Source organism: Leptodactylus fuscus, chromosome 7, assembly GCF_031893055.1.
Source record: "Leptodactylus fuscus isolate aLepFus1 chromosome 7, aLepFus1.hap2, whole genome shotgun sequence".
Lineage (NCBI taxonomy): Eukaryota > Metazoa > Chordata > Amphibia > Anura > Leptodactylidae > Leptodactylus > Leptodactylus fuscus.
The window spans coordinates 21958170-22102348 of NC_134271.1; the positions used below are offsets into that span (position 1 = coordinate 21958170).

The 144179-nt window shown below is 42.0% G+C and overlaps 1 protein-coding gene across 1 annotated transcript; it reads right to left on the bottom strand.

The window, feature by feature from the left end:
• Positions 1 to 37364: 37364 nt before the first annotated feature.
• Positions 37365 to 107134, bottom strand: LOC142214426 (mucin-5AC-like). The gene is made up of 33 exons (XM_075283372.1): positions 107017 to 107134; positions 89985 to 90176; positions 89140 to 89202; positions 87779 to 87847; positions 86241 to 86502; positions 84300 to 84414; positions 83691 to 83772; positions 82274 to 82383; positions 78937 to 79150; positions 78432 to 78557; positions 77615 to 77771; positions 76735 to 76873; positions 75658 to 75768; positions 73845 to 73914; positions 71064 to 71204; positions 69820 to 69984; positions 68823 to 68917; positions 67725 to 67855; positions 66152 to 66403; positions 64417 to 64463; positions 62739 to 62836; positions 59279 to 59430; positions 58210 to 58348; positions 53451 to 53561; positions 53165 to 53344; positions 47262 to 47501; positions 46987 to 47143; positions 45502 to 45630; positions 45221 to 45365; positions 43013 to 43056; positions 41048 to 41212; positions 38786 to 39143; positions 37365 to 37392 (listed from the first exon to the last, which is right to left on the bottom strand). Exons 1-33 carry the CDS (start codon positions 107132 to 107134, stop codon positions 37365 to 37367), a joined length of 4605 nt encoding a protein of 1534 aa, XP_075139473.1.
• Between the last annotated feature and the right edge of the window lie 37045 nt (positions 107135 to 144179).

Here is a 144179-nt window from a genome sequence, read left to right on the forward strand (position 1 = left end):
CCCTTCTGACAGTGGGCAGAGATTGGTACCGAAACTAACGGCACCAATATCTCTAGCCCGGGGGACATTTAATGGGAAAGCTGACAGTGTGTTAAATTCAGTGGACTGTTGGCTTTCTAGCGGTATATAAAACCACATGTGTAGGAGGACATGAAAGGTCCTCTTTAAGTGAATGGGGCTGACCAAACACACCCAAGGAACAAAAAAGGCGCTATTTGTAGAGAAAAACAGAACTATTTTCTGCTAAGGGACAGCTAGCCAATTGAATCCACTGTACATTTTCTTGGTCTATTCCTTAGTATTACCTTGTATATCCAAAATTATTGCATTGTATTGTATTATATTGTATTAATAGCTTTGCCTGCCATGGTTTGACATTAACTTTTTAATTTGATTTTAATAATACTATTTAATAGTACAATTTAAATTTCAGAATTGAATAAACCAAAAAACTCTATTAAGAAACACTTTGGAATGATAAATATAAAATGATAGCGTGATACAAATTTGTATTTAATAGAAATCATCAGTGACGTTACTAGAACTACTTTATTAGAGAAGAAAAGTCTGTTTTACGTGTGCTTGGATTGTAACAATATCAATAAATTCAAAGCAATTTACTCCGAAGCGAGTCATATAACGCTTCATACATGATCTATCCGTATATGATTTGGTTAGGCAAATCTACACATGTAGGAACGGAACAGGCACATTCTTGTATTTCAGTATATGAATATGAGACGGATGTTCCATTCGAGCAAGACAGCTTTACATTGTAGTTTGTGGTCTTGGTTGGTGCACAGCACGTACACAACTGCTGCATCTTCTGATCCTTAAATAGGTACCTGGACAGAGCAATAACAGGCCAGTCAATGAACACTGCAGGGGTAGCTGGAATGAGTTTGTCATTTGGCATAGGTAAAATAATATAAAATTATGTATAATATTATAGATCCAAATATAAATCTGTAATGTCATAAATATGGCAGACATTTATGGCATATCCAAAAGAAATACTGTAAGCTCCATTCAATAGATACTAGATATGAGCGAATAGTTTTCAATCGAGTAGGTATTTGATCGAATACTACGGTATTCAAAATACTCGTACTCGGTCGAATACCACGTGGTAAACGTAAAGGCGACCGGGTACGAGTATTTCAAATACCGTAGCATTTGATCAAATAATGTAGTATTCGATCGAATACCTACTCGACCGAATACTACTCGCTCATCTGTAATAGATACCACAGGTGAAAAACGAACAGTGTGGTGACCACATGGTTCTTTATTGAGCAGCAGGTCACATTGCAAAAGTGAGAAAAAATAAATAAATCTAAAAAAATTGTTAGTAGTTCTATTGAGCATTTAGAGACTATCCTGTGGATACTGTGTACATGTGTAAAATGGTAAATTCCGGGAAATGCAGGAAAAAATGCGGTGGAAATGCGTTGTGTACATTCTATTATACCTATAGGGAAACTGCTGGCGTTTCCATAGGTATAGTTGACATGCTACGATTTCCAAAACCGCTAATTATTCTGTAGTGTGTGGATGGAATTCACTAGAATCCTATCCACTATGCAGAGACAGTAAAACTCTGTGTTTTTTTGTTCAAATTGCGACGTCTACTTGATCTGGGGACCCAACCCAAGGTGGGAAAATCCTTTAATTGGAATTAATATTATGCAAACATGATGCAACTTAAAAACCTCCGTTCACACGGGGCAAGAGGGGATGGATTCTGACGCCGAATCCACCTCAGAATAGAGGTCTATGTAGACCGCTAGCTTACTTTTTTACGTGAGCGGTATGTTACGGCTCATGGAAAAAAGAAGCGAGCTCCCCTTTCTTCAGGTGGATTCCGCGGCTGAGTTAGCGTCCGCCTCGCGACAGCACCTTCCAGACTAGGCCCATTCATTTGGGCCTACTCCGGAGCGGGAAGCCACAACTGTCAGAAGTCACGACAGTCACGGCCGGCGCATTTTGGTCCTATTCTGACGTGGCTTCCTGCATCAAAATCAGAACCAAAATATGCGGCCCCGTGCCCTGTGTGAACTAGCCCTAAGGCCGGGGCAGCACATGGTGTAAACCCCACAGAAAAAAATGCTTGATTCTACCTGCCAGATTTATATAGTTATTCTTTTTCTTAAACAGCTTTATAAAAATTAAAGAATTTGACCAAATTCTGAGACTTGTAACTTTTTTAGATTTCCATCTACAGGACCGCATAAGGTGTCTTTTCTGGAGGGGTCAGTGTTCTTGTTATTCATGAGGAACGTCAGATGTTTTGATATTTTTTTTTTATAAGTAATAATAAAGTGAATACATTAGTAATAAAAGGGATACTCACTCAGTTGAAGTGTGGCAGGTCCCTTCACAGGAAGTTACATTCACGGGTCTAACCGACACACAGGAGTCAAAGTGGACAACAGTTAGATTTCTGTGAACTCCACATGTTTCTTGTTTCTCTAAAAAAACCCAAAAAAAAACACATGGTCTGTTTAATTCCATGTTGTTGCAAACTCATTGACACATAGTCTTTCCTTCCACCTCAGATATCCCTTTGGTTATTGCTATGGGCTCCTTGTCATGGTGTAAACTGATGGTGATTGTATAGCGAAATATTGTGTATAATGCAGAACATTCAGAATGTGGATATGCACGTGCAGGTAGCCAGAAGAGTATTTAGATATACGCTATATGTTGTGAGGGAAAGGCACTTGTAATATGGCTTTACCCTGTAGCTTTACACATAAGCACAGCATTGGATTGGGCCACATAGATAGGTGGCAGAATTATACTGATGTGAAACTGCTCTATATATTTGGGTACCAATGCATCTCCTCATTGCAGTAAGTAAATAGTAATAAGGGAAGACTAGTGCTCATACATTTGTGCAACAACCCAGAGATGAGTACGGAATGAATAGGTGCATCCCCCTAGAGCCCATCCACTATTCAGAGACAGTAAAACGCTACTTTTTTGGCCAAATTGTGGTGTTTACTTGATGTGGGGCCCCAATCCAAGATGGGAATTTCTTTTATCTGAATTAATATTATGCAAACATGATGCAACTTAAAAACCTTAAGGCCGGGGCCGCATGTGGGTGCTTACATAGGAGTGGGGCACCTTGATCAGTTAACTCTAGAGACCTGAGAGAATCCCGAGGAAGACCTAACTTTGGACTGCTAATAGAGTTGAGCGATCTCCCCGCCCTGTACCCACCCACACTCTCCTATGCCACAACAAGCCCCGCCTACTCCCAGCATCAGTAACACAAGGCGCTCTGCAGGCATGTGAAGTAGAGAGGAGAGAGAACAATGGGGTAGCGGCAGCGGTTCTGTGCAGGTAAGTGAAGGGGACTAAGTAGCTGGGGGATTTTTTAATCACTACACAACAAGAAGTCCAATAATTGAAGCCTTCAATTTTTGGGCTCCACACTGTGTAGTGAACAGGATTGTTTTTAAAATCCGATTTTCGATCATTAAAAAATCCCATTGACTTGCATTAGGATCGGAATTGGGATCGGTATTGGGTTCGGATGGAAAGTGATCGGAAATCGGATTTTAAAAACAATCCGGAAATCTCAAGATCGGCTCAACACTAACTGCTAATAGTGGGTGCACATTACTGCCCTGAATACACAGACTTGCGAGAATAAGACCAAGTTCGACTACATGTGACTGGTGAGAAACAGTAGAATCCCTTAGGACCTATTCATATCTGCGTTCGGGTTTCTGTTCGGGGAATCTGCTTGAGGACCCCCTGAATGGAAACCTAAAGTGGTTGCCAAAGGAAACCCGCAGAACCCATAGACTATAATGGGGTCCATGTGGTTTCCGCATGAAACATGCGGAGAGAAAAGTGCTGCTTGCAGGAAAGGGCTTCAGATCTTAGGTGAGAGCTGCTCACTCTTCTTTCTCTACACTGCACACTGTCTTACATAGTGATAGCTATAGGTATTGGGTATTGTGGTTACACCTTGATTAAATAGCACAAAGCTGCAATATCCTGTACAACATGATGTGTAGTGTTAATAATGAAGAGGACGCAGGCATGAGTCATATCCACACCGATCTGATAATTATTGTCTATCCTAAGGATAGGTCATCGATAATGGAAACCTACAGTACTTGCCAAGCTGCTCTACAAATATTTAGAATTTTTTGGTCACACATTTTTGACATTTGACTTTGTCCAGAGGGTTTTATACCTCTATAAAGAAGTCTATGGAAAAAGACTAAAATGTCATAAAATCACATAGAGCCCCTGATAACATATGTTCGTACAGTTGGTGCCCATAATCCCCATGACAATACCAGCATAACCAAAATGATTTCCCCCATGTCTATATGTGTGCACTTATGTAATATATGTCTTTGCTCTAATTTTTATAATTTGCTCATACCAGCACAGGTGCTGCAGCATCCTTCACTGTCTGTAGTTATTGTCCCCTATAAATAAAGACAATTTAGTAATTTTTAGAAATTTATAGATTTAAATTCTGAAATGCCATAAATAAGAACATTCACAAAGGGGATGTTTAGCCCAGGTGTTAATTAATTCATACATACCCATGAGGGACAGTGCAACACAAAAGTCTAACAAAATATGCCCCAGAACTGTTATCTGTTATATAATTTGGAATACAAGTATTTAATAAAACATGTAGGTCAAGAGAGGTCAACACATTACTTTTAAATGGTTACCAACTTAGCCTCATTTAATAGAGCATATGATTCTGGGCTAAAATATAAAAAAAAAACTTTCAGCAAAAATGTTGCTGTTTTCTGCCTGATAAACCTCTATAAAGTTTCTGCCACTAAGTGTCTACTTCCTTGTTAATTTGCTGTTCACTCCCTGTTACTAGGGCAATTCCGTCTTTAGAAACCAACAAGCTCAATATGAGAACACAGGAAGTGAAAAAGGTGAGGGGCAGGTCTCTCTTCAAAGCCTACTGATTAGGCCCGGATGCATGGATTTAATAAGGAGGGAGTTTCGAGCCACGGAGGGTCCGTGGCAAGATTGAGCAGAACACTTCTCTTTTTCGTGTCCTGCTGAGATCTCTGCCTCCCACTGAAAACAATGGGAGGTGAATTCGGAAGGAATCTTCTCCGGAATCAGGTGCAAATCCGCCCCCAAATCCACAGCAAATTCCTCCATGTGAACTGACCCTTAGTGCATAATAGGTCAGTATTGCAACCGATGTATTGAAACTCTATGTAAACTGCAAAAGAAATTACGTTTTTTTCCAATACGGTAAACATTGTAGCGTAAAAAAGTCAAAAGTGCCACATCGCCGTTTTATCACTGTTTTGCCTCTGATAAAATTTGAATAAAAAGTGATCAAAGCAATTGCAATTCCCCAAAATGGTAGAGCTGAAAAGAACACCTGACTCGGCAAAAAACCCAAATAAAAGCTCTATACATTCCCATACAAGGAATATAAAAAAGTTACAAGTGTCAGAATATGGCGATTTTTAGAAAAAAAAGAAAATTGGCAAACTTTTGGATTCTTGTTAAGGGGTTAAAATTAAAATTTAAATAAAACCATATAAATTTAGTTTCCTCGGAATCGTAATGAAAACTAGAATACAGGTGACATGTCATTTTGGCTGCACAGTGAATGCCGTAAAAACGAATCCCGTAAGAAAATCACACAGATGCACTTTTTCTTCAACTCCACCCCATTCTGAATTTTTTTTCAAGCTTTCCAGTACATTGTACAGGATAAATAATGGCGGCATCAGGAGGAAAAATTTGTCCTGCAAACATTAAGACCTCATATGGCATATGCTATAAAGCAGGGGTGCCCAATATGTCGATCGCGATCTACTGGTAGATCGCGAAGGACGTATGGGTCGATCGCGGGATGCAGTGATCCCCGGTGTCTGCTTCTTCACAGTGCAGGCTGAGAATCATCTCCGGACACTGGCAGGCGGGGCTGTGGCAGCCCCGCCTGCCAGTGTCTGAAGATGACTCTCAGCCTGCGCAGACACCGGGGATCCCTGGGCAGCCACAGAACGCCGCTGTCTTGCTCTTGCGATCCGCCTGACCCCACCCACATACCCGACCACGCCCACAGACACGCCCATCCTGCACACAAGCCCGCCCGGTCCCGCCCATAGACCCACCCCGGCCACGCCCACAGGCCTGCCCTGGCCCCGCCCTAGTAGATCTTATGCTTTGGTGAGCTAAAAAGTAGCTCACACACTGAAAAAGTGTGAGCACCCCTGCTATAAAGTATAGTATATCCTATAAGGTAGGAATACCCTATAACATTTTATGTACAGATTTCAATAATGGAGAACATACCTCTTGACATTTCGTTTGGTTGAATGGTTGACAGATCTTCGTTACAGTTATCAGCTCATGAAAGGAGGAACAAATGTATTTTGTGCAATTTTCACCTGGTGGTAAATAGACTTCTCCGGGCTGTAACAAAGAAAAAAATATATACATTGGTAAACTATTTTCTTTATAATTTTATATATCTTGATCAAGTTATTTACTATCCACTGGATAGGGGAAACCTTCTAGATCAGTGCGAGTCCAACCACTGGGACCCCAACCAACCATGAGATGGGGGTCTCGATTTAACCTTTTTTAATGGAGTTTCGGTTGTGCACATTTGCTATTGCTCTATTCAGTTCTGTGGGACTGCGGGAAAAAGACAAGTGCTGTACCCCAATTCTTTTTGGCAGTTCCAAAGAGATGGAGAAAGTGAAAGTTGTCTCTCCAGTCAAAGGGGGTGGACCCCACTTTTGTTATTGATGGAGGTACCACCCCCTCTGACCTACCATTTATCCCCATAAAGTGGGTAGGAAAGTTTTTCTTACTGGAATACCCCAGTGTGTAAATAACCGCTACACTTAATATAGGACTTTGAAGGGAATACCTATATAGAAATGGTAGTTTTATGTTCTCCTATGGAAGCAGTAAACCTGGGTTCACACGGGGTTTCTTGGACCGGATTTTGAGGTGGAGGCCTCCTCAGAATCCAGTCCAAAAAACGGCTAGCCGCGACAGGATGCTGGTGCAGTGCACTGGTATTCAGTCGTGACATGCCGCTCCGGATTACGCCCAAATGAATGGGCCTAGTCGTGAGGGAGCGTCATGCCATGGACTCTGCGGCAGATTCCGCTGCAGAATCTGTGGCAAGAAAGGGCCACAAGCGACATAAAACCACTTGAGGAAAAAAGAAGTCAACGGCTCCCATTAAAGTCAAAATTCCACGTCAAAATCCAGTCCAAAATCCCTGTGTGAACCCTGCATTAGTAGGCACTTCTAAATAGGAAATCTAAAACGCAAGCAACAGACTGAGGTTGCAATATATCATCCTATATGCAAATGACTGACTTCTCAGCTTCTAAAATGAATGTCCACTGCTGACCAATATTTTTCTTTTACATTTCATTTTATTTAAATCAGTTCCCAATTTTTTTATCTGTTTTTATAAATATGTAAAATTATTAATTCTGTCACTGACAGAGCTCAGGAATTTTGGGATAAATTAATTTTTTATACATTTTTATGTGAAGCTCCACAAAAAAAACAAAAACAAAAAAACAACAACAGTATACCATAAATTCTTAAGCTTCCTCCAAAGTCATCCAAAATGTAACATCAGGATAAAACCATATACACAAGTCTCTATGGTGGAAGTTTCTATATTCTCCTACTCAATGGCGTAACTAAAGTCTTGTGGACCCGGGTGCAATTTTTTGTCCGGGGCCCCCTACCTCATCCCTACAGTGAATTCTTGATAAGTGATGGTTACGGGTACTAAGGAGTTTAATCCACCATACTGTGGTTAGGGGAATCTGGGGGTCTCCTTGATTTATGGGCCAGATGGAATCTGCAATCTCAATACTGATGTCAGTGCTTATGGGCTCTCCTAAGGCTTCTGGGCCCCAGTGTGACTGCACCCTCTACATGTTACGCCCCTGCTCCTACTAGATAAAAGATTATTGTAGAGTGTGGCATTGCGAAATATATATATATATATATATATATATATATATATATATATATATATATATGTATATATCACAGTGATGCATTTTAACCAAAGTGAGCTTTTATGTTCTCTGATGTTTGCGTCAGTTTCCTCTGCATCCTCTGGTATCCCCCTACTCTTCAACAGTATACTGACTAGTTTATTGGCTTTATTGGCTTTGAATATGAGGACTACTGGGAATAAGGCTTGATGTGTGTCGTGTGCAATGCTGCAGAATATGTGGGCACTAAGTATACAGTATACACTCACCAGCCACTTTATTAGGTACACCATGCTAGTAACGGGTTGGACCCCCTTTTGCCTTCAGAACTGCCTCAATTCTTCATGGCATAGATTCAACAAGGTGCTGGAAGCATTCCTCAGAGATTTTGGTCCATATTGACATGATGGCATCACACAGTTGCCGCAGATTTGTCGGCTGCACATCCATGATGCGAATCTCCCGTTCCACCACATCCCAAAGATGCTCTATTGGATTGAGATCTGGTGACTGTGGAGGCCATTGGAGTACAGTGAACTCATTGTCATGTTCAAGAAACCAGTCTGAGATGATTCCAGCTTTATGACATGGCGCATTATCCTGCTGAAAGTAGCCATCAGATGTTGGGTACATTGTGGTCATAAAGGGATGGACATGGTCAGCAACAATACTCAGGTAGGCTTTGGCGTTGCAACGATGCTCAATTGGTACCAAGGGTCCCAAAGAGTGCCAAGAAAATATTCCCCACACCATGACACCACCACCACCAGCCTGAACCGTTGATACAAGGCAGGATGGATCCATGCTTTCATGTTGTTGACGCCAAATTCTGACCCTACCATCCGAATGTCGCAGCAGAAATCGAGACTCATCAGACCAGGCAACATTTTTCCAATCTTCAATTGTCCAATTTCGATGAGCTTGTGCAAATTGTAGCCTCAGTTTCCTGTTCTTAGCTGAAAGGAGTGGCACCCGGTGTGGTCTTCTGCTGCTGTAGCCGATCTGCCTCAAAGTTCGACGTACTGTGCGTTCAGAGATGCTCTTCTGGCTACCTTGGTTGTAACGGGTGGCGATTTGAGTCATTGTTGCCTTTCTATCAGCTCGAACCAGTCTGGCCATTCTCCTCTGACCTCTGGCATCAACAACGCATTTCCGCCCACAGAACTGCCGCTCACTGGATGTTTTTTCTTTTTCGGACCATTCTCTGTAAACCCTAGGGATGGTTGTGCGTGAAAATCCCAGTAGATCAGCAGTTTCTGAAATACTCAGACCAGCCCTTCTGGCACCAACAACCATGCCACGTTCAAAGGCACTCAAATCACCTTTCTTCCCCATACTGATGCTCGGTTTGAACTGCAGGAGATTGTCTTGACCATGTCTACATGCCTAAATGCACTGAGTTGCCGCCATGTGATTGGCTGATTAGAAAATAAGTGTTAACGAGCAGTTGGACAGGTGTACCTAATAAAGTGGCCGGTGAGTGTAGATATATGAACAAACACAAATTAGGAAGCTCTCTCTCTCTCTCTCTTTCTTTCTCTCTCATATATATATATATATATATATATATATATATATATATATATATATATAAAAATCTTACCTGCAGGATTTTAGTTGTGTTGTCTGGCAAGTGAAGAGTGCAGTTTACTTTGACGCAGCTACCACAGCATTGATGCTCCATTTGTTGGATTACAGATCCCTAAGGTAAAACAAGACGGCTTGAATAACTCAAAGAAAACTAGTATTTGTCTACTATTGTCCAGCAGAATTTCAAGCAATTGAGGAAAGTTTTGTGCCTATAGGATAGGGCCAGCATCTCTATTCATATGCACATGAATCATGGAAGAGGTAGTGTAGATACTACCATTGGTGCTTAAAGAAGTTATGCCTAGGAAAGAGGATAAATTACTGATCGGTGGGGGCAGGGTCAGACTGGCCCAACGGGGAACCGGTGAATCCCCCGGTGGGCCCCGAGCCCTGGCTGAAAGATTTCATTTTACCAATGGAGATGCATTGGTCGGGGCCCGATCGGCACCTGACCAATGCATTTGCCTCAACACACAGGGGCCCCGATTAGCTGATGCTGAAGCTGTACATATCGGAGGACAGCATGTGCATCTTCAGCATCAGCTAATGGCCTCTTCCTTCACTTACCTGCAGCTGCTATGCTGCTTTCCTATGAAGTCTTCTCCCTCCCCCTCCCCTCAGTGAGATGTCTCTCACATCGTAGCGTGTGGGGAAGACAGGAGCCATCTGCTGCAAAGTTTCACTGCTGGAATATGTGAGTATATACTTTTGGTAAAATATGTATGTTTAATATGTATATATGTGCACATTTGTGTAAAGTATGTGTCTTGTATACTGTGTGAGTACTGTATGTTTCCGGTTCCAGACCAAAAATTGTATATAAATGTATACGTGGGAGTATATATGGTATAAGTATAAGGCCTGGTTCACATCTATGTTTGGTAATCCATTCGGGGAGTCCGCATGGTAACCCATTCCTGATCAAGAAACTCTGTGTGAACTCAGCCTTATAGTGTGATGCTCAGCGCCATTCTTTTTAATGGGAACACCAGCCTAAGTACAGCACTCGCCTATTTCCAGTAGTCCCATTGAAATGAATAGATCTGCAAATTCATCTGTACACTTGTGCTTAAATTAACACTGATGCATTCACAATGAGGGGGCACCACCCCATTCTCAGGATCAGTGGGGGTCATCTATTTATCCTATGGATAGAGGACACATAGTATTTATAGCGTAACTCCTTTAAGTGACTCTAGAGGACTTTAGAAGGGAAACATCTGAGTGTATCAAAAGGCTTATCAAAAACTCTAAAAATACTGCCCATACCAACCCATCTTTCACATCTTAAATTCTAATAAAAAATAATTACTTAGGCTTTCGGTTGCTTAGACCTATTTTTCTATCAGATGTTTTGCCCCAAATACAAAGTATATATACAAAAATGAGTAACTTACCACCGGACAGTTCAGCTGTTGACACACAAATTCCTTATGGATAACTTCAAGATTGTTTCCATTTAAAACACAATTGTAGGAGATACAAGCGTTATTAGGTAATGTGTAGTTCTCCCCAGGCTGGAAGGAATAAAAAAAGTAATTCTCAGAAATGCCTTAAAAGGGGTTGTCCCATAACAAGGATCCTATCTATACTGCTAGTTTATGTGGATATAAGACTTTTTCTAAATACATTGCTTTATCAAAACTGCTTTGTTTGGCCGCTATCTTAATTTATTTACTTAATTGTTTACGTACGTTTCTATGACCACGGGCCCTGGACCACGGGCTTATCTTCTCAGTCCCCCAGTGATGTAGCTGCCTGCTCTCAGGGGGAAAGGGCGGGGCTGAGTGCTAGGAGCAGCTCTGAGCTGTGTATGTCTCTGCCACAGACAAGTAACGAAGCTCCTCAGATAGGGGAGGGGGGAGACGAGAGCTTCGGGATTTCTGAGCTCTTATCTCCTGCTCTTCCACTTATCAGTCAGTTTAATTGAATTTGGCTGATAAGGGCTGAGATAAGGAGTCCTTTCCTCTGTATGTATTATAAACTAACTCAAATCCAGCTCTGCTACATCAGCCTCTACATCAGCTTCATATTGTGGTAATTCATTTACAACCAATCCCTCATTACTAACTGCAAACATAGCAGATAGCAGAGCAAGTGAAACCCCGCCCACCAATGTGCCGAGAAAACCAGGAAGTGAAGAGAGCACACAGCATGCAGGTTGGTTGAACAAGCATGATGGGAATACCCCTTTAATGGTTATGTCTTCTTTCATCGGTCACAGTTAGGTGCTGCTTGAATACTAATATAGAAGGCGGGAATATTTATTTGCTGCTTTTGCTACTGTTCTCTACTACTATGATCAGAGGGTCTATATGTTTATACCATTTACATTAGATTGTCCCATATCTCATGTTTTTTATGAAAAGATTAGACCAATTCGCTTTTTCACTTGCTTGTACAGATTCAGTACATATCAGGATGCTGGAAATAATGTAGAAAGTTCTTCTATATTTCTTTTCTTTTTATGTAAATTGTGAGCCCTATATAGGGATCACAATGTTCATGTTTTTTTTCTCCCTATCGTATTTCCTTCTACTTTTAGAATGGGAGGAAATCCACGCAAACATAGGGAGAACATACAGGCTCCTTGTAGATTTGAACCCAGGACTATAGAGCTGCAAGGCTGCAGTGCTAACCACTAAGCCACCATGTCGCCCCAGTTGCTGTATTTGTCTGTACTGAAAGAGTCAAGAAAGATTCTTCTCCTCATTATAGTGAATTAGGCCATTAATGTGATGTTTACCTTCATATGGACCAACTTGGGTGTATAAGTATAAATTGGTTGTATTTGTTGGACCTCCCTCCCAATTTTCCAGGGTGAGAAAGGGCAAATTTAGGTATTGGAAGACCCACCTCTCACCCATCCCGACCCAATCCTATCCATGTTATTTTGTGCCCCTTTACTTACCCTTACACAGTATCATATCCCATTGTGATCCCCACATAGTATAATGCCCCTTCAATGTCTTAACATGGCTGCCACCCATGATATGGCCCCCACTGTATAATGTCCCCCTTAATAGACCCCATAGTATAATGTCCCCTTACTATGGCCCCTACAGTATGATTCTGCCCTTAGTATGACCACCACTGTATAATGTCCCTGTCTACTGTCCCTTCCTGGGGCCCCTACATAAAAATGAATCAAACAAAAAGAATACCCTTAATACATTTCTTGTTCCCCTATAGACATCCCTGGTTTTGGGAACAGCAGGCACAATGTGGTGACATCAGGACATGGTGAAGTAAGGAGCAAAAATCTCTGGAGGACGCATATAACTTGAATCTGGGACATACCTCTCACCACCCCTCAGACAGCGAGGCAGCACATGGAATCTGGGAGGTACTGCATGCTTTTTTAACCTGAACTATGTAACTATGTGAAACTAATAATGGTTATAGAGTACTAACATTAATATTGAGTTCTAGCTTTCAGGAGATTATACTGACGTATAGCTGTAGCAAACTTTAACTTGACAAACAGCCATGTTACCTTAAGCGTCATAGTAATGTTGTTAATTGTTAAAGTGCAGAATGACTGGACACAATCCCCACAGCATTCATTTGGAAGCTTTTGGTAGGTAAAACCCTGGGGATTGAAAAAAAATCAGTAATATGTATATGGAATCATGTACACAGAATAAAGCACACAATACTGGCAGGTTATTCTTCAATCCATTGACCGAAACGTCACAGTCTACTAAGCATGTTCCGCTTCAGTACCATCTCCCTATGGATTCATGGTGGTTCTTTTCCTACAGTATGTTAGCTACACTTTCTTCTGTCTATATGCTATATGTTATCGGGTGCAAAACGTTTTCCATTTCTATCTTGCCATGGAATGTATTGGGGATAAATTTCCCAAAGCTTGACCCAGCTGCGCGCTCCCTCGGTGCAATCAGATAAGGTACACGAGTGTAACAGCAAGTGCAGATTTATTGTTAAAAGATAATGCGTTTTGGGGCTTCCGGTACTCTACAAGTACCACCCCTTCATCATCTTAGATGGACTTCGAGGTGATGATGATCGTCTATCAATCGCTTGACGAGATTTACCACGCACTGCACTGTCACATCACCGCCCGCCCACCATTTCTATCTTGTTATGTAGGCTAAGCCTAAAATGATCTGTTAACTCCTATTTTTGGACTGCGGGTCTGGCGCTGACCCTATTTACTTCTATGGAAGAATTTTCTAGACATGCTCTGTGGAGGGTGGTGTGTAAATAAGTTGTGAAATTACTGGTGGATTCTCTGTCTTATCTACATATACAAGTTACATGCATTGGCATTCTGATAAGTGAGCTGTCAGCTGCAAAGAAATCTACTGAAAACAGGAAGTGCCTCCATATTATTTGGCTTAGAGGTCAGGGTCAGGAATTCAGTTTTTTAATAATATATATAAATATATGGAAATTAAAAAAAAAAAAAACTCACCTAAAAATATATTTAACATAAAATGTGATTTAGAAAGTGGTTACATTATAGGTGCTGCTTCTAAGACCCCTGGTAAGCAGCTGATTTTGTCCGTGGTGTTGGCCTAAGACTACTACTCTGTCTCATCAAGAGATGTGTATGTTGAAGTTCACTGGCTTTTATTGTGTTTGCTGACCATATGTTGGTGGATATTGTTTACATGCCATGATAACATATTAGGCTAAATTCACACTGGCACCAAGAGTGACGTGGGAAGCCGTGTCACTCTCGCCTGGCACGACTGTTGCGGTTTCTGACAGTCGCGGATTCCCCCTCCGGAGTCGGCTCAAATGAATGTGCCGAATCCAGATGTTGCTGCCGCCAGGCGGACACTGAGGCTCGACGAGCCGCGGAATCCGCCTGAAGAAAGGGCAACCCGCTTCTTTTTTCCGTGAGCGGCAACATGCCGCTCATGGAAAAAAAAGTAGCCTGGCAGTCTCCATAGATCACCATTGTGAGGGGGCGGATTATGACGTCGATTACGCGCCATAATCCGCCTCCTCTGTGCCCGTGTGAATGGGCCCTTAGACAACAATATATTTGCGCTACTATTATAATATTGATATTTTGTGTCTGTGAGAGTTCCACAATGTAGCAGTGTTCTAGATTCTAATACTCAATAGTTCTTATATGGTTATTAGGTATCCATAATATACATAATTAGATGCCCGATTTATTACAACCGTTGATGTAGCATATTAGATGAAAGATGGTAATAAAATATAGAAAAAAAAGCACAATGAAATAATGATCACGGCTCAGAATTTAAGATTAAAACCTATACAGAATGTGCAAAAGAAATACACTCACCGGCCACTTTATTAGGTACACCTGTCCAACTGCTCGTTAACACTTAATTTCTAATCAGCCAATCACATGGCGGCAACTCAGTGCATTTAGGCATGTAGACATGGTCAAGACAATCTCCTGCAGTTCAAACCGAGCATCAGTATGGGGAAGAAAGGTGATTTGAGTGCCTTTGAACGTGGCATGGTTGTTGGTGCCAGAAGGGCTGGTCTGAGTATTTCAGAAACTGCTGATCTACTGGGATTTTCACGCACAACCATCTCTAGGGTTTACAGAGAATGGTCCGAAAAAGAAAAAACATCCAGTGAGCGGCAGTTCTGTGGGCGGAAATGCGTTGTTGATGCCAGAGGTCAGAGGAGAATGGCCAGACTGGTTCGAGCTGATAGAAAGGCAACAGTGACTCAAATAGCCACCCGTTACAACCAAGGTAGCCAGAAGAGCATCCCTGAACGCACAGTACGTCGAACTTTGAGGCAGATGGGCTACAGCAGCAGAAGATCACACCGGGTGCCACTCCTTTCAGCTAAGAACAGGAAACTGAGGCTACAATTTGCACAAGCTCATCGAAATTGGACAATTGAAGATTGGAAAAACGTTGCCTGGTCTGATGAGTCTCGATTTCTGCTGCGACATTCGGATGGTAGGGTCAGAATTTGGCGTCAACAACATGAAAGCATGGATCCATCCTGCCTTGTATCAACGGTTCAGGCTGGTGGTGGTGGTGTCATGGTGTGGGGAATATTTTCTTGGCACTCTTTGGGCCCCTTGGTACCAATTGAGCATCGTTGCAACGCCAAAGCCTACCTGAGTATTGTTGCTGACCATGTCCATCCCTTTATGACCACAATGTACCCAACATCTGATGGCTACTTTCAGCAGGATAATGCAATGCCATGTCATAAAGCTGGAATCATCTCAGACTGGTTTCTTGAACATGACAATGAGTTCACTGTACTCCAATGGCCTCCACAGTCACCAGATCTCAATCCAATAGAGCTTCTTTGGGATGTGGTGGAACGGGAGATTCGCATCATGGATGTGCAGCCGACAAATCTGCGGCAACTGTGTGAGGCCATCATGTCAATATGGACCAAAATCTCTGAGGAATGCTTCCAGCACCTTGTTGAATCTATGCCACGAAGAATTGAGGCAGTTCTGAAGGCAAAAGGGGGTCCAACCCGTTACTAGCATGGTGTACCTAATAAAGTGGCCGGTGAGTGTATACCAATAAGGATAAAAGTATACTCAGGTGGCAATGAACTATTTTATAGTAACTTACCAGTTTGCAGTCCTTTTGACTATTTTTAATGCATACTGGTAGTTTTTCTGTCAAGACCAATTGACCACGCACTCTATGACAGTAATAGACTGAACAGTTGTCTTGAGAATAATAGGTGCTGTTTTCCTATCAAGACAAAATAATAATTTGTTATTTGTTTGTATTAATTGTACTTTATATAAAGAATATGTTTCTTCTTGTCCTGTGAAAAAATATGTAAGAAGAGAAGTCATAGCAACTAAGAAGAAAAAGAAAGACTTCAGAATAATTCAGTTCTCTGTGCGGAGTGATCTTCGCTTAGCCTGATGTTGATTATACAGCCTGACCACGAATGGGAGGAAGGATCTTCGATAACGCTCCTTCTCACACTTGGGGTGAAGCAGTCGGTCACTGACAGTACGACCCAGTGCTATCATGGTCTCATAAATGGGATGCGTGTTGTTCTCCAGCATGGAGCTTACCACGGACAGTATCCTTCTGTCACCCACCACCTGCACTGGGTCCAGGGACCCAGTACAGGACCGGAAGGGAAATTAATATACTCTGAGGTCTCTTAAGGTTGGAGGCCAAGGCACCATGTAAAGGCCACAGCAAAAAAGCACTGCGGGAATATCGATGGTGGCAACGCATCACATTTTTTCCCACAGCACATTTCATAGAAATTGTGCAGAGGCGTTTTTGTAGATATAACTGACATTCTGCAATTTCCAAAACCGCTGCAGGATGGGAGTCACTAGATTCCAATCCACCTTGCAGAGACTGTATAATGCAATGTTTTTTTCTGCGGTGTTTCCACTGCAGCCAAACCGTGGCGTTTACGCAACGTGGAGCCCGAGCATTATACTCAGCATCCCTCACCTCTTTTTGGGCTCCTTGTAGCATCTGCAACTCTCTCTTGGTTCTCTTTTGGCCTCCTATTTTTTAACACTTTCCCTGAGCCTTCACCTATAAAACTCTGGGGTCTGGAGAAACCAGAGAGTATATATAGGGATAATTTTACCTGCATTCGTGGTTGACAAAGATCCAAAGTTTTGGGTTTTGGTCGAACTGAAAACTTTTGAACATTCGGGTCATATCTGGTTCAATCTGAACAGGTTCACTTATCTGTATATGTAAGATGTAGTTAAAGGGGTCATCTGCTTCTAATATTGATGGTCTAAGGATAGCTCATTAATTCACACCTGCGTTTAGGTTTACATTTTTTGGTTTCTGCTTGGGGGCCCATTCTGCTTAAGAAACCAGTTACCCGCGAAAACCCACAGACTCCGTAGACTATAATGGGGTCTGCTGGGTTTCCACCCAAAAAAATGCACATGCGTGGTAGGCCGGATCCTTCAGCTCTTCACTTCTGCCTGAAGTTACGTAATAGAGCTAGAATCACTGACTCTATTGGACAGGTGCTGGCAAAAAGGAAGGAAGTAATGCTTTGTGTCCAGAAGACCTTAGATAGGGCAGCATAAACATTCTGACAGGTCACCTTTAAACTTTGGAATTGGATTATTTCGGAAAAGAAGGGGAAGTCTCAAGTCCATACACATTAGATAATTGTAAACCAAGCCTGTGGGACCAGAAGACCATTTATGAGACCAGAAGATCATCTACAGGACCAGAAGACCATCTAATGTGTTTGAGATCCTCCTGATTCTCCCTAAAATTAAATTTCATGGGAAATAAGGACAAAGCAGCTGGATTACAACTGCATGAAGAATTTGTTCTTGGCCACTGTCCACTATTCCTTCCGGAGGAATTTCTTCTCTCATTCCATATATGCATGTGTAAGGGAAGACACAGTGGGATTTGGATGACCGTTTTCTGTTTAGCCGTGTATGACCGTGCTAGACTGATGATATAACACATATCACATTATATTAAAAGACAAAATAACCTCAATACTAAACACATTCATGGTGAAAAATACTGTGTGGTGCTCTCAACAGTAACCTTCAACAATTCAGTCCTTGAATAGTATATGGACCTACCGGAAGTACCAGTTCTGTTCCGTTTGCAAAATTGACAATGCAAGACACTTGGTAACACTCACAGCAACGTCCATGATCTGATCTGTGCTCAAAGCCCTGTCAGGGATCACATAGAAATATAGTATATTGAATAGTGTAGATGAATATCACATTGTATGGTCTCCACTGTATTGTCAAATAAATAATATGACCAATATCTTACTTACCAGTTCACAGGCTTCTACACAGCCTCTAGTTATACATGTCACCTTATTAAACTCGGTTGTGGGGTCCTTAACATTAGTGCAATTACATTCGGTACAAGGGTCACTAAAGCTTGGTGGAATAGGACTCCCCGGCTGTCAGAGAAATGAAAAAAAGAAATAAGTTGAAAAAGGAATCCGATACTCAGACGTTCCCCTTTAAAGAGGACCTTTCATGTCCTCGGACACGTACGGTGTAATACATCGATAGAAATGTGCCCCCCCTGAAGAGCTATCGGTGCCATTGCCGTAGCTATCGGTGCTGTTGTCGTAGCTCTTCAGTGTCAGAAGGGCGTTTTTGACAATCTCTCGGGAACGCCCCTCCTGATAGTACTGTCCGTAGTTCTGTACTGTGAGGGGGCATTCCTTACCGCCCAGCCATGACACTGAGTGGTAAGGAATGTTCCCCTAGTACTAGTCTATGGGCGAGTACTGTCAGGAGGGGGCTTCCTCACCATGGCATATAACCCCGCGGTTACTTTAGCTTTTTCTTTGATTCTAGGTAACAGTACAGCGCCTGGTTGTGAGAGGCGTCCCATTACTATGGCAGCCTGGAGCCCTCTGAAACCCTTTGAAGGCTCCCAGTGCTGCCTTAGTATTGTAACTAGTATTGCAGTCTATGGCACAGGTGATCTAAAACTCACATGGTCAAGCCCATTAGGGAGGCAAAAAAGAAAAAGTTGAATTTATAAAAATATAAAAAAAATGTAAAAAAAACCCCTAAACATTTAAATCACCCCCCCTTTCCCTAGATCACATATAATTACAAATAAATGAAAGTAAATATTAACACATTAGCCCCAAAACCCCCATTATCCCCAAAACCCACACGGTAAATGGTTTAGCAGGAAAAAGAATCAAAATGGCTGATTTTTTTGCCACATTACCTCCATTAAACAATGGAATAAAAAGTGAACAATACAACATACATTCCCCATCATGGTACCAATAAAAACTGCATATTGTCCCCCAAAAAAGACGCCTTACACAGTTCCGTACACTGAAATATATAAACGTTATATGGAATTCAAAGAATTTTTTTTTCTTCAAAATTTAGAATTTTTGCAACGTCATTAAAATATGAAAAAGAACTATATAAATTTGGTATCCCTGTGATCGTAATGACCTGCAGAATAAATCTAACATAGCCGTAAAACAAAACCCACAAGAAAACATTAGCACTGCATTTTTTTCTCAATTTCACTTCATTCTGAATTTTTTTACTGCTTCCCAATACATGGTACCATTTTGAACTCCAACTTGTCATGCAAAAATCAAGCCCTCATCAGACTACATATACAGAAATATTAGCCTACAATCCTGGTTTCTCTCGATATGAAAATTAGCTCTCTCACAGCACTGGGGGCGGCCCCAATGCTGCGAGAGAACTCTCTCCAGCGCTGCCTCCATCTTCATCAGGAACAGGCCTCAGGCAGAGCAGACTACGCATGCCCACAGGCCCCGAGAAAATGGCCGCTTACAACACTATGCAAGCGGCCATTTTCTCGTGGCCTATGGGCATGCACAGTCTGGTCTGCCCAAGGCCGGAGGCCTTAGAAGTTGAAGAAGAGAAGGCGGCACTGGTGAGAGTTCTCTCGCAGCATTGGGGACACCCCCAGTACTGTCTGAGTGTTGGGGCCCACCCCCAGTGCTGCGAGAGAGCTAATTTACATACTAACAAGAACTGGTATTGTAGGCGAACGGCGGCATGGAGAACTCAACAAAAGGTAGGAGAAGAATAGCCTTTCTTAAGGCTATTCCAGCGTGGTACTTAGAAAAAATGCCATCTGAGTGACAGGATCCCTTTGCAAAAAACGAAAATACAAAAATATCTGCGTCTCCTAAGGTTTAATAGTCATTTTTTGCTACTGAGTTTCCCTGCCTATAAGGATAATAAAATGCTGTTATTTGTCCCTTCTTAATAAAAGGACAGCTTTGTATTGTAGGCTGACTCACCTGGTAAGCTGTTCCGTTGAACACACATACGTCCCGAGGCCCTAAGGAGGAAAAATGAAAAATAAAATGTGACTAGCTGTATGTGACTAGCTACTCTAAAGGAAGCAGTGAAGATGTGTAGAAGGAGGGATCATCTGTAAAGAAGGGGGCGGTGAAAAACAGAGACGGCTGATGACACAGGGGTGCTCAGAGCACAGGGATAACGCTTCCGGTGCTCCCTGAAGAGTACATAGACCTGTAACAGTCCATCCAGTCTACAATCTGTTTTATTTATGTGATTTCAGCCAAGACTATAAAATATATAGATAAGCTTCCATAAAGTCACATACAGTCACTAGTCACTAGTGTGTCATAAATCCCCACCACCCCCTTCCACATGCCATAATAACATTTTCACAGTCATTTACTAGTCTTAGAATTCATTAGTTAAGCCACTTATATGCAACCTAAGATTTCTGCTGGACTGGCATTTGTTGGGAAATCTACGAGGCTCCTGTACAACTTCACAGGTTGCACACTTTTTATACACTGTCTACCAATAAGTATTTGGAGACCTGTGGTCAGAGCGGCAATTACAGGCCCATCCCTCCAGGGCAAGTCCTTGTATGACGGCTCGTGGTATTTTATTCCATTTGGCTTGGAGAAGACAGGTAAGTTCTTTCACCGATTTTGGACGGCTGCTGCACACCTTAGTTCGAGGACCCAACTCGTCCCATAGTTGCTGGATAGGGATCAAATCTAGGCTCTGGGCAGGCCAGTCCAGTCGGTTAACCTGATTGTTACTGTACAAGCCATGGTAGGCCTCACTACGTGACAGCTGGCGTTGTCATCCTGGAAGTAACATTGGTCTGACCCATAGAACCGCCATAATGTAAGAAGCACACTGTTATTTAAAATAGTGCCATAGGTGTCGGCGTTGAGTTTACCATGCACTGGGACCAAGGGTCCCAGTCTATACTAGGAGAAACACCCCCAGACCATAACTCCACCTCCGCAGAACTTTACTGGGTGTCCAAATACTTATTGTTAGACAGTGTAGTATGTATACCCCCAAGCTCACATAACTCATAAAGACATATTATTATTATTATTATTATTATTATTATTATTATTACAGTATTACAAGGGAGATATAAAGTAGTTGTTTTGAGTCTTCACAAACAGCTACTACAACATACAACAAGCATACACACATTGTGAAAGGTATATCTTCTTGGAGGGAAAACTTACGACATTCCGACTTTTGACAGCAAGTATTGTTTGGATCTGGATACACAACTAATGCATAGCCTGGAAATGTGCAGTTCACAACATTAAGTGGTGGGCATGATACTGGTTTGCAGCGGACAGCTGGTAGGGTTTCATAACATGTGCAGTTGGTGCAGTTGAGAATCCAATAGTCATTAGGCTGTAGACAGTAAGCAGAATTGGTGATTAATTATTGGCAAATTATTTTAATTCTGTATGATTACTAATAACACAAGTTAATGAAGAACTGGATGTTCATAGCGGTATATGATAAAAAGGGGTGATTCCATACACCTCCATAGTATGTAGATACCCCTCCCCCCACAGGTCCATCATTTCTCATTGCCATTATCATTGCTAACATGTAAATGCTAAATGAGAATATCCAATTCAGTGGTACAACAAGGATTGAGGAGTCTGAGTAGGAGTCGTGGTGTCAACGCCAGATTTAGGTGGAGTTACCGTCTCCAACACCGGCTTCAAAGTAAATGATTAGCCAGCCAGCCATTTATGAAGGATTTGGAGTCAGAGAAGAGTCAAGTTCGGCTGTGGAAAAATAGGGGTTTGGCCTGCCAACCCCACAACCCTGGGGGTAACAAAAATTTAGCTACAGGCCCTAATATAGGGTAATTGATGCCGGCAACTTGAGGGGTTTTTGCTTTTGTCTGGTTTAACAATGTAGATTTATAGATTGGACTTGTTGTCTTCATCAACTTTATCAGCTGTATAACTATTTAATGATATGACTGTAAGGCCTAGTAATCCGTTTGTGGAGTCTTCATGGGGACCCCCCGAACGGAATACCGAATGCATTGGCAAGCGGAGAGCTTATGAAAGCACATGGACCCCAAAGACTATCCCACTCTGTGTCATTGGATGTTACTGTGTCATTCCACTGCAAACTCGTCCCCACTCGGTTGTGTGCATGGGGTCTTATGCTTTTCAATCTCTGTTCTTTCAATGCTTAGGAGTGCAGTGGGTACATTCCTTCTATCCTAATTGGCTCTTACCATTTTTGGCTCTCCATAAGGGCCAACACAACCTAAGGACACAAATAAAAGCAATGATTAGATCTCAGTATAAAATCTCTAAATACTACTTTTGTATCAGCACATACAGAAAAGGGTCAGGTTTTTATGATCTTGAGTAACTGGAACATTCATTTTTAGATGTACACGTTCGGAAGGGTGTTTCTACTACGAGGTAGTTGCAAATAAATAAAATAAGAACAACTGTTTTGATCGGTTTGTAAGAGGGGATGAGGGGCTTCGCCATACTGGAAGGTTTGTGGTGTAACTTGAAGCTCCTGGGCACCAAAACAGCATTCTTAATGAGACCCCATAATACTATATCATGAAGAATATAGGTAGAATTTAGGTGTCAAAGGGACTAAACTAATCTGTGACATTACTCCAAACCCCCGCGTGGTCTGCCCATACATCACATCGGTATTGAACCATTTAGGCCTGGTTCACATCTGCGCATGCGCAATCTAAATTTTCGCATGGGGCAATTTGTGGGTAATTTATGAAGTTTGTAGGAAACACTATCAGAATGGTTTCAATTGTCCAGTAACTTTGTCCCCCTAAGGGATAGTATCAGATTGCGCAAGATTTGCAGTAATGCTATTATTGTGAAAGATGGGCAAAAACGTATAACCATTGAATTCTAACCTAAATCACGCTGAGGGCGGGTTCACACCTGCGTCCGATCTCCATTTTCAGGTTTCCGTCTTCTGCTGACAGAAGACGGAAACCTGGCAGAGAGTGTCTGGCTGTGAGCGTTTTTTGCTCTGTGCGGCGAAACCATATTTTCATTAACCGGACACAAAGTCGTGCATGTCCGACTTTGCGTCCGGTTAAAAAAAAAACGGTTTCGCCATGGAGAGCACAAAACGCTTACAGGCGCTCACAGCTGGACACGTTCCAGACCCATGCAAATGAATGGGTTTGAAAAATGACTGCAGGTTTCTGTGTCCTGTCCAGTTTCAGGCAGGAAACGGAAACCTGCAAAACGGAAACCAGGACGCAGATGTGAACCCGCCCTAAAGTGTTTGTATTATTCAATAATAGTATTAGTAATTATTCTGATTTGATTTTGTAGTCTGTTATATCGTCCAGAATTTTTTGCTGACGCCTGGTTCACATTTGCATTCAGTATTCCGTTCAGGAAGTCCGTTTGGCATTAAAAAGCAGTGAGCAATAAAAGCACACGGACCCCGTGTTTTCCGCACAGTGTCCGCACAAATCATGTGGAGTGAAAAGTAGTGCTTGAAGTACTTTTCTCTCCGCCTGAATCGTGCGGACACCGCACAGAAAACACACAGACCCCATTATAGTCTATGGGGTCCATGTGCTTTCATTGTTCACCACTTTTTAATGCATTCAGTATTTCGTTCAGGGGTCCCCAAACGCAGATGTGAACCAGCCCTTAGTTGTCCAGTGGTATTTGTGGTACAGTCAGAAAATTGAATAATATTAAAAGTAACTTACCACATTGTGGAACACAAACATCATGACTTTCACTAAACAATGTGGTTTTATTCGGGCATACGCACACGTCTCCGTGAAAATTTGGAAGGGATGGAATATTACTATAAAAAAAATGGTCACAAACAAATATAAATCAACGTACATGTAACTATCTAGAACTAATGAGAAAGACAAAATATTGAAGAAGCAGAATTTTTTGTCTACGGAGGGAGAATTTGATACTCTCAATGCTGACTGGAGAGTCAGAGCATATAAGAAAACGTGTGCCCCATTATATTGTTCTTGTATAGGGGCTCTTGGCTGCTTATATCTGCCCTTCGATGTGGCAAAAGATCACGGTGGAGCTTCTTAGCTTAGACCAAATATAGCCAGGATGTAGGAGCATGAGTTCTACGGAAGTGAAAATTTCTGTGCAATGGGTAAAATATTTGGAAAACCGTAGAGCTTCATTTATGGAAAGATATCTATGAAACTATGAAACATTCGTACCTTGAACTGCAAGTAGGCTGCTGAATATTGCCGCAGGGTTTATAAATTTTTGGCTCAGTACATTCAAAAGCTGTAAATAAATGTAGATGAATAAATGAATATTTGATATATTTGCAATCCTAACATTGAATAAATTCACATTGTAGTAAAGAAGCAGCAAAGGCAGCACAAAAAAAAATAATTAAAAAAAATTTGAATATCTACTCCAACATTCATTATTAGAGATGAGCGAGTAGTACTCGATCGATTAGGTATTTGATCGAATACTACGGTATTCTAAATACTTGTACTCGATCGAGTACCACTCGCTATTCGAATGTAAAAGTTCGATGCAGAACCAGCATTGATTGGCCGAATGCTATACAGTCGGCCAATCAACGCTGGTTCTTCTCCTACCTTTAGAAGTCTTCTCCGTGTAGCTTCCCCGCAGCGTCTTCTGGCTCTGAATTCACTCTGCCAGGCATCGGGCCTGGGCAGAGCCGACTGGGCATGCCCGCTTGTAGTGCGGACATGCGCAGTCGGCTCTGCACAGGCCCGGTGCTTGGCAGAGTGAATTCAGAGCCAGAAGATTGCGCGGGGACGCTGCACGGAGAAGACTTTTCGGAGGATCCAGCCCGACCCTCACTCGTGGACTTGGTAAGTATAATTTGATCGAACGTTTCCTACCCCTGAAATGAGCATTTTCCCCCCATAGACTATAATAGGGTTCGATATTCGATTCAAGTAGTCAAATATTGAGGGGCTACTCGAAACAAATATCGAACCTCGAACATTTTACTGTTCGCTCATCTCTATTCATTATGGTTCATAAGTTAAAAGCCACAATTTAATTCTACTAATATTATAAATGTAAAAGTTCGTATGTTTGTATGTTTGTTACTCGATCACACAAAAATGGCTGAACGGATTTGGATGATATTTTGCACATAGATAGTTTGTAACCTCGATTAATACATAAGCTACTTTTTATCCTGGTAAATGACATGGCTTCACGACTGTTATGAATTTATGTTCATATACTATATTAAACTGCTCTTGGCAGCAGGCTGATAAAGCCAGGTCTGTTATCTCTCTATGTAAACACACAGCTAACCCTCAGTCCATTGTGTACATGCATTTGCATATTATCTGATCTGCTCCAGTGCTGAGGCACTGACATGGGAAAAACCCTTTAATCCAAATTGGCAGTTTGCTGGGAAATGCCAGGAAAAAGAAAATCTAATTTGTCGCAAAATTCTAAAGCAACGACAGCTATGAAGGTAGCCAAAAATCAACAGACTTTTCCTGAAGCAGAACTCAGGGGGATCATCGACGCCAACGACATGCTCAATATATGGCGTCCCAAAGAGCAGCTGAGATGCCGGAACAATCACAGACATGGTTTGAGGAACACGTTCAGCAGCAGGACAGCTGCCGAAACACCAGAGCAGGCAAACCATCAACGGCAGCAATATACTGAATATAGGCGGATCATTGACGCCAACAACATGCAGACGAAGTTGCAGGCAGAGGCTAGTTTATAATAAAATCTACCATTTAGGATGGGTTCACTCTAACGCTGGATGTCCATTTTGGACAATTATGAGTTCACATTCCACCACTTGTCCCCGGCTCCTTCAATCAGCTGATAGAAGGGGGTTATTGATTTCCTATCCTAAGGGACAGGTCATCAAACTTAAAGTTCCAGAAAACAAGTTTCATTCCGCAATATCAACAATATAAAATTAGAGACAACATGATAATAAAATCATTAAAGAATAGATGAAAACTTACTACAGGTGGTATTCTCCCGCCAGTTTGCACACTTTCCAAAAAAGTTACATACCGATGCGTAAGTTGCGACTTGATCACAAAGAGCAGCTTCGTCACATTCACTTACTAAACACCTTTTCCGAAATACATCTTGTGGAACAACTTTCTGACATTCACTGAAAACTCTGATGAAGACAACGAAACAAACTTCAATAAGTGTTCCAAGTATTTTATACATTGTAATCTTAAACGGAACCGAACTCAAATTTAATTCTGAATTATTATACTTAGTAGTAGTAGTAATAGTAGTATTAGTATTTGTAGTAGTAGTAGTGATAGTAGTAATAGTAGTAGTAGCGATAGAAGTAGTAATAGTAGTAATATTAGCGGTAGCAGTAGTAATTGTAGTGGTAATAGTAGCGGTAGTAGTAGTAGTAATAGTAGTAGTAGTAGTGATAGTAGTAGTAATAGTAGTAGCGGTAGTAGTAGTAGTAATAGTAGTAGTAGTGATAGAAGTAGTAATAGTAGTAGTAGTAGTAATAGTAGTAGCGGTAGTAGTAGTAGTAATAGTAGTAGTAGTGATAGAAGTAGTAATAGTAGTAGTAATAGTAGTAGTAGTAGTGATAGTAGTAGCGGTAGTAGTGATAGTAGTAGTAATAGTAGTAGCGGTAGTAGTAGTAGTAATAATTGTAGTAGTAATAGTAGCGATAATAGTAGTAGTAGTAGTATTCATAGTAGTAGTAATAGTAGTAGCAGTAGTAGTAGTGATAGTAGTAGTAATAGTAGTAGCGATAGTAGTAGTAGTATTCATAATAGTAGTAATAGTATTAGCGGTAGTAGTAATAGTAGTAGCAGTAGTAGTAGTATTACTTACTTGCTTGAAATGATGTTACATATATATGCGTAAGGGCAAGGTGTTGTTCCAATATATTGACTTGCAGTGGTAGGCATTACAGGAGTGGTTGTAAAAACGTTACAACCTGGAGTGGATAAATAAGTGTCAACCCAGTAAGGTGCCATGGCCGAACAAGTTGAGGCTATGCTTCCATCTGGAAGACGACAATCATCTTTCTTGTTGTTGGTACAAGTACCTAAAGGAAAGATGGTGGATGAACACAAATAAAGAAAACCTTTGGTTAAGAAGTTATTGGTTTATATACAATGATATTGTACAAAACATGTCTAGTTAGGTTAGTCCTACTTTTGACATATACTGTATTTTAGATGCCAATAGGTAATAGAGACATGGTAGTATAGAAGTATAAGGTAGGGTTTTAATGATTTTATCAATCTATAAAGAGTAGTGAGAAGTAGGAATGACACTGACTCTTGTTTCCAGAAGTTCAGGCCATGTTCTTTGTACTGGGATATACGGATGAGGCAAAGCCCACCTATAGACAGTTTTATTGGATATTGTATGATGACTTTGCATAAAAGATGTTCCAAAACTCTCTGTACCCTTTCCTCACATTTACAGAGTGTCCGCAAACAACTCCAACCGGTCGTGGCATTCCAGACTCACCAGTCACAACTGCACCCACTTTGCACTCCCCAAAGACTCAGCTCACCATAAGCTGTTTATTACCAGCAATGGTTGGGACACCACAAGGTACCCTCCTGGGAACCTCCGATAATATTCACCACCACTGTGGCAATCATTCACCAATTCAGCTCACGCCTCTCTGATTTTGTTTTGGCCTACTGTAACATCTCTGCCTGTTCGGGTCACTGCACCACCTTCTGCTCGCATGCTGCGGCGCAGGAGGCGTGTGCAGTTTGAGAATCTGCTTAAAGTTTTTAGTTGCACTGTGTGAACACGGCTCTAGTCCTTAATTGGATTTGCACCACACCCGTCTTCTGCCAAGGTTGCCTCTGTCCATTAAGTGGTTAATCTGGCCTTGCCCTGTGATTGACAGCTGCCTTTCTGTGAACTCCATGGGCGGGTTCTTCCTCCCTATTTAGCCTTGGTTCCCATTCACACCAGTGCTTGTTATTGCCGTGCGCATACCTGCTCTTACTGTCCCTGTTTGCTTATACTATTATACTTGACCTTTGGCTTTTCTCATTGACTATTCTCTTGACTCCGATTTGGCACTGCATCGCTCTCCTGTTACCGAACCCTGGCTAGCTGACCTCCCTTTGTTGTTGTTCGTCTTGTCTGCGTTTTGTGTTTCACATATTCAGGGAGGGATTGTCCTCGTGGTTGTCGCCTATTACCTAGGATAGGGCCTGGCAATAGGAAGGGAAAGCGGGGGGCTTCAGCTTAGGGCTCACTGTCTCTTGTGCCCCTCCCAGGGTTTAACAGTTCTGGGAATTGCTGTCTTAGCAATTCCCTTACACCTACGCCTCTGCTCCCTACTGTTTGAGGTGGGGTATCCAATGCTCCCTGCACATATCACCTTGACCACAGCAGGGGAATTAGTGCACACTATGTGGCATACACCACTCACTCAGAGGCCAAAATAACTGCTTAAATCTGCTTCAACTTCAGCGCCAAAATCTGCATCTGTTTTTGTTAAGCAGAATTTTTTTTGCTTGAGAAATTCAGTATCAAGTTGTGAACACCTCCTAAGGGTAAGTTTATACAGGTTTTTTTGGTCCGGAACCTGAGGCAGAAGCCGCCTCAGGTTCCGGACCAAAAGCTGGGTAGCTGTGACTGAAAGCCAGTGAACGTGCCTAGTCCGGAGGAAGGTGTGTCTTCAGGCCGAATCGCAAGCCGAAATGGCCTGAAGAATGAGCATCTCACTTCTTTTTCCGGGAGCCGGAACAAACCGGTGCCTGGAGAAAAAAGACTTGAGCAGCTCACATTGATTTCAATGGTATCCGCCTCAAAACCCTGACCAAAAAACTCTGTGTGAACTTACCCTCACAGTATTATTTCTATGGTTGGAAAGAGCTTTATACGCTATGAATGCTCTCTGTAGTTTGATTTATGAGGATTGTTTGTCATCGTAATGTAGCTTGAATATTTTGGCATCTGCACAGGTCTGATGTATGTGTGTTTTTACTGTATGGGGTGTATGAGTTAAGCTATAGGTTGGCAAAGGACTTAGACCCTATTCACATCTGCATTTGGGTTTCAGTTCGGGGGAGTCTGCTTGGCTTGGGGACTCCCCCCAAATGGAAATCTATATGCATAAAAAGTGGTTACCTGAGGAAACTGGTGAACCCCATAGATTATAATGGGGTCCGTTAGGTTTCTTTTAGGACTTTTGTCTTTGCATGTTTCATGCCGATTCCCCCGAATGGATTATCAAACGCAGATGTGAACCACGGGTCAACCACGGCGTCCATGGTGTGAGACTCCCTCCCAATTAGGCCCATTCATTCGGGTCTAATCCGAAGCGGAATGCCGCACAGTATGTTCACACGCGGAATCCATTCCCCCCCCCCCGTGTGAACATACCCTAAAGGAGGACCTTTCTCAAGGGGTAAAATTGGACATGGGTGAATAAGAGACTTTCTTCATTGTGATTTGGGGGGCTGCTTAACTTTTTTATGCTATAGAGACTCTGTGTATGTGTTTGAAAAAGTTAAAAAGCCCTTCTTTACCCAACCAAAAACGTAATAGCAGTCCTACAGAATAACATACCACATTGTCCTTCGGTATTGTTCAGGAATAGGGCAGATGGCAACATTATTTCAAAAACGGTACCACTCAAACTGACGTAGGACTCAATATCGTTTAAGAAAACTACAACTTTTGCGCTAGTACCGGTAACTTGAATATCGTCCACATAGAAGTCTGGATAAACTTTTATGGAGTCAAATATCACCTGCAAAGAAAAAGAAATATTTTAGTTGGTCGTTTGCATTCATGTTGACTGCGGATCAAACATTATCAATTCCATATTTTAACCTCTTCCCCACAAAGAAATTTTTTTCATTTTTTTTGTTTGTCTTTCCTTTCTGCCTTTCAAGAACCATCACTGTTTCATCTTATGTTACATATGGCCTTGTATGACCATATGTAGTATAAGCCATATCTCTCCTTCAGTTTTTAGGAAAGTGTTAAAAGTTCCCCATAAACTTTAGAGAAAATTCAGCTGATTTTTAATTTTTTTTTTTTTTTTACTAGACACGGAAATGGATTGCTTTCCATTGGAACAACTCTGACCCTACCAGGATATCAGAAGTTAATACTATGTTTATCAGAAATAAGGCTGAAAACTTTGATCTGCATGGTTAGAACTAGCCTAAAGATCTCTGCGTATTGAAAGAGTCATAGAATGGGAGCATGATCCCACTAGTTGATCCCACCAGTCAAGCCCCTACTTACACTGCTTTTATATAGAGTATGTTTGTGGTGTACAGATTATCCCATATGGTTAGATGCTACCCAGTGACATAACTAAAGTCGTGTGGGCCCCGGTGCAATCTTTTGTCTGGAGCCCCCTACCTAACCCTCCAGCGAATTCTTGATAGTGATGGTCACAGGTGCTAAGGAGTTTAATCCACCTTAGTGAGGTTAGGGTAATCTGTGGGTCCTCTTGGTTTATGGGCCAGATGGAAGCTGCCATCTCAATACTGATTCCCATGCTTGGTGGCAAAGTGGTTAGCACTGCAGCCTTGCAGCACTGGCATCCTGGTGTTCAAATCCCCCCAAGGGCAAAAAAAAAAAAAACATCTGCAAGGAGTTTGTATGTTCTCCCCGTGTTTGCATGGATTTCCATCCCATATTCCAAAAAAGACATACTGATAGGGGGAAAAAAATGTACATTGTGAGCTCTATGTGGGGCTCACAATCTAAAAAAAAAACTGATTCCAATGCTTGTGGGTCCTCCAAGGCTCCTGGGTCCCAGGGCAATTGCACTCTCTGCACCCCCTCAAATTACACCCCTGATGCTACCTGTATGCACCACCTGCTACATAGTCCAGGAGGCCCAAGTCCTTTCTCATCCTAAATGTAAGGAAACCACTCAAAGCACAAACAAGCATGGTTCACCTGAGCAAGTATGTATATAAACCGCTTTAGGGTCCATCACTATTAGGGTAAGTTCACACTGAGTTTTTTGGTCAGGGTTTTGAGGCCGTATTCACCTCAAAACCCTGACCAAAAAGACGGCTCCCATTGAAATCAATGGGAACCACTCAGGTCTTTTTTCCGGGAGCCGGAAGAAACTGCTCCCGGAAAAAAAGAAGCGAGGTGCTCATTCTTCAGGGCGAGTCGTCTCGTGATTCGGCCTGAAGACACTCCCTCCTCCGGACTAGGCCCATTCATTGGGCCTAATCCGGAGCAGCGTGCACGGCTGGATGCCGGTGCAGTGCATTGGCTTTCAGTCATGGCTACCCGTTTTTTGGACCGGAACCTGAGGTGGCCTCTGCCTCAGGTTCCGATCCAAAAAACCCAGTGTGAACTTACCTTTAACAGTCAAATACTTCTATGAATATAGCAGCAAAAAAATAAAAAATTACCTCAATAATGTTATTCTTGTTTGTCAGCTTCACCACATGGCCTTTATAGTGAATCAATAAAGCAATTTGACAGGTTACAGAATATATATTTGGGCAGTTGGACCTATCTAGGAGCACTCTAAAATCACCATATGTTGGATTAATTTGTTGTACTAAAACATCTACACATGTGTCCTGGTACTGATACGGAGTTCCATCAAACGTGACATATTGGCGACCACCAAATCCACTGCAGTGACCTGAAAGAAACCATGGGATAATGACAATGCATACTTATGCAATAACCAAACTAATAAACAGAGGCGTCCTTCTTTACCTTTCTTCTTTTCTGACAGAAGATCATTCACTTTTCAAGACAACGTTGGTTCACAATATTGTATGTGTGTATATGTCGGCATTCTAGGGTTAGTCTTTCAAGGTTTTCGTTAATATGTCACAATGTTTTGAATTGGTTTCATGATAAATCGGAGCCCTTAATCCCTTCCCAACGTGCTCAGGAACTAAGCGTGTACCATAACCACTGGGTCTCTACTGATTCTGATCGCAGGCCTTAACCCTTTAAAATCGCCCTGACACCATAAACAATAATACACGGGATTATGTATGGGGCCATAGAAAGTAATGTGTGCTGGTATAAATCATGAAAGCGCACGACGGCCTAAACTGCAGCATGGTCATGTGACCAATGGATGCAATGTCTCTTTCTAAGAAGAGGAAGCGAAGTTTAGTATCATTGTCCTGGATAACCCTTTTAATATGGCAGTATTTTTCATGTGTTGATACCATCGTTTTTAGGTAACTTTAGGAAAGTGTCATGTGAACAATGTATAGCCCTATTATTATATAGTATGGGCTATATGGTACTTCCACTATAATCCACTATATGGATTGGGTTTTTGTACACTGTTTTTATCCACACAGTTTAGTAAAGGCTTGGTGTTTGATGTACAGCTAAGTCCACCCTTAACTTAGCTCAGAATTCATTATGGACTTCAGATTCTCATGGAAAAAATTCAATATGATATTGCCACAGTCTAACCAAGTTCTTGACTGGCTGCATGTCATAGTACATGAACACATATAGAATATCACTTTGTGATACTGGTAGGAGTAGGGCCGGAGCGTCCGCAGTGCTGTGCGGAGGTTGTCGGAAATCTACTCTCTGCCACTCCCGTTTCCCTATTTCCAGGTCTCGGGAGGCAGACCAGAATGTCTGAGGCGATGTGCAGGGGTTGCTGGTCTCCTCCTGAGCTGGACCAGGGACTTCCGGCATTTTAGGCCTAGCAGCAGGCCGGAGCCTATTTCAGATGGGCTCTCACTTCGGAGCACTGCTGGCTATTCAGTGTACCTGGTTCCTGATAGTAAGCTTTTTCTTGTGTCTAGTTTGCCTCTGTTTTCTGACCCCTGCTTTGCCTTGTGACTCTTCCTCTTGCCTCCTGATTTTTGTACTGTGCCTACCCCTGTTGACGACCCCAGCTTGCCTTTAGACCTCTTCTCCTTGAACCTGAATTTGTACTGCTCTGCTCTCCTGTTACCGATTCGGCCTGTTTGACCTTCCCTGCGGATTACCCACTGTACTGCACTGCCCTCTCGTTGACGACCCGGATTGAACGCCTACACTTTAGTACTCTGCTTCCACCTATTGACTTCCACCCACTGCTGTCTTCTGGTTCATCAACTCTGCAGACCTGCTGGTAAGATTTCACAGTTTCTGGTTCTGCTGTGATTTTTGGTTCGCTGTGTGTCCGGCTTTCCCTGACCCATACCTCTCTGCCCAGCAGTGTCCCCAAGTCCATCACCGCCATCTGGGGCTCTGGTGAACACCTCCGTGGGGTTGGAGTTGGTGCGGCCTGGGGAGTGCTGGACACTGAGCGCCGTGTTTGCCATTTTCATCAGGGTGTCTAGTATTGGTTCTCACTCTTGGCTCGGAACTGCATCTGCTACAGATACAATACTACCAAACAATATTGTCTTGTAAAGCTATCTTGTGACTCTCAAATCCAGAAAAGAGGAGCCTTTTGCACCTATCTTAAAGTGCCACAGATGCCTCATAACTTACTATCACACAATGTGTGATAGTAACCGACAGGACCGATTAAGGTCACATGATCAAAAATATTGACCACCAATTTTATTACTTATTCTATGTGTTTAATCAAAATCCTTTTCAATTGTGTGTTCTGAGTCTCCTCGACATATATTGATACTGTTGGTAACCGACTAACTCCTCAGAAAGTGTCAAGAATGCCAAGATTTCCCTGCGTTTCGGTAAAGAGGAAAAGTAGTGAAGGCAACATCTGTAAACGCACACGTGGAAACGGTACATAACTGCATAAGTCCCTGTATTGTATAAAAATAGGTTACCAAGACATATCACTTACAGTCACAGATATATTGGTAGCAGCAGCAATCACTAGAATATTGGACGGTAGGCGTCACTCCGCTATCACAGGTCAGCGTATTTAACGGAGGACAAGGCACTTTGTTTATAACGACCACGTTGCTTCCTAAACATTCGGCAATGCTACAGTCGTCGATTAACCATGTCTCATTTACCTGCGTTAAAGAACAGAACTTATAGTTTCTAAGGATATAGGAAAGCAATGTTAAAATAGCAAAACACAACCATACCACCATGCAAACCTTATATACTCATTGAAACAAAAATAGCACACCCATATGGGGCCAGGCAATGAATGGGAGTGCTGGAGAAAACTGAGTATTGTGTTTTGGCTATCTCTGGCACTCTCACCGAAGATAATGGGAATGTCGACCACCACCAGTTCCATCAACATACAGCCTGGCTGTGATGATCTTGCATGTGGATCAGGAGAGAGGTTCTTTCCGCAGCGCTTTTAAGGGAATGTTCACAGAGTTTTCCTCTGCGGACTTTCTCTTAACATTATATCTACGGGAAAGCCGCCGGCGTTTCCGTAGACATATTTGACATGCTGTGATTTGCAAAGCCACAACGACTTTGCAAATCGCAGCGTGTCCGCGCTGCGATTTCTTCCACAAAGCAAGCATGGGATTCGCATGAATCCCATCCCCTTTGCTTGCACTGTAAAACGCCGATATTTTTCCCGCAGCATCTCCGCTGCGGGCAAATTGTGGCATTTACGTCCCTAAGGCTGAGCCCCCATGTTGTGGAAATGCAGTGTTTTTTGTTGCAGATTTTGCTGCATATTTTTGAGACAAAGACAAGAGTGGATTTAACAGAAGGGAAACCTCTGAGAGCTTATTTTATATTTTCAAGCCTCTCTTGACTTTGCCTAAAAAAAATAAAAAACAGAGCAAAATCTGCAACAATGCTGCTTTTCCGCAAAGTGTGGCTTTATCCCAAATCTTTTTGATGCAGTTTTTTTACACCAAAGCCTGCTGTGTGTGACACCAAACTATGGGAGATCATGTTTTTCATCTCTAAATCTAGGCATTTCCTGTATACACACACACACACACACACACACACAAACAAACAAACAAACATGTTTTTTGCTATGTATTCACCTTCCTATTACCGCAACCCACTGTTGTTGAACCTGATGTTGTTCTTGTAGTATATGTTGTTTTTGGAGTTGATGTTGTTCTTGGAGTTATTGTTGTTTTTGGAGTTGATGTTGTTTTTAGAGTTATTGTTGTTTTTGGAGTTGATGCTGTTGCAGAACTGGTTGTTCTCAATGTACTTTTAGTAGCAGGTGATGTAATATTACTAGTAGGCTGCACGGTTGGTGATATACTCGTAATTAAAGTTGTTGATTTTGCAGTAGTCACTGTAGTAGTCTGAGTAGTTGTTGAGGCAGTGGAAGATGAAGAAGTAGTCCTTGGTGATGTTGTAGAAGTAGTAACAGTCACTGTTTCTGGTGTGGTGGTAGAGGTTTCTATAGTGGTAGATGGCGTTGTTGTTGAGCTAGTGGAAGGTGAAGCAGTAGTTTCTGTTGTAGAAGTAGTAACGGTCACTGTTTCTGGTGTAGTGGTAGAGGTTTCTACAGTGGTAGATGGAGTAGTTGTTGAGCTAGTGGAAGGTGAAGCAGTAGTTTCTGTTGTAGAAGTAGTAACGGTCACTGTTTCTGGTGTAGTGGTAGAGGTTTCTACAGTGGTAGATGGAGTAGTTGCTGAGCTAGTGGAAGGTGAAGCAGTAGTTTCTGTTGTAGAAGTAGTAACGGTCACTGTTTCTGGTGTGGTGGTAGAGGTTTCTACAGTGGTAGATGGAGTAGTTGCTGAGCTAGTGGAAGGTGAAGCAGTAGTTTCTGTTGTAGAAGTAGTAACGGTCACTGTTTCTGGTGTGGTTGTAGAGGTTTCTATAGTGGTAGATGGAGTAGTTGCTGAGCTAGTGGAAGGTGAAGCAGTAGTTTCTGTTGTAGAAGTAGTAACGGTCACTGTTTCTGGTGTGGTGGTAGAGGTTTCTACAGTGGTAGATGGAGTAGTTTTTGAGATAGTGGAAGGTGAAGCAGTAGTTTCTGTTGTAGAAGTAGTAACGGTCACTGTTTCTGGTGTGGTGGTAGAGGTTTCTATAGTGGTAGATGGAACAGTTGTTGAGCTAGAAGAAGGTGAAGCAGTAGTTTCTGTTGTAGAAGTGGTAACGGTCACTGTTTCTGGTGTGGTGGTAGAGGTTTCTATAGTGGTAGATGGCGTTGTTGTTGAGCTAGTAGAAGGTGAAGCAGTAGTTTCTGTTGTAGAAGTGGTAACGGTCACTGTTTCTGGTGTGGTGGTAGAGGTTTCTATAGTGGTAGATGGCGTTGTTGTTGAGCTAGTGGAAGGTGAAGCAGTAGTTTCTGTTGTAGAAGTGGTAACGGTCACTGTTTCTGGTGTGGTGGTAGAGGTTTCTACAGTGGTAGATGGAGTAGTTGTTGAGCTAGTGGAAGGTGAAGCAGTAGTTTCTGTTGTAGAAGTGGTAACGGTCACTGTTTCTGGTGTGGTGGTAGAGGTTTCTACAGTGGTAGATGGAGTAGTTGTTGAGCTAGTGGAAGGTGAAGCAGTAGTTTCTGTTGTAGAAGTAGTAACAGTCACTGTTTCTGGTGTGGTGGTAGAGGTTTCTATAGTGGTAGATGACGTAGTTGCTGAGCTAGTAGAAGGTGAAGCAGTAGTTTCTGTTGTAGAAGTAGTAACGGTCACTGTTTCTGGTGTGGTGGTAGAGGTTTCTACAGTGGTAGATGGCATAGTTGTTGAGCTAGTGGAAGGTGAAGCAGTAGTTTCTGTTGTAGAAGTAGTAACGGTCACTGTTTCTGGTGTGGTGGTAGAGGTTTCTACAGTGGTAGATGGAATAGTTGTTGAGCTAGTGGAAGGTGAAGCAGTAGTTTCTGTTGTAGAAGTAGTAACGGTCACTGTTTCTGGTGTGGTGGTAGAGGTTTCTATAGTGGTAGATGGCGTTGTTGTTGAGCTAGTGGAAGGTGAAGCAGTAGTTTCTGTTGTAGAAGTGGTAACGGTCACTGTTTCTGGTGTGGTAGTAGAGGTTTCTACAGTGGTAGATGGTGGAGTAGTTATTGTTGGAATTGTAGCTGATGTTGTCTGAGTAGAACCTGTAGAAGTTGTTTCTAATGTTGATGTTGGTCTTGAAGTTGAAGTTGAAGTTGTAAAACAGAACTTCAATTTTTGAACGTTACAATTTGGACCACATATCACATAGGTAATGCAACCGTTATCCATAACTGCAGAAATAATTTGACCTGGAAAAAGTAAAACAAATGGAAAATACATATTTAACTGCTTGATAACTGTAAAAAAATGTTTTCATTCACTGACAGTATGCAAATATCTTGAAAGAATTTCAGACATTGACCCACATTTTCTAAGCAAATTAAGGCCACGGCCAAAAGTTTTGAAATTGATACAAATTTTGTTTTTTGACAAAGTTTGTTGCTTTAGTATTTGTAGATCTTTCAGACAGATGTTTCTATGATCACTGAAGCATAATTATGAGCATTTCACAAGTTTTATAACTTTGTATAAACTTTGATTGACAAATGCAGCTAGCTTATTAAAATCTCAATATTTCAAGTTTTTTTTTTTTTTTTCAAAACTCAAAATTAGTTTCTGGACCAAATCCTGACTGATGTCAACCAATTTTTGCCTATTCAATACTTGGAATTTATCACAATTTCTGTGTTTTTTTTCTGTCCATTTGTTTTTTTGAGGATTGACTTCCTCAATAGGATTAAGATCTGAATTGTCTCAGGGCCATGGAGTAAAAATTTCCATCTTTTCTTTACCCATCCAAAGGGATTCCATTGACTTTTTTTTTTTCTGGAAAAACGAAAAACAGGTTTGCATCATGAGGCCACCTAAATCTGACAATTTCTTGTTGTAATGCTGTGGGTACCATATTTTTTTGGAAAGCCTTTTGATCCTGAGCTTCTGGAGGGGGATGAATGCACTCTTCCTGCCAGGGAGGTCCTCTAGACCCACTTACATACCTCCTTACCCTACCTCCCAGACACCTAGGTAAGAAGATGTCCAAGTTTTTACCATTGCACAGCGGCAAAGACTCTCATTGCCAAAAACTGGAGGAATGTGGCTCCCCCTTCGGGCCCCAAGCTTCTTGCTAGAATAAAGGATGTTTGGAGCCTTGAGTTTTTAATTGCAAGTCTTAATAACACTGTATACCTTTCAATCTATTTGGACCCCTTGGGACATGGCTTCTGATCACAGATTCCCCCTCCCCTTTTCCCTTCTCGTTCTTCCCCTTGTCTTACGTCCTTCCTCCCTTCTACCGAAAGGTTACCACATATACCTTACTGTTTCTATAGTTTATTTAAAATGACTCTTGTGATGACCCATAGACTAGACAGTCGAAAAATACTCCAGATTTATCATCCAGCACCATCCAGTGTGATGAATCACGCGCACCTTTAGTCTGTCTTGTCTAAGTTTTCACTGTCTGAACCTCAGGCAGGATTAGAAAATTTTCAGCAAAATTTATTTAATTACGTAATAACTACACACAAAAATCACATACCCGGAGTAAATTTCTGACCATTGTCATAGCAATAGCAAGACGGCGTCGTTGATACTGTCGTAGATTGAGTTTGGCAGTGACTTACATCATCACAGCATATGTACCGTATCTCGTAGTCATAGCACTGCTTGGAAGCTTGTTGCGAATTCAGACATACCAATCCAAATTGTAAATTACAAATTATTGTCTGATTTTCTTTTATGACTGTTCCTTCTTTTACTCGACACTCAATTTCAACTGGCACAGTACAGGCTTTCAGGCTTTCATACTCTCCTCCATCATCTCCAGACGTAGGCTTATGCCCATCTATCCATCCTGTACGGTAACAATTTGGCGTACACGTAACTGGGCCAATTGTCTTGTTCGTAGTTCTAGAAACTGAGAATGGGGTTATTGGGGATGTGGTTGTTGTGACTGATCCTGTGCTTGTTGATGGTGTAGTAGTATGGGAAGTCTCCGATACTGTGGAATAAGCAAAGAGAGAAGATTCTATATACTGTATAGTAAGCAATATTCTGTGACACTGATCGTATGTATACATTTAAATTTGCATCTTCTTAATATTGCACGGATAGATAATAGATATTAGACATTTACTAAATGTTCTTGTTATTCTGTCTATAGTTACTGGGTTACATTGTGCGGTTCCTGACTACTGTGTATTTAGTCCTGCTACTGCGGCTCCTTCCTTTAGGGTAGTCTTGCCCTCTACAACTTGAGAGTTTAACTAGTGCACCAGTGAGCCCTGCCCAGCCAATCATAAGTGTTAGGAGTAGGGCCAGAGCCTCTGCAACGGTCTGCGGAGGTTGCCAGTCCTCTCCTATCTGCCTATCCCAGTCCTCGGGAGGCAGACCGGAACCTCTGCGGCTGTGTTGCCGGTCTCCTCCTGAGCCAGATCAGGTACTTACGGGATTTGAAGTTAGACAACGGGTCGGAGTCTATTTAAGATGGGTTCCCGCTCCGATTTGCCGCTGGCTATTCAGTTTTTCTGATAGTAAGCTCTCCTTGCTTATGTCTAGTTTTGCTTCTATTTGTGACCCCTGCATTGCCTTCTGATTCTGTCTCTGCCTCTTGATTGTGTGCTACGTCTACTCCTGTTGACAACTCCGACCTTCCTTTAGACCTCTTCTCCTTGAACCTGACTTTGTACTGCTTTGCTCTCCTGTTACTGACTCAGCCTGCTTGACCTTCCCTCTGGATTACCCTCTGTACTGCGCTGCCCTCACGTTGACAACCCGGATTGGATGACTACTCTTTGGTACTCTGCTGCCATCTAATGACTACTGTCTGCTGCTGTCTTCTGGTTCCTCAGACCTGGAACTCAACTCTGAAGACCTGCTGGTAAAAGTTCCCAGTTTCTGGTTCTGCTGTGATTTGTGGTGCGCTGTCTACCTGGCTTTGCCTGACCCATACCACTCTAAATGGTAGTAGCTGCCAAGTCCATCCCCACCATCTGGGGCTCTGGTGAACACCTCTGTGGGGTTGAAGTTGGTGTGACCCTGGGTGTGCTGGATGCTCAGTGCCGTGTTTGCCATTCTGATCAGTGTGTCTAGTACTGGTTCTCACTATTGACTCGGTACTGCATATGCTATGCTAACAACAAGCTGCTCATGGCAGCACTCTGCCTGAGCAACAAAGGTTCTTAGCTTGCCTGTGCCTGCAAGGGTTTCCTCCTTGTGTCCCTACTTCTGGTTCTGATTGGTTATCTTTGTATTGACCTTGGCCTGTTTCTTGACTCTGATTCTGCTCCTGACCTGCCCGGTCTGCTCTGCCACCACTCACCTTCAGACTAGACTCGACTACGCGTTTGCATAACCCTCTCAGGCCTTTTGGTCAGCTGCTACCTACACCGGGACTATTCCTAGAGCTGACAACCTTCTGGTCCCCAGCAGCAAAGACCAAATTCCTGTATAGACATTAAAGGGTGAAATCCAGAGGACCACTTAGACAACACCCGCAGGAGTAGCTCAAAGTAAACCGATTAGGTGGCACAGTCGGTCCATGATCAGTTGGGCATTATACTATCTTATATAAAAGCACTACAAAAGGCAAGAGAATAAGCAGATGTATGCAGCTTCAAAATGCACTACTTTATTACTTGCGTTTTTGCCTCGTTTTTTCACTGTATTTGCATCCTTCAGACACAGATACAGGTATATTCCCATCTCATCTAGTTTTTTTATGGCATTACTATTATATATTTGTATGGTGATACTGTATGCTTATCCCATACCATACCCCAATAACAACAGAATCAGTGATCCCATTTACAGTACTATCAGCGTAACCCCTGTAAACAGTGTCAATATCGAGCCCATTATTAGTTTATCATCCCTTTATCATCAAGTATTACAATAATGTCTCACTTGTGGTATATGTGGTTTGAGTAGTGGTGGGGCAGTCATAGACATTCCTTTCAATGGTTCCATTCTCTTTGCATATACCGATGACACAACCTTCTGTTTCACTTACTATATCATATACCGTTTCATTGTATTTGTACACACGCCCTTCATAGACACACACACACGCTGCAATAAAATACAAGGTATTTAGTACAGAAAGAAAATGGCAAAACAAAATATCGATAAACCTTATAAAACATTTCACACCACCAAAAACTTCCTATACGCTGTTAGTTGTTTAGTGGCATAGGTTACATATCACTTGCTCTATAACATGCTGCCTGCAGGTCATTTTTCATGGACAGGTCCCCTTTAATTTTAAGGGAGACATTGCTTTTTCACATACAGTAGATAATAAACGATGTTACACTGGTTGTTTTTGCTAATGTTAGACTTGGCCTAAAGAAGACCGGACATTTTGGTTTTAGTAAAGGTTTGAATTCTCTCTGAAATAACAATTCTGGATCTTGTGTCTTTACAACTTGATGTTGTATATCTCCTTTGTTAGCCAAGTGGGTGTAACCAGTTAGGGGTATGTCCCTGCATGTTCTGCTGTTGTTAGATCAATGTTGACAGTAGCATCATGTGACACAGCTGAATTGGTAACACCCATTTGGCTAACAACGCCTAAATTCTCGTATAGAAGCACATAACAGCGGGGGCTTTGAAACTCAGAAATCTAGATCGTCTGCGTTCCTATGGACAAATAGATCCTAGGTCATTCTTATGGGTAAGAACACATCTCTTTATTGGAAAGTGAGATGTCACATCACGTTTGGGGGAAGAACTCTCCTTTATCAATTGCAACAGTAATAAGAACCCGCTTGGCAGGTCTTAGAAGAAGTTCATGAACTTGTCTCCTTCTATGACCTGCCAAGCGTTACACTTTCCAATAAAGAGAAGTGTTCTTACCCATAAGAGTGACCTAGGATCTATTTGTTCTGATGAGTGCAGACGGTCCAAATTTTTGGGTTTACCAAGCCCCTGCTTTTATGTGTACTTATTGACGTCCGTTTACCCATTGACATTGGACCTATCTGCTGCCACCCCCACTGATCTAAAGTGCATATGTTGTTGTGACTTATTCACAACCTATCAAGGTGAGGGGCCATCTTGGTCACTGTCTTTTATTATCTATATTCCAAACTTGGATTTCCATCAGATTTACACTATTTTGTCACTCGGTTTCTTTTTTGTATTTGTGAGCATTCTAAATTTATAGAAGGAATAACAAAAACACTGCATAACATAGAGTTTTACTTAAAGGGATTCTATCATTAGAATCCCTTTTTTTCTAACTAACACATCACAATAGCCTTAAGAAAGGCTATTCGTCTCTTACTTTTAGATGTCTTCTCTGCGCTGCCAATCAGTAGATATTCCGTTTTCCGTCTTTATGCAAATGAGTTCTCTCGCAGTACTGGGGGCGGGCCCCAGCGCTTAAACAGCATGGGAGGCGTCCCCAGTGCTGCAAGAGAACTCTCCATCTTCTTCAGGAACTGACCTCTACGTGTCGTCTTCCGGCCTGGCTTTCAATCTTGAGGTGGCGTTGGAGAGTTCTCTCACAGCACTGGGGACGCCCCCAGTGCTGTTTGAGCACTGGGGACCGCCCACAGTGCTGTGTGCGAGAGAACTCATTGTTGGATATTCCTCTGTTCCACAGTATTTATGGATAAATCGCTAACTGGATGTTTCCATTCTTATTCTGCAAGAAATGTTTTCCTAACTATGATATACAATGCGATATACAATGAAGATGGTCATTTACAAAAGAGGAATTACTTTTTTGTACCCCTAATTCTTCTGATCAACCACCTAGATGAAAATTTTACTTTAGTACTTGTTTTCTGAAATAAAAGTAGAGTGTACTTCTACTTGGTGTGAAAATACCAAAATTTTTCTTGCGTCAGTATGCTACAAACTTACCTCTGACATCATAAAAGCAAACTATGCCATCCTCAGTACAGTTACTGTGGAGAGAGAAATGTTAATATATTTTTCATTAGATGTTTTAAAGAGGTTGAAGTTAAGAAGGTCACAGGTTCAGGGTAAGAAAAACACTGATTTTGACTAGTTGCTAAACCTGTCCATGATTTGTGTCTGGTATTCAGTGTAAAAATGGAGGGCATCCAGCACTCTGGGGTAAAATCCTTTAATTTTATTTAGAACACATTAAAAAATTCAATCCCCACTAGAACTGCTAAGTCAATGAGTCCCTGTTTGATTTTAGAGCATACCACAAGCTTGAAACATGTAGAACACTCAAAATTTAATTGTGTTATATATATTGGAAAATATATTGGAATTTATCCTTGAGTACCAGATACCACACATTTTTACCGTTGACTTTGTACCTAAGAGTCAACCCTGTCTGTCTATTGTCCATGAGAATTTTTCTCACTCTAGGCCTCCAGCACACGGTGGTTTTTACTGTCCTAAAATACTTATCTGCAAATTTGGCAAAAATAGAAATTGTGTTAGAGAATTGCTAGATGAGCAATTCCCCAGTAATTGCTGGTGAAACATAGGAGAAAAGGAATGACAAGACAGTGAGATCTAAGACTGAATCTGTCCCCAGTCCCTGCCTATTTGCCTCACCTACCCTAGGTGTTAGGAGACAACTGGTCGACAGTCCCTTCCTGTTATAAAAGTGGTAACACAGAAAGCAGACAGGACAAACAACAACAAAAGGGAGGTCAACTGGTCAAGGGGTCAGTACCAGCTGAGCAGCACAGTATAGAATAAAAATCTGGTGAATGTGAGCAAACAACAAATAGGAAGGAAGAACCCTCCGGAGACATGAGTGGAAGAACGGAATAAAAGCTGTCAATCATACAGATAAAGCTAAGATTAACTATTAGAGGATCAGAGGGAAGCTAAGGTGAAAGAGATGGGTGTGGTGGAAAATCAGGTGCAGAGGTGAGAAAATAGCCTAATACCATGATGATTGCCAAAATATTATCTCTATCCCAAAAGGAACAGACTCCCACTGGTGGACAGTGCTGTTTTGATCTTGTTGGATCTCATCAGCACAGTTTAGGGAAACTAGTTTTGGCTGAGAGACTGTAGGCTATCTGAAAAAGCCATGCCTGATGTTTAAGGGGGCTGTCCTTGAGGTAGTAAAAAGAGGCATTGTTTTCCTAATTACCGTATATACTCGAGTATAAGCCGAATTTTTCAGCACAGTTTTAGTGCTGAAAAAGCCCCCCTCGGCTTATACTCGAGTGACCAAAAAAAAAAAAAAAAAAATATAGATTTTTTTTTAGGGGGGGGGGTCTATGACCAGCAGCAATATCAATGTATAGAATCTCCCATAAAATAGTGGGGGAAAAAAGAAACTTAAAAAAATAAATTAATTAAAAGTTCTAAATCCCTCCTTTCCCTAGAATAGACACAAAAGTAGAAAATTACTGTGAAACACAAACACATTAGGTATCCCTGTGTCTGACAGTGCCCGGTCTACTGAATATAGGGGATCTGCAGTGCTCCTGTTCTGTCGGTAAGGGGTTAATAGGAGCACCGCAGATACCCTATAGTCAGCCAGGCTGAATTCCAAGTGGGGGAAAAAAAAAACAGTTGTCAAGCTCAGGGAAGGGGCAGACAGACAACCAAAACACCCCCTCCCCTTCCCCAGCACCCAGCAACTACTACACCCAAAAACTATGACCATTTTAATTTTTGAAATTTTCCAGTAGCTGCTGCATTTCCCCCCCTCGGCTTATACTCGAGTCAATAAGTTTTCCCAGTTTTTTATGGTAAAATTAGGGGCCTCGGCTTATATTCGGGTCGGCTTATACTCGAGTATATATGGTACATCCTGGAAAACAGATTTGCATATTCCCCAGAACCCCCCAGTGGAGCTAAAATGGCTTGTAAGTCTCCATACGCCTGCAAAGGCACTCTCCTTCAGCAGTTTTCTTAGTCCCTGATCCACTTGGTAGTGACTGTAAAATGCTGCATTTTTTTCCACGTTGCGGTGTTTACACCATGTGGGGCCATGGACTTAAAAGCACACATTATTGATGTTTACCAGTACACTTATTTTACTTTTAATCAACTTTTTTAACGTAATAATTAAATTTTTGTCCAAATCTGTAAATTGCAGTTTTTATATATTTAAAAGGAAAATAATACCAAACAATGCAGTTCTCCCCATTTGAAAAAAGTGTCCCCAGCTTGTAGTATTTCCTGTCTTCATCCAAGCAGCCACATATGGCAGTACACTTCATTTCATCTTCATCAAAATACGGACGTTCAGGAGGACAGTTAGGATAACATCCTGTTGAAAGCACAAAAATAAAAAAAGATTGTAAATTTTTTTAACATTTTTTTTTGCAATGTACCTTGGACACATAGGCGTGGCAAGTATTACACTGTAAACAATGAATTGATAATTAGAGCCGTGGTCTCATTACCTTCTAGGCCTCTGATTGGATAATTGCAGGTTCCATTTGGATTCCTACAGGTTAGCAGGCAGGGAACCCCACAAGGCTTATAGTGCCACTCGCAACCATCATCTTCATTATAGTAGTCACAGAAAAGAGCTGTTTACAAAGCCAACATTGGAAGTTAAAAAAACAAAAATAGAACTTAAAAATCCGTGTTGTGAATGGTAGAATCAATTTAAGGGGGCGTTCACACTTACGCCTGTGTTCGCGCGCCGGATCTCCATCCTATTCCCTTGGAAATGGGTTTTTAAAGCAAACCGCCAGTGTCTGTATGCAGCCCGTCCACGGGGAAACCGTTGTTTTTGCACTGACACAAAGTTGGACATGCAGGACTTTGGGTAAGTCCACACGGGGTTTTTCGGTCAGGATTTTGAGGCTGTATCCATCTCAAAATCCTGACCAAAAAGATGGCTCCCATTGAAATCAACAGGAGCCGGTCAGTTATTTTTTCCGGGAGCCGCAAAAATGAAGCGACATGCTCATTCTTTCAGGCGGAGTCGCCTCCCGACATCTGCCTGAAGACACTCCCTCCCCACTAGGCCCATTCATTTGGCCCTAATCCGGAGCGGAGCATCTGCTGCACCAGCATCCAGTCACAGCTACCTGTATTTTGGTCTGGAACCTGAGGCGGAAGCCGCCTCAGGTTCCAGACCAAAAAAACCTCGTGTGAACTCCTTTGTGTCCTGCCAAAAAAACCTGCAAGCGGACACGGGTGCAAGTGTGAATTCCCCCTAACAGGTTTAAGACTCACATCTGAGACTGACAGTTCAGAAAATTCGGATCATACACCCTCGCTATGTCAAAGTTTTTGATTGAAATTTGAGATGTTAAAGGGGTGACCTGATCTCATTCAACCCTATTCAATAACAATTAGAATCCATTGTATTCCATCATGAATTATTTTGCTCCTCGTGTTATTGTCTCCAAGATTTCACCTTAAGTCTCCACGTAGCAAGCCACGGGAAGAAGCACTGCAGAAGAGACTACCATGAAAATGCATCACGTTTTTTTCTGCAGCGTTTTTCTCTTTTTTTCTCTGTAGACTTTCTTCCCCTATTATACCTCTATATGGAAAACACCAAAATTTTTTTGCATTTCAATGTGGGGCCCCGGCCTAGGTGGTTTTCCTAGATTTTTTTAAACTCTTTTTTGAAAGAGCCATTATAAATTTCCATGTTTGAACTGTGCCCAACGAACTTTGACATTTGAGCCAATACTTAGGCTTACGTGTACATGTAATAACCAGAGGGTTGCGTGTTTACAATATATACAGCAAAAAGCAAGAAAGATTGAGTGTTGCACATGATAAGAGGGTGTACTTGGTGTGAATAACACACTGCTAGGAGATTTAGCAAGTGGGGGGGAAGTTAGAACTCTTCTACATCCCAATTTTATTGACTGGAATTTGGCTTAAAGACAAAGTCAAGATTAATACATCAATGAATTACTCACGGCAGATGTCTGGAGTTCTCCAAGCAATGCATATTCCGAATTCTCCACAAGCCTGTGCATAGGCCGCCACTGCTGTACAGAAACACTCACAGTCTCCACCCGTGTTACATGCACATGAATCAGTGACACATGAATCATAGTACTTAAAGGGGTCAACCTAAATTTTCAAAGAAAACTTCATGAACTGTCTTGACCATACTCTTATTTGATAATAGGTCAACAACCATCATAAGCATTGTAAGGCAGAAGTAGAATTTTAGATTTATTATACATACCTGTGTGTGGCAAGCGGCAAAGACTTCACTAGTTATGATACTGCATTGTTTCTGCGCCCAAGATACTCTATATGGGTTTAGTGAACAAGGATCCCTGTGGGAAGTGACATCTGGGCAGGATGGTTGTGACTTCCAACTGTTTGCAAATTCTTCTATGTTTCCAACAATGGCATTGTTGCGAGTTGTGTAATCATTGTTCGCATTTCCATCATAGTTTCCACACAGTCCACAAAGCTTCCCCTAGATGCATGCAAACCAAATGTTATCAGACTGTTTCAACAATATGGCTAGAGATAATGGAATAGCTATTTGCTAATGTAAGGACTACAGATGAGCGAACAGTGAAATGTTCAAAATTCAAAGTTCGATTCGAGTAGCCACTGAATACTTGACTGTTCGATCGAACATCGAACCCCATTATAGTCTATAGGGAATAAATACTCGTTTAGGGGGAAGCCACTATTCGACTCAGGAGGGTCACCAAGTCCACTATAATTAAGTACAAAAAATGGAGTGCACTGAGCGGATCGACAATTAAAGTGGATATACCACGACTAGATGTACGACCAGGTTCCTATGAGCGGCAGTTCTATTCACGTCCCCTAGGACAGGGGAACGGCAAAACTAAAACAATAAACCAGTTTGGGTAAAAACCAAAAAAAAAATATATAGAAAACTGCGCTGAACCTATATCAGTAAAAAACAGGTTTTTATTGAAGACACTAAATAAAAATACACACGACGCTGATGTGCCAGCGTTTCGGGGTAACCACCCCCTTTGTCAAGTGATACAAGGTAAGAGCAAAGTTGAACCTTAAGAAAACATATAAAACAAAAATACAAATAAGAAAAAAATCCCTTAACAATCGGTTTCATGTATCAATCAAAAGTAAAAAATTGTTTCAACAGTGTATAAAAACATTTCAATAAAAAACATATGACAATGTATAAATAGTATTCCAAGTATGTATACCATTGGCTATTTTTAGACACAAAACATGTATATAGCAGCCAACGGGACGCGATACGAGAATAAAGACACATTAAAAACGTGAGAAATTAGTTATATCTTTTAATCTTACCTCATAACTCAATAAAGATGCGCCCAGAAAGCACACAGTTTGGTGAAGTTTTAAATTTGTCTATTGTTCTAAAAAAAACTGGGTGATCGGGTGAAGCACGTGCACCTTCAGTTCGCGGGCTTTCACAGTATAAGATACCTACACGCTAGAGTGTCATCAATATTGACAGACACAGGATTGAGCACTGCAAACCTGCCTACCTTTGGACCACAGGTACTAACATTTTATAGTAAACTACAATAGTGTTTTATGACAGTGAAATCTGTGTAAAGTGTTTACAGAATATGGCTGCTATATACATTTTTTTTTGTTTTTACCCAAACTGGTTTATTGTTTTACCAAGTCCACTATGACACCCCAGGAAATGATGCCAACACCCTGGAATGCAACTGGGACAGCAGGGGAAGCATGTCTGGGGGCATCTAACATGCCCAAGTCACTGTATTACGACGGGATCCCTGTCAGCTTGCGATATGCGGGAGCTGACTTTTTCCCATAGGCCAGCACTGCTACATCTCGGCATAGGAAAGCATTGACCAGCGTTGATTGGCCGAATGCCATACAGAGTACAGCATTCAGTCAATCAACATTGGTTCTGCCGGAGGCTCGTCTGTGAGGAGGCGGAGTCTAAGATAGGACCAGAATGGAGACTGCTGTGGACCGATCTTAGACTCTGCCTCCTCCAGCATAACCAGCGTTGATTGGCCGAATGTTGTACTCTGTATGGCATTCGGCCAATCAACGCTGGTCAATGCATTCCTATGCCGAGATGTAACAGTGCTGGCTGTGCACTCAGCACTGCTACACCAGAAATGAAGCAGAGCTGAGTGTGCGCTGAACCCTGATCCTGAATCTGATCTTAGACTTCACCTCCTCACAGACGAGCCTCCGGCAGAACCAGCGTTGATTGGCCATATGCTGTACTCTGTATGGCATTCGGCCAATCAACACTGGTCAATGCATTCCTATGGGAAAAAGTCAGCTCACGCATATCGCAAGCTGACAGGGATCCCGACCAGATAGAGCCCCAAAGAGCTGGGTGAGTGACTTTCCCACCTAAATAAAGGTAATCCCTAGCTAACCCTGCCTGTACAGTCTCAACAATGAATGTTCAGGACAGCCAAAAACTGCAACCACGAACGAAAACATTGCTCAAGTTCACCAAATGGTGCTAGAGAGCCTCTGCTATCTCCCTAGCCTTCATTCGACGGTTCTCTAGCACCATTTGGAGACCTTGAGCAATGTTTTCGTTCGTGGTTGCAGTTTTTGGCCATCCCAAACGTTCATCGTCAACCAAGCTGGTACAGCCACGTTTAAATTGAGCTGCCCAAAATTTGACGGTGGTACATGATGGTGCAGAGTCCCATATACAGCGTCCAACTCGTCTTTAATTTGCGAAGGTGTATTGCCTTTCAAAAACAAATATCTAATATTTGATTTTATCCACTTTCACAAAATCACTCACATCAACTCACTACAACGACTGTCAAAGAAAAACCGTTGGTGCAAAATGGCTGAAATTTTTGTGAGTACATTCCAACGCATGCGCCAACAAATTCCCCAACTTTGGTTGACGAGTGTTGCCATCTACATGTGGAGGTCAGAAACTTTTCAGACTACCCTCATAGCTAGTATTTGCAGAGTGATCTGCGGTAAACCAATTTTTTGTTGCATAAACCCATAGAAATCTGTCCGACCTTGTTGAAATAAGAAAAACACCCACTTTCTCATGTTCAGCTTCCATGTCATACTTTACTTTTGAACTTGATTCAAGGTACAAAAATGAACAGCGCAGACAATGGCTCTAACCCCATAGATTTCTGGGACAGCAGATTTGAACAGTTCAAGTTTGCTGTGGGTGTAATGTTTTGTCCAGACTCATTGTACCGAAGAGGACACAACTTAGATATGTGAAAATGAATCTGGCATGGATCCAGGACAACTCTCTGGCTGTAGCCAAGGATTAAATCTGCTATTGTGGACCGTGGGGGGGACTAGCTATTTATCACCGCCATTTTCCATGCTGTATTTCTGCAATTACTGCTACCTCTTATCTTTGATCCTTTTATCTGCAAAATTTGTGGATAAAGACCAGAAGTTCTGTATGAAGTACACTGATATTTTTTAAGGGGTATGACCTCTCAACTATGCGGTGTACGTCCTGTTATCTCTACGTACTGCCAGTGACCGACTGTTTCACCCCAAGTGAATCAAAGGTCCTTCCTCTCAGGCTGTATAATCAACATCAGGCTAAGCGAAGATCACTACGCACAGAGAACTAAATGATCCTGAATTCTTTCTTTTTTCTTTTTAGTTGCTATGACTCCCAGTATCTTTTATATCTGCTATTCTGAGCTTGTAGGTGTCTTTCTTTTAACCCCTTCCCGACATTCGCCGTAATAGTACGGCGCTGCAGGGAAGGGCTTCCCGCAAACCGCCGTACTATTACTGCGGATGCATGGTGCGCACACAGAAACTGTGTGCGCACCATGCACAGCGGGTGTCAGCCGTAATACACGGCTGACAATGCCCTGTAACACCCGCGGTCGGAACCGGGTCCGATCGCGGGTGTTAACCCCTGAGATGCCGGTGATCAACATGACCACCGGCACCTCTGGGGTTACAACGTCATATGGTGCCGATCGGCACCCCCCCGCGCCGGTTTGGGGGGGTGCCGGTGTTCGTAGGGGGCAGCCCGGGGTCTGATCAGTGACCCCGGGTCTGCCCCTTCACTTACCCCGTCCTCGCGCCTGGCCGATCCTGCCGTAAATGAAGCTGTCAGCCTGTGCATCCACACAGGCTGACAGCTTCCTATACTCTGCAATACACGTGTAACACGTGTATTGCAGCGTATCTCTATTGAAGCAGTGATCAGCCGATCACTGCTTCAATCCCCCATGGGGACAGAAAAAAAAAGTGAAAAAAGAGTCAAAATAAAAAAGTTTAAATAAGTTTAAAATAAATTATAAATAAATAAAGCCCCCAAAATCCCTTTTTCCCCATATAAAAGGTTTTATTATGTAAAATAAAGAAAAATAGAAAAAAACATTACATATTTGGTATCGCCGCGTCCGTAATAACCTGAACAATAAAAATAAAACATTATTTAACCCGAACGGCGAATGTCGTAGAAAAAAAACGTAGAAAACCGCACAAAATAATGATTATTCACCACCTTTCCCTTACAAAATGTTCAATAAAAAGTAATCAAATGGTCAGATGAAAACCAAAATGGTACCAATAAAAAGAAGAGGTCTTCCCGCAAAAAATAAGCCCTCAACCAGCTCTGTCTAGCGAAAAATAAAAACGTTCTGCCTTTCAGAAGATGGCGATGCAAAAACAATAGATTTTTTTCCCTGAATTGAATGCTATTCTGCACAAATAGCAATGCATTAAAAAATCATATAAATGAGGTATCGCTGTAACCGTACCGACCCGCAGAATAAAGGTAACATGTTACTTATGCTGTACGCTGCGCGGGAAAAAAAATAAATGCTAAAAAGCAATGCCAGAATTGATGTTTCCTTTTACATCCCACCCAGAAAGAGTTAATAAAATGTAGTCAATAAATTACAGGCCCCAAAATGGTGGCATTGAAAAGTACATCTAATACCGCAAACACCAAGCCCTCATATGGCCACATTGCCAGAAAATAAAAATAAAAATCTACCTTGTACACTGTGAATGAAAATAGAATGGGATTTGGTGTACCCAATTTACTCCGCACAGCTTACACATTCACTTCGGGGTTACTAATGCTACTACATCACTTGATAAATACTTTGAGGGGTGCGATTTTCAAAATGGGGTCACTTTCTAGAGGTTTCCACTGTTTTGACTCCTCAAGGGCTTTATAAATGCGACATGGTTCCTGAAACTGATCACAGCCAGATCTGCCCTCTAAAAGCTCTTTGGCGCGCCTTCCCTCCTGCGTCTCGCTGTGCGTCCATATATTCGTTTACACCCACAAGTGGGGTACTATGGTAGTCGGGAGAACTTGCCTAACAAATTGTGGGATGCGTTTTCTCCTTTAACCCCTTGTGAATGTGCAAATTCTAGGGCTAAACGAAAATATTAGTAAAATAAATTCAAATTTGAAAATTTCACCTCCATTTTGTATTAATTCCTGTTAAGCACTTATAGGGTTAAATTACTAGGTATATGTTGTTTTGGCTTATTTAAGGGGTGCAGTTTTGAAAATGGGGTGATTTATGGGGGGCTTTAATACAAGGGTCTTTCAAAACGCTTTCATAACTGGATTAGGCCCTTTAAAAAATGGGTTTTGGAAATTTCTTGAAAATTTTGAATATTGTTGTTTCACTTGTAAATCTTATAATGTCCGTAAAAATTAAAAGGGCGCCTAAAGTTTGATGCCGACATAAAGCAGAGATCTGGGACATGAGATTTATGATATAATTTTGGCGGTCTGACTATCTGTATGTAATGTACATCATTTCAAACTTTATAAAATGCATATTTTTCAAAATTTCCACCAAATTTCCAATTTTTTTATAATTAAACACAAAACATATCAACCAAAATTTACCACTAACATGAAGTACAATGTGTTACGAAAAAACAATCTTAAAATCACTTTGGTAAGTTAAAGCGTTCCAAAGTTATTGCCACATAAAGTGACACGTCAGTTTTGAAAAATCGAGCTTGGTCAGGAAGTCAAAAAGTGCCATCGGCGGGAAGGGGTTAATATATTACTATATTATCCATGCTGCTGTAACACAATGAATTTCCCCATGGCGGGACTATTAAAGGATTATCTTATCTTATAGTACAAATCAGTTGCTATCACAACAATAGGCTCACCTGAAAATCACTAGTGACTTTGATGAAGATGGTCGTCTTCTTATCCCATAATAATAGTATACCACAGTCAGTCTCAACAACTAAGAAGATACCCGTCAGTCGTACTCTGTATGGAACACTGGTACCCTCACCCTTCTGGGCCACATTAAGACGATCATCATCAAGAATTAACTCGTAATTCTGTAAAGAACAAATAGACTCAAGAGAAACAGTATAGGATGAAAGCGATGGCTCTGACAAGGAGACAGAGTTTGGTTTTTATTTTATCGTAGTTTTCTTTACTCACCTTCATGAAGATTTTGATGGATTTAGAGCAAGTCACACCTGTGGTTCCACAAGGAACATTTTCTGTTACGATCCTAAACAAGCTGCTGTTGTCATTTGGAGAGCAATGGTCCTTGAGATGAATAAAAAGTACTGCATTCAATAGGTATACAACTGAACATACATATACTGTATACACAATAAACATAGTCGTAAGTCGTAAAACATAATGATGTAATGTTGAAAAGATATAGACCAACATGGAGACCAAATCTACATAATAAAGTAAAACACCAATGTGGACAGATTCCTGGCCATAAACGTTGTGTCATCAGTGGCACCATATAGTGGTATTGTGCGCACAGGATGTACCTTACCATTTTCTTGGCTAAACATACAGTATCCCAAGATATGGGATGATATGACCACCTTTTTAGCCACTTAACACACTATAATGTAATAATATGACATGGGAAGATGTCACTTAAAGGTAATTAAACAGTAATTGAAAAACATGACTATTTTTTTTTTAAAAACAGTGCCACACCTGTTCATAGGTTGTGTGTGGTATTGGAGCTCAGCCCCATTCAAATCAAATCAAAGAAGCTTTATTGGCACGTCCGAATAGGCATTTGGCATTGCCAAAGCAAATAGAGTGGTGGGTATGAAGGGGAGTTGGGTTGGGGGGGAGAGTGGTAGGTATGGGGGGGTGGGGTGTATGTAGGGTGGGTGGGTGATTAGAGGGAGCAGTAATGGGGTGTGGCAGTCCATGGGGTCTCATCTTCTCATTTGGTGGCAGGTGGACACATATTGGAGCGGTGATCTCCACGGTGGACTCTTCTTCTCCTAGTAGGATTTAGAGTTTCCTCCATTCACTCAATGGAGCTGAGCTGTAGTTCTAGATAGAACCCATGTATATGTGTAGCTATGTTTTTCTATTACTGGACAACCCTTTTAAAGTACCAGGACTTGATTGAGGCACAGTGTTGTAGAAAAACATACAGTTTAACTTGTCATTTATTCATTGAATTCTCTATCTATGTAGCACCAAGAGTCCAGGGGTGGTCCTTATTAGAGATGAGCGAACACTAAAATGTTCGAGGTTCGAAATTCGATTCGAACAGCCGCTCAATGTTCGAGTGTTCGAATGGGTTTCGAACCCCATTATAGTCTATGGGGAACATAAACGCGTTAAGGGGGAAACCCAAATTCGTGTCTGGAGGGTCACCAAGTCCACTATGACACCCCAGGAAATGATACCAACACCCTGGAATGACACTGGGACAGCAGGGGAAGCATGTCTGGGGGCATAAAAGTCACTTTATTTCATGGAAATCCCTGTCAGTTTGCGATTTTCGCAAGCTAACTTTTCCCCATAGAAATGCATTGGCCAGTGCTGATTGGCCAGAGTACGGAACTCGACCAATCAGCGCTGGCTCTGCTGGAGGAGGCGGAGTCTAAGATCGCTCCACACCAGTCTCCATTCAGGTCCGACCTTAGACTCCGCCTCCTCCGGCAGAGCCAGCGCTGATTGGCCGAAGGCTGGCCAATGCATTCCTATGCGAATGCAGACTTAGCAGTGCTGAGTCAGTTTTGCTCAACTACACATCTGATGCACACTCGGCACTGCTACATCAGATGTAGCAATCTGATGTAGCAGAGCCGAGGGTGCACTAGAACCCCTGTGCAAACTCAGTTCACGCTAATAGAATGCATTGGCCAGCGCTGATTGGCCAATGCATTCTATTAGCCCGATGAAGTAGAGCTGAATGTGTGTGCTAAGCACACACATTCAGCACTGCTTCATCACGCCAATACAATGCATTAGCCAGTGCTGATTGGCCAGAGTACGGAATTCGGCCAATCAGCGCTGGCCAATGCATTCTATTAGCCCGATGAAGTAGAGCTGAATGTGTGTGCTAAGCACACACATTCAGCACTGCTTCATCACGCCAATACAATGCATTAGCCAGTGCTGATTGGCCAGAGTACGGAATTCGGCCAATCAGCGCTGGTTCTGCTGGAGGAGGCGGAGTCTAAGGTCGGACCTGAATGGAGACTGGTGTGGAGCGATCTTAGACTCCGCCTCCTCCAGCAGAGCCAGCGCTGATTGGCCGAATTCCGTACTCTGGCCAATCAGCGCTGGCCAATGCATTCTATTAGCCCGATGAAGTAGAGCTGAATGTGTGTGCTAAGCACACACATTCAGCACTGCTTCATCACGCCAATACAATGCATTAACCAGTGCTGATTGGCCAGAGTACGGAATTCGGCCAATCAGCGCTGGCTCTGCTGGAGGAGGCGGAGTCTAAGGTCGGACCTGAATGGAGACTGGTGTGGAGCGATCTTAGACTCCGCCTCCTCCAGCAGAGCCAGCGCTGATTGGCCGAATTCCGTACTCTGGCCAATCAGCGCTGGCCAATGCATTCTATTAGCCCGATGAAGTAGAGCTGAATGTGTGTGCTAAGCACACACATTCAGCACTGCTTCATCACGCCAATACAATGCATTAGCCAGTGCTGATTGGCCAGAGTACGGAATTCGGCCAATCAGCGCTGGCTCTGCTGGAGGAGGCGGAGTCTAAGATCGCTCCACACCAGTCTCCATTCAGGTCCGACCTTAGACTCCGCCTCCTCCGGCAGAGCCAGCGCTGATTGGCTGAAGGCTGGCCAATGCATTCCTATGCGAATGCAGACTTAGCAGTGCTGAGTCAGTTTTGCTCAACTACACATCTGATGCACACTCGGCACTGCTACATCAGAGCCGAGGGTGCGCTTGAACCCTTGTGCACACTCTGCTTCATCAAGCTAATAGAATGCATTGGCCAGCGCTGATTGGCCAATGTATTCTATTAGCCTGATGAAGTAGAGCTGAATGTGTGTGCTAAGCCATTAGCCAGTGCTGATTGGCCAGAGTACGGAACTCGACCAATCAGCGCTGGCTCTGCTGGAGGAGGCGGAGTCTAAGATCGCTCCACACTAGTCTCCATTCAGGTCCGACCTTAGACTCCGCCTCCTCCAGCAGAGCCAGCGCTGATTGGCCGAATTCCGTACTCTGGCCAATCAGCACTGGCTAATGCATTGTATTGGCGTGATGAAGCAGTGCTGAATGTGTGTGCTTATCACACACATTCAGCTCTACTTCATCGGGCTAATAGAATGCATTGGCCAGCGCTGATTGGCCGAATTCCGTACTCTGGCCAATCAGCACTGGCTAATGCATTGTATTGGCGTGATGAAGCAGTGCTGAATGTGTGTGCTTAGCACACACATTCAGCTCTACTTCATCGGGCTAATAGAATGCATTGGCCAATCAGCGCTGGCCAATGCATTCTATTAGCGTGAACTGAGTTTGCACAGGGGTTCTAGTGCACCCTCGGCTCTGCTACATCAGATTGCTACATCTGATGTAGCAGTGCCGAGTGTGCATCAGATGTGTAGTTGAGCAAAACTGACTCAGCACTGCTAAGTCTCTGCATTCGCATAGGAATGCATTGACCAGCCTTCGGCCAATCAGCGCTGGCTCTGCCGGAGGAGGCGGAGTCTAAGGTCGGACCTGAATGGAGACTGGTGTGGAGCGATCTTAGACTCCGCCTCCTCCAGCAGAGCCAGCGCTGATTGGTCGAGTTCCGTACTCTGGCCAATCAGCGCTGGCCAATGCATTCTATTAACCCGATGAAGTAGAGCTGAATGTGTGTGCTTAGCACACACATTCAGCTCTACTTCATCAGGCTAATAGAATACATTGGCCAATCAGCGCTGGCCAATGCATTCTATTAGCTTGATGAAGCAGAGTGTGCACAAGGGTTCAAGCGCACCCTCGGCTCTGATGTAGCAGAGCTGAGGGTGCACAAGGGTTCAAGTGCACCCTCGGCTCTCCTACATCAGAGCCGAGGGTGCGCTTGAACCCTTGTGCAGCCTCGGCTCTGCTACATCAGAGCCGAGGGTGCGCTTGAACCCTTGTGCACACTCTGCTTCATCAAGCTAATAGAATGCATTGGCCAGCACTGATTGGCCAGAGTACGGAATTCGGCCAATCAGCGCTGGCCAATGCATCCCTATGGGAAAAAGTTTATCTCACAAAAATCACAATTACACACCCGATAGAGCCCCAAAAAGTTATTTTTAATAACATTCTCCCCTAAATAAAGGTTATCCCTAGCTATCCCTGCCTGTACAGCTATCCCTGTCTCATAGTCACAAAGTTCACATTCTCATATGACCCGGATTTGAAATCCACTATTCGTCTAAAATGGAGGTCACCTGATTTCGGCAGCCAATGACTTTTTCCAATTTTTTTCAATGCCCCCGGTGTCGTAGTTCCTGTCCCACCTCCCCTGCGCTGTTATTGGTGCAAAAAAGGCGCCAGGGAAGGTGGGAGGGGAATCGAATTTTGGCGCACTTTACCACGTGGTGTTCGATTCGATTCGAACATGGCGAACACCCTGATATCCGATCGAACATGTGTTCGATAGAACACTGTTCGCTCATCTCTAGTCCTTATCACTGACTGATGGCTGCCACTGTATTCCTTCAGGGTATACAGGGATTACTGTCAGTCACTTAGTGAGACTACCCATTGGTCTCCTAAAGCCGTAATAAGAAATAATTGAAATCAATAAGGTACAAACCTATATATCAACCTGCTCAGCTCCTCCTGCTCTATAACATGCTGCCAGTAGAGCTGACTACATGTCCATCATGACAAGCTACCTATTAAATAGTTTGCTTTATACCAGGAATAAAATATAGTTTTGTTGAGTCTTGTAATTTAGACAATACCTGAGTGAGGGTATATTGGCATTCACCATTAAAGTTGTAGATTTTTCCATCAAAGGTGATAAAATGTCCATCCCCATAGACTGTACAGGTTGCTAAACAAGTATTGTTTGTACATTCCCACTTTCGTTTCTCGCAAACACTGTAAAAAAACATTAACAATATATTTTCAAGGGAATGTCTCAGCTACAATGAATAGAAGTTGAGCGCGACTACCCTGTTAGACTACTAGAGTCTCTAGGAGATTATGGATAGAGGCCCTTCCGCCAGAGAGTAAGAGGGAAATGTATACAAATCATTGATGGTATATACAGATTTTTTTATATGTATAGTAGAGATGACGGAATACCGTTCGATCGTGGTAAACACAGTAAAAATTCGTATCCCCTCCCACCCTTTTTTTGCACCAATAACTGTGCAGGGAAGGTGGCACAGGAAGCAGGAAAACGTAGGCATCGAAAAAGGAAAAAGTCCCCAATTCTGTGAGAGAAATCTCCAGCGCCTCCTCCATCTTTGGCTGCAACGGCTTCTCCCCGCGTCTTTTTCCGGCACTGAGGTCAAAGTTCTACACATGCGCAGTCGTCTTTGCCATTTTTTGTGGCTGCTTACGCGATCGTACTGCGCATGCACAGTATGCTCCTGTAGATCAACGGAGTACAGAGCGTAAGCGGCCACAAAAAATGGCCGTGGGAATGTGCAGTCGGCTCTGCCTGAGGCCCAATGGCAGAGCTGACTGCGCATGTGTAGAAGTTTGACCCCAGTCCCGGAAGAAGGCACGGGGAGAGGCCGTTTCAGAAGAAGATGGAGGCTGCTCTGGAGAGTTCTCTCGCAGCATTGGGGATGCCCCCAGTGCTGTTTGAGTGCTCGGGACCGCCCCCAGTGCTACGAGATCTCATTTTCATACTGAAGAAAACCGGGATTTCTACCGAACCGCGGCGTGGAGAAGACATCTAAAGGTGGGAGAAGAATAGCCTTTCTTAAGGCTATTCCTACGTGTTAGTCAGAAAAAATTGTATTTTAATGATAGGATCGCTTTAATCCAAATTTACTGAAATATATAAGTTATACATACCAAGTGTTACATTTGACTTGAATCGTTGTGCCTGTTTTATACATGGCTCCATTGTGTATACACGGACAGTCATCTTCATAAATACATCCTCCCTTGTCATCAGATATAAGCCCAGGTGGACACACACAGCCTGGTATACACTTAGTAGCATACTACATAATCCAAAGAGAACAATCACAAGTCAATGGAAAAGTTCATTACATGATTTAAATGTGATGTTGCTGAAAAATGTAAAGTAATAAGGTCTTAGATTTTGGGGGTGATTTATAAAGACCAATGTATTGAATGCTGGTCTTTATTTCTGTGGCTCTGGTGAAGAATGCGACCTCGTAAATGAGGCACATCCTCCAGCAGGGGACCTGTTCTAAAATCTATGCCAACTCAGAGATGGTGAAGATTTCAGGCATCATTTTCGATAAAGCTGGCGAGGTCAGCAGGAATATTAAATCCAATACTAAAAACCATAATAAATCTATTATGGGAAGTTTTTAATTTTATCTCATTTTATTTAAGGTTTTTTTTTCATTTTATATTTATCTATGTGCCTTTAGGGGAGCTTCAGCCGGGCCCCCCCTGATTTTTTAATAGGCCGTTACCAACTGGATTATTCCAGCCAATAATGGCTGCTATTTACTTACCTATCCCTGCTCCTGCACACAGCAGTGTCCTCTGTTACCTGTTATTTCTTCAGCCTCTTGGGGCTCCATGTGCCAAGCACGACGTCTTCACGTCGGAATGCCCTCATTGGCGCACAGAACCTCATGGAGGCTGAAGAATGAAGAAGAGAAGGTAAATTACTCAAGCAGATAGTCACTGTATGGAGGGCTAGTAAAGGGGTCCTTACTGTATAGGCGCCTGTAGTCTATTGGGGCTTACAATGAGGCAGTATAGTGTGCAGGTCCAGTAAAGAGCAATTACTATTGTACCATGTGGGGGAAAAAGAGAAAGAGGCACCGAGCCGACCAATGTGTAGTATAGGTAGTATTACAACAAGATCAAAGAAAATGGCCACTCACCTGACTGGGTTGTGTGGGACACAACAACCCTGGTAGATGTATAAAAAGAGGATGGTAAGCGTTGCGGCAGCTGGACCCACATCGGAGTGACATCAAAACCACAAGCTATGGATGGACCAACTCCCTCGGGGAGAGAGAGGAACGAAGGACCGAGGGAGTTGGGCGAGCGCAGTCCTTCTTTCCTCTCTCCCCCCGAGGGAGTTGGTCCATCCATAGCCTGTACTATGTGGGGGGTCCGTAAGGGAAACATTCTGTGTGGGAGTCTAGTAAATGGAAACTTTATTCCCTATGGGGGTCAGGAAAGGGGATGTTATACTATATGGGACTCAGGAAAGAGAGCATTATACTATGTAAAGAGCAGAAAAGGAAGCATTATATTGTGCAGGAGCCAGGAAAGGGGGCGTCATAGCTTATGTGGCCAGGAAAGGGTATGTTATACTTTGTGGAGGACAAGAAAAGGTGCGTTATACTGTGTGGGGGTCAGTAAAGGTGACGTTATTCTATGTGGACACCAGAAATGGGCATGTTATACCATGTGGAGGCTGGTAAAGGGTGCTTTATACCATCTGGGAGCCAGTAAAGTGCTTCAGCTTTCCACCAAGTGGAGTTGGAGGGATGAAAAATGAGGAGGAATCTGAGGCAGAAGTCCGCCTCAATTCCTCTTCATTTTGCACCATCTGAACAGGCCCTTACTCTTCCCAGGCCCTTACTCTTCCCTGACCCTTTCTGAACTCCAATCCCTAGCATCTCCTGGACCTCAGGGCTTGCTGAGACCACTATACCATTATGCTGCAGGGTCAGTGCCAGCTCTAATGGTGGATACAACAATATCAGCCACCTAACCCCTTAGATGCTGCTGTCGATACATACTGCAGCATCTCTGATTAATCAAGAAAATTGTTTTCCATCTGCTCTAGGTCATGACTATTTTATAATGAAGTGCAGACCTCCTCCATAACGAAAGAGCATCCTCCAGGGTCTGTTCCCCTAAATAAAACTCCACACCAGCTCCTTACTTGTTCAAACTTCTGGCATGGTTTATGCCAAAAAACTGGTATAAATTATAAATCTGATTGGGCCAGGAAAGTGGCACGATGCCAGTAGTGGTAGGGTGAATCCTTAAAATCAATTCCATTGGCAGGACCTAGACGTTCCAGTCCGAAACTGTTTATCTACATAAAATAACCAGAACCAGAACCATAACACTACAGTAAATGCAAAAACAGCAATGCAAACAGTATTGTAATAGCATTGATAAGATTGACAATTTTTTAGTAAATCCCATTCACTTTTACGGTTGTAGTTCAGCAATCTGCATTGCGTTTACTTGGCCCTGCTCCAGCCTGAATATAGTTGACCAGATGAGAGGAGAAGTGGGGTTTGAGGAGTCACAGTACTAACTTTTTGTGATGTCATAAAACATTGAACAAACGATGATGAAAACTGAAAAAGGTGAAGCACATTGGATGCGTATTTGCATAGACTTTGATATCAGTTGTAGTGATTTGAAAGAACAAAAAAACTGATGCTGATGAAACTGATATATGTGAACACACCCTTAGGGTGCATTCACACGGAGTAACGTGCCGTGTGACCTGGCACGTATACGCCGTGTGAGATTTTGAGCGCCGTATATGCTCCCATTGATTTCAATGGGAGCCTGGATCGTATACGCCGCATTATTTTGCAGCCATTATTTTGATCCCGGCCGCAAAATAACGCGGCGTATACGAGACTAACTCCCATTGAAATCAATGGGAGCGTTTACGGCGCTCAAAATCTCACACAGCGTATACGTGCCAGGTCGTGCAGCACGTTACTCCGTGTGAATGCACCCTTATAAGGTGCGGTATTCAGATTGCAAGTCAATCTCACAGGTGTATAGCTAGTAGGTTTGAGCCGATCTCGAGATCTCAGGATTGGTTTTAAAATCTGATTTCCGATCATTTACCAACCGATCCCAATCTTGATCGTGAAATTTGCTCAATTGTCGGAATCTGATCTTTCCTGATCCCGATCGCTCAACCATAGTCAATGCTTTTTTATGGGAAAAGTCACTTTTAGCGTTGAGCCAATCTTGAGATATTCAAAATCCGATTTCCGATCGTTTTCCAGCTGATCCCGATCGTGAAATTTGCTCGATCATCGATCAGGTTCGGATCGGTTCCGACCCCGATCTCTCAACCCTAATAGCTTGTTACAAAAGTGAGATCTGATAACTGAACTGTAATGAGCCTTTCACCCTATATAAGCATAATATAACCAGGATAGATTTTTATCTTCTGGAAATAATGTCTAAACTCAATGACTATAAGCAGAAGTCCTGAAAACCAAAAAATTGATACATAAATTATATTAAAAAATTACACAAACCATTATACAATGAATAAAGTCGTTAGCTGAAACAAAAGTACTCCTTTAACAAGTTACTTTCCCATACTCACACAATCCATGTCCAGAGTGTGACAACTTTTGGCGCACTCTATTCCTATGTCTTCTGTAAAGGAATTGCAACTAGCAAAAGTCATTGGACTTTTACATTCTATAAAGCAAGAGAAAAGAATAAGAAGCTTTATTCCAAAAGTGAAAAGACTGCGTGAACACCAAAAATTTAGTGCTATTATCGCTATTTTCAAGAAAGGGATCCATGTCTTTCTTGAGCCTTTTTAATCCCCATTACAACTTGTTCTGGCAGAAATCTAAGGCAAGAAATCATGATGTAATAAAATGGTGATCATAGTAACCTGGATAGTTAAGAATTTTCTGATGGAATCCCAGTAAGTTCAGACATTAGAAACCATTGTAGACTGGAGAGTTCTTAATATTTAGCAACAAGTCTACCAAATTTGAGCATGACCCAGGGTTGCTCACAAGACCTGACTTGAAAGTGGGCTCTTCCATCCTGTTTATGGGTTTAGGTGCAGTTCTAGGGCTAGTCCAGAGGTGGGACTTAAAGGGATTCTACCATTAAAATAATTTTTTGGGGCGATCACACATAGGAATAGCCTTAAGAAAAGCTATTCATCTCCCAACTTTAGATGTCTTCTCCGCACCACCGTTTGGTTTAAATCCCGATCTTCGTCAGTATGCAAATGAGTTATCTTGCAGCACTGGGGGCGGGCCCCAGTACTCAAACAGCACTGGGGGTGTCCCCAATGCTGCAAGAGCACTCTCCAGCTCCGCTTCCATCTTCTTCAGGGACGGCCTCTTCACGTGTCTTCTTCTGGCACTGGGGATAAAACTTCTAGGCCTCGGCCCTCGGGCAGAGCCGACTGCGCATGCCCACAGGCCACAAGAAAATTTTAATTGTGGTTGCGGACACGCGCAGTTGGCTCTGTCCGAGGCCTAGAAGTTTCACCCCCAGAGCCAGAAGAAGACGCCTGAAGAGGCCGTTCCTGAAGAAGATGGAGGCGGTGCTGGAGAGAACTCATTTGCATACCGACGAAAACCAGGATTTATACCGAACAAAGGCACGGCGAAGACATCTAAAGGTGGAAGAAGAATAGCCTTTCTTAAAGTTATTCTTTACGTGTGATCGCCAAAAAAATTCCAAGATCCCAACTTTAACAACCATTATGTTTCAGGTGAGACTCACTTTTGATGGCATGAGATCAGTTTTAAGCCCGCAGCATCAATGTGCAACACATTTATCACCCCCCCCCCCCCCCAGGATATAAATGTACTGTATAGTGTGGGAAGGGGTGGAAAGGAATATTATAGTAGCTACAAGAAAATAGTATATAAGTACAGCATTAATAAAAAGAGCACCAACTATTTCTACCACAGAAGCAGACAACTTCTATGGTTACTATAGTGGACGGGGCCGAACACTGAACTGTTTTTGCTTTGCAGTTTCCTGTAATACTTGCAAAGGGGCTACCTACAACTGCCATTAGGGGGCGCTCATATAGAGATATAAAAATACAATTTGCATATATTTCTGGACCTAAACTTACTAGTGTACATTAAGGGTAATAAAGGTGTAATACATTTGGTGGTGTTCTCAGCAGGTCCTATAATGTCTGATCACATCACTACTACCTATACCAAAAAGGACTAACAACTTTACAGAATGCCATAAACATCAAAGCTGATCAAGCTGATATTGTAAACTTTCCTTACCTGTATGGGCTGGGTCGATACAGCTTAGTTTTCCTCTGTTACAGTAGCTAAAATAGCAAAGAAAGAAAATCTGATAAACCCCAAAGAGTTGGCCATTGTTTGCCTTTTATATAAACCTGAAAGAATATTTTTGGAAGTATTTATACCACTAAACATGGCTGCAAGGATTATAAAGTTTAATCTCATGCCCACAGGGTATATGGCTGGCCCTATTGGCATGTGATTCGTCTCTACCTATTTGCCGCATTTGCCCCATTAAGTTTACCCAATATATGGATGCAGAGGAGTAAATTGAAGCTCCTGGACCCCATTGCAAATACTGGGGGCCTTCTGTTTTGTGGAGATCTTTGGGCCCCCTGATGGCTCCAATGCCAAGTAGTGATTGTTACTTCTGTTAATTTTTCAAAATTTTCAAAATTTAATTTGTTAAATTTTGTTCCAGAAGGGTTATTTGCTGGACCTTTTTTTGGAACTTCTGGCACCTAATTTGCTTGGAAGGTTTTTTTTACCCACATGGTATCGTTTTTCTATGTAATTTTTTTTCATATTTTTGACATATTTTGTTCATACAGATGTAGCAAAAATTTAGCATTGCAGCAAATTAAATTATTAAAGTTACCGCACCAATTTTCTGAGACAAAAGTGGATGAATTTTTGGCACACGAACATTGGCGCCAAAAATGCCAGACTTTTTCCACATTCTTTCATGGGGCTCACTTTGTGTTGTTCAAGACAATCCAGGTCAGGATGATTCTGGGCAACAGATTTACAGATTTGCTATCTCTATGTGTAGTATTCCAGAGTAAGAGGCACTTTGTACTATATTTGAAGAGGTTTTGCAGGCAAAAAGTCATTTTTCGAAAAAAAAAGGTCAGTTTGTGCTATTAATAAGTTCAACCAACTACCTTTAGTGGTGATTTGAGTGATTTCTGGGTTTCTCTGGGAGCTCCAGGCATCATCTGCTTTTGTTTTGAATGTGTAACTTCTGTTTTCCTACAACTACCATATTGCTTTGGGCCTCACACCTTCCCCCTCTCTTTCTAACTCACACCCCATCCCTGTTTCCCTAGATAGCTCTCCCACTACTGGCCCTTCTTAACTAACTCACCTCATCATACTTACCTGTCTTCAGGGCATGACCTTAAAGGCACGGGACTTTACTTGTTTGGATCTAGAAGTGATGTCCCTTGCCCAGAAGATCCGAACAGGAAGTAACAGGAAAGTAAGTATGATGGAGTAGTATTGATGACGTTCAATTTCCGGAAGTGGGGAAACAGAACATCACTGGAAAATCTGAAAGTGTGCCAGTACTCTAGCATAGCCTTGTATCGTCAGAGGAGGCATTCCTTACCGCCCAGCAATGATGCTGAGCTGTGACGAACACCCCCTCCAATACAAGTCTATGAACGTGTATTGTCATGAGGAGGGAGGGCGTTCCTCACTGCTCAGTCTCATCACTGGGATAAGGAACATCCTCTCTGACAGTACAGCGCTATGGACTCTACTGTCAGGAGGGGCATTCCTCACAGACTGTCAGAAACGCCCTTCTGACACTGAAGAGCTACGATAATGGCACCAACAGCTCTTCCCCAGGGACACAGAATGGGAAAGCCGATAGTACATTGAATTAAGCTCACTGTTGGCTTTCTAGCACTATATAAAACCGCAGGTGCCCGAGAAACTGAAAGGTCCCCTTTAAATTATTCTTATTGACCATCAAATGTAGAATACTCACCAAATGACTCCATTATCAGTTATGGAATGGCCTGAGAGCACTTCATTGCCTTTGTAGTAACAAGGACAGGTGGAAACAGGAATACAGATACCAGATTCATTCAGATAAAAGCCATGTGGACAATTACACCCAACCAATGGATCAAAGTGAACTTTACAGAGGACGTCAGGCTCACTTAGTGAATGGCAAGTGTGTAGACAGGAACTAATCTGGTAGCTATACAGTTGTGACTTTGGACAGTATGTTGTAAACCTGTCTGCAAATACATAAAAAATACAATGGTTAGAAAAAAATGTTAGAAATATTTGAACCATGTTACTTTATCTATATGTTTGAAAGGTTTTTATTGTCTTATGAAAGGTAAATGCTCATTAAAGGGGTATTTGCCTTTTAGACATTTATATTTTAGTCTGATAGATGTGGCTTCCGTCTTTGGAACCTACATATATATCAAGAATGGGGTCCACCTAACCCTTCCTGCAGTGGCGTAACTAGGAATGGTGGGGCCCCAAGGTCAACATCTGACTTGGGGCCCCCTGACCCCCCCTTCCTGCACAAACCGCATTCCTGCCCACACTATTATGCCCCATAGTGGCCCCCTCCCACACTAATATACCCCATAGTGGCCAATGCCCACACTATTATGTACCATAGTGGCCCCTGCACACACTATTATGCCCCATAGTGGCCAATGCCCACACTATTATGTACCATAGTGGCCCCTGCTCACACTATTATGTACCATAGTGGCCCCTGCACACACTATTATGCCCCATAGTGGCCAATGCCCACACTATTATGCCCCATAGTGCCCCCTGCACACACTATTATGCCCCATAGTGGCCCCTACACACACTATTATGCCCCATAGTGGCCAATGCCCACACTATTATGTACCATAGTGGCCCCTGCACACACTATTATGCCCCATAGTGGCCAATGCCCACACTATTATGTACCATAGTGGCCCCTGCTCACACTATTATGTCCCATTGTGGCCCCTGCACACACTATTATTCTCCATAGTGGCCCCTGCCCACACTAATATGCCCCATAGTGGCCACTGCACACACTATTATGCCCCATAGTGGCCAATGCCCACACTATTATGCACCATAGTGGCCCCTGCCCACACTATTATGCCCCATTGTGGCCCCTGCACACACTATTATGCCCCATAGTGTCCCCTGCTCACACTATTATGTCCCATTGTGGCCCCTGCACACACTATTATGCCCCATTGTAGACCACACATGAACAATTATTATACTCTGGGTTTTTTTCAGACCCCAGCGTCTAATGATCGGAGATAGAGTAAAACTTAGCATGTTACCATCAGTCTTGCTGTTGTTATGTTGCTGTGGCCAAAACTGAATAAGCAACTGAGCACACAGTCTTATCATATTTCTAGAACTCCCACAGAAGTGAATGGAACTAAGAGAAACAGCCTAGCACCTACGCTGTTTCTGTAACTTAGGCATAACTATTTAATGCTATGGACATAGCATAGATTCCATATTCCCAAGGATAAGAGAAGAATACCCCTTTAAATTTTTAGAAGCAAATTCTATACTTACTGCAGACTACAGTTTGCCAATCGGTTAGTATGATCCCTTTAGCTGCACATATTTTATAATAAGAGAAGAGGGCAGCACACATGCAGTCTTCACTATTGTCACAGCTACAGGTATCCGTCAAACAGTTCTGAAAATAAAGAATATTTGTATGGTTTTTCCTTTTCCTATGTACCAAAATCAAGAAACCAATGAAGATAGTATTGTTCTTTAATCTTATCACAGGGTAGACATCCCAGTAAGATCAACCCTACAGAATAGCAAATACAATGTCCAATAAAGAAGAAAGGTAAGGTAAAATATATGTGTGTGTGAAGGGATCCACCATAGATCCCTTCTAGTTCAGATGCATCAGATCAAAAACAGAATTTTTTAATTTGGCTTGTTGACAGGTCTAAAACAGTATCCCAGAACATGCCATGAGGTGTGTCTGACTCCTGTACAAGACAACAAGGCAGACACCCTAAAGAGTTGTCCCAACTGGAAAACCATTGTCGATATGGAGAATTACAGGCCTTCTACTGTTATTTGCAGACTTGGTACAACTATACAACATTATATAGTCAAATAAATTAGCATCATGCCAGATGTATCCCCCTCACTGACTTTCACTCTAAAATCTCTGCTACATGCGTCTGAGGACAGATTGCAGCTCACATGTTTGAGACTACGCAGTCTATCTATAGGAATCTATGGAAGGGGTTTGGGGAGGAGTGAGCGGAAGATGAAGGATACAGACACCCATTGTAAGCAGCTTAAAGGAACCTTAGCTTTTCTCTACAACATCTTGCTTTTGTGATCGGGTAGTCTTCATTATACAGTAATTTTCACCACATTACACTATAAAATAGAGATTCTTTGTATTTATAATCAATAAGTATTCTGGATGGTAGCAATAGGTTAACATTAGCGTCATGGCTTTTGTTTTTAATGCAGTCATGACCGCCATGCAGGATCTATTTTCAGATAGATCCCGATCCTGCTTTTACACAATGTTCTTCTTCAAGTTTTAGGTTTTTGTATTTTTAATGGCAGACAAACAGAACCTAAAATCTATATCCTATCTAAAGTTCAGTTGAGATAGCAATATTATTTACCTTGTAATACATATATGGGTCCACTAGATTATGGCATGGACTGAAGATCCCAGTACGATTCACAAGTAGCCCACACCAATGCTTTGCGTACTCAGCTAAAAAAATAAAACATATAGAAGTTGCTTAATCTCCTGCAATGTTTTTGTCTACTTAGACTCATCCCCATTAAGGTTGAGCAATCGGGATCGGAAAAGATCGGATTCCGATTGGCGATCGAGTAAATTTCACGATCACGATTGGAATTCCGATCCCGATCTTTTCCAGGGGGATCAAGTTCGAGGTTATCTCAAGATCGGCTCAACCCTACAAGTGACTTTTCCCCTAGAGAAGCATTGACTAGGGTTGAGCGATCGGGATCTGAAAAGACCGGATTCCGATCGGCGATTGAGCAAATTTCACGATCGAGATCGGGATCGGCTGGAAAGTGATCGGTAATCAGATTTTAAAATCGATCTTGAAATCTCAAGGTCGGCTCAACCCTAGTCCCCAATTTTTGAGATGATGCAGGCAAATTTGGCTTGCCTAATACAGGAAACTGGGTCTAGTTTATGAAAACCCTGCCCAAAGTTGGCCGTCCCATGTGATTTGTGTGCATTCCCTGGGCGGGGGTGTAAAAGTCCCAATTTTAAGAGGACTTGTCAACTCTCCTGGCTTCTCTTACCCAAGAAATAACAATTCTAGAACATTTTTATTAAGCAAAAAGTGTATGAATAAATTGACAACTGGATGTTACCATTATCATAGTAAAATACTTATGTCCCTTCACGGCCTGAGTGTGTAGGGACACACCTGTGTAGGGACACACCCTCAACACCCACTTGTCAATTTACTCAAGAGTTTCTAGGAGCAATAACAGAGGAACAGCACAACGTAGAGTTATAAAAAAAAGTATGTTCCCTAGACGCTATACAATTATATTGTAACGCAGCTATATCAGGACTCAGGAGAGCTGACTGGTCCTCTTTAAAAAGGATCATGGATTGAATCAGATGCCTACCAGTTTCTACACTCAGAGTACAAGGATCATCAAATGTGTCCTGGATGTTTGGACAATTCGATGACATTTTCCATGTGTTCACAAAGGCAGCGGCCGAACCCTCGATAATGCCACTTATAGTCCTTAAGTCATCTTTTTGTATGTTGTTGAAATTTCCACATAGTCCTGGAAAGTAAAATAATAACCATAAAATACATAGCAACAGATTGTTCTAGATAGTAAAGTTGATGTTTTGTTATCTGTTGTCTGTTTTTTTATGCACTAGACCAATCTGAACTCTCTGAGGCTCTCAAGGACCTACTGTTCCCAACAAGTTTTTTTTTTTTTTTTTTTTTGAGACTCAGTATCCTTAACAATACAGCTTGTAGGGTCTTCATTCTTATTCTCACTGACATACACATAGTTCGTTTCTCTAACAACCCAGCCATTTTTTTTAAAAAAATGTAGATTGTGAGTCCTATATAGGGCCCACAATGTACATTTTTCCCCATATCAGTATGTCTTTGTAGAATTGGAGGAAATCCTCGCAAACATGGGAAAAACATACAAACTCCTTGCAGATGTTGTTCCTGGTGGGATTCAAACCCAGGACTCTAGTGCTGCAAGGCTGCAGTGCTAACCATTGAGCCACCCTGTTGCCCCCAGCCATTCTTTTTTCAAGACTGGGTTTCCTCTACAACCCAGCATGCAGGTTTTTTATTATTACTCTCACTGACATACACATAGTTTAAGACCAGGTTCCAATAACAACGTAGTCAATTTTGTTTTATACCGGGTTTCTATATCAACCCAACCATTTCAGTATGAAAACAGCACTGGGGGCGTCACACTGGGGGCATCGCAGCATTAGGGACGCCCCCCAGTGCTGTTTGCATACTGAAGAAAACCAGAATTTCTACCAACGGTGGCACGGAGAAGACATCTAAAGGTAGGAGAAGAATAGCCTTTCTTAAGGCTATTCCTAAGTGTTAGTCAGAAAAAAAGGGTATCCAATGATAGGATCCCTTTAAGCAGTTCGACTTGAGCTTATACAATGCTGCTTCATTTGGTCTACAGAACTGACAAAAATATGTACCGTAAGTGCTATACTTAGCTATGTCCAATAGCCCCATAGACATTGAATGGAGGGGAAGTACACATGTATCTAATGTATAATGTTCAAGGATGAAAGTGACAAAGAAATTGAAGGTACAGTGCAAGCATCTTCTAAATTTCTTGCTGATAAAATGAAGACTCATTCTTACCACAAGTGACTGTTCTGAATGAAGGTTCCAGGACCACATACAGCTGCATTGTGGGTAATATCTGAACCACTACCTGAAACTCAATGGTGGTTGGTTCCGCAACAATATAGAAAGGTGAAGGTTGAAAGACTATATATTTTTCTGAAACAAAATTCATGCAGACAAAATATAATTAGGGAGAAATTTTGATCTTTATTTATTTCTAAAGCAAGGATTGATCTATTTATTATCCAAAGTAAGACAATCTTATTGTCTACAACTCATTATCACTATATGTTTTCTGTATACATCAACTATATCCATAAACCCCCATTTATTTCCCAAAGAGTTTCCTTTTGCCAACATTTTAGCATTCCATTTCTTAGCTTTGTGAAATAAACCATTTTGCTGTATTGTATTTTATACAGAGGCATCTCACAACAAAGTAAGGCTAAAAGAGTACAGTAGTAGCGGAATATATAGCAATCCTCAGCTACACTGCAAAGACAGTGTGTACAGACTCTTAAAGAGAGTCTATCACTGTCCCCAGTTATTGTAAACCACTCTCATAGTGTTGCAGAATAAGAATGATACCTTTCTTATGTTTCAGAGCCCCAGGGATGCAGAGAAAAAGCACTTTTATTGTGTATTCAAATGACAATCTTGGAGCATAGGGAAGTTTTCTTCTATTACTGAGCATTGCTGCAATTAGAGATGAGCGAACACTAAAATATTCGGGGTTCGAAATCCGATTCGAACAGCCGCACACTGTTCGACTGTTCAAACGGGTTTCGAACCCCATTATAGTCTATGGGGGGGAAATGCTCGTTTCAGAGGTACGCAACATTCGATCAAATTCTACTTACCAAGTCCATGAGTGAGGGTCGGGCTGGATTCTTCTCCCGGCGCAGCGTCCCCGCGTCCTCTTCCAGCCTTGAATTCACTCTGCTAGGCTTCGGGCCTGGGCAGAGCCGACTGTGCATGCCCGCACTACAAGCGGACATGCGCAGTCGGCTCTGCCCAGGCCCGATGCCTGGCAGAGTGAATTCAGAGCCGGAAGAGGACGCGGGGACGCTGCGCAGGGAGAAGTCTTCTAAAGGTAAGAGAAGAACCAGTGTTGATTGGCAATGTATAGCATTCTGCCAATCAACGCTGGTTCTGCATCGAATCTTAACTTCGAACAGCTAGTAGTACTCGATCGATTACGAGTATTTCGAATACCGTAGTATTCGATCGAATACCTACTCGATCGAGTACTACTCGCTCATCTCTAGCTGCAACATTACTAAACATGCCCATCCTGCATTCAGCTCATTCCCCTGTACAGTGGGAGTTGATCCTGATGAAGAAAACTCCTCCTGTGCTCCAATATCCTTATCTGAATAAAGAACAAAAGTGATTTTTCTCGGCTTCCCTGGGGCTCTGAAACATAAGAAAGGTATCATTCTTATTCTGCTAACAGCATCTACAAGTCTATGAAAGAGGTTTAAAGTAGCTGGGGGCAGTGATAGACTCTCTTTAACACTGAATTTATAGTATTAGTGACCAAATTATAACTTTTGTGATATTTCTTCATTACCTAGTTTTATATTACTTTACATGCATACTGTTAGGCAAGGGGAAATGATTCTTTAAGTAAAGGGAACTTTTTATATTGAAGAAAGAATATTTTTACAGTAGTTATTCATTATTATGTTACTCTTATGCTAAAAGAGTGTTAATGCCCCAATTGTGTACTTGCTAGAATTCACAAGAGCAAAAGACCTCAATCCTTTGTAAAGAATGAATAGAAATATTAATGTATGGGTCTTTCTACATCATGTAGGATTTGTAGGTTAATGATCTGTTTACATCATGCCTGAGCTTTTCATAAGATGTATAGAGCATTGTTTGATGCATTCTCAATATAAGGCTCTGACCTGTCCTACTGTAATGGTATACAGTGGCATTTCTGTCCATTGACTCAAATAGAAAACTGTAGGTAAATACTAGAGATGAGTGAACACTAAAATGTTCGGGGTTCGGAATCCGATTCGAACAGCCGCACACTGTTCGACTGGGTTTCGAACCCCATTATAGTCTATGGGGGGAAATTTCGTTTCAGGGGTAGGCAACGTTCGAACAAATTATACTTACCAAGTCCACGAGTGAGGGTCGGGCTGGATCCTCCGTGCAGTCTTCTCCTTGCAGCGTCCCCGCGGCGTCTTTCGGCTGTTCATTCACTCTGCCAGGCATCGGGCCGGGGCAGAGCCGACTGTGCATGCCCGCACGACAAGCGGACATGCGCAGTCGGCTCTGCCCAGGCCCGATGCCTGGCAGAGTGAATGAACAGCCGGAAGACGCCGCGGGGAAGCTGCACGGAGAAGACTTCTAAAGGTAGGAGAAGAACCAGCATTGATTGGCCGACTGTATAGCATTCGGCCAATCAATGCTGGTTCTGCATCGAACTTTTACATTCGAACAGAGTGGTATTCGATCGAGTACGAGTATTTCAGATACTGTAGTATTCGATTGAATATCTACTCGATCGAGTACTACTCGCTCATGTCTATTAAATACACAACAAAGGTACATTGATATTTACCATCTTGGCAAATTTCAAGGCCCTTTGGGTCTTCATCATATGAATGGAGCCCAAAAAATATATTCGATGCACCCACCAGCTTTTCCTGTCTATACAGTAAAAAGTGGGCTCAAACACAATGGTACCAAGTCAAAATTGTGCTTTAATATGTGAATGGCCTATCATTACAGAACATTAAGAGCAGCGTCTCTCATTCATTGAATGTATAAGTTGTATACCTGTGTATACAGGCAAGCTCGTCTTCATTCCATTCACATAGATAAGGCCAGAAGATCTAATCTCCAATTTCTAAGAAAAAAAAAACATTATATAAATCAATTCTGGCAGGTTTTATTGTTTGCAGTGTGCAGTCTATTTGTAGCTTAAAAAAACAGGCAAACAAAAAAAACACATGATTTTCCTCAGTGTTGGTGCCCTTTTTACGGAGTTCAACATGTGACATGTTCTAAGTGCAGCCTATTGTTCATAAGTTTTCCCTTAAACTTGTGTGAAAATGGCAAACTGATATCATGGCTATATAAATAAGTTACACCACCCTAAAACGCTAGTCAAGAAAACAAAACGGGGCAGAGAATTGTATCAGCTATGAGATGAGGAAAAAACACTGCTGACCGTCTTGTACAGGTGTTTTGGAGTATTTTGTGCCAGTTTGGGGGAGAGTCCAAGGTCATCCACTGCCTTTGAGAAAAGATGTTGTCTCCTGAGGCTGTACCTGCATTCAACAACAGGGGCCCTTCTATCTGCCATCTGGCACAGTGAAGCTGAAGACTACCAAGGAAATGCAACGGGGAACTATTACCACCATAATCAGGTACCCTGAAGGCCCTGGTCAGCTCTGCACCAACCCAGGAGATGAGCTGGAGAATTTGGTCAAGACTAAGGCCACCACTGCAAACACCCATTATCCAGCCTCCAGGTCCTTCTAGTGCAGGGGTGCTCACACTTGTACAGGGGTTGAGCTACTTATAAATTGACCAAGTCAAAATGATCTACTGTGTGTGTGTGTGTAGGGCCTGGGTCTGCTGTGTGGATGGGGCCCACAAGTCTAACAAGAATGGGCGGGGCTTAACAAGTCAAGGGGCAGGGCCTGCTCTGATGCTCAGAGCTCACATGGCACTGCCCGGGCACCCAGCACAGAGCCGACACCACTGCCAGTAATGCCGGTGCCCGCAGCAGAGACCCCCAACCTGGAAGGCTCCTGCCCACGGCCGCCTGGAGAGCGGGGAGCGCATCATCCCCCAGAGCTGCTGTTGCTTCAGTCCCATGTGTCTCGGCGGTGGAGCGGAGGGAAGAGACACACGGGACAGAAGCAGCAGCAGATCCAGGGGATGACGTGCGGCCCAGGCCCCGCCCACACAGCAGACCGCACCCGGAATATGTCTGCACTGTCAGTCTCGCGATCGACCCATACTTCCTTTGCGATCGACCATTGGATTGACGTTTTGGGTACACCCCTGTTCATGTGGGTTGCTACAGAAGGATCAACTCTCACTTCATGGGGTGGCACATGTATATGTTAGGAGTCTAAGTGGCAAGAGCATTGCTTCGGAGATGAAAAATCTATGGCCTAGTGCATCTGCCTCACCTTCATGAGACTTCAAGTAGTTTTTCTCCAAATCTACAATAGTAACATACATAACAAAGGTATGTTGTCTGTCAGTGTAAATTTGGCAAATCTATTGTTCCAACTTTTCTATACTGAGATGTTATTCCACTTTTTATGCCGCCATCTGTCTGGACTGAGCGTGTGACAATTTTTGCAACTTTTGAAAAGTGCCAACTGATAGGTCTGAAGTGCAAACGATTATATACAATCATAAATTCTGTTACGGAATTATTGTTAATTATTGAATTTATAATAGTGGACAATGGCCCTCTGATGTGAAGTCACACGTTACAGACCTTTATCCCGTCTTATAGAGCCATGCAACTTTCTAATATTGTACATTTACATTTTACTCATTTAATATCTTTAACTTCTTAACAAATTTCAGATAAAAAATATTATTATACAATGAGAGGATCACTCACCGTCGTGGCATTGTTTAAGTAAATGATGACTCCTTTAAGACATGCTTCTGTGTGTCTTATTCCACACTGTCTTAATTCACCCAAAATAGTAAACCTGGATTTCAAACAATCCTAAGAAATAAATGAGGAACATAAGGAAATCTAAAACATGAGCCATGCCAAAAGTTATGTTTACATTGGTGTTTCGTCAAGCTTTATTTTAGATAATAATGATTGTTGTTTGTCCCAAGTAAATCCAGTTTATTGTCCCACATCCACAGGCCTCCTGTCAGTCACGTGGGAGGCACAATCGGTTACATCCAGTTGATTTACAGAAGTACTATACATTACTTGAAAAAGACATCAGGCACAGAGGGGTCAGAGATCTGAAAGGGGAAAATTTAGGTTTCGATGGACAACAGCATGTTTAGCAAGGGAGGAAACTGCCTATAAAGTCATTTTTATAACAAAACTGATTTTTTCAGTTCTCAGCAGAGCAGTGGGCCCCCTTGAGCCCAATGGGCTGGTGTTTGTCAGGGTTTGCTGTGTGCTGACAACCCTGCCACCCACTATCAAAATACAGTGAACACTTGTTTAAAAGTTAGGGCTAGTTCACATGGAGGGGACAGATTATGGTGAGGAATCCACGTCATAGTCTGCCCCCTCAAAATGGTGGTCTATGGAGACCACCAGGCTACATTTTTCTATGAATGGCAACATGCGGACTGCCCTTTCATCAGGCAGATTGCGCGGTTCCTTGAGCCACAGCGTCTGCCTCGTGGCAGCAACCTCTGGAGTTGGCCCATTCATTTGAGCCTACTCCGGAGGGGGAGGCCGCGACTGTCGGAAGCCGCGACAGTGATGGCTGGTGGGTTTTGGCCCGAGAGTGACACGGCTACCCGCGTCACTCTCAGTGCCAAATTCCACCCACATGCTCCCCGTGTAAACTTACCCTTAAAGGCAAAAACTGATGACATAACACATAGTACTATGTTTTTATTCCAGGGATATATTTTCCAGTTTCTGAATCTATATCTTACATTCTTAATGTCTAAATGTCAAATAAAATAGGAAGAGATAAATTAAAGTTGGTCATACCTTAGAAATCACATAATAACAGTCCCCACGCACATTATATCGCAGCTGATCAAAAGTGGTTATGTGAGAGCCTCCTTCTATGGAACAAGTCTCAGAACATGGTATGACTGTGCAGTTCCATCTTCCACCGTAGCATGAACTGTAAATCGAGCATGGACAAACAGACATTGTGTAAACTAGAGGTTCCCAAACTTTTTTTTCTCGTAGACCACTTTCAAAATTTTACTAGTTACGGTGGACCCCTGCTGCTACATTTCTACCATATTCCCAAAACTCGTCAAAAAATGTGAAGATTAGATCCAACGTAGACCCCCATCGAGTCTCCTGTGGAACCCTGGAGGTCCACCTGGACCACTTTGGGAATCACTGGTATAAACTAACCTAAAATCTTGACAATCCACTCTTAACCCTGCAAGGGCTATAGGAGAAACTACAGGATCTCCTACAAACTCACCACGCAAATTTGGCTTGATAAAGGTCATACCTGACCAAAACATTGTTCACTTGATCTGTATTAATGTAGGGGTCACAATTTACATTTATTTTCCTATGAGTATGTCTTTGTAGAATGGGAGGAAATCCACACAAACACGGGAGAACATACAAACTCCTTTCAGATGTTGTTTCTGGCAGAATTCAAACCCAGGACTCCAGCGCTGCAAGGCTGCACTGCTAACCACTGAGCCACCGTGTTACCTTCTATTCTCTGTAATCTTAGAGCAGTATTACATATAATTGTTGATGTGGACCTAATGCAATGGTAAGTCAGTGTTCTGCAATATTTCTGTACTAAAATTTAGAATAGGATGCACTATATGCGTGACCTGTGTAGATGAAGCCAACCAAGCCCTGCAAAGTACAGTATATTTGTTTTACTTACCAAGTCCTACAGGAAGTAGAATAGGATTCTCCTGGTTGATATACATTGCCATTGTAGCTACAAGGACAATCACTAGGAAGGATGCATTCAAAGTTGCCAACATCATCATATATTAAGCCTGTAAATATTATGAAATGCATGTTAAAATCTAAAATACCTAATATGACAGAAAAAAAATATAATAAAATATCATGTTATATCTTTTAAAGTGAAAAAGCTCTTGTACATTTGCTTATGTTTCTGTAGTTCCATAATACTGTACATTCAATACTTCATTTATTAATTATACTATAGACAAAGGAGATTTAGGTGATTCTTTTATTGTATTGTTTGGGTGTTAAATCTAAAAGTACAAATACAAGCTGTTTTTATGTCACAGTTTTGAATCAATACATTTTGATTTGGGTTTTTTCACTGAGCAACAACTTAGTTCCCCTTATATGAAACATGAAAATCTCATTTATATGCAGTTCAACCTTCAATGCCATGTGACCTTTTAGGGTGGGATTAAGTGATGGTAACATCTAAGAAATTGATAACAAATCTGAAGGAGGTATACACTTGGATGAAGTTCCTGGCTTTGTGGTTTTGTGTTGTGGTTGGGTGTATAATTTAATTATGGACATTTCTTGGTGCTTCAGGATGTACATGAGTACTGAATTTCCCCATGGTGGGACTATTAAAGGATTATCTTATCTTATCTTGTGAGCATCATGGATTGGCTTGCCTAAAATTTGTGCCTGAAAACTTCAAAGCTTTATATTACTATATAAAAAAATTTTTAATTAATATTTTAAAGAATAGAGAGCTCACTAACCTTCGGGACAGTAGCAGCCGGCCACACAGTGTTGATCGCAAGTAAGTTCTCTTTCTGGATCGGAACAGGTGTCCATACAGGATGAGCCACACTCATGATAGCTCATACTATGTTCACAAGATTTGTCTAGAACAGAAAAGTAAGATATTACATCAATGCTTGGCCTGGTCATGGCGAAGATCCAACAATGCATGAACTAGAATTTAATAGGACTTTATATTAGTATCGGATCTTGAGTGGTGGCGAGTGGCGATCTTGAGCGGTGGCGAGTGAGTTGAGTACTGCTTTTGTTTTGTTTTTTGTTTTTTTTAAATCCATTTTAAGCATTATTTAAAAAAAATTTTTTTCCCAAACTCATTTTCAGACAATCACTTAAAAGAATAGAGCCTATAGACTTCTATGGGTGCCATACATAGTGTAGATGTATGGCGTACAGTTGTTGTATGCACAAGTCCAAAGTGTGACACTAATGTCTATACTATGAACACATAGTTTGTGAACTTACAACAAAAATCTAGTCTTCTCCAGTCTTGTGGCTGTCCTCTATGAAGAATGCACTGGTGGGAATACTGGGTTATAGTCGCACAGATACAGGACTCGACATCTGTCGTACATCGACATAAATCTTGCCTACAAACTTTAATATATTGCTCAGTATCAAGAACTTCATGACAGTTGGAAAAACTTAGACTATTCAGTGTAGTTTCACATATGGTCTCCTGAAAGATATAAACAATGCAACTCACATGTTTATTCACATCATTGTGTAAGAAGATATTAGAACAACAAGTAATGTTACAGTAGTTCATGTGAACGTCCCCGGCTGGTCATTTGAGATATTGTACAAAAGAATCATAAAATGATGTAGTCCGGCACATCCTTTGCCAAAAATGTTTTCTTTTATTGAAAATACTTTATAAAAAAATCAAAACAGCAGCAGCTTCGTTGTCATGATACGCATTTTGGGCAAAACTTGACAAGCAAAATTTGTAATCTTGTAACTAGACTGATGCCTGGTTCATACTTGTGTTCAGGTTTCCATTCTTTGGGTCCACTTGGGAAACTCAATCCCACATTGCGGAATCACAGCTTCTTTTGTTGCAGATTTTGTTGCGGTGGACTGAGCAGAAGGGAGAAGTGTAAGAACTTCCTAAATATTTACCATTCCCTCTATAGCCATTCTTGGCTTTGGCTCAAAGAACCGCAGCAAAAACTGCGACAAAAGAAGCTGCTGTGTGGGGCCTCAGCCTAAAAATCGGTTACCTGCGGAAACCTTTAGACCAGGGGTGCTCACACTTTTTCAGCATGTGAGCTACTTTATAACATGACCAATTCCAAAGATCTACTACCCACTTCTTGTGGGTGTGTCTGTGGGTGGGGACGGGCATGTGGGCGGGGCCGGGTGGAGCATGTGAGCAGGAGACAGCGGTGATCTGTGGCCGCCCAAGGATCCCTGGTGTCTGTTTGTTCACAGTGCAGGCTGAGAGTTATCTCTGGACACTGGCAGGCTGGGGCTGCGGCAACCCTGCCTGCTAGTGTCCGTAGCTTGTTCTCAGCCTGCGCTGTGAACAAGCAGCACCCCGGCTCCCTCTATAGCTAAGAGCGGGGAGCACGTCATCCCCCAGAGCTGCTGCTGCCTGGCCTGCAAGTGTCCGGAGTGCTTATTCACAGCACAGGCTGAGAGTCGACTCTCAGCCTGCACTGTGAACAAGCAGACACCGGGGATCCCTGGCTTCATCCCGCGATCAACCCATACGTCCATTGCGATCAACCGGTAGATCGCGAATGACGTATTGGGCACCCCTGCTTTAGACAATAATGGTGTCTGCCCAGTTTCGGCCCGAACAATGTGGAGAGAACAGACCTATTCGCAGGATTTTTTTTCTACGCATTTTTCATGAAGAATGGGGGACAGAATCCCTGAACGATGAGTGAAAGCAGCCTTAGAGAAATAGTTCACTCTGGTTTTAGATTGACCCCTCCAGTGGAAGCAAAGTTAAGAAATACATTTTTTTTTTGCATTTTGTACAGTATAATAAATATCATAAGATTAACCCGGTCAGTCGCTACCAAATCGCAAGGTTATTTTATGTCATTTCATTATGTACTTTTTACTGTTGTGTTTATTCATATGTAGCATGAACCTAACCTGTAGCATGAAAAAAAATAATATATATATATATATGTATTTAAAGAGGATCTGTCATGTTCTAGGAGATCATGTCTGTATCATACACCGCTAGAAAGCTGAAAGTGTGCTGAATCTAGTGCACAGTCAGCTTTACCGGTATACGCCTGGGTGTCAGAGATATTGTTGCCCTTAGTTTTGGCACCGATATCTCTCCACAGTCAGAAGGCTTGCCATAGTACTGTCGGGAGGGAGTTCCTCATAGCCCAGCGCTGTGACACTGAACGGTAAGGCCACTCTTCTGACTGTGGAGGTATATTGTTGCCGAAACGAATGGCACTGATATCTCTGACACCTAGGAGCATACAGGTAAAGCTGGTTGTGCCGAATTCAGTGCACTGTTAGTTTTCTAGTAGTATATAATACCACCGATCTCCTGAAAGGTCCTCTTTATGAGAAGTACTAACAAACTATTATATAAAAAATGTATAATAAATAAAACATAACAATGTTCCTAACTGTTTCAACTATATTCAGCACCCTTTATTCCAGGAAAGAAAAAGTAGATTAAATGGGTGGTCCAGGCATTATACTGAAGATGAAAACCCCACCCAAGAAAACATACTCAACTGTCCCCAGTGCTTCACTGTCTTTCATCATTGCCTGGTCCCAAGGCTTGTTCTGTCGGAAGTCCTCACCCCATGTGACTGCCAAGGCCAATCAGTGGCCTAAGGAAAGGAACTGGGAATTTACAGGTAAAGAATGTGAGCAACATCTCAATTTCATTCCTTAGGCTGCTGATTGGCCTCAGTGGTCACGTTCAGCAAGGACTTTCCCCAGGAACAAGCCCTGGGGCTCGAGAAATCGGACAGCGGTTGGTAGGAGAAGCTGGAGCACAGGGAAAAGGTATGTTTTTTTTTTTTTTTGGGGGGGGGGGGTTCACCTTTCCTGGCCTCCTTGCAGAAACTTGTAATCCCTGGAAACCCCTTTAGGCTAAGACCCCACGGGATGATCCGCAGGAACACATCGTGGTTCTTCCTGCAGTGCTTTAAACAGAAAGTTCACAGAGTTTTCCTTCTCGGACTTTCTGTTATAATTATATCTATGGGAAAGCCGCTGGCGTTTCCGTAGATATAATTGACATGCTGTGATTTCCAAAACTGCGATGGTTTTGGAAATTGCAGGATGTCTGGGCTGCGGTTTTAACGCAAAGTGGGCATGGGATTTGCATGAATCCCATCCACTTTGCCTGTACCGTATAATGCCGCGATTTTTCCTGCAGTGTTTCCATCGCAGGCAAATCGCAGCGTTTCCGACCCGTGAGGCCCTGGCCTTAAGGCCTAATGTTGCAAAAAAGCTACTTTTTTATTGCAGATTTTGCTGGGGGGGGGGGGGTTTTGAGCCCATGTAATTGTGGATTGACTAGAAGGGAGAAGTATAAAAGATTCCTTTATATTTCCAATTCCTTTTGTAGCCACTTCTGGGTTTAGCTTAAAAAAACTACAGAAAAATCTGGAACAGAAAAGTAGTATTTCAGCTTTTCTGTAGCTCTTTTTCCACAATGTATGGATGTGATTAAGTCATGAAATCTGATGATCTCTCTATGATTGAGAAGTGTCCCAATATCTATACATTGTAATACATAATGCAATCAAAATAAAAGAAAAAAAAACCCTATGTATAATATATAATATTTAAGTACAAGAGTAGTTACATTCTCCATAAAACAGTCGCTCCAGTCTGGGGGGCTTGCGTCTGGACAGTTTTCATTGGGACCATCAGCTTTCTGAAGATTTCCATACTCTGTTGCTGTAAGTGGAACATCTAAAGAAGACAAGCAGGTTTATTGCTGTAGATTTCTTATTATTACTCTGTTTGGTCAGGCGCACTGCTAACCTCTACATTAAAACTGAATATTCTCGGAAACTCCGCCCACTGCAAGGCACACCCCCTTAAAACCACACCCACCCCTCCCTGAAACAAGACCCACACTCCCTTAAAACCACACCCATACCTCCTTAAAACCACACCCATACTTCCTTAAAACCACACCCACCCCTCCCTAAAATAAGACCCACACCTCCTTAAAACCACACCCGCATTTCCTTCAAACCACACCCACACATGTTTAAAATCACGCCCACAACTCACGAAATGATATAAAAAATGTTGACAACAAGGAAAGTTAGGGCCGGGCATAGGAACTTTGCATAAGGCCCGTCATGACAGGGAACTTTCTTGTCATGATGTTTGAGAATCTTCCAGCACCATGGGGGTTAATGGCCTCAGAATAACCGTCAATATTTTGGGGTCATTGTCAGGACAAAGGGTGGGATGTTTTGATTAAGGGGCTATTTAATCTTCCCTTGTCCCTCCCAGGCTTGTCACTCTTACCTGCGACTTTCCCTCCCTCCCTCCCTTTTCCCATATTTTGCATTTGCCTTCTCGTTTTGTTCTTTGCGTTGGTTGTTTTTTCTTTCTATTTTTGCAGGTTGACCGTCCTTTCTGTCACGACAGCCGGCGGTAGGAAGGTCTAGCAGGGCACTCTGCAAAGTGGAGTATCAGTCAAATACAGGGGACCCATGGAAGGGTACCTCTGCAAATGTTCGTTATCGTAATTGTAAACGTGTCAAGGTGAAGTGGGAGTTCATGGCAGTACCAGGACATCTTGTCTTCTCCTGTGTCGGCGCGCTGCGGCTGGGAGGCTTTTTCGTACTGCCCCTCTATCTAGTATGTGGGCCCTGTCAGACCTTCCACTTTAAGATGCTTATGTTATCAATTGTTTACATGTTATTCAATAAATTGGCTGTTTGTGGCCATTCATATTCCATCGTACAAGTTGTATGAGTCTCATTTATGCTGGGGTGGGTGGGGTTGGTGGGTTAGCTTTGTTATAGTCCGTTAATTTTTATACCCAAATGACATAGGAATATCCCGGTCATGAAATAGACATACAAGATGACTGATGCCATGTCTAGTTATGAAATGACTGCATTTAGTCTGTGTGCAATAATATTTCTTTAGGACAGGGCACTTATTTCAAAAATATAGCAAAACAATTTTTTTTTTATATATATATATATATATATATATATATATATATATATATATGAAGTACATGGAGTCCTTACCATATAAATCAAATATACTTTTCCCCATGAGGTTCCCACAAAGTCCACAAGTCTGATTGGCGTATTTACTATCGAGTTGGAGCTGTATTTAACGGGAGAAAATAGGTAAGTTAAAAATAATATATTTGTATAGTCACACACGTACATAGAAATATATACACAAATGCATATGAATGTACACAAACATATATGGAAATATAGACACAAACAAATATAGAATTATACACACACACATATATATATATATATATATATATATATATATATACCTATGTATATGTATACACCTACTGAAGACTTGCAAAGTTTTTTTGGTCTTCAGCCTAAAATTGTTTTGTAAAATGCTGTGATTCCACCCTAGCCAAATTGCAGCATTTTTGCAATGTGGGCCCCGGCCTAAAGGAATTTTCCACAATCACACTATCTATCGCTTATTGTTACAATAGGCCATCGATTTCAGATCATTGGAGTTTTGTCTCTTGGCATCTCTGCCCATCAGTTACTCATTGTTTACATTGGTTCATATACTGAATAGCCGCCGTGTGCTATTGCCCATTTGTCCCATTCAGTTTTTATATGAAATACTTTTTCTTATTTATTGTGTTTTACCTCAAAACTGCCATCTTCATACTTCCTGAACATCAGACCAACTGATGATGTTATTTGTATGTACAGCCCAACATCTTGAATCATTATTGTTGATATACCATAGGGTGTATCGACACTGGGAAAGAAAAGCAAATTACAATGTTTGTTACTGGACACGGCAGATTATTGGACCTGTAATACATCGGATGTTGGACTTTAACTCTTTAAGGCTGCAGGATAGTGTGTACGTTTATCGCGATCTTTTTCATACTTTCCTTCCCCTCCTTCGAAAATTCATAACTTTTTTGTCTGTTGACATAGCTATGTTTTGATTAGATTTTATTAACATTTTTGGGTAGTCCAGGTGAATAAACACAAAATTCTTTTATTTTGATTTTCCATTTTTTTCCGTCTGCATTAAAAATGGCATGGCAACTTGGCCTGTAGAAAATTGTTCATGAGGTCCACTGGCTTGGATAGTATAGTTTTAATTGGATTGGTGGTTATAACCGTTATAAGCATCATAACTAGAGATGAGCGAGTAGTACTCGATTGAGTAGGTATTCGATCGAATACTACAGTATTCGAAATACTCGTACTCGATCGAGTACCACTCGCTGTTCGATTGTAAAAGTTCGATGCAGAACCAGCATTGATTGGCCGAATGCTATATAGTCGGTCAATCAATGCTGATTCTTCTCCTACCTTTAGAAGTCTTCTCCGTGCAGCGTCCCCGCGGCGTCTTCTGGCTCTTCATTCACTCTGCCAGGCATCGGACCTGGCCAGAGCCGACTGCGCATGTCCGCTTGTCGTGCGGACATGCGCAGTCGGCTCTGCCCAGACTCGATGCCTGGCAGAGTGAATGAAGAGTCGGAAGACGCCACGGGGACGCTGCAAGGAGAAGACTTCTTGGAGGATCCAGCCCAACCCTCACTCGTGGACTTGGTAAGTATAATTTGATCGAACGTCGCCTACCCCTGAAACGAGCATTTTCCCCCCATAGACTATAATAGGGTTCGATATTCGATTCGAGTAGTCAAATATTGAGGGGCTACTCGAAACGAATATCGAACCTCGAACATTTTACTGTTCGCTCATCTCTAATCATAACCAAAGAGTTGTCGTCAATGACTGTAGCTCTGACTGGTCCTCTGTTATAAGTGGTGTACTCTAGGGTTCAGTGCTGTGTCCTATGTTATAAGTAGTGTACCCCTGGGTTCAGTGCTGGGCCCTTTGTTATAAGTGGCACGTCCTGGGGTTCAGTGATGTGTACTCTATTATATGTGGTTTACCCCAGGGTTCAGTGTTGGATCCTCTGCTATAAGTGATATACCCCAGAATTCAGCGCTGCGTCCTGTTATAAGTGATGCACCCCAGGATTCAGGACTTGGTCTTCTGTTATAAGTAATGTACCCCAGGGTTAAGTGCTGGGTCTTCTGTTATAAGTGGTGTACCCCCGGGTTCAGTTCTGGATGCTATGTTATGAGTGCTGTGAACACAGTTGCCCACAGATACCTGTAAACCCTATAGACTATAATGGGGTCTACAAGGTTTCCACCCAGATTCTCTCAAAAAACGCAAAGAGAAAAGTCCTGCTTGCATTTTTCAAGCTGAATGGGGATGGAATCCATGAATGGAAGCCGAGCACTGGAGTGAAAGCCTTCTAGTTCTAGGACACTTTTTCCTAATAATCCATGTTGACCTATGTCTAGAAGGAGCGACGAGGTTAAAGCCTTAAATCTCTGTATTGGTTCTGATGCTTGAAGCTGCTTAGAACACCTGATCGCTCTGCCAATCTCAAACCGATAGGCAAAAGTACAGGAGAATAAAACTGTTAGTCCCCTGGAGCTGTTTGACAATTGCCCTTTTTGCCTTCCCTTCCTACATAAATGGGATACGTTACTGATACAACCATAATTGCTATTTTCGAGTACGATTACCTTTTAGGGAAAACATACTTACATTTCATCTTGGACCAGCACACATTCTTCGGTTAACTGGATTTTGATGTCATCGATTTTTAAGGTGACATTGGTATACAACACATCATTGTTTTCATCTACCTCATGTTTGATGTGTATGACAAAGTCTTCATAGTTGTTCTTACAATGTGAAGCAAAAACATAGCTACAAGTTCCAGGGAAGTAGAAAACCCTATCGTTGAAAGTTTTGTAGTGAAAATTGCTCCAGTAACTGCAGACCTTGTTAAAATCGATGCCCAGCGCTGATGGTAAAGACAGGTTTGGCATTAGTTCAACATGCAAATTTCTATATAGAAGTAAGAAACATTGCGAGTTTATCAGTTGTCCCACACTAATACATATTGAAGGAAACTCCGCTTAGGCCTACTATACTCCGCTTAGGCCTACTGTACTCCGCTTAGGCCTACTCTACTCCGCTTAGGCCTACTCTACTCCGCTTAGGCCTACTGTACTCCACTTAGGCATACTATACTCCACTTAGGTCTACTGTACTCCGCTTAGGCCTACTGTACTCCACTTAGGCCTACTGTACTCCGCTTAGGCCTACTATACTACGCTTAGGCCTACTGTACTCTGCTTAGGCCTACTATACTATGCTTAGGTCTACTGTACTCCACTTAGGCCTACTGTACTCCGCTTAGGCCTACTATACTCTGCTTAGGCCTACAGTACTCCGCTTAGACCCACTATACTCCGCTTAGGCCTACTGTATTCCGTTTAGGCCTACTGTACTCCACTTAGGCATACTATACTCCACTTAGGTCTACTGTACTCCGCTTAGGTCAACTGTACTCCACTTAGGCCTACTGTACTCCGCTTAGGCCTACTATACTAAGCTTAGGCCTAGTGTACTCCGCTTAGGCCTACTATACTATGCTTAGGTCTACTGTACTCCGCTTAGGCCCACTATACTCCGTTTAGGCCTACTGTATTCCGTTTAGGCCTACTGTACTCCACTTAGGCCTACTATACTCCGCTTAGGTCTACTGTACTCCGCTTAGGCCTACTATACTCCGCTTAGGCCTACTATACTACGCTTAGGCCTACTGTGCTCTGCTTAGGCCTATTGTACTCCGCTTAGGCCTACTATACTACGCTCAGGTCTACTGTACTCCGCTTAGGCCTACTGTATGCTACTAATCTATACCCGGAACATATGATTTCCATGGAGGCAACTGTATGAATATGTTGACTCCCAAAGAAAAGAAAAACATGGCACTGCCGATAAACTAAATAGGTGCTGTTTATGGAAAAATTTTAGTTTGTATTTTTTTTTTTTTTTACATTTTTTAGTTGCTTAATAGTGTTAAATTTATGATTTATTGAGTCTATAGCAAGGAAATTCATTTTATACAGTCTACTGCTCATCTAGAACTGCACTTCTATATTTTATCGAACATCGTAGGACAGTATAAGACTCTAAATAATGATATCTACTTGTTTTATGCTATAGATAGGACTGATATAAAACGGTAGTTTTTGCTTTGTTGTGGCTAAGAATATTTTATTTATACTTACATATAATTTTACGGCTTTGTAGAGATGCGTACTGTGAGGGGTCAGATATTGACCTTAAGCCCACAAACCCTGTGGAAGAAAACAAAAATATTGCAGCAGTCAAAATAAAAAGAATCCTTAGATTTAGAGATTACTCGATGTATAAAGGAACATGACAGGTCAAATTTATATAACTGTCTGAAAGAAAAATCACTTATTACTAGAGATGAGCGAGTAGGTATTTGATCGAACACTATGGAATTCGAAATATTCGTACTCGATCAAATACTATCGCTATTCGCAGTAAATATTTGATTCAGAACCAGCTCTGATTGGCCAAATGCTATACAGTGTATAGCATTCGGCAAATCAACGCTGGTTCTGCAGCAGGCTCGTCCTTGCTAGTCGGGAGAGCAGGCAGCTTGCTGTTACGAGGGAGCGGACTTTTTCTCATAGGAATGAATTGACCAGCGTTGATTGGCCAGTTTACAGCATTCGGCCAATCAACGCTGGTTCTGCCGGAGGCTCGTCTGTGAGGAGGCGGAGTCTAATATCGGACCACAGCAGTCTCCATTGTGGTCTGAATTTAGACTCCGCCTTCTCACAGACGAACCTGCGGCAGAACCAGCGTTGATTTGCCGCAGGCTCGTCTTTGCTAGTCAGGAGAGCTGGCAGCTTGCTGTTACGAGGGAGCTGACTTTTTATCAGCGCAACTGCAAGCGCTGTGCAGTTAAGCACACGGACCCCATAGGCTATAATGGGGTCCATGCGCTTTAACTGCACAGCGCTCCTCCTTAACACTCTCCTCCTGCTATTCGTGGACTTGGTGACTCTCCTTTAGTCAAATAGTGGTTTCCCCTGAAATGAGCATTTTTTCCCATAGACTATAATGGGCAGCCCGCTTGGTAGTCTCCATAGACCACTATTGTGAGGAGGCGGATTATGACGTGGATTACGCACCATAATCCACCTCCTTAGTGCCTGTGTGAACCAGCCCTAAGTGAAATGTTGACCAAATCCACCAATTTCAGCAGGACTAACCAATCGTCCAATGTGTATGGGGAATAGGAGCTATCGGTGGAGATAAAGATTGGGCAGTTGGATTTGAACATTACTAATATTTTTCTTCTGAAGAGGCGAGATATCACCCCTCATAGACAGATTTGTATTTGCACCACATTTAATACATTTTTCTTTGGTAAGGGAAAGGTTGGTATATTTTAACTATCATTAATCTGACAGGAAGGGAATGTTCAGGACGGATAAGGGAGTGAAAAAACATCTTACAATTCCTGAAATATACAATATAACATTTACAATACAGTTATATTTCCAAAATGAAATGGTAAAATGTTATTGATGCATATATTGTAAAAAATTACCGTATTGCCGATTATACAGATATTCATCATTATCAGAAGAAACCACAAGTTCTGCTAGGTAAGCTGTAACAAAAGAAAACGTAGTAAATACATTTCTTCATAAAATGTTCCAATATACCATAGACACTGTATTGCTGACATATTGAATAGATATGGGGTGGGATGGATAAGGCGTAGGTGGAGTAATACTTTTACTATTTGTTTTAGGTGTAGTAGGAGAAAAGTTAACTAAATTAGAAATAAAAAGTATATGCCATTACGTGGTGGTGGTCTGAGTCCGACTGCTTGTTGGGCTAGTTATTAGAGATGAGCAAATCGAAGCTCATGAAGTGGAATTTGATCCCAATTTCAGGAAATATTTGATTCACATCAAATCTGTATTTCCTTACACTTTGTGGTAATGAATCACACAGTTCTAACCCCTTGGATGCCGCGGTCAAACATGACAGCATTCAAAGGGTTCTGCCATGCTTCATGTCCCCCTCGACACCCCCTGCTGTGATTAAAAAATAAAAAAAATACGGATACTCACCTGTCTTGGGCTCAGCATCCACTCTGGAGCTCTTTCAGCTGTGACTGATGCCCTGCTCCTCAGACTTATTTATTATACTTACTTATATAGCACCATCATATTCCGCAGCGCTTTACAGATATTGTCAGTCACTGTCCCATATAGGGCTCACAATCTACATTCCCTATCAATATGTCTTTGGTGTGTGGGAGGAAACTGGAGCACCTGGAGGAAACCCACGCAAACACGGGGAGAACATACAAACTCCTTGAAGATGTTGCCCTTAGCAGGATTTCAACCTAGGACTCCAGCGCTGTAAGGTTGCAGTGCTAACCATTGAGCCAACGTGCTTCAGGCTTCACTGCTGGAGCCTGTGATTGGGTCCCAGTGGTTATGTGGGGTGCTCCAGGCGTAATGACATCATTATTTCTGGCGCCTTCGTCATTATGCTCGGTGCAGATGAAGGGGGCTCCATCTGCATCCGTCATTCTATGACTGTTATTGTATAATGATAATGCGAATGTTCCTGTGAAAAATGAATCACTGGCCATTATCGTGGACATTACTGTTAGACCTCACGTTGCAGAAGTGCAGCTTTTTTTCTTTTTTTTTGCACTGTTTTGCTGGTGGTGGTTATGCAGGTTGCAATATAGCAAAATCCACTTTTATTCAATTTTATTGCTCTAGAACTATGATCACAAGATCTTTCTCTACCAATGCAGTGCCTGGGAATTCTACACCAAATGATCTCCTGTCCCTTGTCTCTGTATTGGGTGATGGTCCAAGCCTTCTCCTAACTGGAAACTAGAACGGTCAATCAGTGGTTCAGGTGGGGTGGGGCAGCACTCATGGACACTTGTGATTGTGCTCCAGGTAATTCATGACCATAACCCATTGTAATCCTACATTGCTCTCCTGTCATCTATTCTTCTTCTAAATTTTAAAAAAAGATATTAAAAAATTATTTAAATATACTCAAATATAAGCCGAATTTTTAAGCACAGTTTTTATGCTGAAAAAGCCCCCCTCAGCTTATACTCGAGTCAAGCAAAATAATTTTTTTTTTCCTGGGGGGGGGGGGGGGGGCGGTCTATGACCAGCTGCAATAGTACTGTATAGAATCTCCCATAAAATAGTGAAAATAAAGAAGCTTTAAAAAATATAATAAAAGAATAAAATAAATAAAAGTTGTAAATCCCTCCTTTCCCTAGAATACATAGAAAAGTAGAAAATGACTGTGACACACAAACACATTAGGTATCCCTGTGTCTGACAGTGCCCGGTCTACTGAATATAGGGGATCTGCAGCGCTCCTATTCCATCGGGAAGGGGGTAATAGGAGCACTGCAGATACCCTATATACAGCCAGGCTGAATTCCGCGTGGGGGAAAAAAAAAACAGTCCTCAAGCTCAGGGAAGGGGCAGACAGACAACCAAAACACCCCCTCCCCTTTCCCAGCATCTACTGCACGCAAATACCATTTTAATTTTTGAAATTTTCCAGTGGCTTCTACATTTCCCCCCCGGCTTATACTCGAGTCAATAAGTTTTCCCAGTTTTTTGTGGTAAATTTAGGGGAGTTGGCTTATACTTGGGTTGGCTTATACTCGAGTATAAGTCAGTTCTTGTGACACATTCCCATTAAAGGATTTATTTAGTTAAATGTGGGGTGTAGAGGTAACTTTTGCACCCACACCCCGACTTCTATATTAAAAAATCATCTATCAACAGAGGGTGCAAGACTCGAAACATATTAAAAGTAAGAAAATTAAAAAAAAAAAAATGCATGTAAAAAGTGGAAGAATAGTGCACCACCAAAAAACACATGAAAGTATTATACAAGAGGTCAGGTCCAGTTAATATACAGTCAGTAGTTTTATAATATGCAATCCATATGGTTATGGTCTGTATATTAATTGGAATTTTTTGTGAAATCTTTTAACACCATTTGTTGATAGGCTTTGGTTGTGCCGTATAGACCGTGGTTATATATACCATCAAGTAGGTACTATAACTGGAGTCACATATTATAAAACAGTGGTGGTATATATGGCTATATATGGAACATAGTGCCTAAGAGTCCGGTTACTCTCGTTGAAAGTGATGCATTTGGTGTAAAATCACTAAAGTTCTTTGTAAAGTTTAGCTGTCATTGACTCTACTGTGGCACATGTGTACAATGGAATATAATAACAATAGCATTAGGATAATAACCTTGTATTGGACAGGGCTCGGTGACAGAAAGAAAGTCTCAAGTGCAATAATGTCAGTGCGAGAACAATCACAATTGTCTTCAGGTACAAAGTTACCGAACAGATTATAAGTGTATTGTGTTTCTGGAGATTTAGTGGCACCATGACAGGTCAACAGTGTCCTTTGTCCTCAGCTGCTTATTTTATTTTACCATTTGTGAACTGTAGGTATGCTTTATAAGAAATGCATTATAGGGTCTTTCGAGCAGGGACGTCTCACCTATTGATTGAATTGAATGTTCATTTATTACTCTGTAATATCCACCCGAATGATGGAGAACCCATCCACTAAAACAGCGGCTACCTGCAGACCCCATAGACTTTAATGGGGTCCACTGGGTTTCCAATGGTTTTAAACTAAAACCAGCGCAGAGAATAGTCCTCCATACAGGACTCTTCTCTCCGCCAATTTTGCCAGAATCTGAGCCAGAGTCTCTTCTGGAGACTCTGACACAGATATGAACGAACGATCGACTTGACTTGACTGGTAGTTTTTAAGTATAAGGCCCCACGTAGCAGGGAAAAAAGCTTTTAGGGAAAAATGCAGAAGAATGTGTTATTGTTTTTCTGCTTCCATTATTCCATATATATTATGTGCACACCGTTATGTACAAGCTCATAATACTGGTATACAGTAAAAAGAACAGGCTTATTGTAGGACCCACTATGTCCCAAACCCACCTACAAAGTTAGTCATCCAGAAGTACCTCTGTATACTTTGTATGATAGCTTTGTATGATAGCTTGGGTACTGCAGTTCAGTCCGGCCTGCACAATCCTAAAGTACCCCTCCAAACTTAACATACAACTGCTCCACACAGTATAATATCCCCTAAGTGCTCCCCACACAATATAATGCCACCTTAGTCCTTCCCACACAATATAATGCCCCCTAAGTCCTCCCCATACAATATAATGCCACCTTAGTCCTTCCCACACAATATAATGCCCCCTAAGTCCTCCCCATACAATATAATGCCACCTTAGTCCTTCCCACTCAATATAATGCCCCCTAAGTTTTACCCACACAATATAATACCCCTTAGTCCTTCCCACACAATATAATGCCCCCTAATTTCTCCCCACACAATATAATGACACCTTAGTCCTTCCCACGCAATATAATGCCCCCTAAGTTCTCCCCACACAATATAATGCCCCTTAAGTTCTTCCCACACAATATAATGCCCCTTAAGTTCTCCCCACACAATATAATGCCACCTTAGTCCTTCCCACACAATATAATGCCACCTTAGTCCTTCCCACACAATATAATGCCCCCTAAGTTCTCCCCACATAATATAATGGCACCATAGCCCTTCCCACAGAGAGAAAAGTCCCTTTACTGGCACCCACACCATATAATGCCCCCTTAGTTGCCCCCACAGAGTGACAATTTACCACCTATTTGATTACTCCAATATGTAATAGATTATAATATAATAATACTTCCCAATCCTCCACAGGATCCCCTCCTGCCCAGCCTGCTGCTGCATATGTCGGCCCGGACATGGAATAACATCAGGATGTCACATACTGATGTTGTTCATTGTACAGACATAAGGGGTAGAATTACAGGAGGCCACACATTACAAAATGGAGGGAGGGGGGGCTATGGAGGATCCAGAATTGGATAATACTATAGTTGGATATAATAATCTTAGACACTATATAAAGGTAGTGACCGAATGCAAAAAATGCTTCCCAGAACGGTGCCCAGGAAAAATATTTGATGGGCTATACTTTAAAAATCGGGACACCTCTAGCAAATTTGGTACAGTTGACAAGTATGGATTCCTGAATGTGGACTCTCCTCTATGACATCCACATACTCATATTTGTGCATATAGGAAAGGAGTTGTATCAGCTTCTTTAGAGTATTGCATCAAGACAGCCATGACATCAAGACATGTCCCTTTGTGACTGAATTTATGATTTAGGTTGGCATTGATCTGTGGACTTCTTCAGAATTATTGTTGAAAACAGGGGTGCTAATAGGATAGGATAATACCAATGAATTATCACTTTATGTGAGAAGCAAATACATCTGAGCTGCAATACCAGACATAGCCATGGACAAAAGCGGCACTATTTCAAAAAAATAGAATTTTTTTTCTACTCATATACAACTCCTCTGAATCTACATATATATTTGCCTCTATAACATAATAATATAATGTGAAATAAAAAAAATTATACCCATAAAATAATGAGGTTTTGTTTTTTTTTTTTGTTTTTTTTTACAATTTTCACAGATTATTTTACGAATACCAATTGATTGTGATCCACGCTTCACTGGTTACAGTGGGAAACATTGTTCTCTGTGTTGTGTAGATCAGTATCTTGGCTGCAGTATTGTTCAAATCACTTCCAAATGACTTTGGTAAAGTCATTGAGCTAAACTATCACGTACAAGATCAGGGAACACATATACATATATACACAAAGCAATGCACTTAATACTAGAAATCTCACAATATCGTATCAATGTCCTCCTTAAGATCAATATAAATGCGAGACAAACTGAAGTCCAACGACAATTATTAGACCAAAGAATATTGAAATGTGAAGATTCCAAACTGACCAAGTAACTTGAGTTGCCCTAAGGTGGACACTTACCTTGTGTCTTGGCCACACATACAATTAAGACCCATAGTGGGATTCCAGCAAAGAATCCCATAGCGTACTCAGCTCAATAGAAGTAGACTAGCATCGGGCAAAGTGTTCGATCCGGAGTCAAGCTTTTATATTGTGTTCGAGTGAGGTTGGCATAAAACGTAGATGGGGTGTGGTAATGGCTGATTTATACTGATGACTACCTACTATGAACAAAGAGACTTGGAGGGTGGAAAGAATATCTACTCCATGGACGTACGATTAAGCTTTTATTTCATATGTAATGGTTTCGTTTTTTACAGGTTTTGTTATATAACGTTGAATAGTCAACCTCTTAAAGGGTATCTATCATTTTTACAAACCTCTGTCATGTTGACATGAGACCCACTGACTGTCAAAAAAAATCAGAATCGCTGAACTGAGCCCTTTTATTTTTGTTTCCATATGAAATCTCACCTCCCAAAAAGTTGACATGCCATGTAAAATGTAAGGAAAACAAGAATGCAATGATTTGGAATTAGGATTATGTTTACTCAAACATAAAGTAAGCTAGACAAGCACTGTTACTAATCTCTGCACACTGTCATAAGGGCATTGCTGGCAGTCTAGCCGAGCTGTGAGGAACATCTCCCTGACTGTACTCGTCCATAGCCCTGTACTGTCAGAGGGAGCATTCCCTACTGCCCAGCGATGATGCTAAGCTGTGAGAAAGGCCCCCCATCCCAATACTAGTCTATAGATGACAGTCAGGGTGGGGTGTTCCTGATAGCATAGCGCCATCACTGGGAGTAAGGAAAGCCCCCTCTGACAGTACAGAGCTATGGACAAGTATCGTCAGGGGGAGCGTTCCTCACAGTTCTCCTAGACTGTCTGGAACACCCTTATGACAGTGGGGAGAGATCGGTAACGGCACTGATATCTCCAGCCCAGGGGCACATAACGGGAAAGCCGACAGTGCTCTGAATTCAGAGCACTGTCAGCTTTCTAGCCTGAGGACATGAAAGATCCCCTCAAGAACAATCACCTTATACATACAGTATATAGATCATTCAAGTATACTACTGCTCCAATTACTTAGCAGACTATAGAAAAACCTCTTTTACCACCAGAAAAATCTTGCTTCTACCATTGAGTCCCCGAGGGCTCAGCACGCTTGTTTTCAACATCCATCTAACTTATTGACAATTATACTAGGCACCATGGGCCAAACCTACATGAAAAATCTGTATCCTTGCAAATCTCAGGAGCTATGGATCACTATCATGAATTTCTCTGATATGCTTGGTTAAACAAGGGCAACCTTGACCAGTCAATATAGATCTTAATGCTTGCGGGACGACACATATAGATTTCCAATGGTCTTACCTATATAGAAATGGTAGTAGGAGCAGAAAATTGTGAACGCTACAAATTTGGATTTGCTATTAATAAATTGATTAACTCCTCAATCTATCCCTCCAACCTACAGGTATCCACTCCATACATTATAGTTCCAAAATTCGCAGGAACTGCCTGCCAAATTACCCTTGGGGAACTGGTGTTTTGTCCAGTTATTCCTATGTGGAGTGAATCTTCTCTTGACTAAATAATCCCTGATAATCCTGCTCCTCCTTAAAGCTGATACTAGATTTATCAGATGATATTTTACTCAGTTCTCTAATCTCTCCGAATTGTTTGCCAATTTTTCAGAACTTCTGATTGAGAATTGTAGTGGAACAAAAAAGAAAGCCTTCTGTTCCCTACAATTCAAGGTCCTGATCTTTCTAAGTAAGTTGAGCCTGGAGTTTCTCCCTAATGTCTCATCCAATATTCTTGGAGGATAACCCTTCTGACTGAATCTCCAGATTCTCATGGACTTGGGTAAACAAATGATCTACATAATTATTTTTCTGTCTCAAAATTTTCTGTATCGGGAAATACCATGGATCAATGATAATATAGTACTTTGGCACTCTGAGGGCCCGTTCACACGGCACAGAGGGGTCGGATTATGGTGCGTAATCCATGTCATAATCCGCCCCCTCACAATGGTGGTCTATGTAGACTGCCATACTACTTTTTTTTCCCGTGAGCGACATGCTGCCGCTGAAATTAGGAAGCATATGGAAGATGAATAAGCGTATGGAGCCAACTACATTGCAAGCCTAAAACATAAAGGGAAGACTGAAGGGTAAAAGTCTGCAAGTGTTAGGAGACCATGTTCATCTTTAAAAAGATCTCCATTAAGGTGGCCTGCCAACTACCCATACTAATATATTTACAGCTGTTCAGTCTATATTTGGATAATCAAATGCAGATTTCACCAATTCATTATAACATGAAAGGGAACTTCACTCTGTCTGGGAAGGAAAGACTTCAGCAAAGTGCACATGTAAGAGGTCAAACCTGTTCTGGCCAAAAAATACAATAGAATGCGTTCAAAAGGAGTATATTACTTAGAATGCCATTGTTGGACCCAAGACCTGTAGTTGTTGGGCTTAAGACCTGTTACTGTTGGACCTAAGACCTGTAGTTGTTGGACCTAAGACCTGTAGTTGTTGGACCTAAGACCTGTTACTGTTGGACCTAAGACCTGTAGTTGTTGGACCTAAGACCTGTAGTTGTTGGACCTAAGAGCTGTAGTTGTTGGACCTAAGAGCTGTAGTTGTTGGACCTAAGAGCTGTAGTTGTTGGACCTAAGAGCTGTAGTTGTTGGACCTAAGACCTGTAGTTGTTGGACCTAAGACTTGTAGTTGTTGGATCTAATACCTGTAGTTGTTGGACCTAAGACCTGTAGTTGTTGGACCTAAGAGCTGTAGTTGTTGGACCTAAGACCTGTAGTTGTTGGACCTAAGACCTGTAGTTGTTGGACCTAAGACCTGTAGTTTTTGGATCTAAGACCTGTAGCTGTTGGATCTAATACCTGTAGCTGTTGGACCTAAGAGCTGTAGCTGTTGGACCTAAGAGCTGTAGTTGTTGGACCTAAGACCTGTAGTTGTTGGACCTAAGACCTGTAGTTTTTGGATCTAAGACCTGTAGTTGTTGGACCTAAGACCTGCAGTTCTTGGACCTTTTCATAAAGGAAAAAATTTTTAGTAGCCTAAACTCACTCAATAAGTGGGGAATTTGTGCGAGAAACGTATGGCAGTTAGGTGTTCAACCCACCAGGAAGAGTTAGACACCTTCAACCAAGGAGGGAATGGAGAGAAGTTAGGAGTAAAGGTCTTGACTGGAGAGTAAATTTAAAGCTTTTGGCCTTCCACAAATATATAAACCTTTACATTTCGTTCCACATTCCTTTTGGTGCTGTTGCCTTGTCATGTGATTGGGTCAGTCAGTCATTGCTGAAGTCTGTCTTCATGCTGGCATACGAAAATCTATCATGGGACCTGAAAAGTGGTCACTGGGTTATTCTAAAAATATGTATATTGAAATATTTTTATTCCAGAATATATTCCTTTAAATGTACACCCAGCAGAACCATAAATCAAATTTTTAACTATATGTTTAAATGTAATTGATATATAAAGAAGGCCAAGTAATCCTTGAATGTGCAAATTGTGAAAATTTACAAAGACAGATTTATCAAAATTGTCTGACAGAATGTTGCCCATATGAGAGGTCGACCGACAAAGATCACACTGAGAGCAAGTTGTATAACTGTCCACAAGGTCACAAAGGAACCCAAAGTAACACCCTTCCCTGCCTACTTTTTAAAGGAATCCTATCATTTAGATGGAATTTTTTGTGACAAACATGTTGGAATAGCTTTAAGAAAGGCTATTCGTCTCCTAACTTTAGATGTGGGCAGATCCTGCCTGCAGCCACAGTAAGTAAGCAGCCATTTTCTTGTGGCCTGTAGGCATGTGCAGTGGGCTCTGCTCAAGGCCTACAAGTTTCACCGCCTGCTCTGGAAGAAGACACAGGAAGAGAACGTTCCTGAAGAAGATGGAGGCGTTACTGGAGCATTCTCTGGCAGCATTGGGGACGCCCCAGTGCTGTTTGAGTGCTGGGGCCACTGGAGAAAATCTGGATTTCTACGGAATGGCGGCACAGAGAAGAAATCTAAAGGTAGGAGACTAATAGCCTTTCTTAAGGCTATTCTAACGTGTTAGTCACATCTGAATGATAGGATCCCTTTAACTTACTTACCTTACAAAAAAAAAATATATATTTACTCAGATTCTGAGATAGTCATTGGACCGCCCCAGGCACATTTTCAGATTTTCCATTGACATTCCGTTTCCCTGTTTCCAGAAATGGAACGTTGCTTATACTAACACCTCCGCCCCATCATACTTACCTGTCTTCCACTACGAATCTTCTGGGCGTGGGAAATCAATTCCTTCAGGTGGGCCAGCTTCTTCTCTTCTTCACATCTGTCGGCCTTCCATACCAACGCAATAGAGCTGGATTGTCATTTACAATGCATGTTGGCACTACGACTCTATATAGGCGCTGGCTGACGTGAAGAAGAGCAAGAGCCGGCCCCACAAAAGGAAGTGATCTCCCATGACCAGAAGATCTGGACAGGCTCACAGGTAAGTATGGTGGGGTGGGAGGGAGCTGAGTTTGTTAGCTGGGAAGGGATAATAGTGAGGTATTAGCTAGGGAGACAGGGAGGGGGGAGTGAGTGAGAGAGGAAGGGGGAGGGAGTGAGAGAGGGAGATGGTGACAGTCAACTTCAAATATACTGCAATGAATCATGGTAGTTGTAGGAAAATGGGAAAGGAAGCTACACATGCAAACAAATACAGAAGATTCCAGGAGCTCCCAGAGAAAGCCAGAAATAACTTAGAACACTGCTAAAGGTATTTGGTTGCACTTATTAAGATAAGATAAGGTAAAATAAGATAAGATAATCCTTTAATAATCCCATAATGGAGAAATTCAGTAACCTATTAATAGCAGTAAGTGACCTTTTTTGAAAAAAAGTTTTCATTGCCCAGAAAACCCCTTTAATAGCCTTTTCTATTTTCAATATACTAAGTCTTTATTCTCTGGGTCAGGACAATTACAGAAATTTCTATTGTATATAGTGTTTGCACTGCAATATCCGTTTGTCAGAGGTGAAGTAGTTAAATAGGTGTACAAACATTGAAGACCTAGAGGTCTCTGACGGCCATGAAATACCAATTGGTACCTAGAAATTGCAGGACTAGAATGGCTGACGGTAATGTCATACACTGTAACAAACCCCTTAGATCTAGAACCAATCTGCTGTGTGTGCCTTTATATAGGTGTTGTGTATACTGTGCATCCTGTATTGTACAATGGCCATTTGCTACAGTACATTAAATTGGCGACACCGTCTGATGCAGAACTTTGAGTTCCCATTTTCGTAGCGTAAAGTCATAGTGTGCTTTGCTGTTATAGCTTTGTTTATTTTACAAAAGTTTTATCTTCTTGTTGCTTTGTCCTTTCGGATATGACTTTGTCTTTTTGTTTGACCTGATGGTATCATAGTTATTTAATGGAGGTTAACCCAAGTTTTTATTGTCTGCGTTTAATCAATGAATATAGTTTTTTAGGTATGACAACATGCCATTCTTGTCTTTGGCTACCCCCCCCCCCCCCCCCAAAAAAAAAAGGCTACGTTTCTGCAACATGGAGTCTTTAGTTAATCTGAAGTCAAGCTCTTTTCATAAATAGAGATGAGCGAGTAGTTAAATACTCAATATTCGATATTCGTTTCGAGTAGCCCCTCAATATTCGACTACTCGAATCGAATATTGAATCCTATTATACTCTATGGGGGAAAAATGCTTGTTTCGGGGGTAGGCAACATTCGATCAAATTGAACTTACCAAGTCCACGAGTGAGGGTCGGGCTGGATTCTCTGAGAAGTCTTCTCCGTGCAGCGTCCCCGCGGCGTCTTCCGAATCTGAATTCACTCTGCCAGGCATCGGGCCAGGGCAGAGCCGACTGCACATGCCCGCACTACAAGAAAATGGCCGCTTACAGTCAAAGCGGCCATTTTCTTGTAGCGTGGGCATGCGCAGTTGGCTCTGCCCAGGCCTAATGCCTGGCAGAGTGAATTCAGAGCCAGAAGACGCCGCGGAGACGCTGCACGGAGAAGACTTCTAAAGGTAGGAGAAGAACCAGCGTTGATTGGCCGACTGTATAGCATTCGGCCAATCAACGCTGGTTCTGCATCAAATTTTTCCATTCGAATAGTGAGTGGTACTCGATTGAGTACGAGTATTTCGAATACAGTAGTATCGATCGAATACCTACTCGATCGAATACTACTCGCTCATCTCTATTCATAAATGAATATGTGTCCTCCACTGATTCTGTCAAATTTGGATTTTTTCTCTAGCCCCCCCTCTTTTTCCAAGCAATCAATGCCGTTACCTTTGGTGCCTAATATACCATTTAGGCTCTGTACAGTCAAGAGGGCGGTGTCAAGCAAGAGCAAGCAAGGGGTGTGATTCTGAGCTCTGACACCAGTTGCCTGATTGGAGCTTACATCACACTCCCTGCCTGACACCGCCCTTCTGACATTATAGAATGTCATGTCGCTTGGTGTGCCCATGGGTGCATGACGTCAGAGAAGAGCCACAAATGGATGGTGTGAGTAGGCTAAGAAGAGGTAACAGGTGGTGACTAAAAAAGGTTTTTTATTTTTTTTTGTCACCTTCCCTTGGACTCTATCTGAAGAGATCCCTGTGCATAATAATTTAATGTCAGCGACCATTTTAGTTAATCCGAGATGAATTCCAAATTGTTCCAATTTGGAATATTTGGGTCCAATCCAGTTTCTTGTGAACCAATTTGCCCACCTCTATTATACACCAAATATGTAGTATCTTCAGAGCTAAAACAGAGCACTCCTGGTGACGTCTGTTCCTCTTATGTGTTTCATCAGCCCAGGCACAGCGCTGAGGCCTGTGAGTGGACCTCAGCAGTGACCTGGGAATGGCGAACATCATGATTTTCGATGTGCCCATATAACTCCAGATCACCAAGAGAGCATCAAACACTGCGAGGAACGCAAAAGAAATTGGAAGACCAAGATTGCCATGGGCACCCCAACCCCAATGGGACCCAAAGAAAGGAAACTCCAAGGCAGGTGTGAACCTAGTGTAAGATTATAAAGATTATGAAAATTATTATTCAATCACATGAAAACAATGCAATACCAGACAGATAAAATAAGAACACAGCAGGGTCTTGCGCTTTGAAAAAATATATATTTTATGCAGTTTCACAAATTTCACAAAATCTTAAGATGAAAAATTTTTTTCAATGGTATGATACAAATGATAAATGGAGCTGATTTTTTAATGTTGATATTGATATTGTATTTTTTTTTATGTACATTTTTTTTTCATTTAAGTATGTCTTTGTAGAGAGGGAGGAAATCCATGCAAACACGGGGAGAACATACAAACTCCTTGAAGATGTCGTTCCTGGTGACACTCGAACCGAGGACTCCAGCGTTGCAAGGCTGCAGTGTCAACCACTGAGCCACCATGTCGCCCCAATATTGTATTGTTTAACATGATAACACTTGTGGTATATTTTTGTATTACAAGGGTTGTGCTATAGTGTACAGAGCCAGAATCTATATACAGTGTATGGAGACATAATCTGTTTCTGGGAGCTCTGCTCTCAGTAACCCCTCGTTCACATCTGCGTTTGGTAATCTGTTCGGGGAGTCCACATGGGGACCTCCCCAAACAGAATACCAAACGCATTGGCAAGCGGTGTGCAGTGAAAGCACATGGACCCTATAGACTATAATGGGGTCCGTGTGCTCTCTGCGGGCTGCCTGCACGAATCATGCGGACATGAAAGTAGATCACAAAGTACTTTTCTCTCCTCTTGTTCGAGGCGGATACTGCCTCCGTGTGCTTTCACTGAACACCGCTTGCCAATGCCTTTGGTATTCTGTTCAGGGGGGTCCACATGCGGACTCCCCGAACAAATTACCAAACACAGATGTAAACGAGGGGTAACTTCAACAGGACCAGAGCTGATTCTGACTATATACCTTGCATATAACTTCTGGCAGCCGAATGAGATAATTGGTGTGGGGTCCAGGTGTCAGACCCCACCACTCAAATACTGAAGATCAATCCTGTAATGAGTCATCAATGTCTAGTACCAATAGGTCTCAGATAACCTCTTTAATATTTATGCAATACGTTTATTTAAAATAATAAAAAATTCAATTATTTTAATTTGATTATTTGCTTCCAAAATCTTTGTAACATGAAGCCAATGGTTTTGTTATTGCAGTTCTTATGTTTGGTTCATGCGGTCGGGTTTCTATTCTTCGCTTCCAAATGTTCACCGAACCCAAGTGTAACCACAACCTGAGTGTTCATATTTTCAAAAAATATAATAAGAATTTTTTGCCTGTTACTGAGTATTATGTTTGACTTTGAGTATATTGAAGCATATCAAGTAAGTCGTTCCATGAAGAGGCCAAGTTTTGTAGAACTAGTAGTTAACCGACACCTACAACAGCTGCATGGCTGGCATTGTTTGGGCAATATCAAAGAACTATCAAAATAATTAATGAGAGCAGCGTGAACTCTACATAGGATGCCAAAGGTTGCCTTGTCCATTGGGCATTATGTCTTGTGTTTGCAGTTGCTATCACTCGAAAATTATCGCATGACAAAATACAGAATAGCCTGAGTAATGGACACGGCTAAAAGCTTCAAAAGGATTATTCCAGATATGTATACAGGCACTTCTGAAATTATTAGACCAAAAAATTCAAACTCAATTTCACCGTGACCTCCATAAAATCAGCAAAATAGGGTTAAACTGTTAGTCGAAAGCTACCAAGGCCTATGTACAAAAACGATCTAGTTAGTCATCTCAATTCCACCACTGCTAAGTTTTTGACTGGATTCCATTTTGTTACTTTTTATAAAGCGACTGGTTCACTCTTCCGTAAAAGAAAATAATATTGTACAAAAAAGAGAACCAATACTAGTTTAAAGGGATCCTATCATACCAACGCTTTTTTTTCTCATTAACACATCGGAATAGCCTTAGGAAAGGCTATTCTTCTCCTACTTTTCGTTGTCTTCTCTGTGCCACCATTCCGTATGTTTTTGTCGGTATGCAAATTAGTTCTCTTGCAGCTCTGGGGGCGGGTCCCAGCGCTCAAACAGCACTGGGGGTATCCCCAATGCTGCGAGAGAACTCTCTCCAACGCCACTTCTGTCTTCGTCAGCAACGTCCTGTTCATCCTCTTCTTCAGACTTCTAGGCCTTGAGTAGAGCAGACTGCGCATGCCCACAGGCCACGAGAAAATGGACGCTTACATTACTGTGCAAGCGGACATTTTCTTGTGGCCTGTGGGCATGCGTAGTCTGCTCTGCCCGAGGCCTATTCCGAGATAAAAAAGCGTTTGTATGATAGGATCCCTTTAATTTCTGATCTATAAAGTTTATTGTTTATTGGCTTTAATTATTTTTTGTTGGGGGGGGTTATAGATTTGGTTATGGATAGGAAATTAATATTAATAACCAATTACGTGATGTTAAGATTAGAGATGAGTGAGTAGTGTTCGATCGAGTAGGTGTTCAATCGAATAATACGGTATTCGAAATACTCGTACTCGATCGAACACTACTAGCTGTTCGAAGTTTAAGGTTCGATGCAGAACCAGCATTGATTGGCAGAATGCTATACATTCTGCCAATCAACGCTGGTTCTTCTCTTACCTTTCCGAAGTCTTCTCCGCGCTGCGTCCCCGCATCTTCTTCCGGGTGGAATTCACTCTGCCTAGGCAGAGCCGACTTCGCATGAGCGGGCATGCTTGCGCATACACAGCCGGCTCTGCTCAGGCGTCGGGCCTGGGCAGAGCCGACTGCGCATGCTCGTGCATGCCCGCGCATGCGCAGTCGGCTCTGCCTAGGCCGGATGCCTAGGCAGAGTGAATTCCACCCGGAAGAAGACGCGGGGGTGCAGCGCTGGGAGAAGACTTCAAGCAGAATCCAGCCCGACCCTCACTCATGGACTTGGTAAGTAGAATTTGATCGAATGTTGCGGACCCCTGAAACGAGCATTTTCCCCCATAGACTATAATGGGGTTCGAAATCCGTTAGAACAGTCGAACAGTGTGCGGCTGTTCGAATCGGATTTCAAACCTCGGACATTTTAGTGTTCGCTCATCTCTAGTTAAGATGCCTATGTTGAAGCGCCATATCCTTAGTAATATCCAATAACACGGTGGACCAAATTTACTAATACTGTCTAAGGCTAAGGCCCCACATTGTGGAAACACTTTTTTTTGTTGTTGCAGATTTTGTTGCGGTTTCTCGAACCAAACCTAGAAGTGGCTACAAAAGGAATGGGGAATATAAAGGAAGCATTTATACTTCTCCCTTCTGCTCAACCCATTCCTGACCTTGGCTCAAAAAACCGCAGCAAAATCTGCAACAAATAAAGCTACGTTTCAACAACGTGGGGCCTCAGCCTAAATGTAAGGCAGTCATGTATTAAGCCATTAGTGAATCGTTTGTGATATTTTGATATGTATTAAAGCTGTTAAATAGATTTGACAAACATTTGCAACAATTTATTTAGTTATATGAAGGATGATATATTGACATTGCTGTCTACGGCATAGTTTGCCCATGATGGTATTTGGATGACCACTCCATATTTTGAGATAGCGTCCAGGTTGGGCTTCTGTTATATTTGTAGTCCTTGGCCTATTGGTTGTAATTGGTTTTAAGTCTTTAAGTCTTTCCGATATGTAAGGCTTTATGAACATGGCCATACCGTTTTTCACTGACTTAATGACTGTGAAGAATGGCCATGTCTGTTCGTGCAAGAGCACAACGGCACTTATTCACATAATGGCCATCACATAGCCATTATAGAACCCATGATATGCAATGGGTCTATTCACATGCCACTATCTATGTCCGTTTTCATGGCCAAAGATAGGGTATGTCAGGTTTTTTGATGGCTGTGAAAAAGTGTCACAAAATAGACAAATTGGATAAATGTGTTCTCAAAACAGACTATTTACTATAAAAACAATTGACAACTGTCATCCCCAAAATTCTTTCAAGAAAAATCTTTATAATGCTGCCTTGAGAGGAAAACAGTAGCTAAAGAGCTTGAGAACATGGAAGGACTTAGAACCTCTTCTATTCAGAAATCAAGTGTAGTCAGGGGTGCGGTGGAGCCAAGGATCTGCCCTGGAATTTTTTTGGTTGTTACGGTGTGGGTGGAAGGGTGCTCTGACAAGACCTCACCACGTTGGATGTGTTTTTACAGCAACAGTGGTATTGTACCAAGGAAGGCAGAAATATTAAAGGGTCTTCCTAGAATGGAGTTGCATTTGGTAGATCATATGAGTGGATTAAGAGGGGGAGCTCTTACCCCAAGGGAAAATTAGCAAAGGGGAAGAAGAAGCTGCTGGAAGACAGTTTTGTGGAGGAGGTTAATAAGTAGAGATGAGCGAGTAGTATTTGATCGAGTAGGTATTCGATCGCATACTACGGTATTCAAAATACTCGTACTTGATCGAGTACCACTCGCTATTCGAATGGAAAAGTTTGATGCAGAACCAGCACTGATTGGTCGAATGCTATACAGTCGGCCAATCAACACTGGTTCTTCTCCTACCTTTAGAAGTCTTCTCCGTGCAGCTTCCCCGCGGCGTCTTCCAGCTCTGAATTCACTCTGCCAGGCATCGGGCCTGGGCAGAGCCGACTGCGTATGCCCGCTTGTAGTGTGGACATGCGCAGTCAGCTCTGCCCAGGCCCGATGCCTGGCAGAGTGAATTCAGAGCCGGAAGATGCCGCGGGGACGCTGCACGGAGAAGACTTCTCGGAGGATTCAGCCCAGCCCTCACTCGTGGACTTGGTAAGTATAATTTGATCAAACATTGCGTACCCCTGAAACAAGCATTTTCCCCCCCATAGACTATAATAGGGTTAGATATTCGATTCGAGTAGACGAATATTGAGGGGCTACTCGAAACGAATATCGAATCTCGAACATTTTATTGTTCGCTCATCTCTAATAATAAGGAATAGGAGAACAAGATGAGAGCAATCTGTGAGATTGGGGAAGCATGAGGAGCAGATGGGGGGAGGAAGGAGACTATAAGAGACTATAAGAGAGAAAGAGGGGCCATGCAGAGCAATTTATGTAAGATGGAAAGGCACAGGGAGCAGTCTGTGAGGATAAGAGGGGGAGTAGCTTCTAAGAAAGGAAGGGACTATGAAGACACGTTTATGAGAAAGACGGGGCAATGGAACAGTCTGTGATGAAAATGGTGCCACGTGGAGCAGTCTATAAGAGAGGAGGCAATGGAGAGTAGAGGAGACCCTTGTGAGAAAGAGGGGTGCATAGTGGGAAAGTCTTTATGATACAAAGAGCACATGATGAGTAGAGTGGGAGAGACAGGCGTCATGGGAAGAGTATTTGAGAGGGGGCATAAGTAAGCAGTCTGTGTGAGAAAGACCCCTAAATCATTTCACATCCCAGATCTCCTAAGTAAATCAGATCCCAGACTAGCTCATTAACTTACCTTGCCAGTGTTCCAGTAACCATTCCTCCTCCAGTGAAGATGTATCCACAACTGAGGTCACATCTGTGGTCAGTGTTTGGCTGCGGAAGTCATATGTCTGTGTCAGCATGCCACCCATAGAGCAGGAAGAGCAGAGATTAGTAGGGGACCCCGTAAGCAGCCAAATCGGAGCAGTGGGGAATCAGTAATATGAATGTTACTTCTATTAAAAATTTAAAATTTAGTGTAGAATTAAAATTTTAAATTTGCGTTTGGACATTCCCTTTAAATGTACAAGAGGCCACAGTGGCTGCACAAACAAAGGTAAATTATGCAGGGATCTCAATGCATCTTTACTGTAAGAGATGTGGAATTGCTACTTCAGGAATGTGTTGCAGCAAATGCCACGTATTTCTTCAAGAGACGTTCAGATGTTTCTATTTCAGCTGCTCATAAAAATGATACAGTTCATATAAAAGATCTGATTAGTATATTGGTGCATCAAAAGAAACTTTTTGAGCAATTTCAGTTGCACGAGTAGTGTCAGTTTACAATGAGCTCTACGGAGAGGGGAGGGGGAAGAGGAGATGGAAAGAGACAGAGATATGAGGCCATCTCTGTTAGGAGAAGGTTGGATAGGAATTCTTGATAACCCAGCTGTCATGTGGTAAACTGTTTCTTTTTAGTGCAAGAAATATCAGAAATAATGAGTAAATTCCAACACACTTTATGGCACCATACTGAGTATGTTGGGGATATGGAAACAAAACGTAGATCTAACATGATATTTAGCTGGAAATGAGTGAAATTTGTAAAGGTCAAGACACCCACGACCTGTCGAAACAATCATGCCATGGACATGTCTGTTATGGTGACATAATTGTTACGATTTTGTATTACATTAAGCTGAGGCACCTAAAATAGTGTATCTGTGACGTCTCTGCCTGTTAGGGTCACTGCGCCACCCTCTGCTCACATGCTGCGGTGCAGGAGGTGTGTGCAGTTTAATTCCTTGCTTAGAGTTTTTGGTTGCACTGTGTGAAAACGACTCTAGTTCTGTAATTGAATTTCCACCACACCCGTCTTCTGGCCTTTTTTTTTGCCTCTGTTCATTAAGTGGTTAATTTTAGCCTTGTCCTGTGATTGGCAGCCTATCCACCTATCAACTCCAGGGCGGGTTCTTCCTCCCTATTTATTCTTGGCTCACATTCATATTAGTGCTTGCTATTGCCTTGTGCATGCTGGCTTTTCTCTTGCTGTTTATTCTTGTAGTCTGACTCTTCACCTCTGGCTTTCCCTATAGGCTACTCTTTTGAATATCGATTTTGACACTGCATTGCTCGACTGTTGCTGACCCCTGTCTAGCTGACCTCCCTTGTTGTTGTTTGTCTTGTCCGCGTTTTGTGTGTCACGTATTTAGGAATGGTTTTGTCGTCCAGTTGTCGCCTATTACCTAGGATAGGACCGGCAAGCAGGAAGGGACAGTGGGGGGTTTCAGACCAGGGTTCACTGTCTCTTGTGCCCCTTCCTCCAGTGTTCATCTACAGCACTGAGGAATTGCTGTCTGGCACTTTCATAACAGGATCATATCTTGTGCAATTTTTTTTCTTTTTTTTAATGGAGGTATCTATGCACCAAATCACAAGAGAAAAACAATGTTTGATTCAGGTGACCCTAACCTAAACTAATGTGTCTGCTGGACTGGTTTGATATGTTTGGTTCTTCTCACAAACTCCCTTTAATGGGTAACATAGTAACTAGAGATGAGCGAGTAGTATTCAATCGAGTAGGTATTCAAACGAATACTACAGTATTCGAAATACTAGTACTCGATCGAATACTACTCCTATTCACAGTAAAGATTCGATTCAGAACCAGCGTTGATTGGCCGAATGCTATATAGCAGGCATGTCAAACATGCAGCCCGTGCGCCGCATGCAGCTCCTTTACAGGCATATCTCTGGCCCACACAAAAGTCTCAAACATTGTCCCTAAACTTTAGAGACAAAGTTTGAGACTTTTGTGCGGGCCGCAGATGTACAAGGAAAGTGAGCGGTGGATTGGGGCGGACCTGCTGGACGCAGTGCTGCTCCAGCAGTCGGGAGAGCAGGCAGCTTGCGTTATGCGGGAGCTGAATTTTTCTCATAAGAATGCATTGACCAGCATTGATTGGCCGAATACTATACAGTGTACAGCATTCGGCCAATCAACGCTGGTTCTGCCGGAGGCTCATTTGTGATGAGGTGGAGTCTAAAGATCGGACCACAGCAGTCTTCATTGTGGTCCGATCTTAGACTCCGCCTCATCACAGACGAGCCTCCGGCAGAACCAGCGTTGATTGGCCGAATGCTGTACACTGTATAGCATTCGGCCAATCAACGTTGTTCAATGCATTCCTATGAGAAAGTCAGCTCCCGCATAACCACAAGCTGCCAGCTCTCCCAACTAGCAAAGACGAGCCTGCTGCAGAACCAGCATTGATTGGCCGAATGTGTATAGCATTCGGCCATTCAATGCTGGTTCTGCAGGACGAGCAAGGGCTGGTTCACATTAGCACTTGCCTCCCGTATGGAAGGAGTCTGCAGGAGGACCCCCCCGAATGGAATATCAGCGGAACTGCAAGCACTGGACAGTTAAGCACACGGACCCCATAGCATATAATGGGCTCTTTGTGCTTGCCGCGTACTGCTTGCATGAATGATTCATGTGGGCAGTACACGGCAAGCACACGGAGCCCATTATATGCTCTGGCCCACACAAAAGTCTCAAACATTGTCCCTAAACTTTAGAGACAAAGTTTGAGACTTTTGTGCGGGCCGCAGATGTACAAGGAAAGTGAGCGGTGGATTGGGGCGGACCTGCTGGACGCAGTGCTGCTCCAGCAGTCGGGAGAGCAGGCAGCTTGCGTTATGCGGGAGCTGAATTTTTCTCATAAGAATGCATTGACCAGCATTGATTGGCCGAATACTATACAGTGTACAGCATTCGGCCAATCAACGCTGGTTCTGCCGGAGGCTCATTTGTGATGAGGTGGAGTCTAAAGATCGGACCACAGCAGTCTTCATTGTGGTCCGATCTTAGACTCCGCCTCATCACAGACGAGCCTCCGGCAGAACCAGCGTTGATTGGCCGAATGCTGTACACTGTATAGCATTCGGCCAATCAACGTTGTTCAATGCATTCCTATGAGAAAGTCAGCTCCCGCATAACCACAAGCTGCCAGCTCTCCCAACTAGCAAAGACGAGCCTGCTGCAGAACCAGCATTGATTGGCCGAATGTGTATAGCATTCGGCCATTCAATGCTGGTTCTGCAGGACGAGCAAGGGCTGGTTCACATTAGCACTTGCCTCCCGTATGGAAGGAGTCTGCAGGAGGACCCCCCCGAATGGAATATCAGCGGAACTGCAAGCACTGGACAGTTAAGCACACGGACCCCATAGCATATAATGGGCTCTTTGTGCTTGCCGCGTACTGCTTGCATGAATGATTCATGTGGGCAGTACACGGCAAGCACACGGAGCCCATTATATGCTATGGGGTCCGTGTGCTTAACTATCCAGCGCTTGCAGGTGTGCTGATATTCCGTTTGGGGGGGGGGTGTCCTCCTGCGGACTCCTTCTGGACGGGAGGCAAGCGCTAGTGTGAACCGGCCCTAAAAGCAAAGTGGAAGGAGTAGGACACGGTGCGGGAAGAATGATAGACCCACAGGATAGTATTGCAGCATCCCTCCTGCAGAACCAGCGTTGATTGGCTGAATCTTATACAGTGTACTGTATACCATTATATTCAATTGAGTAGACAAATATTGAGGCTCTACTCAAAACGAATATCGAGTCTCAAATATTTCAGTACTCGCTCATCTCTAATAGTAACATAGCAGATAAGTTGGATGAAAACATACATGCACTAAGTCTAACTTATAACCCTACAGTGTTGATCCAGAAAAAGGCAAAAATAAAAGAAGAATCCATGAGGCTAATTCCAATTGCCACATTTCAGGGATAAAAACATTTTTAACATTGGTGGGGGTCAACACTGATTGTGAGAATGAAAGGGCCACAGTGCTGGTTTAGCTCTGCCTGCATATTCATGTGAATTATTCTGTGCTACAGTTGTACAGTATGTGGCTGTGGCAATATTCTGCTAGGTGGGGGACCCAGAATTCAAACACTCCCCAACCACAAAGTGAGAGCATATCCTAGAGGATTTATAGCATAAAAATAACCCTTTAAACTCAATTTCTGCAAAGTATATCAATAAAATGTATGAACATGTCGGAATTACTGCTCTTTATTGGTTATCTTGGCATCTTCCAGTGTTTGTTCACTGGATGGCAGCATTTGCTTACCTTACAAGGAGTCATCTAAAATGTAAGTAAGGGTATTGTGTAAAGGACTTGCCATAATGTCTGTCATATTAGCATATCCTTGTTATCAGTCATTGGAGGCTGTGATTTTGATGGCAAGATTAGAGCCTTAAGTAGCACTATTTTCCCCCCCATAACAACGGACACTATGCCAGAATGTAATGGATCCCATAGTGAAACAATCCCTATGGTTTTCATTTACAGTAGAAAGCATGATGCAGATACTGTACGTAAAAAGCCTAATTCTAATGAGTCCATCTTATAGCCAGTGCCTAAACGAGATTTTCTGGGCTTAAAGGGGTATTCCCACATCACATACTCACCAGTCTTCACTGCTGTAAAATCTCCTTTCTTCCTGGTTTCTTGTATCATTTGGTGGGCGGGGTTTCACATGCAATCTGCAGTTTAGCTCTGCCCCCAAATTAGCGTGTAGCTCCGCCCATCACATAGCGTGATCCTATGGGGCAGCTGAAGGGCCTGTGATGTCATCAAAGGTCCTCAAAAAACACTATATGCACAATATTGGACTATGAAGTACAGGCAGGAGCAACTCCATTCTGTGTTACATACAGAGACTGCCTGTCTCTGCCATAATGAACACAATTGAATTAGTTAACCTGATAACTGGGAGAACAGAAGACGAGTTCAGAATTGAAGCTAGGTCACGTGGTGTAGACATAGGAATAGCTAGATACACAGGCTCGCTCCCTGCACTTAGCCCCTCCTCCCTCCCCCCTGAGAGCAGCAGATACATCACTTGACTCATGAGCAGCTAAGTCAGGGCTGTGGCCACAAAGAATTGAATAAAGTGATATAGTGGACAAACAAAGCAGTTTTGCTGAAGCAGCGTATTTAGGAAAAGTTTTACATCCACATTAACAAGCAGTATAGATAGGATCCTTGTGATGGGACAACCCCTTTAAGAGCTATTAATGTATGCCCCTTTAACCACTCTCCCATTTGATAACAAATGCTTGCCCCTTTCATGTAAAGTAACCACTCACTGAAGAGCACACGCTCCAGCCTTCCGACCACTAACCCACCTTCTCATCTTCTAGTGACATAACCGTTATCTGGTCTAGTCATAAGTAATGCGACAGGAGAGGACAGTGAGAAAGTGTCAAGTCACCGGATCTGGAGGAAATCACTCTAGATAGGTCATGTGACCGCTGAGGATCTGCAGGAAAGGAAGCAATGTACTGTATGCAATAAAGTCAAATACCCAAAACACTACACATGGTCTGATCAGTGCAGAGTGATGAGAAACTCTGGAAAACTCCTTTAAGTGAAGGGAATCAGATGGGCATTACTGTTACAAAAGGTAAACGGGCACAAAATATCTGAACATGATATTTTCATTCCCTATGAATAGCATCACAGTTTAATCATACATGATGAAAAGCAGTTGCAGTAAACCGGCTCGGATCGAGTGGAATAATAAAGGTAATAATCCAGTGAATATTGAAGAGTAACATAAACCAACACAGGTGCTGCTTCTTGTGAATGAATATGGCTAGAGGATAAAAATTTTTTTAAAGATAAGCTTCTTCTATAAACCTGTTTTATGTCGGCGCCCCATGTGGCATAAACCCAGCGGAAAAAAACAGCAATGTTTTATAGCCACAACAAAGTGGATGGGATTATAGTGAATTGCGATTAGCCTTAAAGCAGAACCTGCTCCTTCTTCTGATCCAAGAGACTTAGGCCTGGTTCACATCTGCATTCAGCAAGCTGAGCTGATGGATTGTACACAACTCTATGTTTTTTACTTGTCAAAAGGCCCAGGGCTTGGCGGTTACACAAATGAGGCTCAATCAGTTCATGACCACCACTTATGTCACTAGTCAGACGCACAATCAGTCTATTTGCGCCAATCTCTACTAACAGGGAAGCTTCTGTTTTTGTCACCTGCCCTGAGTAACTTGTCTTTATTGTGGCAATTCTCAGTGGGGAAATTTCAGCATGTTACAGTAGCATAGTAATACAGATACAGGATAATACACAGTAATATATTACAGGACACACATATGCTGAGAAGAGAAGATATACTAGGAGTCCATAGCAGCTAAGGAAGAGAAGAAAGAAAGAAGGAAGACTTCAGAATCATTTAGTTCTCTGTGCAGAGTGATCTTCGCTTGGTCTGATGTAGATTATGTAGCCTGATCGCGGTTGGAAGGAAGGACCTCTGATATCTCCTTCTCACACTTGGGTTGAAGCAGACGGTCACTTACAGTGCTGCCAAATTCCATCAAGGTCTCATACATGGGGTGGGATTTGTTCTCCCGCATGGAGGTCACCAAGGACAGTATTCTTCTGTCACCCACCACCTGCACCAGGTCCAGGGGGCTCCCCAGGACAAAGCTGGCCCTTCTGATCAACCTTTCAAGTCTATTTCTGTCCCTGGTTGATATACTGCTCCCCCAGAAGGCCACAGAGTTGAACAAGGCCCTAAGAAGTGGCCCCTGGACTTGGGATAATGTGGGTTTCATTAGTTTTGGTTTCCTTGGGCTACGCTTTATAGTTGCCTCCTACTTGTCAAACTGCTTCCCAGCTATTGCTCCAATCCTCTTCATCATCTTGTCGTTCTTTTTAATATCCCCTGATTTGGCTTTATCCACCCCATTCCAGAGTTGTGTAGAACAGGACTCAGGTGACCACCATGCTATTAACTTCTTAGGCACCTGGAAGAACCACAGCTGCTGAATGAAGAACAGCCGACTAGCCTCTTTCTTATACAACTTGGTTACATTCAGTCTTCAGACTAATTCATCCAGATATACCCAAGGTATTTTTAGGACCTATCCCTTTCCACTTCCTGGTCCTCAATGCACGATGATGAGAAGAACCCCACAACATCCCCTTATACTTGTTCATCACCGTTATATATATACTCAACTACTACTGAATCATCCCGAAAAAAACATCTGCAAGGACCAGAGTTGTATTGGAAGTCTGATGTGTAGACAGTTTCTGTGCTAGCAGCCCTGGCATAATATGAAGGTGATACTCAAAGCCTTGAAAAAAGCTCCATTTTCGAAGATGAAATGTTGCACTATGGATGAACAAATTAAGACCAAAACTAACCGGAGGATCGCTTTATCCAAAAACAGGATGAAACTAATCTTCAGAGGTCCAATTTTTATTCTGGATGTTGAGACTTCCAACTATTACTAAAAACGAAGAGGCAGAAGCATTCAGCATGGCATATCAGAAATTTGGAAAAAATTATGGCTACCTTCTACATTTCCAATCACAGTCCATAATCTTTTGATCAGAATATAATAATGTCAGTTGTCTTTGTACTATATTTACACCATATATGCTCCAATTTTTTATATTTATTTATATTTATTTATTTAACTTACTTATATAGTGCCATCATATTCCGCAGCACTTTACATACGTTGTCAGTCACTGTCCCATATAGGGCTCACAATATAAATTTCACGACACATTAGGACGCAAGCCCCGGCCCATGTGATGTCTGGGATGTCACCAAGTAGGTCTGAAGCCTTCCGGAGCCAAGAAAGGTAAGTAACATTGTTTTTATGTTAGCATTCCGTGTCAGACAGCTTCGTAGTACATACCAGACTCTGACAGACATTTTTTAGTCATGCCAGAACTGAGTTCTGGAGCGTTCCAGCCCAATTTAACCACTGTACATGCTGTAATACTTCTGTAGTGCTTGTATTGTCTTTGACAGATCTGGAAGACTTTGATAGCCCAATAACAATGGATCACAACTCATCTATGACGTTCTAGGGGTGGTGATCTGACTTAAATATGGAGGATATGTAGGATCAACTGACCATGGCTGTCACCAATTAGGTATAACCACCAGCACTTGCCGTGTATGGAGAGGGCTCAGATTCTAGAGTAGTAACATGTAATATTTCAGGAAGGGGTTACTTGTTGTTTTAAAAAACATATCTGTGACGTTCTGAATATGTTAAAGTGGAAATCGCTCAAATAAATGTTAAACATATGCTGTTTGATGCAATGGAACAACAACATATAATAGAAAGGAGAGTCCAACATCCATAAAAATCAGTTACTTTATTTCATGTCCATAAGACAACATCCATAAGAACTAAAATCTACTTTCCAACCTTACTTGCTCTTGATCATAGAATACCAACATTTCCATCCATATCAGGTGAGCTAGACTGCTTGCTCAAAGAGGACCTTTCACCACCTTCACCAACTCTAACTCTTTGAATCTTTCAATAGGTGCTGCTCCACCAATTCCGGCGCAGTTGGAATTTTTGCTCTAGCTCCCAGCCTGTTCCCGAGCAATAATTTTTGTTAGTTTCAACACAGTTAAGCTTTCAGCTATCAGATGGGCCCAGGACCACCAAGACCAACCCACCTGACAGCCCAGGGCCACCCAGGCCGGCCTACCTAACAACCCAGGACCACCCAGGACCACACACCTAGAGCTCAGGACCACCCACCTGACAGTAGAGAGCAAAATTGGGCTAAAATTAACAGGAATTATTGCTTGGGAACAAAGGGAGCTATAGAAAAAAAATCTAACTGTGCCAGAATCAGCGGAGCATCACCTATTGGAGGATTCAAAGAGTTGAAGTCGGTGGAGGTGGTGATAGGTCCTCGATAACAAGATGTTTGATGTTTATATAATAATATAATCTGATAACTTCCAAATATGGAAATATAGATTGTTCTTTAGGAAGGTCATCTATCTTTGATGGTCATATATCTTGCTAGTCTGAAGATTACCTGAAATTGTATGGAATGGAGGCAAACCCTATGGCGTGCAAGGCACAGCTGAGCAAGCACACTTTTTGGCAGAAAACATGGTCATTTTGATGTTTTCTACATCCCCAGGACAGATCAGTTCAATGTCTATCTCCATGGTTTCTGTTTCCAGACAACATGTACATTTTCCTTCCATTTGAAGTGATAGTTCAGAGAATCTGTTGAGAACAAAAATAGATACAATGATAAAATTTTAATTAATTAATCAGCTTAATTTATTATCTTAAATTTAGAGGCAGAAGATGCATTAGATTCTTTACAATGGCTCATAGACATGTCTAGAGATGAGCAGCTTTTCTGATATGATATTTCACGGTGATATGTTATGTATCTATCCGATTTGTGCTTATGTACAGTCACCCTTTGTTGTCTCTTGGTAGATGTAGTCTTTGAAGACTTTTGTAAGCTTACTACAATTTTGTATTAAATTGGATTCGTGAGGAATTGGTGACCTTAGCCAAATCAGATGTCGACAGTTCCATAAAGTATAAAGTTAAAGTTCGAGTAATTTTATGTTTAGCAGTCCAAATGATTGGTTGATGTGGCTCCAGATTTTTCCAGTTAGGTGTACTCGCCTCTACAAAGTACTGGGGTTAGATTTATAACCATTTTGCTGCTGACAGACTCCCTATAAGATATTGCATTGAATTGGTGGCATTAAAAATATTGTCTATCTAAATTTGACCTAATGTTGAACACATCTGTATGTATCACTCCCAGCAGCACTATACAGGACAACAGATTAATATACACATTAAAGAAAGAAGGTTACGCAATCTATTAAAATCCTACATTAAAATGCCTACTTACTTTCTGTAACTTGCACACAATCCTTCACAGTATGACAAACTGATATTGGCGGAACAACCATTCTGTGAAATCTCAGTTACATTTTTCTGTATCCTGCAAGATTTTGTAACTGAAATATAGAAATAAATTATTATTATTATTATTATTATTATTATTATTATTATTATTATTTATTTATATAGCACCATTAATTCCATGGTGCTTTACATTTGGGGGTTACATACAATACACAGAATATACAGGTAGATATAATACTAACAATGACCGACTGGCACAGTGGGGTAGGGGGCCCTGCCCGCGAGGGCTTACAATCTATGAAGGAAGGAGGTAGAGACAGAAGGAGAGGGGGAGACTGTACAGATGGCGGTGCGGTGATAGTGTTATTGGAGGTTGCAGGCCTTCCTGAATAGGTGAGTCTTCAGGGCCTTCCTGAAGTCTGTGATTGTGGGGGTCAGTCTTATGTGTCGTGGTAAGGAGTTCCAGAGTATGGGGGATGCACAAGAGAAGTCTTGGAGACGGTTGTGTGAGGAGCGGATGAGGGCAGAGCGGAGTAGGAGGTCATTGGAGGATCTGAGCTTACGTGTGGGCAGGTAGCGGGAGATGAGGTCAGAGATATATGGAGGGGACAGGGTGTGGATGGCTTTGTATGTTAGCGTTAGTAGCTTGAACTCAATTCGCTGGGCTATGGGTAACCAGTGGAGGGACTGGCAGAGGGGAGCAGCCGATGAAGATCGGGGGGTGAGGTGGATTAAGCGAGCAGTGCAGTTTAAGGTGGACTGGAGGGGGCGAGGGTGTTAGCTGGGAGTCCATGGAGAAGGGTGTTGAAGTAGTCTAGGTGGGAGATTATGAGGGCCTGGACGAGCATCTTGGTAGTTTCCTGGGTGAGGAAGGGGCGAATTCGGTGGATGTTCTTGAGCTGGAGGCGGCAGGAGGTGTAAATTAATGTAATAGTAAAATAAACTCATGTAATGTCTCAAGGGTCCCTTGTCAAGAAAGCACAACTAATGGGGCATTTCTGAGACTCCTTTTATGAATATTTTGCTGTGAATTATATGTTGTTGTACAAGCTTGTATCTGTTAAGTTCAATACTGAAGGCCGGGGTAACATTGTAAAGCTACTTCTATGCTTTGTGGAGCTTTGAATATATGAGGTTTCTACTGCTATGTTTTCCCATATTCCAGGACTGCTAGGAACTAGTTTGAAGGCTAACTTTGGAAACAGTTATAATCAGCGTTGTAGCTAATGGGGTTGACTGGGGCATGTGCCCCATTGTCAGGGTGGGTGCAAGTTTTATGGATTTAGATACATAGTCTACAAGCCAAGCCACAAGCTACCTATCCCGAAGGCAAGGGGAATGTGAGTGGAGGGGGGAGTGATGAGAAATGTAACAGGATTGTAGTACTTCTCTCTATTTCAGGAACCAATATGCAACAATCCCTCTTTCCAGTGGCCGTACTAACAGTTTTCACGAGATTATTTTTTTACATAATAGCAATGTTCTGAGTTTTGAATTCAAGTGTATATTCATAGTTCCATAGTAGATGAGGTTGGATGAAGACATCAGCCCATCAAGTCCAACCTATAACCCTACAATCCCCTACAGTGTTGATCCAGAGGAAGGCAACCCCCCCCCCCCCCCAAGACTAATGCCACTTGTCCAATATCAGGGGAAACAATTCCTTCCCAATCCATTCTAGTAATCAGCATAAAACCTTGGATCAATTTTTCCGTAATAAAATCTAGAACCCATAACCGGTAATATTTTTATCTTCAAGAGAGACATCCAGGCCCTCTTTGAATTTGCTCAATAAATCCACCAATATAAAGCAAACTTCAGGCATATTATTACCTTTACAAATATTGCAGCAACCATCTGGAGATTTCTCAAACACTCCCTGCAAAACATAATAATTTTATAATTAATTCTGTAACATCAATTGAACAATTGGAAAATGATAAATATGTCCTAATGATAGGTTATAATTTTATGTTTTAGATCAGATTTTGAAATATTGTACAGATATTTGGTTCATGTGGAAACTTATGTAATACAAATCTTATATCTTATTAGCATTTAAGTGTCTTACAGTTAAGATTTAAGGCTCAAGTTCACACATAGCGTATTTGTTGCAGAACTGCAAAAGCAAAATCTGCATCAAATTCACAACTAATAATTGATTTAAGTGACTTGGGGGTTAATAAACTTTGTGTTAGGGAATTGCTAGTTGAGCAATTCCCCAGTGCTGCTGCTGAAACCTGGGAGGAAAAGAAAGACAGAGAAAGTTAGTCCTAAACTTGACCCAGCCCTATCCCTATCTACTTGTCTCAACTCTCCTAATGACAGGGACAACTAGGCAACAACCCCTTCTCTGAATAAATGTGGACAAGACAACACAGAAGAACAGTCTGCAAGCCAAGGGTCAAAGCCAGAAATACAAAGCAGTACCAAATCGTAATCCAGAAGAGTAGTAACAAGAAAAGGCAAAGATCAGCAGTCAGTAAATATAATACAATAGAAAAAAGAACAGCATAGCAAGGACAGAGTGACAATAGCCAGCGAACATGTGTGGGCTAATGACCTGTTTATAGGAAGTCTAGGACCTGCCCCAGACTTGATTGGCAGATAGGCTGTCAATCACACAGGTAAGGCTAAGAATAACTATTTGAGGATCAGAGGGAAAAAGAGATGGGTGTGGTGGAAAATCATTTCAGAGATGAGGGAATAGGGCAGTATTCAGACAGATCAACAAGAACCAAAAGTAAGGAATCATAACTCAACACGCCTCCTGTGGTATAGATGGGAATAGTTGTAGCATATCTTTGGCGCACCGGCCTTTTTGCCGCCCATGTGCTCTTCTTCCCTCTTTCTAAGTCCTGCTCACCACTTTTTACAAATTTACTGATGGGATTTATATAGAAAATCCTGACTCGCGTCACGTCTATCAGAAGAAAGAAAAAAATTATACAAGTAACTCACAGACGTACACTCCTCCGCATCTGTTGTAGGGCAAACTAGTTTCTGGGATGAGGTCATTAAGACGTTTCCTCTGAGCTCACAAGTGTATTTTGTACAGTTATCACCCGACAGGAACTGTGATTCTCCAGGCTGAAGTGAAGAATAGAAATAATTCTTGTGAGGAAAGAAAGGAAATAATGCCCACTCACCTCCCATGTGAACAGTCCTCTACACCATCTGATGGCTTGGCTAAGGCTAGGTTCACATCTTCATTGGACATGAACAACGCCGCAAGGGATTCCATTGACTATTATGAGGTTGGTTGGGTGTTCATTGGAAGTCCATTATTTTAACTGAATTGGCAATGCACTTATCGTCAACTTTATTGATCCAAACATCAAGTAGGATGACATGGTAACATGGACAATCTACATCGAGCGTCTTTCTCTTCTGACTCACCAGTCTTTAGTCATAGAAGGGCAAGACGTTCAACATATAGTGTCCATGTTGTTGCCTTCTACTTGCCATTTGGACCAATGAAGTGTTATGGTCTAGGTGTAACAAAAAGATCTTTGCACTGAGTAGAAACACTTGGAGTAATGGTCGGATAAAAACAAAAGGTTCAACAATAGGATCTGAAATTCCTATGTCAATATAAATAATAAAAAAAGATTCTAAAAGGAATCAACACTGATATTGTTACTTTCTCAAGGCACCTTCAATAAATGGTTAGATCCATCAGGAGCTGTGAGGATACAAGACACCGGAACGCATACTCCGCAACACTCACTCTTAGATGCTTCATATTCATAGCCCTACAGTAGAAAGTATAACTCAGATCAGAAATAAAGATCTCCATAATTCACACAGATGTAGTCAAGTTTAACGTGACTTGAAATCCATTGAGTACACCGTTTGTAATCTCTTTAACTCGAATTGTTTTCCATTGTTTGCAGTGGTTTTTGTTGGGAGTTCCAAGGCACAGCGAGGTATCAGAATCCAGTTGGAGATGGCTACATCTTAATATATTAGAAATACTACACAGACAGATATTTTTGACATAAAGATGTTGTCCAGGATTTAGGATTTTATTGCTTATCCTTAAATAGGGAATCATCTGATAAGAGAGGGGCCAACAGATGGTCTCCACGCTCATCAGCTATACATGGCCGCTGCTGACACTCCTACTACAAACAACACTGGATCAGAAGCAGGTAGCTCCAGCCCATTGGCTCATCGATCATATGATGATACAGCAGATCAGCTTCCATTAACTTCAATATTTGGCACAAATCCAACTGCTTTTGGCTTCATGTTGAATGCAGTATGGGTGTCCGAAGTGGGCGGCCACCCACCAATATTATATATCTTAAAGACAGGCCATAAAAACCTGGGACAGCTCCTTTAAATATAAGAGATATCTCTGATAGAGATGAGCGAGTAGTATATAGTAGTGAATACTACGGTATTCGAAATACTCGTACTCGATCGAGTACCACTCACTATTTGAATGGAAAAGTTCGATGCAGAACCGGCATTGATTGGCCGAATGCTATACAGTCGGCCAATCAATGCTGGTTCTTTTCCTATCTGAATTCACTCTGCCATGCATCGGGCCTGGGTAGAGCCGACTGCGCATGTCCACTTGCAGTGCGGGCATGCGCAGTCAGCTCTGCCCAGGCCCGATGCCTGGCAGAATGAAGGAAGAGCCGGAAGGTGCCGCGGGGACGCTGCAAGGAGAAGACTTCTCGGAGGATCCAGCCCGACCCTCACTCGTGGACTTGGTAAGTATAATTTGATCGAATGTTGCCTACCCCTGAAACGAGCATTTTCCCCCCATAGACTATAATAGGGTTCGATATTCGATTCGAGTAGTCGAATATTGAGGGGCTATTCGAAACGAATATCGAACCTCGAACATTTTACTGTTCGCTCATCTCTAATCTCTGACACTGTCAGTTCAGATCATTTGATCAACAATGGAGGTGGCTTATTGGAAAAGGATGTGGACTTGGGCTAAATGAGACAATCTGTGAAAAAATTGAGCCAAAAATTTGCTCTGAATTGCCCAGGCTGAAATGCGTTGGGAAGATATTATCAACATGCTTATTGGATAAGGGTTTGGGAAATATTGGTTTTGTTTTACGCAAATCTTACACTTTCACAGCTTTCACACATTTCATTAGTTCATATTGCCATGTTAAAACAATATATATTACTGTATACGATATATGGGAAGAATATGCAAATCTGACTTCCATGATGTAATTAGGATGCCAGTGCCTCAATATATACCTCAATGTATGCAATATGCAATGTACTGTATATAATATGCCTCAATGTATACAATATAGGCAATAGTGTCAGCTTGGTCATGTATTGAGCTTGTTTCAGACTCACCTCTGGACAATGAATCTTGCATAGAATGGGTTCACAAACAATACTATTAAAGCCGGTATTTAGGTCCTTATTTTCGGAACATATACATGTTTTGCATGATGACTTGTTTACCGGTATCTCTTGCCCTATCTGTAAGCAAAAAATAAAAAAATAGGACACCAGATAATAAAACACATTTCTCTACTGGCAAATTCTGAAGAAATATTACTCTTACCTGGTACACAGTTCCATACACTCTGCATACATTCATGGGCCCTGTGGAAACATAAGTATCATGTTCCTATCACTTAAAGGCTATGGACACCGACACCTTAGTCTATGGGGTCTGTGTGTTTACACAAGTAACCACTATTTAAGTGGATTGGGTTTCTGTTTTTTAGGTCCCCCCACCAGACCTGGAGAATGGAACCCCGAGCGAAAGTGTGGACATAGCATTAGTATGAATATGCAGAACCACACACAGTTGTTGTTTAGGGTTGAGCCGATCTTGAGATTTCAAGATCGATTTTAAAATCCGATTTCCGATCATTTTCCAGACGATCTCAATCCCAATCACGATCGTGAAATTTGCTCGATTGCCGACCGGAATCCGAACCTTTCCGATCCCGATCGCTCAACCCTAGTCAATGCTTCTCTATGGGAAAGTCACTTTTAGGGTCGAGCCAATCTTGAGATAACCTCCAACCTTGATCCTGCTGGAAAAGATTGGGATCGGAATTCCAAACGTGATCGTGAAATTTACTCGATCACCGATCGGTAAACGGTCTTTTCCGAACCTGATCACTCAACCCTATTCTTATTACAAGAAATACAATCCTGTGTCGTTGTCATGCAGTTGTAAATTGGAAATAAGGGTTGCTAAATGCATAAAAACAGGTAAGTGCAACTTTTTTACTCCAGGAACTTAGACATAAATTTATTGAGTTTTCAACAAGAAAATTTTTTGGCAATATACCCCTGGAAAGTGCAATATACCCGCACTGTTAGAGGGTCTGACCTTGTAGCATAGACTCATGTCTGGGTGGAGAGGAAAGCTCCCCCATGACAGTACTAGACTACGGAATTGTACCATCAGGGGGCGCTCCTTACCGCCCAGTGATGACGATGAACTATAAGGCCAACCCCTCTGTCAGTGCATTGATATTAGTTCAAAAATTAATGGCAACCATTGCACCTACCAGCAAAGTTGACAATGTGCTGAATTCAGGTCTTGGTCACCATGCTAGCGGTTTATAAAATCAACAATGTCAGGGGATATAAAATGTCCTCTTTGAGTTTATACATCAGATTTTTAAAAAAAGTCACAAAAATAAGTCTACATCGGTACAACTTAGTCTTCCAAGTAATATCATTTGCTCCTATACCTTTTTTATACCTTATATACAATACTACACCTCCTTACGTGACCGATGAGGACAATGGAAGACACTGGAGAAGACGCTGGAGAAGAAGTACCGAACCGCGCAGGGTGGATACCGGAGCACCAGATATAGGTGAGTATGACTGTTTTTAATTCCCCCCCCCCCCCCCATCCAGTATAGAAAAAAAAAATGCCAAAATGCCAAAGTTTTATTGACATTCTTTCAACTCTTAACAATGAATAGATGTCACTTACTGCACTTCATGGTGGCACAACATTCTCCGTCCACCACTGTAGGGACAGCCTCATACCCCAGTGCACACATTTCCGTTGGATACTCGCAATAAAATGGGTTACATTCTAGAAGGATTTAATATAAATATGAGTCAACATCCCATGACTGCTACATGAACATGGTTTTCAGCCTTCTATTAATAGGATTTTTTTATTTTATGTTCAGAAATTGTCTTCTGGCTAGGTAGAGGTTTAGTCTTTGAGTATATTTTACAATTAAGGGGTTTTCTGGGACTTTAAAGGGCTTCTACCATAAAAACCCTTTTCTTTTCGTTAACATGTCGGAATAGCCTTAAGAAAGGCTATTCTTCTCCTACCCTTAGAAGTCATCTCTAGCCTGCCGTTTGGTTAAAATCCTGGTTTTTGTCAGTATGCAAATGAGTTCTCTCGCAGCACTGGGGGCGGGCCTCAGTGCTCAAACAGCACTGGGGGCATCCCCAATGCTGCGATAGAATTCTACAGTGCCGCCTCCATCTTCTTATGCAACTGCCTCTTCACTCGTCTTCTTCTGGCTGGGGTCACAATTCGACACCTGCGCAGTCGGCTCTGCCATCGGGCCTCACACAGAGCCAACTGCAAATGCCAGTAGCCATTTTTTTGTGGCTGCTACAGAGTGCACTGAGCATGCTCGCGTAAGCGGCCACAAAAAATGACTGCCATCATTTGCAGTTGGCTCTGCGTGAGGCCCGTTGGCAGAGCCGACTGCGCAGACGTCGAAGTCTGACCCCAGCAGGAAGAAGATGAATGAAGAGGCGGTTGCTGAAGAAGATGGAGGCGTCGCTGGAGAGATTTCTCCCAGTGCTGTTTGAGCGCTAAGGCCTGCCCCCAATGCTGCAAGAGAACTCATTTGCATACCGACAAAAAACGAGATTCTAACCAAACGGCGGGCCGGAGATGACTTCTAAAGGTAGGAGAAGAATAGCCTTTCTTAAGGCTATTCTGACATGTTAACAAGAAAAAAAAAAGGTTTTAATGGTAGAATCCCTTTAATTGATGAACTTTCATTAGGGTAAGTTCTCAGGAACAAACCGGTGGGTATCCAATATCTGTTATTGTCTCGGATGAGCTGAATGAAGAGGCTGTGGTGTTTCAGTAACAGGCACAGATCCAAGCATTGTTTAGCCGGTGTGAATAATACTATAGTTGAATGGTAAGGGTGCAAGCGATGGATCACCGATCACCAATTTGATAATGAGGCGCTTTCCTTACGAAAAGTCATATATTAAAGGTATTGTCTAGAAATGACTTTGTTATGGCTTATCCTTGGAATACCCTGTAAATATATAATTGGTGGGGCCTTGACAGGGGCCCTGCATTAGGCATAATATAATAGACATTCTTTTTTCTAGGTGTTTTCATTATTTTGAGTCAGATAAAAAACAAAAGTTTACATACGACATTTAATCTGTGGACAGCATCGGTCGCTTTCGGTAATTGTAAGATAAGGTTTGAGCCACGGTTTGTCACATGCACTGAAATTTAAGGGTGGACATTTCACAGGGTAACAGGAAACCTTGACTTTCATGAAATCTTGCTGAACATACGTGTCACATTTACAGATGTGACAGTCGTCTATCCAGGACTCACCAGGCTGGAAACAATAAAATAATGAAAACTGGTGAAATAATCATGGAGGTTATCATAGTAATAGTTATCCAGATAAATCATATGTTTCCATCTCTTTGAAATGTTTAACATGCTCACCATTGCTTCCAGCTTACTCTCACTTTACCTTACCCCACCCACACATATGTTGGGCTGGAACGTACCTGGCTTGCCTTTAGACTACTGCTCTTTGAACTGAATTTTGTATCGCTCGGCTCTCTTGTTACTGACCTGGCCTGTTTGACCTCTCTACTGGATTACCCTTCTATACTGCACTGACTTCACGTTGACAAATTGGATTGGACGACTACTCTGGTATACTGCTGCCATCTACTGGCTACCACCAACGGCTGCCTTCTGCTTCTTCAGATCTTCATCTCGACTCTGAAAATCTTGTGATAAGTGATTCCAGTTTTTGGTTCTGTTATGACTAGTGGTGCGCTGTGAGCCCGGCTCCCCCTAACCAGTACGGCCCTGCCGGACGGTAGCCTCCAAGTCCACCCGCGCCTCAAGGGCTCAGATGAATATCTCTGGAGAGATGGAGTTGGTGGTTCGGGGTGCCCAGGACTCTCAGCACAGTATTGTGCCATTTTGTTCAGTGTGTCTGGAACTGGTGCACACTATTTGCTCGGTGCTGGTTTCTAACACCATACTTTTGGCAACTTTTGCTATAGGGGTTGAACTCTCACCTTCCTCTCTACCCTCTCTAGATTATTGGTGTTATACACTTTCCTCATGATCAGAATTATACCACTTTTGGTGATGACAGATACTGTACCTGTCATGGTTAGTAAGTACCATGGTACCAAAATGTTGCCTCAATATGTTAACCTTCTCATGGTCCAACAAGAGTAGATTAAGACTATGGTATACTCTTGATACATTTATGACCTGCTAATAATCTGGACGAAAGTTCTCCAAAAGCCTCCGAAACAAAGTTTGCATTAAACTTCAATGTTACCATAAATATTGCTATTTATTAACATGACATTTTATCATAATGAGGGTCACTTGATGTCTATACAAATCACAAGCTTACAACATGAGCCTTAATATGTTTAATATGGACCTGAAGTCTCTGTATTCTCCTGCATGAGTGATATGACAAGTAGTCATGGGGGCTCCTCACCATAACTTGAAATGAGAACCCATTCGACCATGACCATTTTCAGTAGCAAGGTCAGAACATAAAATTTTATTTTCGTCTTACTTAAAGCACAGAGTTGAGGGGATATTGTTACTCCATAAGGAGAGAACCACCATTAAGGTGTGTGGAGTCTTATTAAGCCATGAGCGCTCCACCGTGCAAAGGAACATGGGAAGAATATGCAAATCTGACTTCCATGATGTAATTAGGATGCCAGTGCCTCAAGTATGCACACCAATAGAGGGCGCTGACTGAGAATGTGCAAGTCTGTCTTCCATGATGTAATTAGGAAGACAGTCTCAGTCAAGACATCCAATAGAGGGTGCTCCCTTTAACATCATGCCGACCTTCTCAGAGGCCATCTTCCTTTGCACAGTTTTAGGGTATTAGAAGGTCGAGGTCTGCGCTCACTGGTAAACCTTATGTAACAGCCAAGAGTCAATACAATGGTGAGATAATAAATAGTGGATTTATTGAAAAAAATAGCACAACGCGTTTCGGACCACCACGGGTCCTTTCTCAAGTGCAGATTTTGCTAGAAGAAATATACAAAAAATAAAATGTAAAATAAAAAATGTAGAATAAAAAATGAAATATACAAATAGTACAAGAAGCATCAAGCCCATAAATACACAAAGAACATGTTGCAGATATCAATTGCAGCAATAAATAAATATAGTAATAATAAACATGTCTCCAAAGTTATTATACTTTACAAAAGAGTGATGTACACCTCAAGAAATGGCAATGCAGATCTTTTTGCAAGGTGAGTATGTGCACAAATGGATACATAAATAAATGGGTAAATAGATAAATACAGAAACCAGGTTCAGCAGGAAAAAAAGCAACAAAGCAATGAATATTAATTAAAATATTAGTTAAAATGCAGACACTACTGAAAGATACCTGTGTAATGTTTTTTTTCTTTTCAAGTTACAATCAGTATCTATCATCTTAAACACCTGTTCTCTCAGGGATTACTCAAAGGCAAATGAGTACAAACATAGGTCAAGGCTATATTAAACCGTTAAAAGCCAGATACATGTGTTGAACAATTATATAAAAAATAAAAATGACGGGGAAGGTTGTACTAAGCCATTATAAGCCGAATGAATATGCTAGGCCGTGACATGAAAGCCATCTGTGGCTAAAATCTCCATAAACCCCATAAACAGTGTCCATAGCGGTATAAGTAAGTAACATAGTATCTTACCTGAGTCAGCCGGGCTGGATGCATGTTTGCATCCTTTGCACAGTGGAGCGCTCATGGCTTAATAAGACTCCACACACCTTAATGGTGCTTCTCTCCTTATGGAGTGACAATATCCCCTCAACCCTGTCTAAGCCTCTCACCTCTGCCAGATCAGTCCTCTCTACACCAAGCTAATGAGATACAAATACATGGAAATGGCTGTCCTTGGCTGAGAAGACTGTATCTGGTATAATCCCAACGTCATTGCAAACAAAGGCCTCTGAGAAGGTCGGCATGATGTTAAAGGGAGCGCCCTCTATTGGATGTCTTGACTGAGACTCAGTCTTTCTAATTACATCATGGAAGACAGGCTTGCACATTCTCAGTCAGTGCCCTCTATTGGTGTGCATACTTGAGGTACTGGCATCCTAATTACATCATGGAAGTCAGATTTGCATATTGTTATATCACATATCACAATACAGGGAAAATGCACAGTATGTGATGTCACAGTATAAGAATAATGCACACAAGTGACATCACAGTGCAAAGATAATATGGTGATGTCACAGTACAGGAATAATGACATAGAATAACTCATGTAAAAGCTGCAGAAACCTCGATAACAGTTTCATTAATCTGAATGGAAGGTGCAGAAACCCGTTGGCTTGCTGAAAAAAAAAATTCAGAACTCAATTCAGATGACTAGAACCGATTCTCTGATGACTTATCATCCCAAAATACTTACATTTTTTATTATTCCTTGTGGTCCAACACAATCTAAAACATAATGAAAACATCAATTAACATTTAATATCTATAAATGTAATAACATTCAACTTAGGGCTTCTCCTAAGATCCCATTTAGGCATCTATATTTTGCTGTAGGTGACAACCAGGTTGCTACCTCTAAGGGCCCGTGCCCACGATGTAACACGGCACCCATTCTCACACGTAAACTCAAGTCAGAGTCAGCGCTTCAAAACAGAATCCCATTGACTTTAATGGGTTCCGTCTTACGCGCGCTACACATTGCAATGAATGTGAGGCTTTTTAACCCATTGATTTTAATATGTTACGTGCGTTAAACGGAACCCATTGAAGTCAATGTTTGAAGCGCTGACTCTGACACGAGTTTATGTGTCAGAATGAGCGCTGTGTTACATTGTGGGCCCTAAGAGTAGTCCCGGTTTAGAGGTTGACGCACAGATGACAGTTGGTTCACATCTGTGTTCAGGTTTCCATTTGGGGAGTCCGCTTGGGGGCCCCGAACGTAAACCTATACACATTAAAAAGCGGTTACCTAAGGAAACCCACAAACCCCATAGACTATAATGGAGTCTGTGTGGTTTCCGCACAAAACATGCAGAGAAAAATGTGCTGCTTGATCTGTTACAGTAATAGTGCTACACCAAAGTATCAGCTTTTGTTTTTTGCTCAATTTAGAGGATTTACACATACATCTAATCAAAAAGATAGAATAAATTACATATAAGAAATTTATTAGTGCACAATATGAGATTCCAGAACAGGTATCGTAATATATGAGTACTCACATGCACATTCATAGTAAAAGCAGCAGCCATCTTGGTCATAAATCTTCATAGGAGGTCTTCCACCCTCACATATAATATTCTCAGCTTCTGGACATTGCCTTTCTGTTTTATGAAACGTCCCATTTTCATAACATGTGACATTCATACAATTAGTAGAATGAACTGGGAATTTCACAACCTGCAGGAAATCTTCATAGTTAGTGACCGGCCATCACTACTATTTAGCATATCCCATTGTAGTTGGCTAAAATCTAATCTAAGCAAATACTGAACAATTATAAAAGCTCTGAATACTATCGGTGAATATAAGACACTTAAAACATCTTCCGATTCAGGCTCTTGTCTGTAATAGCACCTAAATCTATATCGAGTCTCATACAAAGAAGTCTATGGAGAGGTGAGGGTGGAGGAGTAGGACCGCTGCCAGCTAGTTGTTGATTTCACGTATTAGATATTGTAGAATCCAAGTTGCTATGTTATTAGTATGTGTAGCAGAGGATAGCACCTATGTGTGTGTGTCTTTGTCAGCATAGACTTCTATAATAAAGGTAACTCTCTGTGATATACACCTGCTTTGTCCACATCACTGCCCTGGTAAAATGAACTTTTTAATTTGACTGATATTGTCAACTGACATGAAATAGGACATCTATATACCTTGATGAATATAGTTCAGTCCACATAACTGAAATATGGGTGTCCACAAGGCCACAGAGAGGGCAGGAGATCAGAGAAGATAGACAAGGGACTTGTCTCTCCGTGGGTGTCATTGTAAACTAGCTACCATATCCATCGCATACCCATATCGCACGTGTAATATATACGGACTACATACCTGCTTCGGAGTTCCAGCTGCAGGTGTAAATATGGCAACTGGCAGTAGTGAAGTCCTGTATGGCATAACAGTTGTATGAAATAATGGACGTACATCATTCCCTGTAATAAGTGGCTCTCTTTGCTCAGTAACGGACGTGCTTTGGCTCGATATCAGCGCAGTAGAAGGCGAAGTCTCGTGTAAGGATTTTGTCGTAGTAGAAACACTCGCTGTCTTTATTGTCGCATAGGTCGATGACCTTAGAAATGGTGGAGGTGTTATAAAGGGCGAAGTACCTGCGCCAATGAGTGATGTTGACGATCTATGGTTTCCCACAGTTGTAAAGGCTTTGGTCATTTCGACTGGATCTTTAGTAGACTTTAGAGAACCAGTTGACGTTTTAGTTAAACCCAACGTGGTAGATTTCTCTAAGAATTTTGATACTTTAGATATTGTTGGAGATAGAGTTGAACTCTCTGATGACCTCCTTGAAGGGGCCGTAGATCTTGTTGATAACGTGGAGGATGGTTTTGGTGTTGAGAAGCTTGATGGAGTAGTCTTTACACTTGATGGTAGAGATTTTGTTTTTCTAATAGCGGTAGATGTTTCAATGCTTTTTGTTGTGTTTGATGTTTTAGTAACCCTTGAGCTTAAAGCCTGAGTTAGGGGTTTTGTGGTTGTACCAGTTGTCACTACAGGCGTTGTATGTTCTACAGATGATCTTGAGGATAACGTTGTTGTAAAGGATGAAGTAACTGCTCTACTGCCTCCTGTTGGTAATAATTTAGTTTTTCCAAAGGAGGTGGAAGTGGACAATTTAGCGTATGACAAAGTGGGTTGTAGAGATTCTGTTGACGAGACTCTTAGTCTGGAGAATTTTTTAAGGCTCTCAGTTGTGCTAGATACTTTAGTAACTCTTGATGTTAAAGCTGACGTCTTGGCTAAGGGTTGCGTTTTAGTCGTTTCAAGACTTGTGGATATTTCGGGGATTTTAGTTGTGCTTGATCCTTCACCAATCCCTGGAATAATAACATAAATCTTAGTTAGGGGATTTGTTGTAGAAGTCAATCTGGTAGTCCTTGAAGGTATTGCAGGTCTTCTGGATATTGATGACGTTTTTGTCCATGCACCTGCAGTTTCGGTAACTGTTGTCGATGGCTTAGTTGTTGTAGCTGTTAGTAAGGAGGAGGGGGTGGTCATTTTAGTTGATAATATTGTAGACTGTAGAGATTCTTTTGATATTTTTGTTTTTCCAAGAGTTACGGTTTTCTCGGGGCTTTTCGTTGTATTTAATACTTTGGTTACCATTGGAGTTACAATTGAGACTTCAGTTAGGTGTGTTATTGAAGTAGGCAATATAGTTTTCCTAACAATACTTGTACTTTTGATAGTTAAAGGTAAAGTTTTTGAGCTTGTTGTAAAAAAGGTTGATGGTACAGCAGAAATTGAGGATTTTGTTGAGGATGTTGATAATCCTCTTGTTCTAGGTGTTGTAGTTGGGGTGAATGTACTGTCTGCTGCTGTACTCTTTATGGTCTTTTCTGATCTTATTGATACTTCTGTTTGAGATGAAGGTACTGATGAAATTAAGGTTTCTTTGAATGTTCTAGATTCTTGGGTATTTGTGGCTGTTGATGCCGTTTTAGGTATTTTAATTAATGGAGTTGATATTTCTAAGGGATTTACAGTTTCAATAAGATTTGTTGTTTGCAAAAATCCTGCAGAGGTTGTAAAATACTTTGTTACTAACATAATAATACAGTCACACTACACTATGTTTTATAGATAGGTTCCTAGTAGCCCTGACAGTGTTATACACTATGTTTTATAGATAGGTTCCTAGGAGCCCTGACAGTGTTATACACTATGTTTTATAGATAGGTTCCTAGTAGCCCTGACAGTGTTATACACTATGTTTTATAGATAGGTTCCTAGTAGCCCTGACAGTGTTATACACTATGTTTTATAGATAGGTTCCTAGGAGCCCTGACAGTATTATACACTATGTATTATAGATAGGTTCCTAGGAGCCCTGACAGTGTTCTACACTATGTTTTATAGATAGGTTCCTAGGAGCCCTGACAGTATTATACACTATGTTTTATAGATAGGTTCCTAGGAGGATGGAATTGGTCATATCACTGAATGACAGGTAAGATATACTTGATATTAGGTGAAACAATGGTTCACTGAAGAGTGAAGACAAGTTCAAGTATTATATGGCAGAGGCTGCACAGGTGCAAAATACTAATAAAGACCAGGATATTTTTAAGGTAATCAATATTAAAGTCCTATAAATTCCCTGTAAGAACTCAGCCTACATTACAGCCTAAGAAATCTGTGATCACTCATATAACAACCAATAAAACATCTGACTTGCAGTGTGTTATGGCTCACACAATATAATATATTTAGTTGGTTCTATTATTCATACATAGATGGCAGAACTAGAAGCCGTCAGGCTCGCATATAAACAATATAAATACATTTTAGTAGTTAGGATAGTTAGTAGTTTTAGTAGTTAGGATAAATTGCTACCTGTGTTCAATTTTGTGGGTTCATAACATAGAGTTTCAGTGGTGCCATTTAATCCACAGAATACTTTTTTGCAGCCACCAAAGCCATCATCCACTTGGATCGTTTCACCAACTGTCATCAATTTTCCTTCATAACTACAGTTGCAAGCTTACAATAAAAAAGTGAAAATCATAAATCAAAGAAATATTTTGCAGTACAATATTGCATCGTCTACTATACTATGTAGCCCGCCGCCATGTTTTCAGGTCTAAAAAATTTGCAACAGTCCTCTTTTGAAGAATCTGAGTCGTATAGTAACATATGTCCCAATCCCATCATCTCAGAAATTGAAGAGAAATTTTGCTTTGGGCTGTGTGTGTGTGTGTGTGGGGGGGGGGGGGGGGGGGCTCAGGTCCCTGATTATTATAGTCTGGTGTCTCTTATACTCACCCTCCTACATCTCTTTTGGGCCTTCTCTTGGCATCTCTCAATCCTTTTGGTGATGTCATGCTCCCAGGGGTTACCATGTAGGCATACCATGCTGACATACACACACTGAGTGTCATGATATCATGACACTCGGCATACCCTGTGACCGCTTTATCACAATCCAAAGACTAAATGGTGAACCTGGGAGTGTGACGCCACCATGAGAACGCCATATGCCATGAGCAGGCACAAATTAAGTGTTTTAGTTCATCCAAGATAAATCCCAAATTCATTAAAAAACTAACAATATTTGGGTTGAACCCGCTTGTGCTGAAGGGGTTTGCCCATCTCTAATAGACACATATAGGACAATTCTCATTTCACTTGGTCATAGTATGTCAGGAAAAGTCATGTTTAACTTAACTTATATTTAACACTTAAAGGGGTTGTCCCATCACAAGGATCCTACCTATACTGCTAGTTTATCTGAATTTAAGACTTTTCCTAAATGCATTGCTTTATCAAAACTGCTTTGTTTGGCCGCTTTATTTAATTTATTCATTTCATTGTTTACACTCCGTTTCTATGGCCCTTGGGATTATCTGCTCATTTGTCAAGTGATGTAGCTGCCTGCTCTCAGGGGGAGAGGGAGGGGCTGGGAGCAGCTCTGAGCTGTTTGTGTCTTTTAAGTAGCGGAGCTTCTCAGAGAGCTCTGGGATTTCTGAGCTCTTATCAGTAGGTTTAATTGAATTTGGCTGATAAGGGCTGAGATAGGGGGTCCGTTACCTCTGTATATAATGGAAACTGACTCAAATCCAGCTCTGCTACATCAGCGTCACACTGTGGTAATTCATTTACAACTAATCCCGTGCAAGTGAAACCCCGCCCACCAATGTGCCGAAAAAAGCAGGAAGTGAAGAGAGCACAACAGCCTGCAGGTTAGTAAACAAGCGTCATGGGAATACCCCTTTAACTACACTGTGGCACAGAACTTTAATTTGACTTTTCAATGGCTTTTGTTGTGTTCTATGATAAGACATCAATGTAGCAAATAAAACTTTGCTACATATACATATTCATATATGTAATTATAGAGTAATCATCTATATATCTACATCTTTCCTGAATATAACATTTTATTACGTTGTATATTAATTTATTTTATTACAACTTACCCTTTGAATCATAATGACAAATAATCCCGTTTGGAGAGCAAATGCTGAAAAAAATACATAGAATATAAGAAGAAATAGAAAACCATACCAACTTAACAATTGAGGCAAAATGATCTTTATGATGTGTAAATCCTATTTCTTCTAAGTTAATATAGAGCCCAAGATGGCTTCTCTTTGTCATCTAGATATTCCCTTTCCTTTTAGCTCACATCTCCACCAGTATTCCCAACATACTAATATGTAAGGTACCAAGCATGGGGTCACATAGTTGGGCATCCATTAAGTCATGTCACTCAAAGAAGCTTGTCCTGGTGACAGACCACCATGGTTGTGCCAATGATGTACCTAATACCTAAATAAAGTTACATCGCTGTAGGGTAAAGTTAAATAGTTTGTCAATGGTTAGTCTAGGTGACATGCTGGTGCTGTAAATATTGCTAACAGATAGAGATATTATAGGTATTGGAGGCAGTTGAGAAGGATGAAGAGATGGAGGAGGATGAAGAACTGGTGGGTCTGGGTCCTGTACTCGAGAAGGAGGAAAAACAGGAGATCCTTATTGTAGAGTTCGGGTAAAGGCAATGATGATTTTAATGACGTTGACAAAACCAAGCATGGCAAAGGGCCACCTGGGTTCCAAGGACATGTTGTCATGCTTTTCAACCCTCACCATGAAGTCAAAATGGGGGAATATTTTCCTGATCCCAAAAGGAAGGCAAAATTAGCATATTACAAGGAAGTGCTCACTGCAGAAGCCCACCAGTCACATATCCAACTGGTACAGTTAGTCTTGTGCCTTCCCTTCATCCTCTCTGATTCCTTGACATTGTTGGACATTATTATCTATTTCAGTCGTACTGACAAAACACTTTACCAGATTTCACAGACATTGCAAGATTCAACCTTTTCTCCAAGCAAGTAGTAATTTTCTTCTTCGTCCAGGCAGCCGCACTGGGATACGCAGTCCATATCATCTTCATTGAAGTAAGGTTTATCTTCAGGACACTTGGGGTAACAGCCTATCAGACATAATATGATATCTAACTACAGTACAATGGAAAAGTCATAGAATAATTTGATAGTAGAGATATACACAGAGTGACGCTGGGTTCACACTGGGGCCTGGTATCCGGTGCAAAATCAATGTTTTTTTTAACAAAACGTTACAAATCAGTTCTGGTATCACAAAAACTGATTATGGCTCAGACCGCACGGACCAGAAACTCTGCGCTAAAGCGTTGTGGGAATCACCGTGGCAGGAATGTATTGCAGTTCTTCCCGCAGCATTTTGAACAGAAAGTTCACAGAGTCTTCCTGCGCGCCGACTGCCTCCATTCATTCTAAAGACTAAAGTAACATCTCTAGTAGCTACTTACCTCCAGAGATGGCTGCTCCGGTCCCAGTGTTCTTCTTCGCCTCGCTGCCCCGCCTCCCAGGTTAGTGTTTAAACAGCTAGGAAGGCGGGGCTTGTGGCTTAGGAGAGTGTGAGCGGGTACAGGGCGAGGAGACGTGACGTCTCCTCTCCCAGTACCCGCCCACACTCTCCTAACCTGGGAGGCAGGGGGCAGCGAGGCGAGAAGAGCAGCGTAGAGCGGCAGCGAGGCGAAGAAGAACACCGGAGCAGCCATCTCTGCAGGTAAGTAGACACCAGGGGGACTAAGTAGCCAGAGGATTAAAAAAAAATCCTCTGGCTACTTAGTGATTCACTACACAGCGTGGATTCTAACAATTAAAGCGTTCAATTGTTAGATTCCATGCTGTATAGTGAATAGGATTGCTTTTAAAATCCAATCTCCGATTAATAAAAAAATCCCATTGACTTGCATTGGGATCAGAATTGGGATCGAGATTGGGTTCGAATGAAAAATGATCAGAAATCGGATTTTAAAATCGATCCTAAAAAGTCAAGATCGGCTCAACCCTAATCTTCTCCTGTTTCTTTCCAGTGCACCAGAGCAGATGGCAGTGATAAGCACAGACTGATAACCATGAAAAGAAATCATAAAGGAGATGCAAGCTGATCATCTCCTCAATAAGAACCTATAACACTGAATTCCCGCATGGTGGGACTATTAAAGGATTATCTTATTCTCATCGGGATTGTCCGTATAGATTACATGCTATTGATTAGAATATTCCAAGATATCTGGACATAACAAGGTAATGGGTCTTACCTTCTAAACCTTTCAGGTTAGGCATACATAAGCCTTTTGGATTCCGGCAGGTTTTCATGCAATGAGCCCCACAGGGCCTATAATGCCATTGGCACTGACCTTCTTTCTTGTAGAAATCACAAAAAAGAGCTGATGCATGCAAATAAGAAGACATATTATGGACAAAGTATGAGTGTTTTTTAGGAATGTTTATATAGTTTTGACAGTTCATTTGAGTCACATAGGAAACTCCATTGGTAACAGCTTGTATGGGAAGGGTTAGTAAAACTTAAGCAGCTTTTTTTGCTTTTTCGCATGTGTGAAAATTTTTGTTTCTACTGTATTTATTTTTTTTGTCCAATGTTTTAATCCTAGTATGGTAGTGTAATGATATACAAGCATCTATTCCCTCTATGCAGCCTCACTTAATATTGCCATGTCCAGAACCGTATCGTAAGTGATGCTAATATCATAATATTGATGATAACACCCTGAACCCAGTACAGGTGGTGGGTGACAGAAGGATACTGTCCGTGGTGAGATCCATGCTGGAGAACAAATCCCACCCCATGTATTCGACCGTGATAGCACTGGGCATTACTGTCAGTGACCAACTGCTTCACCCCAAGCGTGAGAAGGAACGTTATCGGAGATCCTTCCTCCCAACCATGGTCAGGCTGTATAATCAACATCAGGCTAAGCGAAGATCACTTTGCACAGAAAACTAAATGATCCTGAGGTCTTCTTTCTTTTTAGTTGTTATGACTCTTAGTATTTTTTCTATCTGCTATGAGCTTGTATATCTTCTTTTCTTATAGTATATTACTGTATTATCCATGCTGCTGTAACACACTGAATTTCCCCATGGTGGGACTACTAAAGGATTATCTTATCTTAATTCATAGGATGACAAACCTATTTTCTTACAGATCTACTCACGGCAGACAGTTGGAGATCTCCACTCAATACACACACAGGCGTCACTACAAGCTTGAGCATAAGCGGAGACTGCGGTACAGTAACAGTCACAATCCCCTCCCATATCACAGGCACATGTGTCTCTTATACAAGCCTCATAATACTTCTCAGGGTCGACCTGTAATAGAATTATTATGGAATTAGAATATAGTTATAGTAAGCTAGGCATGTGATATAATATAACCTCTTAGCGTATTACCTCACTGTGGCATGGTTTAAAGACATGGCTGAGAATAATGTTGCACATTCTCTGTGCCCAAGGAAACCGATACTGATTGACAACACAAGGATCCTTGGATATGTAGACTTCTGGGCAGTAGGGGGACAACTTCCAACTATCTCTAAACTCTTTCACATCTTCTACTACACATCGACTCCGTGTGGTAAAATCATTGTTGCCATTTCCATCAAAGTTTCCACAAAGGCCGCATACTTTTCCCTAGTTAATAAATTGATAGGTTATTGGACAAGTTCAGAATATTCAATAATATGCTAAAAACATGTTAAAACTGATACAAATGTGTCTTCATATCTTTTGACTCAACATATCCTGAGATGCAACATGACATGACAAGCTTTTAAAAAATACATTGTTTTGTGATACTTTGTCTTGAGATATCTATCCTATATGTGTCTATGTATGATATCATTGCATCGAGTAATACGTGTTCATTTGCAAAAAATTTTTCATTGTAATAAGGTTTTTATTAGGGTAACAGATTATAGGCAAACACTACTTTAGTACTAATGTTAGGGAAGTGCCAGACAGCAGTTCCTCAGTGCTGTAGATGAACACTGAAGGGGCACAGGAGACAGTGAACCCTGGTCTGAAACCCCCCACTGTCCCTTCCTGCTTGCCGGTCCTATCCTAGGTAATAGGCGACAACTGGACGACAGACCCATCCTAAATACGTGACACACAAAACGCGGACAAGACAAACAACAACAAGGGAGGTCAGCTAGCCAGGGGACAGTAACAATCGAGCGATGCAGTGTCAAAATCGATATCCAAAAGAGTAGTCAATAGGGAAAGCCAGAGATCAAGAATCAGAATACAAGAATAAACAGCAAGAGAAAAGCCAGCATGCACAAGGCAATAGCAAGCACCAATGTGAATGAGAGCCAAGAATAAATAGAGAGGATGAACCCGCCCTGGAGTTGATAGGAGGGTAGGCTGCCAATCAAAGGGCAAGGCTAAAATTAACCACTTAATGAACAGAGGCAAACAAGGGCAGAAGTCGGGTGTGGTGGAAATTCAATTACAGAACTAGAACCGTGCTCACACATTGCAACTAATAGGGAAATAAATACATTCACTCTAAGCAAGGAATGAAAGAGACGTTACAACTAAATTCCAATGAATGTTTAGAAGTTACCTTAAACTTTGTGCTTAGACGGATATAAATGCTCGTCTTTCGGTCCCAAACTAAAACAAGTCCATTCCTGGCCTCAATAATTAGAAATAAGCCCATGCTATGGGTCTTGTAAGGAATCTCCACATTGCTGAATCTTTCCAAAACCTCCAAGCCTCCATCTGCCAGAATAAGTTTATGGTCCTAGACAGAAAATAAAAGAACATACAATGTCAAACAATGGAGAATTTACAGTATCCATTTACTAAACAAATATAAATGAAAGGGTATTTTCAAGCTGTGTTCTGTATATCTGTGTGAGATATACAGAGAATGGACAGGAGGCAGACAACTCTGTTCTCTATAAGGAACTATTAGAGCTCTAATAGGGTATTATTTATATGGAGACACTATGACTGATGGGGACACTATGGAAGGCACAAATACTAATAGGGCACACTATAGGAGCACTATTAATAATAAGGAGGAGCATTATTACAATTGGCCCTGTTACAGATTGGACATACTAGGGGAGCATTATTACTAAGTGGGCACTATTTGCTGGTTACTATATATGACACAAGATTTGGGGGCACTGGACAATATTAAATATAGTGGCAGGATGATACTGTTAGAGTATGTACAGTGCCTACAAGTAGTATTCAACCCCCTGCAGATTTAGCAGGTTTACACATTCTGGATTAACTTGGCATTGTGACATTTGGACTGTAGATCAGCCTGGAAGTGTGAAATGCACTGCAGCAGAATGTTATTTCTTTGTTTATTTTTTTTTTAAATTGTGAAAAGTTTATTCAGAGGGTCATTTATTATTCAACCCCTCAAACCACCAGAATTCTGTTTGGTTCCCCTAAAGTATTAAGAAGTAGTTCAGGCACAAAGAACAATGAGCTTCACATGTTTGGATTAATTCTCTCTTTTTCCAGCCTTTTCTGACTATTTAAGACCCTCCCCAAACTTGTGAACAGCACTCATACATGGTCAACATGGGAAAGACAAAGGAGCATTCCAAGGCCATCAGAGACAAGATCGTGGCGGGTCACAAGGCTGGCAAGGGGTACAAAAACCTTTCCAAGGAGTTGGGCCTACCTGTCTCCACTGTTGGGAGCATCATCCGGAAGTGGAAGGCTTATGGAACTACTGTTAGCCTTCCACGGCCTGGACAGCCTTTGAAAGTTTCCTCCCGTGCCGAGGCCAGGCTTGTCCGAAGAGTCAAGGCTAACCCAAGGACAACAAGGAAGGAGCTCTGGGAAGATCTCATGGCAGTGGGGACATTGGTTTCAGTCAATACCATAAGTAACGTACTCCACCGCAATGGTCTCCGTTCCAGACGAGCCCGTAAGGTACCTTTACTTTCAAAGCGTCATGTCAAGGCTCGTCTACAGTTTGCTCATGATCACTTGGAGGACTCTGAGACAGACTGGTTCAAGGTTCTCTGGTCTGATGAGACCAAGATCGAGATCTTTGGTGCCAACCACACACGTGACGTTTGGAGACTGGATGGCACTGCATACGACCCCAAGAATACCATCCCTACAGTCAAGCATGGTGGTAGCAGCATCATGCTGTGGGGCTGCTTCTTAGCCAAGGGGTCTGGCCATCTGGTCCGCATCCATGGGAAGATGGATAGCACGGCCTACCTGGAGATTTTGGCCAAGAACCCCCGCTCCTCCATCAAGGATCTTAAGATGGGTCGTCATTTCATCTTCCAACAAGACAATGACCCAAAGCACACAGCCAAGAAAACCAAGGCCTGGTTCAAGAGGGAAAAAATCAAGGTGTTGCAGTGGCCTAGTCAGTCTCCTGACCTTAACCCAATTGAAAACTTGTGGAAGGAGCTCAAGATTAAAGTCCACATGAGACACCCAAAGAACCTAGATAACTTGGAGAAGATCTGCATGGAGGAGTGGGCCAAGATAACTCCAGAGACCTGTGCTGGCCTGATCAGGTCTTATAAAAGATGATTATTAGCTGTAATTGCAAACAAGGGTTATTCCACAAAATATTAAACCTAGGGGTTGAATAATAATTGACCCACACTTTTATGTTTAAAATTTATTAAAATTTAACTGAGCAACATAACTTTTTGGTTTGTAAGATTTATGCATCTGTTAATAAATCCTGCTCTTGTTTGAAGTTTGAAGGCTCTAACTTATTTGCATCTTATCAAACCTGCTAAATCGGCAGGGGTTGAATACTACTTGTAGGCACTGTACATATGGCGGAAACCTTAATCCACCGTGTGACTTCTCCGTGCGCCTAGGCTCAACGGGATACCGATGCAGTTCATGGCATATATCCATACTAAGATGATGAAATTTGGTTGGAATTTCAATTTGCCTTGAAAGCAAATCTATGCAAAATCATAATATGATGATGGATCTGGCCCGGTGTGTCCCGCTTGATTGCACTTGAGAAAGGGCCTGAGTTTGCCGAAATGTGTCGTGCTGTTTTATTCTTCTACAATAAATATATTCCATATTGGACATTCTGATCTCTACATCATTCCTTCACCAGTGAGCGCAGACTTCCATTCCAACACGAACTTGTGGTTCTTGTTTTTGCGCAATATCATGATATGCTAAGGCTACATTCAGCTCTGTGCCAGGGTCTCTTCCCAGTGTCAGCAGACAATGAAATCCTGCACGGCGGCCACTTTCAGTCTAAAAACAATGGACACCTAATGGATCCCATTATAGTCATTGGGGTCCACCATGCTCCAAGTGTAACCGCTGATTTAATAGTTCACCTCTTTGTTGTTAGGGTCCCCTGATGGACCCAAATAATGTAGAAGTGATGGGAGGTTCACACTAGTGTCACTTCTCTATTGTTTGGGTCTGTCGGGGAACCCAAACAACGGTTAAGTGACACAAGTGGGAACCTACCATCACAAAGTTTGCCACAAAAGTTGTGTTCAGTAAAGCTACTTAACTTGTGATACTCATATCTGGAAAGGTAAAGGAGAAAACACCTATATGTGCATTGGGACTTTGTAGATCTTTTTAGACCATAATACTGCCCCTTGACATGAGGCGACCTCTATAATAAGCTGTACTATCAGTTCTTTTCATTGCCACATAGCACAGTAGTAGAATGCACCTGTAGCATTCATACAATACCGTACATACCCCAAGATACACTGTGATAGCCTTTGAGCAAGAAGTTCCCGTTGTCCCACAAGGGATGTTTTCTGAGATGACCTTAAAGGTTCCTTTCCATAGATTATCAATAGCACAGTAATCCTAAGGGAGGATACAAGATAGCAGGTAAGAGAAACACAAGATTCTTAATGTCATCACTGGCTCTTTGTATTGTATATCTCACACCATACCTGCACCAGTATATATTCACAATTTCCATTGATGGTGTAGTGTTTACTGTCAAAGGTGATATAGTGACCTTCTCCATACACCGTACATGTTCCCATCTCAGAGTGACTGTTGCACACCCAAGTCCTGTTCCTACATATACTAAGAAAAAGGAATCCTTATTTTGTTACAATAATACTAATACATGAAGAATAATTTCATCACCTAGAATGTACATAATGGAAATATAATACCAAATATAAAGGGCGAAACATATAAGCATGCAACGGATTATATGAATATACGAATATATAGTGAGATTATGCTCAGGGTCGCCTTTGTTGGGGTCAAAGGACACATGTCTGTTTTATCAAAACAAGGCTAAACTCTTGCACAGTACTGTATATGTGTGTGGAATAACAGTATAAAATAACACAAGTTGCATTGTAACATTGGTTACTTGTAAAGGGGCAATGCCCTTATGGACACCTCCCCAATTTATGGGACAGGACAGAAGTGTCGGGTGGCTAGTAACCCAGTGATCAGGAGGATGGTGGACCGAAAGTCCCTCTGGGACCTCCTTGTGGATGCATTTGCATGACCGGCGCTTTATTCACTTCTATGGTCCTCCATCCACTTTTATGGGGCAGTCCTGGAATCGCCATAGCACAGATCGTGCAAGCACACTGTAGCGTAAAGGGGGCTTTGCTCCTCCGTCCTCCCCTGTCCTATAAATAGGGGATATATGTCCATACTAGCACAACCCCTTTAATAACTTGGCCTCACTATATACTATGCTAAGTAAAACATACATACCATTTATTGCAGTGTATTGTAGCAATATCCCCTGAGTTGTAATGTGTCCCATTGTGAACACATGGACAATCCTCTTCCTTTATACAAGTTCTGTTCTTACTTAGAACTAATCCTTCGGGACATAAGCAGCCTGATACACACATGGGGCTGTACTGTCACGGCACAGGGTCAGCAGTATGGATATGGGGAAACAAATGTAATAATACATTACATAAATATAGCTAATATAGAAAACAATATATAAGGAAAAATGCTTAAACTTTGATGCATTACTACAGAATTTCAAATATTACGTTGATACCTACAAATGGCGAGCAAAACATTCAATGTCACCATTAGCTACATAATACAATGAATGACATGTACTCACACACTGTACGCTTGATGTATCGCAGGTCCGAGAACACTCTGTTCCTTTTGCTGTTTTTCCAGCTTTTTCACAATCAAAGTAAACCATGGGATGTTTACACACTGAAAGGTACATTACAATACATGAGCGCTCTATGGTTAATACCTAAGTATGACGTTTTATACCATTTCATCAGGAGTTCCATGGCAGAGAAGATATGTATGAGTATAGTCTGTCACCAGAACCCATTGGTACAAATTAGGGTCATGCTATGGTTTCTGTGTGCGGTGAAATCTCTATGTGCCTGTATGTCAAGTCTACTATACCATAATGTACAGTACAAGGGCTTATATCTTTGGAATAGCTGAACAGATTTGCATAAACAAAACACCAAAATGCTATATATATAAGTATGTCATTGGGTGAGCTGGTGACAGGTTCTCTTTGTGTATGGTAGTAAGTGGATTTAATTATAGGGTTTACCTTGTATACCTTGGTCAATGCACTGTACTGTTCCTTTTGTGCAGTTGCTATTAGGAGAAAAGGAGAAGATGATTATTCACATATGAAGGTAATAATAAGCTTAAAATACAGATACCCTGTCAATCTCCTGGATCTTGTTTTTTGCTGGCTTAGTATGAGGAATTATGGGACACACACTTCCTTCTCCTTGTCTCTAAGAGGTCGGGCCTAGCAAAATGGATGGCGTTGTCAAAAAATATACAAGGCTTAAAAAACCAGAAGCTTAACTAAAGGCTCACTGGCCTGGTGCAAACGCTCATCTTGTCTCTACTCTCCTCCCCGTCAC

Excerpts from the sequence above, each read along its gene's own strand:
- LOC142214426 (XM_075283372.1), bottom strand. The coding sequence starts at position 107,134 with ATGGGTGGCATGCTGACACAGACATATGACTTCCGCAGCCAAACACTG. Across the intron at positions 62,837-64,416 it reads TATCGACCCAGCCCATACAG|AATGTAAAAGTCCAATGACT; the intron begins GTAAGGAAAGTT and ends CTTGCTTTATAG. Across the intron at positions 53,562-58,209 it reads GCCAATATACCCTCACTCAG|GACCATTGCTCTCCAAATGA; the intron begins GTATTGTCTAAA and ends ATTCATCTCAAG.